At 43.9% G+C, this 108,704-nt stretch overlaps 1 protein-coding gene and 1 pseudogene across 1 annotated transcript; both read left to right on the plus strand.

The window, feature by feature from the left end:
* Window positions 1-17,267: 17,267 nt before the first annotated feature.
* Window positions 17,268-26,947, plus strand: LOC106567736 (DNA repair protein RAD51 homolog 3-like; annotated as a pseudogene).
* A 3,785-nt stretch (window positions 26,948-30,732) lies between these two features.
* LOC106567667 (protein phosphatase 1E) lies at window positions 30,733-96,823 on the plus strand. The gene is made up of 7 exons (XM_014137220.2): window positions 30,733-31,146; window positions 84,136-84,257; window positions 86,831-87,030; window positions 89,419-89,607; window positions 89,809-89,952; window positions 90,122-90,215; window positions 92,517-96,823. Exons 1-7 carry the CDS (start codon window positions 30,965-30,967, stop codon window positions 93,416-93,418), a joined length of 1,833 nt encoding a protein of 610 aa, XP_013992695.1. The 5' UTR covers window positions 30,733-30,964; the 3' UTR covers window positions 93,419-96,823.
* The last annotated feature ends 11,881 nt before the right edge of the window (window positions 96,824-108,704 follow it).

The following is a 108,704-nucleotide window of genomic DNA, read 5'->3' on the forward strand; positions in this document are numbered from 1 at the left end:
TTCAACCATCCAAGTTCCCAACCGCCAGGCATCCAACCATCCAAGTTCCCAACCGCCAGGCATCCAACCATCCAAGTTCCCAACCGCCAGGCATCCAACCATCCAAGTTCCCGAGAGCTGCCCCTCAACCATCTGAGACCCCCCACACAGTCAACAACAACCAACATGAACAAAAAGAGAAGAGCAGAACAAAGGAAAACTACAGAAAACAATACAAAAAACATCAAGGTCAACAAAAATCAAAATAGCAAGGCTGACTATGCATTTGAGGCACTATTTACGTGTGTGTGTGCACATGTGCGTTTGAATGCGAGTGTGTGTGTGTGTGTGTGTGTGTGTGTGTGTGTGTGTGTGTGTGTGTGTGTGTGTGTACAAGTCAGTTAGTTGAAATTCAGTTTCTGAATCTTACTGAAAATAACATTCAACTTCTCAACAACACCTTGCTTAATTGAATCAGGTGAGTTAACATGGCAAGGGCTTCTATGAAAGCCTGCACCGCCTCTCCTCCAGAACCATGTTTGGAGACAACTAAGAGAGAGAGTTTTGAAGAGGAGGAGAAGAACATGGAGTGTCTCGAAGGGGAGATCGGGATGTCGCTGGCTGCAGACATGAAAGAAGAGAGAGAGGCGTTGGAAGGGTTCAATCAGGGTAGCTGTGATAATGTGGATGCGGACCCGATGTATGAAGAGCCTCTGGTTGCTAACTCCTCTGTTATAGGAGGTGAGGAGTTAGCAACCAGAGGCTCTTCATGCATCGGGTCCGCATCCACATTATCACAGCTATCCTGATTGGACCCTTCCAACTCTTCTGCCTCTGCCTCTATCTCTTCTTTCATGTCTGCAGCCAGCGACATCCCTATCTCCCCTTCAAGACACTCCATGTTCTTCTCCTCCTCTTCAAAACTATCTCTCTTCTCCCCCTCTCCTTCCTCCTCCCTATCAACCTCCTCCCTTTCTTGACTGGTGGTGGGTACGTTGTAGGTAGAGCCCACCCCCTCCTGACTGGTCTCTGCGGGCTGGCTCTCTCCAGAGCTTGCCGTGGTGAACTCTGATACGCCCGTGGGTGGAGGAGTCTCATCACCAGCGACTGCAGCACGCTGTACATGCTGGGGTGAGGTCCGTCTGCAGACAGAGCAGCCAAAATGCATCCCAACATTTCAGTTGCGTTGAAAAGGTAAGACACTATTGAGTTAAACTTTACATCCTGTACTTCTACAGGACCAGGGTTGGTGGCGTACTATATATTTGGACAGGTCTGAACAACGTATTGAAACGTGGTTTTGACTGGAAGAGTGCTGACTCTATTCTGACCATGCTGCTGGCTCCCAGGCTGGCTGTGGTGAAGCTCTTGGTGTGGGGAGGCAGGAAGCAGGTGCTGCCCCAGTTAGAGGTGTCCAGCAGGCTGGGCAGATGGGGGATGGGCTCCCCAGTGAGCGCCATGGCTCTGTAGTTGGGCGCAGTTGCTGCACCAAACCAAAACAAGTATATCAATGACGTAACACCTTGCTGCAATTCAATGTGTAAATGTAGAGGTTTAAAAGTAGTACTCCTGATGTTAAACATGCACAGTGTGAGTTCAAATCCAATGGTATTAGTCACATGCACCGAATACAACAGGTGTAGACCTTACAGTGAAATGCTTACTTACAAGCCCCTAACCAACAATGCAGTTAAAAAAAAAAAATACGGGTAAGAATATGAAATAAAAGTAACAAGTAATTGAAGGGCAGCAGTAAAATAACAATAGCAAGACTATATACAGGGGGTACCGGTACAGAATCAATGTGCGGGGACACCGGTTAAATGAGGTAATATGTACATGTAGGTAGAGTTATTAAGTGACTATGCATAGATGATAACAGAGTAACAACAGTGTAAAAGAGGGGGCAATGCAAATAGTCTGGGTACCCATTTGATTAAGTGTTCAGCAGTCTTGTGGCTTGGGGGTAGAAGCTGTTTAGAAGCCTCTTGGACCTAGACTTGGCACTCCGGTACTGTTTGCCGTGCGGTAGCAGAGAGAACAGTCTAGACTCCAGTCTTAGGCAATTTTTAGGGCCTTCCTCTGACACCGCCTGGCATAGAGGTCCTGGATGGCAGGAAGCTTGGCCCTGGTGAGGGCCATTCGCATTACTCTTGCAGTTGGAGGCCTTGCAGTTGGAGGCCGAGCAGTTGACATACCAGGCAGTGATGCAACCAGTCAGGATGCTCTTGATGGTGCAGCTGTAGAACCTTTTGAGGATCTGAGGACCCATGCCAAATCTCTTCAGTCTTCTGAGGGGGAATAGAGATTGCATCATCTGTGGATCTGTTGGGGCGGTATGCAAATTGTAGTGGGTCTAGAGTTTCTGGTATAATGGTGTTGATGTGAGCCATAACCAGCCTTTCGAAGCACTTCATGGCTACAGACGTGAGTGCTACGGGTCGGTAGTTGTTTAGGCAGGTTACCTTAGTGTTCTTGGGCACAGGCACTATGGTGGTCTGCTTAAAACAAGTTGGTATTACAGACTCGGACAGGGAGAGGTTGAAAATGTCAGTGAAGACACTTGCCAGTTGGTCAGCACATGCTCGCAGTACACGTCCTGGTAAGCTGTCTGGCCCTGCATCCTTGTGAATGTTGACCTGTTTAATTTAATTTTTATTTAGCCTTTATTTAACTAGGCAAGTCAGTTAACAACAAATTCTTATTTACAGTGACGGCCTAGGAACAGTGGGTTAACTGCCTTGTTCAGGGGCAGAACGACAGATTTTTACCTCGTCAGCTCAGGGATTCAATCTAGCAACCTTTCGGTTACTGGCCCAACGCTCTAACCATTAGGCTACCTGCTGTATGTAAAAAGCTACCAAAAAAATAGAGGAAAACTCTCTAGGTAGATAGTGTGGTTTACAGTTTATCATGAGATACTCTACCTCAGGAGGGCAATAGATTGAGACTTCCTTAGATATTGTGCACCAGCTGTTATTTACAAAAATACATAGTCAGCCGCCCCTTGTCTTACCAGACACCGCTGTTCTATCCTGCCGGTGCAGCGTATAACCCGCCAGCTGTATGTTGATAGGGTCGTCGTTCAGCAACATCTCCATGAAGCATAAGATATTACAGTTTTGAATGTCCCATTGGTAGTTTAATCTTCCGTTTAGGTCATCTGTTTTATTGTCCAAAGATTGTACGTTTGCTAGCAGAATGGAAGGAATTGGGGATTTATTCGCCTACGAATTCTCAGAAGGCAGCTCGCCCTCCGGCCCCTTTTTCTCCACCTCCTCTTCACGCATATCACGGGGATCTGGGCCTGTTCCCAAGAAAGCATTATATCGTTTGCGTCGGACTCGTTAAAGGAAAAAAAGGATTCTGCCAGTCTGTGGTGAGTAATCGCAGTCCTGATGTCCAGAAGTTATTTTCGGTCATAAGAGACGGTAGCGGCAACATTATGTACAAAATAAGTTACAAACGACGCAAATAAACGAACAAAAAACACAATTGGTTGGGGGCACGTAAAACGTCTGCCTTCTTCTCCGGCGCCATCTTACTAGTTGACTGGTACTGTATGTTCTGGAACATTTCACCAAGTGACTACTCCTAAGCTTAATTTCACGGTGCAACTGGGGAGTTTCTACAACTGAAGCTCCAGTAAAGTTCTGGTAGCTAGGTGTCGTTGGTTGGTACCTGGGCTGCGTGGGGGGCTTTTGAGGGGCAGAGGTTGTCTGTTCATGGGGCTGGGGTGCAGTCTCTCCTGGCAACCCACTCCTGGTGCAGGCGGGTCACCATGTGATGCTGAGGACATCAGTCATGTCAGGTACACCGCTGTATAAACACACACACGTAGGTGCGCGCGCACACACATAAATTGATGAAGACCATGACACATTGTACGATGAGATGTCTAAGAAAGTCTACAGAATGTGTAGATCTGTGTCTCAGAGAGTGCAAAGATATGTGCCTGAAACACTCTGTGGCACACTGGAAATTATATTGTTGGTGGACGTACTCCCAAAGGAAGAGTTGTTGGTGCTTGACGATTACATCATACCGCAGAACACCTCAATCTACTCTCTGACAGCCTCACCTTTCCCAGAGCTCCTAAACAACATTCCCATCAGGTCTCAACATGGGGGGATTTACAAAGCTTAAGCGTTCATCTGCACTGAAACTTCTATTCACAACACACATAATACATTACATAATCATATATTGTACAGTTGATTTTACCATGGAACCTCAGTGCCAGTGTGTCGGTGCTGCTCCTAACCTTTATTTAACTAAAGGGGGTGTGCTACTCCTATGTTATGTTATACCATATAACTATTACATTAACTAAGAACTACTAGACCTGGCTGTCTCAGGATGGGGATGTGAGGCAGGGACGGGGGAGGGGGCTGGAGAGGACCTGTAGCCATTCTCACTGTGCCCCAGGGGGTCCAACCGCTGGCCCCTGTCCCAATCTGTCCTCCTCCTCCTTACTGTCACTGCTGCCAGGGGGCCCCACAGCCACCCCCGGGTCATCCTGGCCAACATCTCTGGCACCTAACCTATGGGAGGTCGATGTGTTATGTGAACTGTAACTTTGAACTTTGGTATAATGTATGTATAATATGTCCAGTATGGTGAGTTCTCGGTAACACTTTACTTTACACCCAAAATATGTCATAACAGCTGACATAACTTGTCATAATATAGTCATAACATTGTCATGACCCATATATGTATATCTATAGTGGCATACACTACCGGTCAAAAGTTTTAGAACACCCCAATTTTTCTCGTTGTTATTGAAATCAGTTCATGTCCAGTGAATAGTCCAGTGAATAACATGAAATGGTACAAAGGTAAGCGGTAAACTGCCAGAGGTTAAAACATTTTTTTGTTTAGGTTACCAAAAACGGTACATTTCAGAGTTATAAAAAAAGGCATTTTTCAGGGAACAAGTAATGGGTTAACAACTTACAGCTGTTCTGCAGCAATGGAAGTAAATTAAGCCTTGAAATTGATGCGAACAATTCCTACAGGTGTCCCAACTCTCGTTGATTACTTACAAACCCTCTGTCTGTATGAAAACAGTGTTGGAACAGACTGTGTTACTACACCCCCTTAAGCATTATTTGGACAGTATTGTACTGCAGGAAGTAGTATATTGCTATCATAATGGCGAGAAAAAGGTCATTAACAAAGGAAGATAGACAGACCATTATAACCCTTAAAGGTGTAGGTCTTTCCTTTAGAGAAATTGCAAAGAAAGCCAAGGTGTCAGTGAGTACAGTTTCCTACACCATCAAAAGGCACTTGGAAACCCTGACAGGAAGAGGTCTGGCAGACCCAAAGCCACAACAGAATCAGAAGACAAGTTTCTGAGAGTCAACAGCTTGCGTGATAGGCGGCTCACAGGACAACAGCTTCAAGCACAGCTTAACACTGGTCAAAGTAAGCAAGTCTCAACTGTAAGCAAGTTTCAACTGTGAAGAGAAGACTTCGAACCGCATGGTTTGACAGGTTGAGTGGCAGTAAGAAAGCCATTGCTAAGATGGCAAAATAAGAAAAAGAGGCTTGCCTGGGCCTTGAAGCACCGCCGGTGGACTACTGAAGACTGGAAGAAGGTCTTATGGACCAGTGAATCAAAAATCAAAATCTTCGGTTCATCACGCAGGGTTTTGGTACGCCGTTGAGTAGGCAAAAGGATGGTTCCTCAGTGTGTGACACCAACTGTCAAACATGGAGGAGGAAGCGTGATGGTCTGGAGCTCTTTTGCTGGATCCAGAGTTGGCGACTTGCACAGAGTGGCACCCTGAACCAAAACGGCTACCACAGCATTTTGCAGCACCATGCAATACCCTCTGGTGTACGCCTAGTTGGTCAGGGGTTCATCCTACAGCCAGATAATGACCCAGAACATACCTCCAGGCTATGTCAGAACTACCTTAGAAGAAAAGTACAAGACGGTAGACTTCAAATCATGGAATGGCCAGCACAGTCTCCAGACTTCAACACCATCGAGCTGATTTTGGATGAACTGGGCAGAAGGGTTAAAGTAAAGCAACCTACAAGTGCAACACATTTGTGGGAACTTCTGCAACAGTGTTGGGAAGAACTTTCTGAACAATATTTGATTTCCATTGTAGAAAGAATGCCACGAGTGTTTTCGACTGTTATGTCCGCAAATGGTGGCTACTTTCAGTCAAAAATGTAGATACAATATTGTTAAACCAGAACGATTCCATGATTTATTTTTTTGTCTCCAATTGTTTTTGTTCTATGCTTTAATTTCAGAGTACATTAAGACATTAAACTGTGTAAATTTCAATAAAACCTGGAAAAATGGAGGTGCTCTAAAACGTTTGACTGGTAGTGTACATTGCGTTATTTTATGGCTGGTTATGACACTTACATAAGAGTGTCAAAACAAATCAAATCAAATTTGATTTGATTTTACATAAGTGTCAAAACCCACATTTATTTAAATTCGTGTTTTCCCTGCCAAGAAGTTCCTTTTGTTTGAAAGTTTGTTTCTTAAATCCTTTGTTGTTGCAATGATTTCTTTAGTCACATTTTTTTCATCCTATTTTAAGTACATTATGCCACTGTTGTGAAGCATTATGACCATCCTGTGTCACTTTACTTGGACCAAGGAAAATACACTTTATTTTTTATGTATTTATTTTTATTTCACCTTTATTTAACCAGGTAGGCCAGTTGAGAACAAGTTCTCATTTACAACTGCGACCTGGCCAAGATAAAGCATAAGCAGTGCGACAAAAACAACACAGTTACACATAAACAAACGTGCAGTCAATAACAAAAGAAAAGAAAAATAGAAAGATCTATGAACAGTGTGTGCAAATGTAGGGAGGTAGGCAATAAATAGGCCCTAGAGGCGAAAATAATTACAGTTTAGCATTAACACTGGAGTGATAGATGTGCAAGTAGAGATACTGGGGTGCAAATGCGCAAGAGGGTAAGTAATAATATGGGGATGAGGTAGTCAGGTGTGCTATTTACAGATTGGCTGTGTACAGGTACAGCGATTGGTAAGCTGCTCAGACAGCTGATGCTTAAAGTTAGAGAGGGAGATATAAGACTCCAGCTTCAGAGATTTTTGCAATTTGTTCCAGTCATTGGCAGCAGAGAACTGGAAGGAAAGGCGGCCAAAGGAAGTGTTGGCTTTGGGGATGACCAGTGCAATATACCTGCTGGAGCGCGTGCTGTGGGTGGGTGTTGCTATGGTGACCATTGAGCTGAGAAGGTGATGGCTTTACCTAGCAAAGACTTATACAGTGGGGGAAAAAACTATTTGATCCCCTGCTGATTTTGTACGTTTGCCCACTGACAAAGAAAGGATCAGTCTATAATTTTAATGGTAGGTTTATTTGAACAGTGAGAGACAGAATAACAACAAAAATATCCAGAAAAACGCATGTCAAAAATGTTATAAATTGATTTGCATTTTAATGAGGGGAAATAAGTATTTGACCCCCTCTCAATCAGAAAGATTTCTGGCTCCCAGGTGTCTTTTTTTTATACAGGTAACGAGCTGAGATTAGGAGCACACTCTTAAAGGGAGTGCTCCTAACCACAGCTTGTTACCTGTAAAAAAGACACCTGTCCACAGAAGCAATCAATCAATCAGATTCAAAACTCTTCATCATGGCCAAGACCAAAGAGCTCTCCAAGGATGTCAGGGACAAGATTGTAGACCTACACAAATGGAATGGGCTACAAGACCATCGCCTAGCAGCTTGGTGAGAAGGTGACAACATTTGGTGTGATTATTCGCAAATGGAAGAAACACAAAAGAACTGTCAATCTCCCTCGGCCTGGGGCTCAATGCAAGATCTCACCTCGTGGGGTTGCAATGATCATGAGAACGGTGAGGAATCAGCCAAGAACTACACGGGAGGATCTTGTCAATGATCTCAAGGCAGCTGGGACCATAGTCACCAAGAAAACAATTGGTAACACACTATGCCGTGAAGAACTGAAATCCTGCAGCGCCCGCAAGGTCCCCCTGCTCAAGAATACATATACATGCCCGTCTGAAGTTTGCCAATGAACATCTGAATGATTCAGAGGACAACTGGTGAAAGTGTTGTGGTCAGATGAGAACAAAATTGAGCTCTTTGGCATCAACTCAACTTGCTGTGTTTGGAGGAGAAGGAATGCTGCCTATGACCCCAAGAACACCATCTCCACCGCCAAACATGAAGGTGGAAACATTATGCTGTGGGGGTGTTTTTCTGCTAAGGGGACAGGACAACTTCACCGCATCAAAGGGACGATGGACGGGGCCATGTACCGTCAAATCTTGGGTGAGAACATCCTTCCCTCAGCCAGCATGACAATGACCCAAAACACACGGCCAAGGCAACAGAGTGGCTCAAGAAGAAGCACATTAAGGTCCTGGAGTGGCCTAGCCAGTCTCCAGACCTTAATCCCATAGAAAATCTGTGGAGGGAGCTGAAGGTTCAAGTTGCCAAACGTCAGCCTCGAAACCTTAATGACTTGAAGAAGATCTGCAAAGAGGAGTGGGACAAAATGTGTGCAAACCTGGTGGCCAACTACAAGAAACGTCTGACCTCTGTGATTGCCAACAAGGGTTTTGCCACCAAGTACTAAGTCATGTTTTGCAGAGGGGTCAAATACTTATTTCCCTCATTAAAATGCAAATCCTTTTATAACATTTCTGACATGCGTTTTTCTGGATTTTTTTTGTTATTCTGTCTCTCACTGTTCAAATAAACCTACCATTAAAATTATAGACTGATCATTTCTTTGTAAGTGGGCAAACGTACAAAATCAGCAGGGGATCAAATACTTTTTTCCCCCACTGTAGATGACCTGGAGCCAGTGGGTTTGGCGACGGATATGTAGTGAGGGCCAGCCAACGAGAGCAAACAGGTCGCAGTGGTAGGTAGTATATGGGGCTTTGGTGATAAAACGGATGGCACTGTGATAGACTACATCCAGTTTGCTGAGTAGAGTGTTGGGGGCTATTTTGTAAATGACATCGCTGAAGTCGAGGATCGGTAGGATAGTCAGTTTACGAGGGTATGTATGGCAGCATGAGTGAAGGAGGCTTTGTTGCAAAATAGGAAACCGATTCTAGATTTAATTTTGGAATGTAGATGCTTAATGTGAGTCTGGAAGGAGAGTTTACAGTCTAACCAGACACCTAGGTAATTGTACCATGCGTAGGTATGGTGCCAGGTTTCCTCCAGATGTGATGCTTGGCATTCAGGCCAAAGAGGTGATTTCGTCAGACCAGATAATTCTGTTTCTCATAGTCTTTAGGTGCCCTTTGGCTAACTAAATGCTGGCTGTCAAGTGCCTTTTACTGAGGAGTGGCTTCCATCTGGTCACTCTACCATAAAGGCCTGATTTGTGGAGTGCTGCAGAGATGGTTGTCCTTCTGGAAGGTTCTCCCATCTCCACAGAGGAACTCTGGAGCTCTGTTAGTGACCATCGGGTTCTTGGTCATCTCCCTTACCAAGGCCCTTCTCCCCCGATCGCTCAGTTTGGCCGGGTGGCCAGCTCTATGAAGAGTCTTGGTTGTTCCAAACTTCTTCTAATTAAGAATGATGGAGGCCACTGTGTTGTTGGGGACTGTCAATGCTGCAGAAATGTTTTGGTACCCTTCCCCAGATCTGTGCCTTGACACAATCCTGTCTTGGAGCTCTACGGACAATTCCTTCGACCTCATGGCTTGTTTTTTTTTTTGCTCTGACATGCAATTTTAACTATGGGACCTTATAGATAGGTGTGTGCCTTTCCAAATCATATCCAATCAATTGAATTTACCACAGGTGGACTCTTATGTCAGTAAGGTATTACTGTTTTTTATTTTTAATAAATGTGCAGTAATTTCTAAACCTATTTTTGCTTTGTCATTATGTGGCATTGTGTGTAGATTGCTGAGGAGTATTATTGTTTTAAATCCATTTAAGGCTGTAACGTAACAAAATGTGGAAGAAGTCAAGGGGTCTGAATACTTTCCAAAGGCACTGTATGTAGGTGTCATAACCAGACATAAAATAACACAATATATGTCACAATGGGTCTAAATGTGTCATGACAGTGTTATGACCATATTACAGGTTATGACATGTTATGTCATCCATTATGACATGGTTATGACGCTGGGTGTCAAGTAAAGTGTTACCGAGTTCTCACCGGTCCATTTGGCCTTGGCTGGGGGCTGAGGTAGTCTGGGCTGTGGTGGAGGAGGACTGTCCTCCAGAGAGTCTGTCCCTCAGAGGAAAGACAGAGCCTGGGATGGAGCAGAGAGAGCAGCAGAGATGGGCAGTATTTCTGTTACATGTATTTGAAATGCGTATTTCAATTACTTCTGAGTATTTTGTCATTTGTATTACACAGGGCTAAACTATACTCCAATGTATTTTGTAACAAGATCTTTTGAGAGCAGTAATTTCCATTTTCAAAATACTATACCATGTTTTATAGTGGTTCACCATTTTACACCCTGCATTTGTATCAGAAGTCTGGTGGCGCTATGGTGTGATATGTAAAAATGGGCAATTGCAAAGCATGCTGAGTATTATTCTAATGAGCTCTGCCCGGAAACAAGGTTTTGTCTAGAAGGAATACAGCTTTTGTCAAAATTGACTTTTTGTAGCAGGTTTAGTAGAATTGACGCAGCAGGTTAGAATTTTTTATTTTTTTATTTTACCGTTGTTTTACCAGGTAAGTTGACTGAGAACACATTCTCATTTACAGCAACGACCTGGGGAATAGTTTCAGGGGAGAGGAGGGGGATGAATGAGCCAATTGTAAGCTGGGGATGATTAGGTGTCCGTGATGGTATGAGGGCCAGATTGGGAATTTAGCCAGGACACCGGGGTTAACACCCCTACTCTTACAATAAGTGCAATGGGATCTTTAATGACCTCAGAGAGTCAGGACACCCGTTTAACGTCCCATCCGAAAGATAGCACCTTACACAGGGCAGTGTCCCCAATCACTGCCCTGGGGCATTGGGATATTTTTTAGACCAGAGGAAAGAGTGCCTCCTACTGGCCCTCCAACACCACTTCCAGCAGCATCTGGTCTCCCATCCAGGGACTGACCAGGACCAACCCTGCTTAGCTTCAGAAGCAAGACAATTAATGTAACAGGTTAGGAAAATTAGGTTAAACTGTATCCCATCTAGACATGACCCCAAAACAAGGCCAATAATAATACCCGATGTGCTTTGCAATTAATTTTGGTATGTTCATTTTCGCATATACATTTACATTTTGGTAATTTAGCAGACATTCTTGTCCAGTGACAGTCAGTGAATTCAACTATGGTAGATAAACAACTCATATCACAGTCATAGCAAATTAAAACATTTCTGTAACCGTTACTGAGAATGTTGTTGTTCGGGCTGGCTACTTGCAAATGTATTTCTGTATTTTAAAATACAAAATACATGTATTTTAGTTAAATACATTTCAAAATACAAGTATTTTGTAGTTTATATCGATACATTCATCTTTATGGTATTTTGTCATGTTTGCAAGGTGTCCAAAACACACAAACAACTAAATGTCAAGTGCTGTGTCTCTGTAGTTTGACTAAATGAGGCCCCTGCAAGTTCTGTTAGGAGTGTAATGGTACACGTATTCGTACCGAACCTCAGTTAGGTCCGTACTGTTAAAACCAAATGAATGCATAAAAAGAAATATTTACTAAATAGAAACACTATAGGCATTGCCTACACTGCGTTGTAGGCCTATGCCTCTTGAGTAAATCTGAGCTAAAAATAACTATTTCAGACTCTGACTGAGTGACAGGCAATTTGCTGAGTGATGCCATTGACATTTAACCGGTGCTGTGGGGTCAAGGATGTGAGCGGTCCACTGCATTGAGTGTTCTTGACCAATCACAGCAGGCACCGCATCACTCCAGGGGCATCTTGCAGTGCATGCTACGCTGCATCATATTAGTGGAAAGCAAGACTGTTCTCAGGGCAGCAGAGCTCGTGACTTTATGCTCCAGACCGAACACTGGGGGCTTGATTGCACCCTGGGAGGTGAAATGTACTCTGGGAATCGCAGTATTTTGTGTAGACCATCAGGCTTGGACAGTATGCCTTATATACTGTATACTGGGGTATTTGGAAAAAGCCACAGAATGGTTTCTCAATACCATAAATACCTTCAAAACTATTTATTTGAAGTTTTTCAATACATTTTAATATTTGTAGCAACTTTTTAAGTTAATACTTGCAGTCAACTTTGGCAATATGTTAGGAGATAAAGCAGATTGCATTCTTTATTTCACTTGTCACATTATTTTACATTATGAAACTTACCGCAGTCCCCTAGAACAGTTGAGTCAGTCACGTGTTCATTGTAAAGAGCACAACAAGAGAAAGCGGGAACTGGTGAGTCCATAGTATTCTTTTGGCGAGTCTCTGTAGTGCAGCGCACATTAGGTGATGAAGTTAAACTTGTATGCAATTCACCACCAAAGGTTTGCCATGTTTTAGAAGTCAAAGAACTCTGTTACCTGAGTTACATATACAGCTACCATTTTTCCCCCCTGTGCTCCCAACTAGTGTTTTTTTCCTCCTCCGTTTTTCCTCCCCTCTGCTCAGTGTACACATGCTGCGCTTCCTTCAGAAAAGCATGCATCACAACTTTGTTCATTTTGCACAAATTCTCTTGTTCACTTTCGCTTGTAAATGTCCACATTCATCGAAAATGACATTCGGTAGCTAATAGCTATGCTTGTATAACTTTATGAGCTGGATTTGCCTGTTTTTGCAATTTGTTTTGTTGTTGCTTGTTATTCTTTAGCTAACAGCGTCTGTGTGAATTCACTATTAATTGTGTTAACATTTTGGTAATAGAGGCCCAATGGGCTTTTTTTGTGGTAAATCCCGGGATGAAAATCTGGATACCGCTCAAGCCTATAGATAGACTATTCTATTTGTATGGTGTTTAGACTAGGGCAGTATTGAAGCTTTTTTTTTAAAAGTGTTTTTTATATTGTTTTGTAAATAAACAATACATTTTTAATAAATACAATTATTTAGCTGTAATGAATAAATAATCATAGGTCTAATGAATGTATTTGACCCAATATTATGGCCATAGATTAGCAAATGTACCTTTATGTGTATCAAATTACATTTTAAAACAGTTTAGAATTAATAAAATTATTTTGTATGCTCTTATTTTGTATGAGTCTTAGATGTGGTTTTGCAGAAGGAAAATTGAAGCAATTTTTCTGTTATGTAACCCCTTACACTCGTGGAAATTGGCCTATATGGGCCAAATTGAAACGTTTCGAACATAAGAACTATAAAAAGCATATGCATGACCATGGTAGCAATTGAAAGAGAACACTTTGGAGATTATGGGAAATTATCAGACCAAAGGTGAGGACACAACATTTCACCTGACACAAGACTGAATCTAAACATTCCACTGCTGATTTTATGTGCATTTTACATTTACTGTACTTTTCACAGCATCTGTCAATAATGAAATCTGAAAATACTCTGGATACATTCATTAACATAATAAGAATATTAACGTAACTTTTTGAGTAGGTTCAAGATAAGAAAAAACAATTACAAGGGTTTGAGTGAGAGGTCTAACTGGTGTATCCAAGTCGCCACACACCTCCAAACTGTGCACAGTTCCTAAGTCATTTCAGTGCACTTTTACGACTCAGTCTTCAACTATAAGGTGCTTTTTTGATCTCTCCTAGCTTTGCCTTTGAGGAACTGAAGCAAGCACGCTTGTAGTTTTTTGTTTGTAACACAGCCCTGCATCCCCACATCACACTTACTGTTGCTTACACAATCCAGAAACGTTCCATTATAAATCCCAATCTAGGTCAGGTGGGAATCATTTGAAAGCTTATTCTATTGCCAACATGGCCAACTAAGTTTATAAAAAAACATCTTACAGTATTAGGCTTTCAAAAGGCACTTCATACAAACATATTGTAGTTTTGGTGCGCATAGAATGGAGTCATGAGTGCGTTCAAGTGTGTGTTCCGTGGTCAATTTTCTTCACAATAAGACAAACAGGCTCATTCTGTTCAGGACAACAAGGGGTATCACGCATGTCATCCTTGTATCTGTGGATCAAACATAGCAATCATAAATGTTGATACTGTAAATGACACAAGTTTTCAAATATGGAAATGTGAAGTTCACATTTGGACTCAAGGGTATGTGGTTTGCTTATATGACATCAAAACAGTATTTGTTATAATCCTCAAGTCCAACAGTTTTTTTCAATTTCAACTTATTTTAGACGAAATAGTGAATCGTGCAAGGGTGCCAATATATTTCACCGCAACTGTACATGTTTATGTTATGTTTAGTATTTCATTGCAGGTGCAAGGACTACAACTGAAAAACAAAGTAGAGGGGGAAAAACCTACTAGAGCAAGTTTTGGGCAGCATGTGTTTTGTTTGTTCCTTCTCCCTACCTTGGCACCATGAAGTGGAGGCTGGAAAGTTTGGCCATGCCGGGGTGTGTGAGGAGGACGTTGTATGGGGAGAGAGCTCGCAGCACCAGGGCCCGGCCATGCAGGTAGAGCAGAGCCTCACACACTTGCAGCACCACCAATAGCATGGTCTCAGCACGCACCACTGGGAACTCAGCACGCTGGTGTGGAGGAGCACAATTAAGCATGCATTTAATTTATCCAAATATTTAAGTACAAAACACAGATAAATGGTGTGTGTGCGTGCGTGCGTGCGTGCGTGCGTGCGTGCGTGCGTGCGTGCGTGCGTGCGCGCGCCTGTGTGACTGGTGGGGATTACCCTCTGGTGCAGCAAGTTGTGCAGGGAGCTCACGTAGATCCTCTCAAACAACAGGCGGACCCTTAGCAGGTCACTGGACATGCCCACTGTCATCAGCTGAAGCAGGTGGGGATGTAACAGACAGTCACACTGCAGTTACTGGGTTAGGCCCTATATCCCTAGACGACAGCGTCAATACCACTGAAATGACAGGTGTGATTTAGGTAAAAGACTATCATTTGGAGGAACACAAGTGGAAACTCAACGCAGCAGTTCTTTTATATATTTTTTAAGGGGTTTGAAAAGGTTCTAATAGATTTTGTTGATGTCTTCTCACCTGGAGAACTCTAGCTCAATGAGCAGCAGATCCAGGTAGTAAAGTCCTGCGCAGGCATGCATTTTAAACCTGAGCCCTACCCATGCCCATGACGTTCAGACTCTACCCTACCCAGGCCCATTTGCTTTTGCCAAATTTAAGGCCCGGCCCTGCCCAAAACCCGAAATCAGAAATAACTTCCTCCGTTAGTAAATCCATTAGCTGCTCCTTGATGTCTGTCACTCGCTCCCTTCGTGCAGCTCGCTCTGCGTGCACTTTGCTCATAGCGGATCTGAGTCTGTGAGTCTCCATGGCAACGGCTCCGCTAGGGCTGCACTGCTTAATGAAGAGACATGAGAGAGTAGTTAGCTGTTAGCTACTTTTCGACACTCTAAACTCCGACAAACCTTTAAGGAACATTATTATTTTCTGTGAAATAATCGCTCCTGTCTTATATTTAACAAGGTTGAAGCACTTCTGACACCATGTTATGATCTTAGTCAGATATGACTGTACTGAGAAGCAGAACACGAGCAAATGGCTCAGCTTCAAAATGTTAGTGATGAATTTAGTGACTGCGGAGAGGGAATGCAGCTCCTTTAAAGTGACCATGCAGCCCTTCCAGCTGTAACTGACAGATGTGACATCCAGCTTAGTGGACAAAATCAAAGACTGTAGCATCGTAATTGATGCGATCCCATTGGAGTTATATAAGATGTGGTTCCAGGCCCCAGTGGTCTTACTTGGTCATGGTAATGAAGGAGCCACAGGTGAAGGAGAGGAGGGGTTCGTTGTCCGCCTGCCCTAACTCACTGTCCCCAGTCACAGGCATGGAGGCCAGAAGACCCAATGCATGCCCCGGCTTATCTATAGACAACTGGGCCCAGCAAGAAAACACGCAGTCACTGAGTCTCATCCAGATACACAATACTGCCATTCCAAAATATTACCACACTATATGTAATTTAGCAGACACGTTTATCCAAATAAACTCCAACACTATCCAATAAATGACAGTCTCATGATGATGATATACAGACAAATCCTAATATGACGTGGGCACATGATGCAACTTATTTTGGTCTTAAATCAATATCACTGATTTAGGCAAAAGTTTGATCTTGAGCCAGAGTGAATCTATGTTTGAACCGTTATGTTCCTTTCCGAACGGTATCACAGGCTTGGTCATCTTTCGGTTGAGGTGCAGGTCGGAACCACTGCAACATGGGAGAAATGGGGAAAAGTTAACTGACAGACCTCAGAAAACGAACCCTAAAAAATGTGGAGTATCAATGTAGGATCCCCCAGCATCCAGCAGGCCAGGTCTTACAGGAGAACATGGCAGTGTGCTCCTGTTCTCACAGCGACTACACAGAAAAATAGATCACTCAGAGTATGGTGCCATGCAAAACACATATAAAACATGCTGCACTAGAACATGCTGCACTAGAACATGCTGCACTAGAACATGCTGCACTAGAACATGCTGCACTAGAACATGCTGCACTAGAACATGCTGCACTAGAACATGCTGCACTAGAACATGCTGCACTAAAACATGCTGTACTAAAACATGCTGTACTAAAACATGCTGTACTAAAACATGCTGCACTAGAACATGCTGCACTAGAACATGCTGTACTAAAACATGCTGTACTAAAACATACTGCACTAGAACATGCTGCACTAGAACATGCTGTACTAAAACATGCTGTACTAAAACGCTTATTAGCATATTATAATTTCTATTACACAACTTTGAAGTATTTACTTTACGTCTAAAAGAGAGGACACATGAGAGAGTATTCATGTGCAGTGTGTGAATGACTTGTCAGTCTTACTGGTTGGGGTCAGCTCCATATTGCAGTAGCAGCTCAGTAACACCTGCCCGGCCCAGGAGAGAGGCACAGAACAGAGGTGTCTTTCCCAAGTGACTGACACAGTCCACATCCACACCTATAGCACGGCATCAGAACAATTGATGAATGATAAACTTCATTAGGAAACCATTTATTCATAACTGCAAAGCTCACTGGGTAGGTACTAGTAGGTAGGGATGACAAATGCTTACTCATCATCATCATGCATTACTTGTGTTATTGTTTTGTTTTACCTTTCTTGAGCAGCTTCTCCATCTTGTGCAGATTCTTCTCTATAGTGTACCAGTGCAGCTGAGCAGGTAAACCTCCATTCTTCACGATGCCTAATCGCACTGGGCAGGGCACCGTCAAAGCAGTTATCCTGCTCCATTCAGCTTCAACTAAAGATACCACCAGGTGATTGACTGAGGTTAAATAAGATGTGCTGAATGTCAGTTAGCTGGCTAGCTAAAAACAGCTAATTTTTTCTTCTGGGGAATCCAGACAATACATTATATAAAGACCTTGTAAAAAGTACATACATTCAGAGTTTTGATAGCTTTTTTTGTTTTCAGAAGAAATTGTGTTCATATATTGTTAAATTTAATTCTGAAAAAAAATAAACAGAGATTTTCGACTCATAAAACAGCTGTCTAGCTAGTTGTCTCGACCTCTGATGCTCAGCTATGAAAACCCAACTGACATTTACTCCTGAGGTGCTGACCTGTTGCACCCTATTTAACCTCTGTGATGATTATTTGACCCCACGGGTCATCTATGAACCTTTTGAACACCTTGAAGAACGATCTGGCGTTAAAGGCCATGTACTCTTATAATCTCCACCGGGCACAGCCAGAAGAGGACTGGCGAGCCCTCAAAGCCTGGTTCTTCTTTAGGTTTCTTCCTAAATTCCTGCCTTTCTAGGGAGTTTTTCCTAGCCACTGTGCTTCAACATCTGCAAATTGCTTGCTTGCTCTTTGGGGTTTTAGGCTGGATTTCTGTATAAGCACTTTGTGACATACAGTTGAAGTCGGAAGTTTACATACACTTAGGTTGGAGTCATTAAAACTCGTTTTTCAACCACTCCACAAATTTCTTGTGAACAAACTATAGTTTTAGCAAGTTGGTTAGGACATCTACTTTGTGCATGACACAAGTAATTTTTCAACAATTGTTTACAGACAGATTATTTCACTTATAATTCACTGTATCACCATTCCAGTGGGTCAGAAGTTTACATACACTAAATTGCCTGTGCCTTTAAACAGCTTGGAAAATTCCAGAAAATGATGTCATGGCTTGAGAAGCTTCTGATAGGCTAATTGACATCCTTTGAGGCAATTGGAGGTATACCTGTGGATGTATTTCAAGGCCTACCTTCAAACTCAGTGCCTGTTTGCTTGACATCATGGGAAAATCAAAAGAAATCAAAAGAAATCAGCCCAAAATTGTAGACCTCCACAAGTCTGGCTCATCCTTGGGAGCAATTTCCAAACGCCTGAAGGTAACACGTTCATCTGTACAAACAATAGTACGCAAGTATAAACACCACACAGCCGTCATACCGCTCAGGAAGGAGACGCGTTCTGTCTCCTAGAGATGAACGTACTATGGTGCAAAAAGTGCAAATCAATTCCAGAACAACAGCAAAGGACCTTGTGAAGATGCTGGAGGAAACGGGTACAAAAGTATCTATATCCACAGTAAAATGAGTCCTATATCGACATAACCTGAAAGGCCGCTCAGCAAGGAAGAAGCCGCTGCTCCAAAACCGCCATAACAAAAGCCAGATTATGGTTTTAAACTGCACATGTGGACAAAGATTGTACTTTTTGAAGAAATGTCCTCTGGTCTGATGAAACAAAAATAGAACTGTTTGGCCATAATGACCATCGTTATGTTTGGAGGAAAAAGGGGGAGGCTTGCAAGCCGAAGAACACCATCCCAACCGTGAAGCACGGGGGTGGCAGCATCATGTTGTGGGGGTGCTTTGCTGCAGGAGGGACTGGTGCACTTCACAGAATAGATGGCATCATGAGGGAGGAAAATTATGTGGATATATTGAAGCAACATCTCAAGACATCAGTCAGGAAGTTAAAGCTTAGTCGCAAATGGGTCTTGGACAATGACCCCAAGCATACTTCCAAAGTTGTGACAAAATGGCTTAAGGACAACAAAGTCAAGGTATTGGAGTGGCCAACACAAAGCCCTGACCTCAATCCTATAGAAAATTTGTGGGCAGAACTGAAAAAGTGTGTGCAAACAGAGAGGCTTACAAACCTGACTCAGTTACACCAGCTCTGTCAGGAGGAATGGGCCAAAATTCACCCAATTTATTGTAGAAAGCTCGTGGAAGACTACCCAAAACATTTGATCCAAGTTAAACAATTTAAAGGCAATGCTACCAAATACTAATTGAGTGTATGTGAACTTCTGACCCACGGGGAATGGGATGAAAGAAATACAAGCTGAAATAACTCATTCTCTCTACTATTATTCTGACATTTCACATTCTTAAAATAAAGTGGTGATCCTAACTGGTCTAAGACAGGGAATTTTTACTAGGATTAAATGTCAGGAATTGTGAAAAACTGAGTTTAAATGTATTTGGCTAAGGTGTATGTAAACTTCCAACTTCAACTGTATATGTTGATGTAAAAAGGACTTCAAAAATACATTTGATTGATTTGAAATTTGAGTGATTGATTGATTCTGTTCATTTACTTCTCATTGCCTGGGTTTACATTCATTGACCACACAGGGGCGACATGTAACGTAGGTCGGTGGAGCTAGTGAACACAATTTAGGAGGGATCGTTGAAAACGGCTAGCTACTTACAAGTTGTTTTTCTCATAGCTAGCTAGCAGGCGTCTAGCTTACTCCAGCTTCTGTAGAAGTAAAACGTGTCTTACTGAGGAGGTAGCTAACCGAAAAACCGGAGTTATTTAAAAGTTACATTTTCTGAGCTACGCATTTTCACTGAGGTGTTAGAAACTGGTTCAATGTATCAAGCAAATTATCATTACTGGCAATTGGCATGCTAGCTTTTTAATTTGTCTGCCCGTATCCATCTCATTCAGGTCGCTGAAATGGGTAAGAAAGAGTAGGTTGCAGAGGGCTGTGTTGAGTTACACCGCGCCGTCTGTCAAAGTGAAACTGCTCAAATCTGGATTTCATTCTGCTGCAGACCTGTTTGACTTGCAACCTCCAACTAAGCAAAGGTAGCCAACCAGTCACTGTTGTTGTAGTTGTTGATGTATCATTATTACAGTAGTAGATTATAATACAGTTACAGGACATCAACTGGGTGAAACGCATTACACCTAAATATCCCAAATATATTGTTTTTGTCAATATTTGGTGTCAACTTTATTCCCCAATGTGTCTTACAGTGCATTAACATTTGTATCTCTCCCCTTCAAGATTGTCTATCTTGTCCTCTTCAGCTCCATCCCTGTGTTTGTATTTGTAGAGGCTCCCAGAAGGAGGCAGTAGAGGTTCTGCAGCCTGTGAGGTGTGAGTCTGGCCAGGAGAGAGCAGCAACAGGCAGGCTGACTGCACAGGAGCTTCTGGAGACAGAGCAGGAGCTGGGCACCATCTTCACCTTCTGCTCAGCACTGGACACAGCCCTGGGAGGGGGCCGGCCGGCGGGGAAGAGCACTGAGGTCTGCGAGGCGCCTGGAGTGGGAAAGACCCAGCTCTGGTAAGCTCTGGTACCTCTGTGTGGAAGAGTTACTCACCTTACTCACCTGTTCCATATAATGTAATAATAACACAGTAAAATAACTGCACCATACATTCACACCTAAACTCCTCCTTCTGTGTCCCCAAGTATCCAGTTGGTAGTAGATGTGCAGATCCCTATGTGTTTTGGGGGGCTAGGAGGCAAGGCTCTGTACATACACAGAGGGCAGCTTCTTGGTCCAGAGGACTGTGGACCTAACCCAGGCAGCTGTGGAACACTATGGGCTGTTAGCAGAGGATGCACGTAACTAAATAGTACAGGACAGAACAAAAACAATGAGACTGACATTTTCTGTCATCCATCATGTAGGATGACTTATAACGGATTTCTTAAGCATCTATTTAGTGCTTATGAGTCAAATCAAATTTGATTTGTCACATGTGCCGAATTCACCTTACAGTGAAATGCTTACTTACAAGCCCTTAACCAACAATGCCGTTTTAAGAAAGACTTTCAAATATTGAACGTATTCGTTACATCGGTAGTTGTCACTACATTGTCATACATACTAGGCTATGGAAAAGAATGGTTTACTGATGAAAAACTGTAGTATTGTTCTGCTATTTGGTAAATGCTGACATAAGGGGATCAACAGTACTGTTGCATACATTCAATCACTGCTTGGTCGTTTTGTCACACCTTTTAATCGCTACACTATGTGTGAGCCATGACAACATGTACAGCAATAGAGACGGTTTAGAGAAGAAAGGGTTCCGTCTTAGATTCAAGCTTAATTGGAGAAATGTTTTACTTCACTGTCTCTGATTTATTTTTGTTAATTTTTTCCTTCTCCAGAGCAGCAGGAGGCCTTGAAGGAGCTGACTGTGGAAACAATCTTTTCCACCCTCGTCCGTTACCATGACTACGTGGAGCTGTTGGCGGAGATGTATCTCCTGGCTGACTTCCTGGCTCAGCACCCTGAGGTACTAATCCCTACCAATACTGTCACTGATCCCAAAATATCCAACCAATAAAATCCAAAGGGGTTATTTCTACAACCTCCATTTTGAGTTGGGCTCCGTTCCATGTCAATTTCAAGTAACGAGTCGAAATGGAATTCCTTAACTGAAATGCTCATAGAAAATGATGGCTAAATTTCTGGATTGGCTGGAGCGAAATAGAATAGTAAAAAAACTGGAACAGCAAAGACAGCATCAATAAAATACTTTGCTTGTGGCTTTTGTATATTAACTTGGGCCCCTGTATTGGTCAAATCCAGGTCCAGCTGGTGGTGATTGACAGCATTGCCTTCCCATTCCACCATTGCTTTGATGACCTCTCCCAGAAGACCCGCCTCCGGAACAGCCTCACCCAGCAGCTCATCCAGATGGCCACCAATCGCAATGTCGCAGTATGATCTGACCTTGTCCACCAGACTTTCACTAATTTCTTCTCCATCGTCTGTATTCTTATCCCGTCTTCCTTTTAGCTGGTGATAACTATTTTCTAGACCTGATAAAAAAACACATTTAAAGGAGCAATAACAACCAAGAAGAGTCCAGTTATAACCACATCCTCCATCATTTATAGAGCATATCTACCTACTCCCTATTGCAAACTACTATAATGTATAGTAAAGAGCCATAACTGAGCCATCATTCCAAGCCCAACCAAAACTATGCTCACCAGACTTGCGTTGTGTCTCTCTGTCCCTACTCAGTATTTACAACCTCCCATCTCTGGTCCCAATCCAACCGCGCATCTAGACTAAGCACTCTCATTCCAAGAGATAAAAATGCTCTTATTAGTGCAATGCTGATTTAAGCGGCCAGGTAGATTGGGATCTAAATGGAATGGCCGCTCCATGCCAGGATGGCGCTGCACAGTTTTTAATCAGCAAAATAGTTATCTTATGAGCCCTAGAGCAAATTCACTTTGTTCTAGTAATTTGTTGGTTGGCGGCACTCAGGGACCCCTTGGAGGACACACAGGAAAAACAACAAAGCCGGTGGACAGAACAACCTGTTCCAATTTGAGCGGGGGCCCCTAGGGGTCCATGGAGGTACTGCAGGGGGTCAGCGATGTTAGAGTTTAGTTTTCCTTTTCCAATTATAATGTGGGGAGGTCAAAATAATGAAATACTGTCTAACAAATCTTTTCATAAAAAAAAAAAAGGTCATTACTTCTCCTTGCCATTATTATTCACCTGATGATAAGACAAGGCATGTGATTTTTTTTTGGGGTGCTAAGGTAGGATGGGGGTCCCTGGGTCGCCGGTTTGCCTGGGGTCCCTGGACAAGAAAAGGTTGAAGACCCCTGCCGTACAGTCATACCAGTAATGATCCTCTGATTGTGGAGAGCTGGAGTTCTTTTCTAGTGCTCTGCTGTAGAGAGGGAGAGTATGACTCATCCTGATGCAAGCCCACAGGACCTGTCTCTGTTTCCTGAGTACATTCCTACTGTATGTCTACCAATACCTAAGTCCACAAAACCTATTATTGTGTTACTCGGTGCCCAAGTCCACATGATAACCTAGTCTAAATCCACATAATAACCTAGTCTAAATGCCATCTCCGTCTGAAATGACAGTACAGCATACCGGCTGTATTGCTGATGGATGGAGCATCAACACATAGACAGGAAATTATAAACACTACACAATTTTGGGTCCCCCAGCCTCACAGCTGTAAAGGACAGCAATTGAAGTGGAAAAAAAGAGGGTGCCACTAATAATGTGTTGTTAACGAGGGATGTGTTTTATTCATCACCAAACTCTTCTTTTCTCAGAACATACCACTGCATCAATGAGACTGAAGAGGACTTTTAACCTTTACCTTTTCTCTCAGGGTGAAATGATTAACACAATACATTTTGCCTGTTGTCTTGTTTTTGCCTATTACGTTCTCCCCTCGGCTGTAGCTCGTCTGAGTAGGAGACGTAAATGCCTGGGCCTAAACACACCAGGTAAACCAGATGAAAGGGGAAGAAATGTGGGGTGTAATGAGCGAAAAATAATCAGACCACAACCAGAACTCAATTTTAGCCCTCAGGGGATGTTTAGTAAATAAACAATATAAAAACACCCATAAAGAATCAGTAAGAAAACAAAAACGAACAACCACAACCAGGGAAGGTAAGAGAAGGGAATGTTTGGGATCGGGGTCCAAGTAATGAAAATAAACAAAAAGGTCCCTCCTCTTCTACACACCTAATCCTTCCTAACACACTCTAAGCCCTAACCCACTGTCCTACCTGGTTCCAAGAAAATACAAGGGTGACACCCGCCCGGCTAACCTAGTGTATAAAACAATGGGTTATCTACTTGGGAATGTACACCCATGGGCAGATCTAGCTTTTCCCCTTCTCCAGGACATAAGAAGGGTGGAGTACCTCAAGAGGACAGGCTGAAACACAAACAAAGATAAATTAAAACAACAAATCATCAACTAGCCAAACAAAACAAGTGTCTCCTCTCTCTCCCCCCTCTCTCTTCTCTTTTCACACGACAAACAGATATCCTCTCTTCAATCAGCTACAGCCACGCCCACCATCATCAGCCGCAACTAGGTACACCTGTAATGCCTAGGACACAAACACACTAACATGGGAACATGGGGAGCAAGACAAACGTAACATTGTCATGTTTCTGCAGAAGCCAGTTTCCTTTTGATTAACTTTCATTTCCTGCGTGTTTAGGTTGTTCTTACCAATCAGGTGACTACAAAGGTTTGGAGTGGCCAATCAAAGCTTATTCCTGCCTTAGGTGAGAAGGACTGTTGCAATGCACTGACTGTAAATGCTACAAATAACAATAAAAATCGTACCGTTCCTTAAACGGTACATCAAAGTTATTTAACAGAAATGGTTAGGGCCAAGTTTTACAGCACATTTTGCAATTCAGCTAATCATATACCTCTCCCAATTTAAACCCAACTAATTTAACATACTGTTTCTGCGGAAGCCAGTTTCCTTTAGAAGAGCTTTCATTTCCTTCATGTTTAGGTTGTTCTTACCAATCAGGTGACTACAGAGGTTTCGAGCTGTCAATCGAAGCTTATTCCTTCCATTAGATGTAAAGGACGGCTCCCGAGTGGTGCAGCGGTCTAAGGCACTGCATCTCAGTGCTAGAGGCGTCACTACAGACCCTGGTTCGATTCCAGGCTATATCACAACCGTCCGTGTTTGGGAGTCCCATAGGGCGGCTCACAATTGGCCCAGCGTCGCCCCCCCAGCAGGCAAATTGAATGCTCTGCACCTTATTGTGATGTTTTATTGAAAAGGACCTAACTATTAACTCATTTTTACTGCCTGGTGATGTCATACCACCAAAACAGGCTGACATTTCAGGCGATCTTTTCAAACAGCTCTTACACTTAAAGGGCATTATTATAATTTTCACAATTTTGTAGTATTATTCCAACCTTAATTGTCACACCCTGATTTCACGTGTCTTTGTGCTTGTCTCCACCACCCTCCAGGTGTTGCCCATCTGCCCCATTATCCCCTATGTATTTATACCTGTGTTCTTTGTTTGTCTGTTGCCAGTTCGTCTTGTCTCGTCAAGCCTACCAGCGTTTTTCCCGTACTTCTGTTTGCTCCTTAGTCCCTGTTTTCTAGTTTTTCCGGTTTTGACCATTCTGCCTGCCTTGAGCCTGTCTGCCGTTCTGTACCTTTCGGACTCTGCTCTGGATTACTGCCCTCTGCCTGCCCTTGACCTGTTGTTTGCCTGCCCTCTGTTTTTGTAATAAACTTTTGTTACTTCGACCTGTCTGCATCTTGGTCTTATCCTGAGGTCTGATAGAAATGCACTGGGCCTTTAATGGTCTTCGGATAGACCTCCTTTTCACAATGGATTGGCAGACTCCAGATCAACTCGGACACCCAAAAATAATCCTTGCTCTGTGCACCCACACCATCAAGTGATTTGGACTGTCAGTTTTGGGCGGTTCTCTGCAACCAAATTATATTGAGATGCCTGAGTGCATCTCTCCTGCTCTGCCACAGATATTACATCCAGCGCCAGTCAAGTGGTTTTGAGAGAGGCCTGGTGATGCATCTCTGTAATGAAATTATACACTTTAGAGCTGGCCTCTGCAGCAGTGGGAAGGCAGGTGAAATACGAACACCTTTCCTCACATTGACATTGCTTGTTCTGATATTCAGGCTGTATCACAACCGGCCGTGATTGGGAGTCCCACAGGGCGGCGCACAATTGGCCCAATGTCGTCCGGGTTTGGCCGGTGTAGGCCGTCATTGTAAATAAGAATTTGTTCTTAACTGACTTGCCTAGTTAAATAAAGGTTAAATATTATTATTTTTTAAATGTCTTAATTTCTTGTTTTTTTTTACATTTGGATGATGTGTGTATTGTTATTGTATTGCTAGATATTGCTGCATTGTTGGAGCTAGATACTTAAGCATTTTGCTGCACTTGCGATAACATCTTCAAATCTGTGTACGTGACCAATAAACTTTGATTTGATTTGGACCTCATTTCACATGGACAAACCCTCAGCATGAACGATGTTCAGCTCAGTTATGTCAAATACTGCATCCATCATGACATTGGAAGTAAGGTGAAATACAGAACTCTCAGTTGGATGGTATGCTGTTCTTGTGCGCGCACACACACACACACACACACACACACACACACACACACACGCACACAAAATTGTCTCGTTCGTGTTTTGTGTCAAGCCAAAATTCGTCCAAGAACTTTTTGGCAATTAATTAGAGCGTGATTGTTCTTCATAAACATTGACAGCAGCTTCTTCCAAGACACACATACACACACACACACACACACACACAGAGCCAGCTCTAGCCTTTTGGGGCCCCTGTGCAAGATTGCTTATGCCTGGACCTGGCCCTGCACACATTGTGCACACACATATGACTAGAGAGCAAATCAATGAATCATTTTCTGAACCCAGTAAGTAGCCTAAGAAGTTCGCCATTACTTCATGAAAACCTCTCATGGCCTCCAAGTAAACGTAACCTATGGGGGTATTGATTCCTTGGGTCAATGTTACATTTGATCATTTGCAACAAGCCAAAGTAGGTAGTAGGTACAAAATCAGAACAAGCACTTCCTACAAAAGAAAGCTAAATGCATTGAACCTAACTCTGCTTAATGTACCCAGATATCTCTTTAACCCTTTAACTGGCACACCAAGAAAAATATATATTTCCTAGCAAAATATGTGTATTTCACCTCAGTATAGACAATAATTAAATAATGTTTCTTCGATAGATAATGCATCGCAAACAATTAGCGTAAAGTCATTTTGTATTGGAATTTGCAAAGACTTTTTAATTTATACATGAAGTAGTATTGTTTGCTCCATTTACTTATAATGGAAGATAGGCCTAGTTAAATTAGGACTGATATCAAATATGAATAAAATATTATACATTTGTGTCAAAATATGAATATCAGAATGCATGTAAATTAATGTGTTTACAATTTATATGCTTAGAATACCAGTAAAATGACATGTACTGAATGATATTGTGAAACATATTGAAGATAACAGGCAGACAGTAAATAATTATATGGATTTGAAAGGATTTTTGAATTTGAAAAAAACAAAAAATCCTTTAACACTATTTCTCCATTGTCCATTTTCACAAACTGAGTTAATAGCATTCCTTTAATGGCCAACTCAACTGCCTGATAGACCATATTCCTACATTTGTAAAACAACATATTAATAATTTAATAATTTTTAAATTATGTTTTAGAGGTCAGCAACATTTTACAACATTGTAATTTCCCATTTTATACACAATTACACTGAACAGAAATATAAATGCAACATGTAAAGTGTTGGTCCCATGTTTCATGAGCTGGAATAAAAGATCCTCGAAATGTTCCAAATGCACAAAAAGCTAATTTCGCTCAAATGTTTTGCACAAATTAGTTTAAACCCCTGTTAGTGAGCATTTCTCTTTTGCCAAGATAATCCATCCACCTGGTAGGTGTGGGATATCAAGAAGCTGATTAAACAGCATAATCATTACACAGGTGCACCTTGTGCTGGGGACAATAAAAGGCCACAAAATGTGCAGTTTTGTCACACAACACAATGCCACAGATGTCTCAACTTATGAGGGAGCGTGCAATTGGCATGCTGACTGCAGGTATGTCCACTAGAGCTGTTGCCAGATAATTGAATATGAATTTCTCTACCATAAGCCGCATTCAACATAGTTTTAGAGAATTTGGCAGTACGTCCAACCGGCTTCACAACCACAGACCACGTGTATGGCGTTGTATAGGCGAGTGGTTTGCTGATGTCAACATTGTGAACAGAGTGCCCCATGGTGGCGGTGGGGTCATGGTATGGGCAGGCATAAACTACAGACAACGAACACAATTGCATTTTATTGATGGCAATTTGAATGCACAGAGATACCGTGACCAGATCCTGAGGCCCATTGTTGTGCCATTCATCCTCTGCCAACACCTTATGTTTCAGCATGATAATGCACAGCCCCATGTCACAAGGATCTGTATACAATTTCTGAAAGCTGAAAATGTCCCAGTTCTTCCATGGCCTGCATACTCACCAGACATGTAACCCATTGAGCATGTTTGGGATGTTCTGGATCGACGTGTATGACGGTGTGTTCCAGTTCCCACCAGCCAATATCCAGGAACTTCGCACTGCCATTGAAGAGGAGTGGGACAACATTCCATAGACCAAAATCAACATCCTGATCAACTCTATGGGAAGGAGTTGTGTCACGCTGAATTAGGCAAATGGTGGTCAAACCAGATACTGAGTGGTTTTCTTATCCACGCCCCTACTTTTTTTTTTAAGGTATCTGTGACCAACAGACGCATATCTGTATTCCCAGTCATGTGAAATCCATAGATCAGGGCCTAATTTATTATTTAAATTGACAGATTTTCTTATATGAACTGTAACTCAGTAAAATCTTTGAAATTGTTGCATGTTGCGTTTTATATTTTTGTTCAGTATAGTAAAAGAAAATTGTGGTAAATAAGGTTCAGTTTTGCTCTTGTTCACTTCCTGGTTTTCATCTTTGAATGCATGTTTCAATGTAAAAAAAAATATGGGTGTCCGATAATGAAGACCACATGATAATTTTACTAAATGGCATTGGTTGAGATGATAAATATGCCAAACAAAATGTATATGTTTAATTAATAAAAAAATTGCTTGTCAAAGTTATCTTAACCGCCTGGTTGAGCTGCCTGTTTAAGGGTTAAAACCACTGCTTAACTGAACAGCTCTGCAGGTATTGAAATGGTTAATTCTCATTCTGAGTGAAATCCACTACAGTGGATATTTTTAGCATGGGTGCTTGATGTCCTATATACACATTCAAGCCATAGAATCTCACTATTGATGCCAAGCTGCTGATGAACGCTAAGAGCGCTGTTTTAACATGGATAAAGGCCCTATCCATATTTACTGAACAAAAATATGAACGCAACATGTAAAGTTTTGGTCCCATGTTTCATGAGGTCAAATAAAAGATCCCAGACATTTTCCATACGCACATAAAGCTTATTAAGCTCAAATGTTTTGCCCAAATTTGTTTAAACCCCTGTTTGTGAGCATTTCTCTTTTGCCAAGATAATCCCATCCACCTGACAGGTGTGGCATATCAAGAAGCTGATTAAACAGCATGATCAATACACAGGTGTACCTTGTGCTGGGGACAATAAAAGGCCACTCTAAAATGTGCAGTTTTGTCACACAACACAATACCACAGATGTCTCAAGTTTTGAGGGAGCGTGCAATTGGCATGCTGACTGCAGGTAGGTCCACCAGAGCTCTTGCCAGATAATTCTATGTTCATTTCACCAAAAGCTGCATCCTGATTTCTTTATATCCATTGTCGTTTTAGAGTATTTGGCAGTACGTCCAAACAGCCTTACAACCACACCAGCCCAGGACCTCCACATCTGGCTTCGTCACCTACGGGATCGTCTGAGACCAGCCACCCGGACAGCTGATGAAACTGAGGAGTATTTCTATCTGTAATAAAGCCCTTTTGTGGGTAAAAACGCATTCTGATTGGGTGGGCCTTGCTCCCCAGTGGGTGGGCCTGTCTCCCAAGTGGGTGGGCCTATGCCCTCCCAGGTCCACCCATGGCTGCGCCCCTGCCCAGTCATTTGAAATCCATAGATTACGGCCTAATGAATTTATTTGAATTGACTGATTTCTTTATATGAGCTATAAATCAGTACAATCTTTGAAATTGTTGCATGTTGTGTTTATATTTATGTTCAGTATAATTTTTTGTAACCAGGGTTGGAGAGTTATAGGTTACATGTAATCTGATTTTTTTTTAAAACATGCAATCTGATTATAAAAAAACTAAAGTAATCAGTTAAATTACCAGCAGAAATATTATAATCCGATTACAGTTTAATAAACTAGATACTTCTTTGGATTACATTACAATTCGGTAAGAATATTTGCGAAAGATTACATTATGAAACCTTTCTGTTTTCTCAATGACATTCAATTCAGCATTTATAAAAGGCCTAAATGTAATGTTGTTCAATCTGAACGTATCTGACCACTATGATGACATACCAAATGTGTTTGATGGATCCTTTTTGTCAGTAATCAGATAACTTTTGGATTAACCAAACTCAGTAAAGTAATGTTACTAATGACTATTTTGGGCAGGTTACTAGCAAATGTAACGGATTTTTATTTTCCTTGGCAAGTCAGTTAAGAACAAATTCGTATTACAGTGACGGCCTACCCCGGCCAAACCCCCCCCTAACCCGGATGACGCTGGGCCAATTATGCGCCACCCTATGGGACTCCCGATCACGATCGCTTGTGATACAGCCTGGGATCGAACCAGGGTCTGTAGTGATGCCGCTAGCACTGAGATGCAATGTCTTAGACCCCTGCTTTACCTATCATAGGCGTTTTATATTATTTAAATATATTTTTGGATAAGTCATTACATGTCCTATGCACTTTTTTAACATTTCCATTAGTTCTTACAGTTCCTCCACAGTGAAGGCAATTTGCCTAATTTTAGTGCTTCTTTCAAAGCAGTGGGTTCATTTAATCCTCCATCGGCGTTCAAAACGCACTTATCGCATGTGAGGGGGCATTGTGCGTATGCGTTCCCGAACCTGACACAAACCTGATGCTTCTCCCGCTTTCTCAAAATTCCCTCCCCTCTCTTGTCATCATCCACCCACCCTCTCCTGTGATTGAGCGAAAACCTTGTTCACGCGCGCGCGTTCCCAACCGGCGCGAGTGGGGAGCTGTCCAGCAAGCGATTTGAAGTAGTCTTCTTGCCCGGCAAGTGCGGTCTCTTGTCTGTCCAGGAATGAGAAGTGATGGCCGGCTCTGCAACTGAGGAGAAAACCTTCCGAAGGTTCTTGGAGCTCTTCCTCCGAGAGATGAGACCACCACTCCAGGAGAACGACCCTGTCCCAATGCGCCCTTTGTCTGACCTCACCTCGGAGGACGAAGTTGAAGGGGAATGCCTCGATATGTGTCTTCAGCACCTGTGCAAATAGTAAGTACGCTACCGATTTGATGTTATACATTGTTTTGTATGCAGCTTAAACTAATGGTTTATGTTTGTCTTTGCAAGACAATTTCAGACGAGAATAGGAATAGAATAGAATAGGAATTTGAAGTCGTCAAAAGTGAAAGCTAATTTTGCCGGCTAAATATATTTTACACGAATTGGCATGACTGTTTTTGCGCAAACACAGTTAATATAAGTTATAGCATTATATAAAAAATAAGTAGCCTTCTAGGTGCAGTGAGCAATTCGGAATGAGTTGCTACAGAATTGCTCCCCCGCCAGTTTTGCCGGGTATCCTGAAGCCACACTCAATGTCTTGACATCCTCATCTATCGTGTTGCCGCTGACGTCATTGGGTACGTTTCAAACAATTCTGTAACAAAGGGAAGACAAACTTCAAATACATTTCAGGATGGTTGCAAATACACTGAAATGGGGAACAAAGAGGAAAATCAGGACATACTGAACAAAGTGTGCCCGTATTGTTGTCATGTAAAATAGCCTACATCGACAAAGATGCATGAATTGGAAAGCACCTCTTATGAGAATAGCCTGCCATGGTAACTATGAGGAATGCAATCGTTTCTTCCTACGAATGAAATGACGTCGTGCGAAGCAAACGAGAGGGGGAATTCACATTAACGAACATCGGATAAATGGGATGGAGGATCATGAACGAATGGAAACAGAGGAACCGGAGTACAACTGAAATGAAGCGCACTTGCGTTCGTCGGCGCAGGCTCCCTAGTAAATTAAATTCAAAGCAAAATGTGTTTGGGAAGGGTTGAGCATTTTCAGATATATTACGTCACACTCACATCCATAAATAGCACATGTAACCACTGAAGAGACCTAGAAGACAATGGTGAATTTCTGAAGCGTGTCGAGGATGATTGCAATTTGATACGTCACGTGTAATTGTGAGATCGCCACCACCAATAAACAACCCAACAAGAAGCAAACACAGCCAGTCTAAAATAGAGCCATTTATTAAGGCACCCAGGCACCCAAGTGCTTTGAAATAATTAATTATTGACCTTGAAAATGTGAGCTTACAATTTACTATGTTTGCTACAGTGCATTCGGAAAATATTCAGACCCCTTCCCTTTTTCCACATTTTGTTATGTTACAGCCTTATTCTAAAACTGATTTTTAAAAAAATATCATCCTCATCAGTCTACACACAATACCCCATAAGGACAAAGTGAAAACAGATTTTTAGAATTGTTTGCAAATGTATTAAAAATAAAAAACAGAAATACCTTATTTACATAAGTGTTCAGACCCTTTGCCATGAGACTCGAAATTGAGCTCCGTTGCATTCTGTTTCCATTGATCATCATTGAGATGTGTCTGCAACTTGATTGGAGTCCATCTGTGGTAAATTCAATTGATTGGACATGATTTGGAAAGGCACACACCTGTCTATATAAGGTCCTACAGTTGACAGTGTATGTCAGAGCAAAAACCAAGCCATGAGGTTGAATGAATTGTCCGTAGAGCTCCGAGACAGGATTGTGTCAAGGCACTCTTCCTAGAGCTGGCCGCCCGGCCAAACTGATCAATCTGGGGGTGAAGGACCTTGGTCAGAGAGGTGACCAAGAACCCGATGATCACTCTGACAGAGCTCCAGAGTTCCTCTGTGAAGATGGGAGAACCTTCCAGAAGGACAACCATCTCTTCATCACTCCACCAATCAGGCCTTTATGGTAGAGTGGCCAGATGGAAGCCGCTCCTCAGTAAAGGCACATGACAGACCGTTTGGAGATTCTCTGGTCTGATGAAACCAAGATTGAACTCTTTGGCCTACATGCCAAGTGTCACGTCTGGAGGAAACCTGGCACCATCCCTACGGGGAAGCATGGTGGTGGCCACATCATGCTGTAAGGATGTTTTTCAGCGGCAGGGACTGGAAGACTAGTCAGGATCGAGGGAAAGATGAACAGAGCAAAGTACAGAGAGATCCTTGATGAAAACCTGCTCCAGAGCACTCAGGACCTCAGACTGGGGTGAAGGTTCACCTTCCAACAGGACAACGATCCTAAGCACACAGCCAAGACAATGCAGGAGTGGCTTCGGGACAAGTCTCTGAATGTCCTTTAGTGGCTCAGCCAGAGCCCAGACTAGATCCCGATCGAACATCTCAGGAGAGACCTGAAAATAGCTGTGCATTGAGGCTCCCAATCCAACCTGACAGAGCCTGAGAGGATCTGCAAAGAAGAATGGGAGAAACTCCCCAAATACAGGTGTGCCAAGCTTGTAGCGTCATACCTAAGAAGACTCAAGGCTGTAATCACTGCCAAAGGTGCTTCAACAAAGTACTGAGTAAAGGGTCTGAATACTTGTGTAAATGTGATATTTCCGGGGTTTTTTTAAAATAAATTTGCAAACATTTCAAAAACCTGGTTTGGCTTTGTCATTATGAGGTATTGTGTGTAAATTAATGAAAACAATTTAATCCATTTTACAATAAAGCAGTAACGTAACAAAATGTGGAAAAAGTCAAGGGGTCTGAATACTTTCCAAATGCACTGTATGTGTTTACTCTACTGAGAGCTTGTAAATAAATACTGAACCTAATGTGTTATGTTGGGTTTCGTCATGTCCCACATAGCCTACAGGGCTTATCATACAACAAACAGTATTTTGATGTTCACCCCTGCTCCATTTCAAAGACTTAAACTTGTTGTGTCGATGTCACCAATTCCCAGTCTTTGGAAAGAGGGTTGTATCAGTCTGCTAGATCTGCTCTGCACAAAGAGCTTATTGTCTGTGACTCTGCGCTCAGCTCTGGATGCTGCCAGGGCCCATACTACCAGAACAGATCCATACCTACAGTAGTGTTCATGTATTGACAGTTATCAAATGTGATTGACCCCATGGATAGGCCTAAGTCTATCTAAGAAGAAGGAAACACCCACATATTATGCATTTGCTACGCAATAACAATTTCCATTCGTGGATATTTGCAGTGGTTCCTGGTTCCCTCTCTAAAGCGATCATAGTTTGATTGATTATTTGTTTTCTATGGGATCATTCCTGCAGCGCTAATGATAGTATTTTTGAAGGAGAGCAATGTTGTAATCCGGCACAAAGTGAGACCCATTCTCACACTCTGTGCTGCGAGGATCAGGTCCTTCCGTTGTGTTTCAGCTGAACGTGTGATTATTTTGTCTCTGGGTTGAAGATCTAATAATATACCTGGGAGAGAGGTGGAGGTCTTCTTTGCTGCTCTTCCTGTGTGGAGGTCCCTGTGTGTGTGTGTGTGTGTGTGTGTGTGTGTGTGTGTGTGTGTGTGTGTGTGTGTGTGTGTGTGTGTGTGTGTGTGTGTGTGTGTGTGTGTGTGTGTGTGTGTGTGTGCTGCAGCGGTGCTGTATTGATGGGTAGGAGAGGCTCACAGTGTGGGTATGTGTGTATTTGAAAAGGTGGAGATGAACACAGATTGTGCAGATCTGGACTTGTGTGTATGTGTGCAATGACGACAGTGTGAATAATGTTTTGTCACATTCCCATCCTTGCCTGAGGTATCAGAGGCACACATTTGTGTGTGGGGGTGGGGGGGCTTTGTGACATGGTACGCCCCGCCCAGTGTCAGCTGGCTCAGTGTGTGGGTGAGACGCAGCCCTCCTCTCAAATTGTCATGGCTGACGTGTAATGATACTTCTGGAGGATAAGGGAATCACGAAACAGGGATGGGGCTGTCACATTTAATGACAACTCACTTTTGAATTGAACCCAAAATAGTAGGGTATGAAAAAAAGAAAGAGTCACGATTTAAGTGACAGGAATGCTTTGACTTTGCGACTAGGAATCCTGTGATTATTGTCTGTTTGGATATCTGAGGGACTATACACAAAGATAATGTACTCGTACATCCATCAAATATGACAAATGATCATTATCCAACCATCTAAAAACACAGATGGACCATTGACCCGGTCTTCATTTGAATTTTGTAGTTCTAACACATTTGTACCATACTCTGTAATTGCCAGAATGTGCTGGAAGCAGTACTGTCATATGCAATGTGAATAGAACACAGACTCAGACTCAGACTCAGTTATCGCTAGCGAGTGGCCACCTCTCTCCCCCTACAGCAGTACATTTCCTTGAAAGTGTGTGTGGTGTGTGTGTCGGACATGGGTTCAAATACATGTGTATTTGAGTATCTGGTATTTAAAATACCTTTTTCTGTGTATTGAGTATTTACAAATACACCCCAAAACAAGTACTTTTATTTGAATGGTTTGTAAAATCCAAACAGTCTACCAAATTGTATTTGAGAGTATTATTCAAATATTTATTTCAAATACTATTTTTAAATACCTGGTCAAATGCATGGAAGTGTATTTGAGTCAGTGTATTTGAGTATTGTCATATACTTTCCAAGTGTATTTCCAAATACATTAAAATATCCAACTACATGTCTTTTCAATTAAAATATATCTGAATAATTACTTTGAATGTACGTGAAAGTAATTGAGATATTTTAAATAGTATTTTGTGTGTATGTGTGTGTACGTGTGTGTGTTCAGAGCAGCTGATTAATAATCTGATAACAATTCTAATACTGAAAGCAGCTCGGCGTTGCAATCCCAGTCGGCTCGTGTGTGAAGCCTTCACCTGAGGCACGCATTCGTGGCCTCCATTTCTCCTCATCTCTTCATCATCTGACAAGGCAGGTAGAAAAGCTGCTCTGTTTGTCCAGCTTCAAAGTGTCAAGCTTTCCTCACACTCCTTAATGAAGGCTGTTAACTAGGGAGTGAGAGAGAGAGGAGCATAATGGATGCAGGCATACGTGTCAGCAGGCTCATTGGTCCTCGCTCACAATTCCACCACGTCATTATGATGAAAAATAACCACAGGAGGAGCCTATGCAATATACAGTATGCAATGCATAATTCAACACATATGCTGTGATGGCTAAAGATAGACGTTGCTTACTGCCTGACTTCACTCTTTGAGTGTTTTGAGAGCTAGTTCTGTTGGGAACGGCTGTAGAGGCCATCTTGAGGGTGGGTAACACTAGAGGGAGGGAGGGATGGAGGAGAACCATGACTAAGCCTCCTTCCTCCTTCACTCCTTCCTACCCCATTCCCTCCATCTCCTCGTTTCCCACTGCCCCCGGTACCTCTACTGGGAGCGCTGATAATTGAGAGAGGGGAGTTCTCCTAAACCTCATTAAACTGGCACGTCTCCCACAGCTGTAAACAAACACGCGCACATCCGGATTCCACCAAGACACACAAACGCGCACACACAGACACACAGACGCAAACACACACACACACACACACACACACACACACACACACACACACACACACACACACACACACACACACACACACACACACACACACACACACACACACACACACACACACACACACACACACACACACAGTCTGCTTCCGCACACTGCTGGAGGAACAGTGTGTGGTGTCGGAAGCGCTGCAGCTGACGGCTGTGTTAATGAGCACTGCTGTGCGACCGGATTGGACATCAGAGGAGCAGGGGACACACTCATCTCCCCACAACTCCTCATTCATAACACAACAGGAAGAGAGGGGGTCATCTGTGCCCTCACCCGAAAGTGCCTCAGTCCTAATGGACTACGACAGTGTCGCAGAGTTTTACCGGATCAAGCATTGCTGTCCATTCACATCTTAATAACTACAATGTAATTACAATGTTAGTGCAATCTTGCACTTGTTCAGGGTTAATGATGCAAAATGTAACCCGACCTACAATTTGTCCATCTCATTTTGACACAGATACACAAAAGACTGATGAGATATGCGCTGTTCCAAATGATCAGTGCCATACATTTTTCAGCTCTCACACCAAAGAGTGTTGGTTTACATGAAAACAAATTGATTTATGCACAAGAGAGCCTTTATGACATTTTCCTGTTCGTCTTTTGTGTCAAGACAAAATTCAGCTAAGAGCTTTTGGGCATTGAATTAAGAGCATGATTGTTCTTCAGCAACATTGACAGCTGCTGCTTCCAAGACACAGAGAGAGAGAGAGAGAGACACACACACACACACACACACACACACACACACACACACACACACACACACACACACACACACACACACACACACACACACACACACACACACACACACACACACACAATAATCAGATAGAGGTTTTAAAGTAGACACTGAGCAGGCCTCTGATTCAGAGAGAAAGAGGGCATCTCTCAGCCTCCCTCGTTTGTCATAAATCTATAGATGAGATACAGGATAAAAGACAAAGACAACCTTTCCTTGTTTGAGTCTGACATTGCTATTTGGGTGTGTCTAGCAGCGAAGGTGGTGTTACGTAAATGTACCAGTGTTCTGCTAGCTAGACTTACTGTCAATGCGGTAGCATATTTACGACACCATCTGCAACTCCCAATAGACTTATTTGACTGTAATTTGGGATTTTTGCTAATCAAGTCATTGAATTGATTTAGTCCCCTAAATGACCCTCAAGTTTACTTATAACTTACAGACTGGGCTGCTATAGAAGTCTAGATGTGTTGTTGACACTTGAGCCCAGTGAGAATTGATGGATAAGAACGACCAAAACATTTGATCTCAACAAATCATTAAAATGGTGAGATCAAGACACATTACCTCAGCAGAGGGAGATCATTAGTACCCACGATTTACAACCAGGGTTCATCTCCACTACACTCTTTTCCAATTAAGGTGCATTGCTTAACGGGATGCATTGCTTAATGGGATTGATACATCAAAGCAACGAAGCACTAATGGTCATGCTAAGCTATGTCATACCTTGACCCACAGCATGAGTTTTTTTATATCCTTCTTTAAAAAAGGCCGAGCAGTTCAGGCTAAATCCTTGCCATGACTTGCCCAGGACACAGGCGGTAGGAGTGAGCACGTCTCCTCAATGCCTGTTTTTATTGTAGCCAAAGGCACAATTAACTGCCTTTCACACTTGCAATCGATGCTACTCAATTTACAATGCCCAGCTAGGCTAATCAAGGGCAACAGAGAGACAGAGAAAAGGGATCCGCAAGGATTCACAAGTCATTACTTCCAAATCAATGAAAGCGTCCTCTGCTTATATGTACTGCCATGAATGATCTTGTTCTGCCGAGGAACAAGTCTGGGGTCAGAGGTTTTTGTCTGCTGTGTCGTAGCTCCTAGAGAACAGTGTCCATCTGCCCAAAGGGAGCTGTCTTCTATTTTTCAGATCCCTGGGGCTCTCTGACTCTGGGCCTCTCACGACACTAGTGATGTCTCTGAACTTTGCTTTAGTCTTGAGGGCCTCTTCCCAGAACCTCTAGTGGCACAACTGATTTCTGGTGATCATTCTGATGAAGCATATACCCCTATATTTGTTGCCTTGTCTTTAATTTACTCTTGTGTCAGACCTTTTGTTGGCCTCTTTTTTTCACTTCTAAGTATATTTTGGCTTCTTGAGCTTACTGATGAAGCAGGGGAGCGTTAAAGACATGTACGTGCTGTTAAATTGAGCGGCAGGTTCGCTGCATGCTTCAAACATGACCCTAGAAGGACAATTGTTTGGCAATTAGCCCTCACTTACAGTAATTGCCATAGTAATCATCACCCAGCACTTAAATTCGTTTAATAAACAGGAAAAGATCATTACAGACTGTTATGGTTGTTGAACATACCCAGGAACCTGCTATCTTTCAGAGCAGAACTGGGAACTGTCATAGACATACAGCAGCTTAAACAGAGAGTTGTTAAGGGCTCTGAATCCATAGGTAAGTAAACCATTTTCCACGGAGAAAGGTGAGTTTGGGTGATGACTGTATCTGTCAGTAGGTCTATTAAAGGCACTGGTGTTTGCAGATGAGAAAAGAGATGATGTAATCGGCATCAAGGTTGGCATAAACAAGGTTTGTCTATTTAAACAACCTAAAAAGACCTAGCACCTGGATGGGCCTTACGTAAGACAACAAAAAGCACTCTGCTTCAAAGTGTTGTGCAATGCACTCTGTTTTATAATAACTGGCAACTCTACAGACAAACGGACACCCCTCAGGGTCCTCCAAGGTTGTCTCCCCCCGAGCTTTTCATTTGTGCAAAAGAGGTCTGGCACCTCCTCTGCGATGACCGGCTAGCTAATTGGATGAAAATATGATTGATTTGGTCGCCTCCTGCCCGCCACACAGGAATTACTCTGAGTGTATTTGACGCCAGTTTCCATCTATACATCTTCCGCAGGTCAAACATGGTCCCGACGCTCAAGATTTTGCATTTCAATTAGAATGTGGAAGGTCACTCCCAGGCCTGTAGTGCAGCATACATTTGAAATATCAAATCTGATTTAAAAGCAGAAACCAGATATTAGGGCAGCACCAGTGGTCTATCCTTTGTGAAGCCTAGAGGCGGCTTGCCTTACTTTTACTAAACATGATCTTCATAGACATAAAGTAAATGCCTCTCAATAAGCAGTGCATGTCAAGAACAATTAATTTACTGCAGATGATTATCGTTAGAATATTTTGGCATTTAATAGCAGACTAATCAGAACATTCACTTGAGTCCCAAATGTACTGTTTCAGGATGATCTGACCTCTTTTTGCATTGAACTAGTTTCAGAATCTAAAACAATGGATGTACCCTCATCACATTTGTGAAAGTTTAAAGTGGAAATCAGCAATAGAAACAATAACAAAACATTCTCCCTGTCCTGTTTCAGTAAAAAGCTGAGGGATGAGACTGGAGAAATGTAACCACTCTAAAATGTATAGACAGAGCTATGGATGCAAGGACTGACCATCCATGATATAAACATTATAGTTGTAACCATGTTTTGTGGCCATATAGTGTTTATTTATATTTACCTTGTTTACAAACATTAGAGTAAAACAAGTTTATATTTTGGGTTCTGATGGGGTAGGACAGTTTCACTAAACTCTTGAGGCATTTTGTCACATCCCTCCGGAACTTTCATCACGCACACCTGTCCCCTATTCCCACTGATTAGTATTTGTATATATGTGCCCTCTGGTTTCCATGGTCTTGTCGATTATTGTTACAATGTCCGTTGGTGCGTGTGAGTACCTGTGCTGTGTGTTTTGGCGTTTCGTGCCCTTGTGGATTGCGTAGATGATTACGGGTCTCGTCCCGTGTGTTAATCATTGTGTGCGTGTGTTATTTATTCAAGGTACTCCTCGCTCTTTTGTTTGGGTTTCAACCCTGTGTTTTGTTACGTGTTTGTTTGGTCTTCGTCCCCGTGCCCTTACACGGCAACCCGGAATTTGGGCTTAATAAAAAAAACTATTACGCATTCCTGCGTCTGTCTCCCAATCCTTCATGCCAACGTGACACATTTATAAATTATATTCTTCAAGAATCAATGGGTATATATAATTAATAAGTCCAAACAATGGATGAAGCAACTGCTGATTTCCCCTTTAAGGGACCAATTTATATCATAATGTTGCTGTCAAAGGTAAGATCATTTTGAAATGGTCTCCCACAGTAGCATAATTGTACATTCTTGATGAAAATTCACACCCAATGTGTTGACATTAACATCAGTTCTGCAGGAAACACAGGACCTGAAGGTAAAACAATGGGATGATGAAAAATTCAAGCATGGTGAGCAATGTAGAAGTTGTTGCTCTTCCACCATGGCTGCTTGCAGTTCAATGTCCAAAGCAATGACATGAAACTTCTGAGGCCTCGTTGTGCACACAGCGATCAACTCACATTTTCACCCTATTCAAACATCCCATTGGAAGCTGTGGCCAGGACATTTCAGCACACCCGGTACTACTTGGTCTGCTGTGAAGAAGTTGGCACAGAGAAGTTCTAGAACACGCCACTGCAAATTGAAGCCGCACAGGTCCCATCGGCACCTGCCTCCCCTTAGAGCTCTCCTATCTTAGTGCTATTTAGGCCTGGCTGCTATGTCTGACACAATTACTATTATTTAAAGGGCCACTAACCAGACAGTGATGGCAAAGGCTGCTTGGCGTTCCTGGATAAGCTGTCCTCCAGGTTTCAGCTTATCTTTACCCCAGATGTAGGTACAGGGGTGTCCAAGCTACCCCTCTTCTGCTCTCCCTTCATCCCTTGTCCTCCTCTGGCTCCTGGTGGTTGGGCTACCCCAGGTAGAGAAATTACTTGCAGGAGCAAATCCCTTAATCAGTGTCTCTCCCTGCGATTAACAAGCACAGCCAGTGCCCTGTCCTCACTGGCCACTTAACCCCTCAGCGGATCCAGGGCAGAAGCACAGCACAGTGCCTTCACCTGGCAGCAGGGACAGGGCCCTCCACCAGTGGCCTCCAGCTCTGGTTTACCATGACCTCATAGCTCTGGAAAACCCCAAGGAGCTTCTGCCCTTCAGGGAATAGCATTCATGTTCATACATGGGTATACTGAGTCTAAGGACCATGTGTCACTAAAACATTTGACTCTTCTCTGGCTGTGTTGATGGATATCTTTACTTGGGCTCACTGTTGTTGAGTTAGTTATGAGTTAATAATGCCATGGCAGTCTGGGTTATTATATTTGCTTGAAGATTACATTTAGGTCCAGTTTGGTCTCAGTAGCAGTCTGGTAAGATATTTCTAGTGCTTGGGAACACCAAATCTCTGTTTATCCTGGCTATTCCAAATGTCAGTCTTATGAAGAGGAATGCCAAAGGCAGTAAGCACATTTAATCTCTGTTAAACCCAACATTTGACATTACCAATCTGTCCTGATCAAATAATTTGTATTTCTTCCTTTCTAAACAGGTTGTACTACGTTAAAAGTTTGACGAAAGAAGACTAAATGCCCTTACATTTTTAAATGTTATTTTTTTTACCTTTATTTAACTAGGCAAGTCAGTTAAGAACAAATTCTTATTTACAATGACAGCCTACCCCAGCCAAACCTTAACCCGGATGACGCTGGGCCAATTGTGCGCCACCCTATGGGACTCCCATTCACGGCCGGTTGTGATACAGCCTGGAATCAAACCAGGGTCTGTAGTGGCACCTCTAGCACTAAGATGCAGTGCCTTAGACTGTTGTGCCACTTGGGAGCCCGTTGATGACTTATTGCAAATCCAATAAGTTTTCCACGTTGATTCATTGTTATCACATACATTGTTGGGGTTGAAATGATTTGGAAACAACATTGATTGAACCAGTTTTTGCCCAGTGGGAAATCACAACCGCTGAGTCACAGTGATTCACAGCCAAGCCTTGCTTTTGCACTGACTTGATTGAAGAATTCAACACTGTGCCGCTGCCTTAAGGCTTATTTGATCATTGTGGGCACATTTAACACCAAATGTACATAGATGACAGCTATACATAGATGAGTTGTACGCAACAGTTTCCAAACACTTGACATTGTGTTTCTATCAAAGGTTGCTGTGTCTCAGTATGTAGGGCTGGGTATGTGAAGCACAAGCCTCCCTCTTTAAAATGGTCCAGTCAAGGGCATACAAAGTGGACCAAACTTGAGCGATGCACATGACCTGCTCTTGTCTGCGAGTTCTCTTCCTCGCCGGCTGTTCTCTACCACCGCTCCTCAGGCAGTGGAAAGAGGACTGTGTGGAGGCGGGAGATGGTTGCCCTACATTCATAAGCAGCAAACGCTTCCTGGGAGCTGTACCTTCACGGCCATGCCTACTTTCCCTAGCCTCTCCGGGGTTTTGAAAACATTCTTTTTTTAGCGCCTCTCTGCCAGCGTCTGGCTTGAAGCTTCTAGTTCTCCCCTTCAACCTCCATGAGACTTACTAGTGGTTTCCTCATAGATGCCTGAGTGTCTCGTGTCCCCGGAGAGGCCTAAAAGCAAAGGGCTGGTTGGACAGCCAGCATGTGGTTTCTTAACTATTATTAATCTCTTACCCAAGGTAAACAAGTTCCCAGCGTCACTAATGGGCACTTACCTCAGCTCTACTGGCGTGACAGTAAAGCTAACCTGAATGGTGGATTCAGGGAGCAGGGATAAACAATGTTATTCTGGGGGCAATGATGGTAGATTTATGAATGGGATTTGTTTCTATGGTCCCATTAATCAGACACATGCTGTTTGTCCAAAGCTGCTCCTGTAGAGGGGGAATGTAATGATGCCATCACTTTTGAAACAGTAGTTCTATCACAGTAGGTATTTTCCTTATTTATTGTGCTAAAATCCGAGCAATCTTTCAAATAGTAATTTAAGTGTTGAGTCCAGGTTATTTCTTTTGTAAAATGTCAGCTCTTTAGGTGCCCCAATTGTGGCAGTAAAATGACCTTCAAAACGTCCTGAACTGTTCTACTGTATGTCCTCTTTCTCCTCTTGTCTCTCTCCCTGAAACAATATTATAGATACATGTGCAGATGTTTTTCCTGTCTGCTCTCGGCCAGTATATCCAGCCGCTTTGTTTATGAGCAGCCCATAGTCAAATGTTGAGTCATATGTTTGCAGCAGAAGAAGCAAATGCAAAGCAGTTGCTCCGACTGACAGACTGGAATCCCTACTTGCCCACCTAGTGCTCTGTCTATCCTGGCAGAATGCAAATGATTGCCATTGAATAGAATGCAAAAAGAGGGAGTCTGCCTCCAGCAGGTAATATGCCAGTCCATGTACGAATCCAATCATGAGAAAAAGGCAACTTATTGCTCTTAACAGACATGCATAAAAACAAGCCATACCTGAGGCGAGATCAAGTAAGCAAGTTTCTTTAAGAAATACCAACATTGAATATCACCCATGTCTTAATGCTGCGTTCAAAATAACTGGGAACTCGAAAAATACGAGGTCAAATCATGACGTCAGTGATTTTCAGGTGGGAAAGTCAGAGCTCTAGAAAGAGGTCCGAGTGCCCAAGTTGGAATTCCCAGTTGGATGACCGTTAAAATCTTTTTTTCCCCAGTTAGAGCTCTTTTTTTACGATTTCCCAGTTGTTTTGAACGCACTGAAGTCGGAAGTGGGAGATTGCCGAGTTCCCAATTACGAGTTCCCAGTTGTTTTGAATGCGACGTAAGCAGTCATGCATTATAAGTCAATAAATCTGTCTATACGGGTTATTAGCGCTTCCATTTTAGATGTGCTTACGTGCCCAATTAACTACAGTGCATGACTGCTTCAACAATATGTATTGTATATGTATTGTGTCGTTTGTGTAGAAAAACATTTAACAAAACACAAATTTCAACCGACCTTATGATATGACAACAAAATGAGCGATGCAGCAGAAGACAGTCCGCAGAAAGATATGTTTAATGTGCTTCTGTTGATTCATTGATAGTCTCTCCATTGCCCAGTCTGACCTATTGTGTTAGAGTCTTACCCAGACTCAGCCTCTAAACAGCTTTACCCTCTATCATTTGCTGTGGGGCAGACAGACATGGCTGAGGCCTTGTTTGGTATCCTGGCCATGCCACCACAAAACGGGATGGAGAAAGTAAGTCTGCATTATTGAGACAGCTTCCACCAAGGCCTACATATTTAATAGAGATGCTGTGCTATTAACTTACAGTGCTCCCTCTCCCCCCATGACGAAAAGCTAAGCCCCGTCTCATTTAGTTCTCCATGCTGCATGGTTATCAGAAAGTGGGTTTTTCCTTGGGGCTCTCATTATAATTGCCTTGTTTGTTCTTAGATCCAGTTCATTGGATCTGCAGGATTGATTTAATTTGTGAACAAAGGATTGAGTGATAATGTTATGAAGCCTAGTTAACTGGTCTGTAACCTAATTTAAGATGCGCATCTATGTGAGAAATCATTTGAGGACCATGTTGGATGCACATTGTAATGGTTTTGACTTGAGGTTATTGTTTCTTAGTGGTGCCAGGTAGGTCGTGCCTACCTGAGACATTTTTGATTTCTCCATGAAGTTTGTGAGTCGGTCTCATCTATCAGTCATAGTCTAGAGACCAATACAAAGGACTCATGAAAAAGTAATAAACCCTTAAAAACATTAGAAATAACTTCAAAACAATGATTGTTTTGAATTGTTTGTATTATACACAATAAATGATCATACAAACAATGGTCACAAAATAATAATATAAGTTACTCAGGGAAAGTCCCGTAGCTCGGACATAAAAACTGTCCAGCCCTGAAAATGATCCAGGTGAACCCAAGTGACCTCAGTCACGCAATGTTCGCTCATAATGTGAGGCATAAAACCGGTCTCATTATACATTCAGATCACAAATCTCCCGTTCCACACAACAAATAAAGATTAACAGGACTAACGTTACTCTTCTCCAACAATTGAACACATGAACCAACCCAACACGGAGTAGATCACACGAAAATACATGAAACACCGCTTAGGAAAAGTTGCTAGTCAGTCAGTCAATCAGTCAGTCAGTCCACCAACAGTCCAACAATAAAATGAGTCGATCCGATCCTGGTTGATCTTGCGACACAACTACAATGCACACTTTTAAGTAGAACAAAAACAAAACGGAGTAAAGGAGCTACGGAACAAAAGGTTGGAACTACGTCTCACACCACGTCACCCCCATTGCGCAGCTGATGCTGGCTATTTAATGGGAAATTAAAGGGGAAGCGCAGCATCAGGAGAAGAAGCTCTTGGTCGGCCAGTCCAAGCGGATCGTTGTGTGTTCAGATGGTGACAAAAAATAAATGTATACAAAAAGAAACTACAAACAGGCATGCCCAAACTAACATGTGCAATAATCCCTGTTGGCTTGGACTACCTCTGAAAATTGCATGGTTAGGGTAACACAGGTGTGTGGCAAGTTGCAGTGTGGCACACAGACAGACCTGTGAGGACCCCTACGGTCTTTTGCTGGGCTGCACACGCTGAACATGAGCTCACATTATTACCCCACCTCTGCGGTGGCCTTCACATTGTCAGCACCCAGAGAGAGAGCGAAAGAGAGGTAACAAGCTTGCTGTGTGAGGGCTGAGTCACAATAGGCAGTGTGCTGACAGGCTGAGCCGCTCCAAAGCCCAGCGATTAGCTGCTTCACTTTAGTCAAGTGAGCTTCTCATCCACAGAAGCCATGAGTCACTGTTGAATAACGGGAGACATGTCCCCCCAGGTATTGGCAGTGTTTCAGTGTGACCTTCGCTGGCTTTCTCCTCAGCAGGGCCAACAGTGCCTATAGTTTTAGGGGCTAACTAACACCCGAGCCTCGTCTCTGTCCACCATCCACCCTGTCTTTCTGTATCCCCATGGTAACTATAGGCCTACGAGCACCATTGGATCCTTTTCTTATGCTTTGATAATATTAGGTCAAGTGGTAGTGTGGGGTAGGGCTGATAAGATATTATCACGATACTTTGGTGACAATGAAGTATGTATTGCGATTCTCACGATTGTATATGCATTGCGATTTGATACTGAGATTTTTTTGCGATTCATTGTCCCAAACACATTGCTCACCATATGTCTGCTGCAGAGGCACAAGAGAGCGAGCCATGAGAATACAAGTTTTGATCAGTCATGGAAATAAAAGTGCTGTAAAAAAATGACTGCCTATTTAAAAAGATGAAAAACAAGCTATGAAGGAAAAATATTGGAGTTTTGGTGCAGGTACAGCCAACTAGCGCAAAAATACTATTGTCAAAACTATACGATACGATATATCTTCAAAAATAATATCCCCATATGTAACTGAATCAATTTTTCCCACATCACTAGTGTGGGGTCAGGACCCAGGAGCCTTGGCTAGTCAAGAGTCCCTGCGATTAGGCAGGCCTTGGACACGTTCTAGCTACCCCTGAGGCTATTATGAAACAACTGATCTGCCAGCTGGTGGATTACATAATACTATCTTGAGGCTCTGTGTAGAGCTGCACAGCGCTCGCTCAAATGCCTCCAAGCGAAGTACATTTAAGTTCCCAATCTTGCCTAGTATGGGAATGAGTTTTGCTGGATCATTGATAGTGGAAACTATGCACTCTCGTACCAGATCTAAAGCTACAATTTTCACTGAGCAAAAATGTTGGTCTCATGTTTCATGAGCTGAAATAAAATATCCTAGAAATGTTCCATTCGCACAAAAAGCGTATTTCTCTCACATTTTGTGCACCTGTTTGTTTACATCCCTGTTAGTGAGCATTTCTCCTTTGCCAAGATAATTCATCCACCTGACAAGTGTGGCATATTAAGACGATGATTAAACAGCATGGTCATTACACAGGTGCACCTTGTGCTGGGGACAATAAAAGGCCACTCTAAAATGTGCAGTTTTGTCACACAACCCAATGCCACAGAGGTCTCACGTTTTGTGGGAGTATGCATTTTGGCATGATGACTGCAGGAATGTCCACCGGAGCTGTTGCCAGAGAATTTAATGTTCATTTCTCTACCATAAGTCGCCTCAAACGTCATTTTAGAGAATTTGTCAGTATGTCCAACCGGCCTCAAATCAAATCACATTTTATTGGTCACATACACATATTTAGAAGATGTTATTGCGGGTGTAGCAAAGTGCTTGTGTTTCTAGCTCCAACAATGAGGTAGTATCTAACAAGTCACAACAATACAGACAAATCTAAAAGTAAAAGAATGGAATTAAGAAATATATAAATATTAGGACGGGCAATGTTGGAGCGGCATTGACTAAGATACAGTAGAATACAGTATATACATATGAAATTAGTAAAACAGTAGGTAAACATTATTAAAGTGACCAGTGATTCAATCTCTATGTACATAGGGCAGCAGCCTCTAAGGTACAGGATTGAGTAACCGGCTAGTGATGGCTATTTAACAGTCTGATGGCCTTGAGAACAGAAGCTGTTTTTTAGTCTCTCGGTCCCAGCTTTGATGCACCTGTACTGACCTCGCCTTCTGGATGATAGCAGGGTGAACAGGCCGTGGCTCAGGTGGTTATTGTCCTTGATGATCTTTCTGGCCTTCCTATGACATCGGGTGCTGTAGGTGTCCTGGAGGGCAGGCAGTGTGCACCCGGTGATGCGTTGTGCAGACCTCACTACCCTCTGGATAGCCCTGCAGTTGTGGGCGGTGCTGTTTTATTTATTTTTTCTACCTTTATTTAACTAGGCAAGTCAGTTAAGAACAAATTCTTATTTTCAATGACAGTGGGTTAACTTCCTTGTGCAGGGGCAGAACAACAGATTTGTACCTTGTCAGCTCGGGGATTTGAACTTGCAACCTTTCGGTTACTAGTCCGACGCTCTGACCACTAGGCTACGCTGCCGTACCAGGTGGGAATACAGCCCGACAGGATGCTCTCAATTGCACATCTGTAAAAGTTTGTGAGGGTCTTAGAGCTGAATTTCTTCAGCCTCCTGAGGTTGAAGAGGCGCTGTTGCGCCTTCTTCACCACACTGTCTGTGTGGGTGGACCATTTCTGATTGTCGGTGATGTGTATGCCGAGGAACTTGAAGCTTCTCCACAGCGGTCTTGTCGATGTGGATAAGAGTGTGCTCTCCTGTCTCCTGAAGTCCACGATCAACTCCTTTGTTTTGTTGATGTTGAGGGAGAGGTTATTTTCCTGGCACCACTCCGCCAGGGCCCTCAGCTCCTCCCTGTAGGCTGTCTCATCATTGTTGGTGATCAGGCCTACTACTGTTGTGTCATCTGCAATCTTGGTGATTGAGTTGGAGGCATGCGTGGCCACACAATCATGGGTGAACAGGGAGTACAGGAGGGGGCTGAGCATGCACCCTTGTGGTGCCCCTGTTTTAAGGATCAGTGTAGTGGCGCTGTTGTGGCCTACCTTCACCACCTGGGGGGCGGCCCGTCAGGAAGTCCAGGACCCGGTTGCACAGGGCTGGGTTCAGACCCAGGGCCCGAGTGTTGAAGGCTGAGCTATAGTCAATGAACAGCATTCTTACATAGGTATTCCTCTTGTCCAGATGGGATAGGGCAGTGTGTAGTGCGATGGCGATTGCATCGTCTGTTGGATCTATTTGGGCGGTATGCAAATTGAAGTGGGTCTAGGGTGTCAGGTAAGGTGGGGGGTGATATGATCCTTAACTAGCCTCTCAAAGCACTTCATGATGACAGAATGAGTGCTACAGGGCGATAGTAATTTAGTTCAGTTACCTTTGCTTTCTTGGAGACAGGAACAATGGTGGACATCTTGAAGCAAGTGGGGATAGCAGACTGGGATAGGGAGAGATTGAATATGTCTGTAAACACTCCAGCCAGCTGGTCTGTGCATGCTCTGAGGACATGGCTAGGGCAGCCATCTGGGCTGGTGGCCTTGCGAGGGTTAACACGCTTAAATGTCTTGCTCACGTCAGCCACGGAGAACGAGAGCCCACAGTTATTGGGAGCGGCCCGCGTCACAGTGGTACTGTGTTATCCTCAGAGCGGGTGAAAAGGGTGTTTAGCTTGTCCGGTAGCAAGACGTCGGTGTCCACAACGTGACTGGTTTTCTCTTTGTAATCCGTGATTGTCTATAGACCTTGCCACATACGTCTCGTGTCTGAGCCATTGAATTGCAACTCCATTTTGTCTCTGTACTAACGTTTTGCCTGTTTGATTGCCTTACGGAGGGAATAACTACACTGTTTCTATTCAATCATATTCCCAGTCACCTTGCCATGGACAATCTTACCCGTATACATGGATGGAGTCTTCTACCTCTCCATCACGGATTCCATGTTTGCCCTTAGTTTGAAGATGTAATCCGTAGACAGGTGTTTTAAACAACAGCCTTCTGTGTGTTCTCTTTTTGACTCCCTATGCATATTTGCAGTGAAACGCCAGAATTTTCTCCATCTCCTTAGCTATCATATGCTAATTCCACCGGGCATTACACTGATTTCAAAACTCGGTCCTCCAGAAAGGGGAGAACAACACTTTTGGAGTTCTACTACTTGATATCTTTCAAAAAAGCACCGTTAGAAAGGATTCCCTACACATACTGACCAGCTCATGTTATAGACAGAAACATGTTACAATCTGGACTCATCTCTCAGCATGTCCAGCCCATCCATTATATCAGCCAATCATGGCTACCGGATAGATTCCTGTCTTTTTCCGTAGCTAACCAACTAGGCTTGTAATTTTTATTATTATTGTTATTTAATTTTTTCCCCCCCTTTTTCTCCCCAATTTCGTGATATCCAATTGGTAGTTACATTCTTGTCCCATTGCTGCAACTCCTGTATGGATTTGGGAGAGGCGAAGGTCGAGTGCCATGCGTCCTCCGAAACACAACCCTGCCAAGCCGCACTGCTTCTTGACACACTGCACGCTTAACCCGGAAGCCAGCCGCACCAATGTGTCGGAGGAAACACTATTCAACTGTATAATGCATGCGCCCGGCCTGCCACAGGAATCGCTAGAGTGAGATGGGACAAGGACATCCCGGCCGGCCAAACCATCCCCTAACCCGAACGATGCAGGGCTAATTGTGCGCCGCCTCATGGGTCTCCCGGTCATGGCGGGGTCTGTAGTGACTCCTCAAGCACTGCGATGCAGGGCCTTAGACAGCTGCGCCCCTTGGGAGGCCCTAGGCTCGTAATTTAACAATTTTATTCAGATTTACAGATGGCATACAAGTTTGTTATTTAGGCACATGAAAGTTTACATGTTCCAGAAGGCATTTCTGCCAAAAAACGAATTCTGATAAAAAAGAAAAGTTTACATTCAATACCGCTCCTGTGAAGTAGTGACGCATGACATACACCAGTTTCCTGAAATAAGTCACATTTCTGGTCGTAATGCTGGTGAGTTACCACCGCTCTGATATCCAAAAGTTATTTCAGGCTTTAAGTAATAACACAAATGTAAGGCTGTGATGTAAGAAATAACTTGCTTAGGAGCTAGAAGCAGAGCTGCCATGTTTGTCGGCTCCATCTTGTTATCACAACCGCAGACCACGCAGTGTAACCACGCCAGCCCAGGACCTCCACACCCGGCTTCTTCACTAGCAGGATCGTCTGAGCAAGATCGTCTGAGACCAGACAGCTAATGAAACTGTGCGTTTGCACAACCAAGGAATTTCTGCACAAACTGTCAGAAACAGTCTCCGGGAAGCTCATCCCTCACCAGGGTCTTGAACTGACTGCAGTTCGGTGGCGTCACTGACTTCAGTGGGCAAATGCTCACCTTCGATGGCCACTAGCACACTGGAGAAGTGTGCTCTTCGCGGATTAATCCCAGTTTCAACTGTACCGGGCAGATGGCAGACAACATGTTTCGGGTTATGTGGGCCAGCTGTTTGCTGATGTTGGTGGGGTTATGGTATGGGCAGGCATAAGCTACAGACAACGAACACAATTGCATTTTATCAATGGTCATTTGAATGCACAACTATACCGTGATGAGATCCTGAGGCCCATTGTTGTGCCATTCATCCGCCGCTATCACCTCATGTTTCAGCATGATAATGCACAGCTCCATGCCGCAAGGATCTGTGCACAATTCCTGGAAGCTAAAAAATATCCCAATTCAACGGCCTACATACTCATCAGACACGTCACCCATTGAGCATGTTTGGGATGCTCTGGATTGACGTGTACGACAGCGTGTTCCAGTTCCCGCCAATATCCAGCAACTTCGCACAGCCATTGAAGAGGAGTGGGAGAACATTCCACAGGCCACAATCAACAGCCTGACAAACTCTATGGGAAGGAGATGTGTCGCGCTGCATGAGACAAATGGTTGTCACACCAGATACTGACTGGTTTTCTGATCCACACCCCCATAACCACGGGAAGTAGGGGTGCTGAGGGTCCTGCAGCAACCCCAAAACAAAAACAGGTTTTTAGAAATGTTTGCAAATATATATATATAAAAAAAAAAATGTACGTAAGTATTCGGACCCTTTACTCAGTACTCCACTGAAAAACATCCCCACCATGCTTCGCCGTAGGGATGGTGCCAGGTTTGCCTCCAGACGTGACAATTGGCATTCAGGCCAAATAGTTCACTCTTTGTTTCATCAGACACGAGAATCTTGTTTCTCATGGTCTGAGAGTCCTTTAGGTGCCTTTTGGCAAACTCCAAGCAAGCTGTCATGTGTGTTTTACTGAGGACTGGCTTCCGTCTGGCCACTCTACCATAAAGGCCTGGTTGGTGGAGTGCTGCAGAGATGGTTGTCCTTCTGGAAGGTTCTCCCATCTCCACAGAGGAACTGTGGAGTGACCATTGGGTTTTTGGTCACCTCCCAGACCAAGTTTGGCCCGGCCGGCCAGCTGTAGGACGAGTCTTGGTGGTTCCAAACTTCTTTCATTTAAGAATGATGGAGGCCACTTCCCCAGATATGTGCCTCGACACAATCCTGCTCTACGGACAATTCCTTCGACGTCATGGCTTGGTTTTTGTTCAGACATGCTCTGTCAACTGTGGGACCTTATATCAACAGGTGTTTGCCTTTCGAAATCATGTCCAATCAATTGTATTTACCACTGGTGGACTCCAATCACGTTTCAGATATATTTCAAAGATGATCAATGGAAACAGGATGCACCTGAGCTCAATTTCGAGTCTCATAGCAAAGGATCTGAATACTTATGTGAATAAGGTATTTCTGTTTTTTTATTTTAATACATTTGCAAAATTTTCTAAAAACCTGTTTTCGCTTTGTCATTATGGGGTATTGTGTGTAGATTGATGAGGAAAATGTTGTATATAAGGCTGTAATAACGTTAGGGTTTCAGATGTTTTCGGAAGATGGGCAGTGACTCTGCTGTTCTAGCTTCCGGGGGAAGCTGGTTCCACCATTGGGGTGCCAGGACAGTGAAGAGCTTGGACTGGGCTGAGAGGGAGCTGCCTTCCAGTAGGGGTGGGAGGGCCAAGAGACCAGAGGTGGCAGAATGGAGTGCTCAGGTTGGGGTGTAGGATTTGAGCATAGCCTGAAGGTAGGGAGGGGTAGCTCCTCTTGCTGCTCTGTAGGCAAGCACCATGGTCTTGTAGTGGATGCGAGTTTCGACTGGAAGCCTGTGGAGTGTGCGGAGAAGCACGGTGACATGGGAGAACTTGGGAAGGTTGAACCCCAGGCGGGCTGCAGTATTCGTTGCAGGGGCACAAGCGGGGAGTCCAGCCAACAGCAAGTTGCAGTAGTCCAGACGGGAGAGGACTAGTGCCTGCACCACTTCCTGTGTGAGGTAGGGGCGTACCCTACGGATTTGTAGAGCTGTGGTCACCAACCTTTTCTGAGTTAAGATCACTTTTGCAGTCAAAAAGCAAGCCGAGATTTACCGCTCAGATTTTTTTAAACATTACTTAAATGTAACATTAACCTAATATAAATAATTTTGTATAAATTAAGTTTGTGCAGTAGGTCGAAAACATTATCACAGCATATTGGCATACATGCTTGGCCTGACAATATTGTTCTTCTCAGAACATTTTATATTTCAAAGCTTGAGCTTTGAAAACAAAATAGATCAGTTGGTGTAGCACTTGCGAGGCACAGCTGAGCATAAATTTAAATCATTTGCATTTATTTTACTGGACTGGTACCTGCATCTGTCATGATGCTTTCAATACAACTGGGAACTATGTCAAATCATGACATCAGTGATCTTCAGGTCGGAAAGTCGAAGCTCTAGAAAGATGGCAGAGTTTCCGTCTTGGAATTACGAGTTGGGTGACTGTTCAAAAATATTCTTTCCCAGTTGGATCTCTTTTTTTTCAGTCGGAAGTCTGAGATTTCCGAGTTCCCAGTTGTTTTGAACAAGGCATTGTCTCCGCGGAGGGAGGAAGAGAGCAGCAGAGGATCCACCTCTCATGGTTGCTGCTATTTCCTTCCTTTCCTTCGGTGAGACTGACCAGAGAGGGGGCACTGTTTTTCAACTGATTACAAAACTGGAGTCGCTTCGCATCTGCATCATGCACAAATTCATGTTGTTCCTGTGACCAGAGAAAGTGAAATATTTCTCAAAATTAAAATAGACACGACGAGCTGCTAATAATAAAAACGCAGGTCTGTTGATACACTTGGCTACTCATTCATTGCAGCTGCAGCGCAAGTGTATGTAGGAAAAAGCATGTTTTATGTTTTGTAATAGTGTTGAATAAAAACAGTGTTGACAGTGCTGAATAAAAACTTAAACATGAACTCACTCATAAAAACAGCAGCTGTTTGCTGTATTCTTTGACAGTCTCTCACTGGTCATGGTTTTAAAGTTATGAAATCTCACGTAGACTATCAAACATTTCTGTGGCCGGGTCATGGAAGCTGTAGGCACGGTGATTTGAGCTAACCGATTGGCCAGCGCAACTCAATTTAGCCACAGATCTCCTGGTCCTCCGGGTAGGCGGGGTTTGTATTTTCAGACAAAGGAAATTATTCAAAATGGGAATATTTTGCCTATCCGGTACGCAGGGCTATTATGAATCACGTACAGCTACTGCCAACAGCGCAACAAGAAAAAAAGAAAAGGAGCACAAGCCTTTATCATTGGCTGTTCTACAGAAATGTTTGGTGATCGACTCGGAATGCTTTGAGTGTTGGACTCGGAATGCCTTGAAGATCGACAAGTCAATTGCGATCGACCGGTTGGTGACCACTGTTGTAGAGCATGAACCTGCAGGAGTGAGTTACTGCTTTGATGTTTGCAGAGAACGACAGGGTGTTGTCCAGGGTCAAGCCAAGGTTCTTTGCACTCTGGGATGGGGACACCGTGGAGTTGAAGAGGTCTTGGAGTGGGAGGAAGAGCAGCTCTGTCTTGTCGAGGTTGAGCTTGAGGTGGTGGGCCGACATCCAAGCTGAGATATCTGCCAGATACGCGGATATGCGTGTCGCCACCTGAGTGTCAGAATGGGGAAGCTGAAAATTATAGCAATGATAGGAGATATGACGGAGCCGAGTGACTTGATGTATAGAGAGAAGAGGAGAGGGCCTAGAACTGAGCACTAGGGGACACCAGTAGTGAGAGCGCATGGTGCAGACACAGATCCTCTCTACATCACCTGGTAGGAGCATATATCTACCCTCTCATTTGCTAGAATTGTCCCACCTGATCTCGCCTCCTTCCACTTGCCTTCCATCTTTGAGGACATGTATTTCCATTGTTAGAGCGGTCCCTTGAATATCTTGTCAATATAATAGACAATCTTTGATACGGCTGATTATGAAGTTGTCAGAAGTGAAAGAGTTGAACCAGCAGCAGGGTCTTGGGAGGACAAGTGGCTTCCTAGCTCTGAGTCAATGGTTCTTCTGACGATGTTCCAGTGAACAACAATTAAACTAGCCTGCTGCCTAATGACAGTCTCTGTAGTGTAATTAAGAAAACACAAGTGGGTGCTCCAGAGAAAACAATAACTGGTGTCGGAAGGAATTAGAGGCAACTGAACCAGTCAGGGGACTGACGCTTGTGGAATGAAATCATGTCAGTGCACATCCTCCCTGACAGTTAAAGGGACAGCCATGGGTGTGTTTTTGTGTGTCTGCGTGGCGGGTGATGGTTCATTTGTATTTCAGCCTTAGTTACTATACACTGAGTGTACAAAACATTATGAACACCTGCTCTTTCCGTGACATAGACTGTCCAGGTGAATCCAGGTGAAAGCTAAGATCCCTTATTGATGTCACTTATTGAATCCACTTCAATCAGTGCAGGTGAAAGGGAGGAGACAGGTTAAATACTTATTTTTAAGCCTTGAGACAATTGAGACATGGATTGTGTGTGTGCCATTCAGAGGGTGAATGTACAAGACAAAGATTAAAGTGCCTTTGAACAGAGTAAGGTAGGTAGTAGGTGCCAGGTGCACTGGTTTGTGTCAAGAACTGCAACACTGCTGGGTTTTTCACACTTAACAATTTCCCGTGTGTATCAAGAAGGGTCCACCCTCCAAAGGACATCCAGCCAACTTTCGACACCTTGTAGAGTCTATGCCCCGACATATTATTTTTGACGATATATGATATAGTTTTGACAATATCACAACATTATATTTGCTCTAGTTGGTTGTACCTGCACCAAAAATCCAGTATTTTTCCTTCATAGCTCTTGCCAATTTGTTTTCAGCACATTTATTTCCATGTCTGATCAAAACTTCTTATCTCATGGCTCTTTTTCTTGTCCCTCTGCAGAAGGTATATGAGGAGCAATATGTTTGGAACATCAAATCGCAATAAAATCCCAGTATTGAATTGCAATACATATAGAATTGTGAGAATTGTGTCGCTTTCAAAGAGCGGGACACTAATCCGGGCGATTATAAAAAATCCCGCTATGCCCTCAGACGAACCATCAAACAGAAAACGCGTCAATACAGGACTAAGATTGAATCCTACTACATCGGCTCTGATGCTTGTCGGATGTGGCAGGGCTTGCAAACTATTACGGACTACAAAGGGAAAACCAGCCGCGAGCTGCCCAGCGACGCGAGCCTACCAGACAAGCTAAATGTTGTCTCTGATTGGGGAACATACTTAGGCAGCCCTTTTTCCCTCCTTGAGTTGTGGGATCTTATTTTTGTACTGCTCGGTAAGCCTGCAAGACGCGAGCCTGCAAGACGTGATGGTCGTTTACCATTGTTTATTATTTTGTTTAAGTGTTCTGAGTAAAAATAAATATCAAGATGAACACTTGCCACGCTGCACCTTGGTCTACTCTTTTGGACAACCGTTACAGAAGATCCCACCACCAAAGGACCAAGCTGCGTGGTCAGGAGGACTGGACCTGGGAGTATATCCTGGATGGGGCAGGACCCTGGACAAGGCCTGGGGAGTATCGCTGTCCGCAAGAGGAGATAGAGGCAGCGAAAGCGGAACGGCGATACTGGGAGGAACAAGCACGGCAACAACGGAAGCCCGAGAGGCAGCGCCAAAATATGTTTGGGGGGGGGCACACGGGGAGATTGGCGAAGTCGGGGTTGAGACCTGAGCCAACTCCCCTTGCTTACCGTGGGGAGCGAGTGACCGAGCAAGCACCATGTTATGCGGTGATGCGCACTGTGTCGCCAGTGCGCACTTACAGCCCGGTGCGCTCGGTGCAAGCTCCTCACAGTTGCCGTGCTAGAGTTGGCAGTCAGCCAGGAAGAAGTGTGCCGGCTCAGCGTTCCTGGTCTCCAGTGCGTTGCTTCGGCCCAGGTTATCCTGCACCAGCTCTACGCATGGTACCCCCCGTTCACCAGCACAAACCAGTTCGTCCTGTGCCAGCGCTCTGCCCTTGCTGGGCTAAAATAAACATCCAGCCAGGACGGGGTGTGCCAGCCCTAAGCTCCAGACCTCCAGTGCGCCTCCACGGCCCAGTATACCCTGTGCCTGCTCTGCGCACCCAGTCTCCTGTGCGTCTCCCCAGTCTGGTGAGACCGGTTCCAGCTCCACGTAGGAAGCCTCCAGGGATGATCTATGGTCTGAAGCCTCCAGTGATGATCCATGGCACGAAGCCTCCAGTGATGATCCATGGCCCGGAGCCTGTAGTGATGATCCATGGCACGAAGCCTCCAGTGATAATCCATGGTCCGGAGCCTCCAGTGATAATCCATGGCACGAAGCCTCCAGTGATGATCCATGGCCCGGAGCCTGTAGGGATGATCCATGGCACGAAGCCTCCGGTGATGATCCATGGCACGAAGCCTCCAGTGATAATCCATGGCCCAGAGCCTGTAGGGATAATCCATGGCAAGAAGCCTGTAGGGAGGATCCATGGCCCGGAGCCTGTAGAGATGATCCATGGCACGAAGCCTCCAGTGATAATCCATGGCCTGGAGCCTCCAGTGATGATCCATGGCACAAAGCCTCCAGTGATGATCCATGGCGCGGAACCTGTAGTGATGATCCATGGCACGGAGCCTGCAGCGACGGTCCCCAGTCCAGAGCCTCCAGCGACGCTCCCCAGTCCGGAGCCTCCAGCGACGCTCCCCAGTCCGGAGCCTCCAGCGACGCTCCCCAGTCCGGAACCTCCTGAGACGGCCTGCAGCCCAGAACCTCCTGAGACGGTCTGCAGCCCAGAGTCTTCAGCGGCGGTCTGCAGCCCAGCGGCAATCGGCAGTTCAGAGCCTCCGGCGATGATCCACAGTCTGGTTCCTCCGGCGACACAGAAGCGGGGGGATCAGCAGGCAGTGTGGGGGCTACGCCCCGAACCAGAGCCGCCGCCAAGTATAGATGACCACCCTTGGGGGGGGTACTATAAAGCCCTGACCTGAGAGAGACGGTTTATTTCTCTATTTTGTTAGGTCAGGGTGTGGTTTCCAATCAGAAGCAGCTGACTTTCGTTGTCTCTGATTGGGAACCATACTTAGGCAGCCCTTTTTCCCTCCTTGAGTTGTGGGATCTTATTTTTGTACTGCTCGGTAAGCCTGCAAGACGTGACGGTCGTTTACCATTGTTTATTATTTTGTTTAAGTGTTCTGAGTAAAAATAAATATCAAGATGAACACTTGCCACGCTGCACCTTGGTCTACTCCTTTGGACAATCGTTACAAGAATACACCTCTTTAGAATGGCTTGGCTACCAAAGTTTTTGTATTTATTTTCGGTAATACCAATTACCCCACTGAAGACGTTCTTTAAAAAGGTATACTCGGTTATAACAGACAAATAAAATTCATTGAATAAAAAGGAACATTTTACATCTTACTAAGTCTGAATGTGGTTTTACCCTTCCAGACTTGGAATTGTATCAACTCGCTACCCAAGGCTTTTATTTGCGACATATAGTTAAATGCACTAAAGAAGAACAATGGGTACATATTGAAGATGTTTTTGCTCATCCCCAGAATATATTTACGTGTCTGTTGTTACATTAACAACTTCATAGTTAAGAACACTTTAACAATACGGAAGAAAATTAAACGTATTCTACAAGAACCAATATCACTTCCTAAAAACGCAACCTTATGGAACAATCATTGGATAGCTTTTCAGAATTCACAGATAAATTGGTCCACATGGAAAACTGAAGCCATAGAAACCATAAATGACTTTGTAACAGGAAATACATTTATTTCCATGACAGAATTAAAAAGTAATGTTGGACTGACCAATGTAGATAGTTTCAAATACATGCAACTTCAAAGTTACATATCACAAAATGTCTATTTGAAATATTTTGGACATCAGAGCAACCTTGAGGGAATATTATTTGAGTCAGAAAAGGATATTCATATTATAGGGAAGATACTGTATGAAAACACCTTGCAGAGAGCATATCCAACTGACAATTAGCTATTGGAATCAAGACTTAAAAATAACTGATGTTGGCACAAGATGGAGCGAAAGTATAACTAACGAAATTCTAGTTAACGAAAATATATGCTTAATCCATTATAAACTAATGTAAATTATTTATTATACAAGAGACAGAATTCACAAATTCTACAGCACAACGGCAGTCATGTTGTCACGTCCTGGCCAGTATAAGGTTAATTGTTTTTGTAGTTTGGTCAGGACGTGGCAGAGGGTATTTGTTTTATGTGGTTCGGGGTGGTGTGTTTGTGTAAAGGGGTGTTTGATTTAGTATTTCCGGGTTTTTGGTTGATGGTCTATGTGTTTGTAGTCTATGGTTAGTCTGGTGTGTGTGTTTCTATGTTTGGTTAATTGGGGTTGGGACTCTCAGTTGAAGGCAGGTGTTGTCTATCTGCCTTTGATTGAGAGTCCCATATATTAGGGTGTGTTTGTGTGTGTGTGTGTGTGTGTGTGTTTTGTGGGTGATTGTTCTGTGCTTAGCCGTGTGCCTAGTCAGACTGTTATTGTCGTTCGTTTTTCGTGTTTGTTATTTTTGTATGTTCATTTTGAGAGTAATTAAAAATCAAGATGAGCATTCACATACCTGCTGCGTTTTGGTCTTCCATTTCTACCAACGACAACCGTGACACATGTCTTAAGTGTAAAACTAACAATGACTCAATATTCCATGCTTTCTGGGAATGCTATACAGTCCCAAAGTTGTGGGCGGAGCTAGAAAGTTGGCTGACAGAAGTATTACAATGTAAACATACTTTTAATCAGTCAGTCTGCATATTTCAAGACATGGTATATGGGGGTGTAGTGAGATATCTGATGGGTTCTTATCACTCATCTTGAAAAAATGTATACTAAAAACGTGGAAATCAATCACTTCGCCGTCATTAACACAATGGAAAAATCAAATGATTTATTACTGAAATATTGAAAGGGCGTCGCCTACGGAGAGAAACTGTGATTGTGATGTTTGAGGCCATGTGGTGGAGAGTGATGCGGGTGTTGGAGATGGGGGTGTGTGCTAGTGGGTCTGGGCAGGTGTTTATGTTTGTATGGTGTTGTCGTTTGTATGTGTATGTTTTGTATTGTTTATAAAAGATCAAATACAGTCTTACAAAAAAACTAAAATCATTGTGAGAATCGCAATACATATCGTATTGCTGCCTAAGTATAGTGAAAATATCATATTGTGAGGTCTGTGGCAATTCCCAGCCCTAGTTGTTTGTGCATGTTTGTGTGGAGGAGTGTTTATGAGTGTGCATCATGCCTGTGGCCCGTGACAGCTGGTTGACAATTTAACCCTTTGAGAAATTCCACAATGCCTAACGTCTGATAAGGCAGACTGTCAGTGGGAGAAAAGTACACACTATTATGCTCTACAATCTACATCAATGTGACATAGCTCATGAACAGTAGATGTATTATGCTTTTCATCCAACAATTGTGTCGTCTGTGTCATTATGAAACAAAGGCTATCGGAGTCAACCTTCAAAATGCCTTTTCTCAAAACGACTCAATGCACACATACTAGGATTGGGCAGGTATACGATAATAACGCAGGTATGATTCTTATTTTTTAGGGATGTTTTTTGTTTTGTTGAAAAAATGAAATGGACGTCAATTTATTAGGTTAATGTCTAGGGTTGTGCTAGTGGGAGTGCTAAGGAGAATTCTGGATACACAGAAGTAAAACAATGAATGCGTACCAGATCTACAACCAAGATACAACATACATTGACTCTGTGTCTATCATGTTCACTTCCCAGTGTTTGCGCTAGACACTTCCGTTACGTAACTTCTGTCTCTGAGGAGGCAGGCAGGGGCATAATCTCCATGTCACTGTTTCAGAAACGGATTACTTCCCAGGACAGCAAAAGTCAGAATTTGCCATTGGAATGGAAAGTGGTTTGGAAAGCGGGCTCTCATTGGCGATACAGTGGTGGAAAACAGTACGCACCATAATCCCAGAGATTTAACATTTAATCCCTGGCCGCGACACAGAGGAAGATATTGCCCCATTGTGTGGCTGATTTCTTTCCTTGAAACCCGGCAGGCTACTCAGCCCCTGAGCGCTGTCTAAAGAGTCACCTCTGTCATTATGTTTTAGTGACCCATAATCACATTTTTCAATACATTTCCACACGCACACGACTACCATGTCAATTGTCCATGTTAATGGACCAGTCTTTGCATGGTATTATCTGTAGCACTAGAAATATGATTCACTCCTTAACTATGTGTAGATATTGCCTCTCCAGAGAGTTCTTTGATAGAACTCTACAATCTAAGCTTGATGCCCTCAATCTCACACAAATTATCAATGAACCTACCAGGTACAACCTCAAATCCGTAAACACGGGCACCCTCATAGATGTCATCCTAACTAACTTGCCCTCCAAATACACCTCTGCTGTTTTCAATCAAGATCTCAGCGATCACTGCCTCATTGCCCGCATCCGTAATGGGTCTGCAACCAAACGACCACCCCTCATCACTGTCAAACGCTCCCTAAAACACTTCTGCGAGCAGGCCTTTCTAATCGACCTGGCCGGGGTATCCTGGAATGACATTGACCTCATCCCGGCAGTAGATGATGCCTGGCTATTCTTTAAAAGTGCCTTCCTCACCATCTTAAAAAAGCATGCCCCACTCAAAAAAATGTAAACTAGGAATAGATATAGTCCTTGGTTCACTCCAGACCTGTCTGCCCTTGACCAGCACAAAAACATCCTGTGGCGTTCTGTATTAGCATCGAATAGCCCCCACGACATGCAACTTTTCAGGGAAGTTAGGAACAAATATACACAGGCAGTTAGAAAAGCTCAGGCTAACTTTTTCAAACAGAAATTTGCATCCTGTAGTACTAACTCAAAAAAGTTCTGAGACACTGTAAAGTCCATGAAGAATAAGAGCATCTCCTCCCAGCTGCCCACTGCTCTGAGGCTAGGAAACACTGTTACCACCGATAAATCCACTATAATTGAGAATTTCAATAAGCATTTCTCTACGGCTGGCCATGCTTTCCACCTGGCTACCCCTACCCCGGTCAACTGTCCGGCACCCTCCACAGCAACCCGCCCAAGCCCCCACCATTTCTCCTTCACCCAAATCCAGATAGCTGATGTTCTGAAAGAGCTGCAAAATCTGGATCCATACAAATCAGCCGGGCTAGACAATCTGGACCCTCTCTTTCTAAAATTAACTGCCGAAATTGTTGCAACCCCTATTACTAGCCTGTTCAACCTCTCTTTTGTATCGTCTGAGATTCCCAAAGATTGAAAAGCTGCCGCAGTCATCCCCCTCTTCAAAGGGGGTGACACTCTAGACCCAAACTGCTACAGACCTATATCTATCCTACCCTGTCTTTCTAAGGTCTTCGAAAGCCAAGTTAACAAACAGATTACCATTTCGAATCCCACCGTACCTTCTCCGCTATGCTATCTGGTTTCAGAGCTGGTCATGGGTGCACCTCAGCCACGCTCAAGGTCCTAAACGACATCATAACTGCCATCGATAAGAGACATTACTGTGCAGCCGTATTCATCGACCTGGCCAAGGCTTTCGACTCTGTCAATCACCACATTCTTATTGGCAGACTCGACAGCCTTGGTTTCTCAAATGATTGCCTCGCCTGGTTTACCAACTACTTCTCTGATAGAGTTCAGTGTGTCAAATCGGAGGGCCTGTTGTCCGCACCTCTGGCAGTCTCTATGGGTGTGCCACAGGGTTCAATTCTCGGGCCGACTCTCTTCTCTGTATACATCAATGATGTTGCTCTTGCTGCTGGTGATTCTCTGATCCACCTCTACGCAGACGACACCATTCTGTATACTTCTGGCCCCTCTTTGGACACTGTGTTAACTAACCTCCAGACGAGCTTCAATGCCATACAACTCTCCTTCCGTGGCCTCCAACTGCTCTTAAACGCAGGTAAAACTAAATGCATGCTATTCAATCGATCACTGCCCGCACCTGCTCGCCCGTCCAGCATCACTACTCTGGACGGCTCTGACTTAGAATATGTGGACAACTACAAATACCTAGGTGTCTGGTTAGACTGTAAACTCTCCTTCCAGACTCACATTAAGCATCTCCAATCCAAAATGAAATCTAGAATCGGCTCCCTATATCGTAACAAAGCATCCTTCACTCATGCTGCCAAACACACCCTCGTAAAACTGACCATCCTACCGATCCTCGACTTCGGTGATGTTATCTATAAAATAGCCTCCAACACTCTACTCAACAAACTGGATGCAGTCTATCACAGTGCCATCCGTTTTGTCACCAAAGCCCCATACACTACCCACCATTGCGACCTGTACCCTCTTGTTGGTTGGCCCTCGCTTCATACTCGTCGCCAAACCCACTGGCTACAGGTTATCTACAAGTCTTTGCTAGGTAAAGCTCACTGGTCTCAGCTCACTGGTCACCATAGCAGCACCCACTCGTAGCGTGCGCTCCAGCGGGTATATCTCACTGGTAACCCCCAAAGCCAATTCCTCCTTTGGCCGCCTTTCCTTCCAGTTCTCTGCAGCCAATGACTGGACCAAACTGCAAAAATCTCTGAAGCTGGAGACTCATATCTCCCTCACTAGGTTTAAGCACCAGCTGTCAGAGCAGCGCACAGATCACTGCACCTGTACATAGCCCATCTGTAAACAGCCCATCTATCTACCTACCTCATCCCCATACTGTATTTATTTATTTATCTTGCTCCTTTGCACCCCAGTATCTCTACTTGCACATTCATCTTCTGCACATCTACCATTCCAGTGTTTAATTGCTATATTGTAATTACTTCGCCACCATGGCCTATTTATTGCCTTCATTTACCTCATTTGCACTCACTGTATATAGACTTTTTGTTTTCTTTTGTTCTACTGTATTATTGACTGTTTGTTTTGTTTATTTCACGTGTAACTCTGTGTTGTTGTATGTGTCGAATTGCTACGCTTTATCTTGGCCAGGTTGCAGTTGCAAATGAGAACTTGTTCTCAACTAGCCTACCTGGATAAATAAAGGTGAAATAAAAAATAAAAAATAAAATAGACAGAATAAAATCATAGAAATGGACTGATAGTTTGGTATCATTCCATTCTATTGTAGTAGTCCTCCATTTATGGCAGTGCTCTGAATGCTCAGAGCTGCTTCACATGGGATTTTCCAGAGCCACTTGGCTCAGTGTTCCCCGCTGTGCAAACACACTCTGGAGAGGCTTTTAGTGGTGAATAGAGCAGAGGGAAATGAGTCTAACCCACACTAACAACACAAACAACCCCATGAAGAGCCACTGAACAATGGCTTATGCAGGTGAGAGGAAAAACCTCCCTGCTTTCAGATGCTGTTGTTGCTGGGCAATGTCCATTAGGGCTCAAAATGACCCAAAATGGCTCTGAATAGATTTGATTGTTGAGTGTTTGTGTTGTGCGGTTCCAGCTGGTTTCTCCGATTCAAGCTCCTGTTAACATCCGACAGCACAGGGCACACTCTTATCAGGCTTATAACACTGCAGCTCTTCATACATTGTTATTATCTATGAAGGTAAAATGGCTGTCATGCCTGGAGTCAAAGATAAAGAACATCAATCTTGACAAAGGCCTCAAGGATCTTCATTTTCATTCTGAGAACATTCCCTAGCTGTCTTTCATCATCAGCCTCCATTCTTCATCACTACACGCCATCGACTGACAAGATTATCTGCCCATCCAGGTGAAATGGGGAATTGTGTGTGTCAGATCAGCAGTGATGGAGTTTTCCAATGTGGACTTCACACAAAAGAGCAGATCGACTGATTGAATTAATGTGATCTGTTGAAAATTCTGACCTCTTGTTTACTCTGAAAATATCCTAAAATTAAAGAATAATTTGGTCTCTGAGCGTCAATATTCGTAAATTTCAGCTCAAAATGACAAATCCGAGTTACCATGACAACCTTATATTTGACCTGTGATGGCTAGTTCTTCAGAAAGAACAAGTGCTTTGGCATATCAATAAAGCGAACCCTGGATCAATGCATGACTCACATACCAAGTACTGCACAAGAGTACTTGGTAATTGTATTCCTCTCCAAAACACCTCATAGTATTGAAGCAATTTCTCTCCATTTTATCAGTACAGCTTGTCAACGCTCCCTGCAATATTGTGCCCAAATATAGCATTTGATGAAAGTAATTGATGAAGGACTGAAACAATTAACAGTGGGTGCAGTTGTAAAACAATCAAATGAACTCTGACCCTGTCACTATGCATTTTTAAATGCAGTTTTTCTTCCAGAAAGCCAGACATCCTATTTGACTATACAATGAAAGGTGGACTGAAACTATCAGCTTCCCGACCCCGGCATACAGCGTCACTAAATCAAATCAAATTCATAACATTTTATTGGTCACATGCACATATTTAACAGATGCTATTGCGGGTGTAGCGAAATGCTTGTGTTCCAGCGTCACTAGTACTAGCCCAGAGTTTTTGTGACTTTACAAATATTGCTTTCTCTTTTTCATATGACAGTATGTAAACATTTGTTTTAGTCTTTGTGTGAGTTTGACAAGAAATTGATAGAGGCAGCTACAGTATTTCAGGCTTTTATAGCTGCAGGAGAAATATCCCCCCAAAAAGTTAGCGAGCTTGGAATGTCTCTCAAGATCTCAAAATGATGTAACTGCTTCTCCCAAACCAAAGTTGATCGCAGATAATTCCTATTCTACTTGAACTAAGATGCAAATATCCAATTAGGGCACTATCTTAGACCAACTGTGTGTGAAGAGAGATTTGAGATGAATAAATGAGAACAGGCTACATGATACTGGAATGGTTTTAGGAAGGCTGATTTTCTTCATGTTGTGTCAACATTATGGTGTATAAATAATATTATTTAGATTCATATCATGTTCATAGCCTTCCCTGTAGCTCAGTTGGTAGAGCATGGTGTTTGCAACGCCAGGGTTGTGGGTTCGAGTCCCACGGGGGGCCAGCACAGAAAAAAATAAAATTATGAAATGTATGCATTCACTACTGTAAGTCGCTCTGGATAAGAGTGTCTGCTAAATGACTAAAATGTAAAATGTCATGAATCATGACTGACATTATAAACAAGTAAAGTTGAGTGAACTTGCTTTGAGGTGTAGTCAATACAGAATCAATACATTCAGCCCCAGTTCATCTGTTCTCCATACTGTAATCTCTGTTCAGAGTATGTCAAAATCAGGCCCACTCTATATGGTATGTCACTGCTGTATAAGATGCAGCTATGAGTGTGATGCATAGGGATTTTTGACCAGCCTCCTTCCTTAAGTGCCGGGATACAGAGCTCCTCGTCCTTCAATTGTCACAACAGCCCAAATAACTGTCCTCTTCGGCCCAGCTAAGTCACCCTCTCCTAAATAGAGCCAGTCTCACTGCTCGGTTAATCTCAGAGCTGACACGTCTCACCTTGTTTGCACCTTCACTACACTAGAAAAACTACTCAACACATATAATGTGAAGTATTTAATTAATCAGGGTGTTTATTTGCTTAAATCACTAAACACAACAGGCGCTTATTAAAGCACACAGCTTTTGCTCATTTGCATAGTTAATTGTTTAATTCCAGCATTCACTTCCAGAATTTCAATCAATTTCTTAATTTCCTGCACTAATGTGTTATCATTTACACACTGTGTTACGTTTCTTTTCTCATAGTGTGCCTGTATAAAAAATGTCAAAAAAAATAATTCCTTGACAGAATAATTATTATATGCAATACATAAACTGAATGACCACCCTGCCCTCCCCCAAAAAAGGGAGGGCAGGGTGGGTAACTAATGTCTATGGCGGCTCTGGTGCAGTACCCATAACCTTCTCATCCCGCAGATCCTCCCACAGAGGAGGCGGCTCCGGTTCAGGGCGTAACCCCCGCTCCGCCTGCTGATCCCTCTGCTTCTGTACCACCGGACCGTGGTTCGTCGCTGGAGGTTCCGGGCTGCAGGCCGCCACTGGAGGTTCCGGGCTGCAGACCGTCGCTGGAGGTTCCGGGCTGCAGACCGTCGCTGGAGGTTCCGGGCTGCAGGCCGTCGCTGGAGGTTCCGGGCTGCAGGCCGTCTCAGGAGGTTCCGGGCTGCAGGCCGTCTCAGGAGGTTCCGGGCTGCAGGCCGTCTTAGGAGGTTCCGGACTGCAGGCCGTCTCACGAGGTTCCGGACTGGGGACCGTCTCAGGAGGTTCCGAACTGTGGACCGTCACTGCAGGCTCCGTGCCATGGATCATCACTACAGGTTCCGTGCCATGGATCATCACTGGAGGCTTCGTGCCATGGATCATCTCTACAGGCTCCAGGCCATGGATCATCCCTACAGGCTTCTTGCCATGGATTATCCCTACAGGCTCCGGGCCATGGATCATCACTGGAGGCTTCGTATGTGGAGCCGGAACAGGTCTCACCGGACTAGGGAACGTCGCTGGAGGCTCCAGACTGGGGAACGTTGCTGGGAGCTCTGGACTAGGAAACGTCGCTGGAGGCCGGGTGCGCAGAGCAGGCACAGGGTATACTGGGCCGTGGAGGTGCACTGGAGGTCTGGAGCTTATGGCACAACCCATCCTGGCTGGATGCTTACTTCAGTCCAGCAAGGGCAGGTTGCTGGCACAGGACGAACTGGGCTGTGCAGGCGCACTGGCGACACAGTGCGTAGAACTGCCGCAGGATATACTGGGCTGTGAAGGCGCACTGGAGGTCTGGAGCTTAGGGCTGGCACAACCCGTCCTGGCTGGATGCTTGCTTTAGCCCGGCAAGTGCGGGGAGCGGGCACAGGACGAACTGAGCTGTGCAGGCGCACTGGCGACACAGTGCGTGGTGCCGGCGCAGGATATCCTGGACCGAGAAGGCGAACTGGAGACCAGGAGCGCTGAGCTGGCACCACCCTTCCTGGCTGAATGCTCAACCTAGCACGGCAAATGTGGGGCGCAGGCACAGATCGCACCGGGCTGTGAATGCGCACTGGCGACACAGTGCGCATCACCGCATAACACGGTGCTTGCTTCTTCACTCGCTCCCCATGGTAAACACAGGGAGTTGGCTCAGGTCTCCACCCTGACTCTGCCAAACTCCCCGTGTGCCCCACCGCCAATTTTTTGGGGGGGATGCCTCTTGTGCTTCCGTCGTTGCCGTGCTAGTTTCTCGTAACGTTGCCATTCTGCTCTTGCTGCCTCCACCTGTTCCCATCTCCTCCCACGTCCAGGATCCCTTGCCATTCAAAATGTCCTCCCAGGTCCACTCCTGATCACGCTGCTTGGTCCTTTGGTGGTGGGAGATTCTGTCATGGTTGTCGAAAGGAGAAGCGGACCAAAGTGCAGCGTGTTTGTCATTCCACATTTTATTTATACTGTGAAACTATGCAATACATAAACTGAATGACAAAAAACAACAAACCGTGACGCAGAGGTGAATCATACACAACTCAAAAAAATCTCCCACAAACCCAGGTGGAAAAAAACCCTACTTAAGTACACTGCTCAAAAAAATAAAGGTAACACTAAAATAACACATCCTAGATCTGAATGAAAGAAATAATCTTATTAAATACTTTTTTCTTTACATAGTTGAATGTCCTGACAACAAAATCACACAAAAATAATCAATGGAAATCCAATTTATCAACCCATGGAGGTCTGGATTTGGAGTCACACTCAAAATTAAAGTGGAAAACCACACTACAGGCTGATGCAACTTTGATGTAATGTCCTTAAAACAAGTCAAAATGAGGCTCAGTAGTGTGTGTGGCCTCCACGTGCCTGTATGACCTCCCTACAATGCCTGGGCATGCTCCTGATGAGGTGGCGGATGGTCTCCTGAGGGATCTCCTCCCAGACCTGGACTAAAGCATCCGCCAAATCCTGGACAGTCTGTGGTGCAACGTGGCGTTGGTGGATGGAGCGAGACATGATGTCCCAGATGTGCTCAATTGGATTCAGGTCTGGGGAACGGGCGGGCCAGTCCATAGCATCAATGCCTTCCTCTTGCAGGAACTGCTGACACACTTCAGCCACATGAGGTCTAGCATTGTCTTGCATTAGGAGGAACCCAGAGCCAACCGCACCAGCATATGGTCTCACAAGGGGTCTGAGGATCTCATCTTGTTACCTAATGGCAGTCAGGCTACCTCTGGCGAGCACATGGAGGGCTGTGCGGCCCCCCAAAGAAATGCCACCCCACACCATGACTGACCCACCGCCAAACTGGTCATGCTGGAGGATGTTGCGGGCAGCAGAACGTTCTCCAGGGCATCTCCAGACTCTGTCACGTCTGTCACATGTGCTCAGTGTGAACCTGCTTTCATCTGTGAAGAGCACAGGGCGCCAGTGGCGAATTTGCCAATCTTGGTGTTCTCTGGCAAATGCCAAACGTCCTGCACAGTGTTTGGGCTGTAAGCACAACCCCCACCTGTGGACGTCAGACCCTCATACCACCCTCATGGAGTCTGTTTCTGACCGTTTGAGCAGACACATGCACATTTGTGGCCTGCTGGAGGTCATTTTGCAGTGCTCTGGCAGTGCTCCTCCTGCTCCTCCTTGCACAAAGGCGGAGGAAGCGGTCCTGCTGCTGGGTTGTTGCCCTCCTACGGCCTCCTCCACGTCTCCTGATGTACTTGCCTGTCTCCTGGTAGCGCCTCCATGCTCTGGACACTACGCTGACAGACACAGCAAACCTTCTTGCCACAGCTCGCATTGATGTGCCATCCTGGATGAGCTGCACTACCTGAGCCACTTGTGTGGGTTGTAGACTCCGTCTCATGCTACCACTAGAGTGAAAGCACCACCAGCATTCAAAAGTGACCAAAACATCAGCCAGGAAGCATAGGAACTGAGAAGTGGTCTGTGGTCACCACCTGCAGAACCACTCCTTTATTGGGGGTGTCTTGCTAACTGCCTATAATTTCCACCTGTTGTCTATTCCATTTGCACAACAGCATGTGAAATGTATTGTCAATCAGTGTTGCTTCCTAAGTGGACAGTTTGATTTCACAGAAGTGTGATTGACTTGGAGTTACATTGTGTTGTTTAAGTGTTCCCTTTATTTTTTTGAGCAGTGTATGATCTCCAATTAGAGACAACAAGGACCAGCTGCCTCTAATTGGAGATCATCCCAAACAAAACCAACATAGAAATACAAAACTAGAACATTAACATAGAAATACAAAACATAGAAAAACATCCCCTGTCACGCCCTGACCTACTCTACCATAGAAAATAACATCTTACTATGGGCAGGACATGACATTGTCAATTAGTTAGCCGTTCTCAGCTCTTAGCAGCCAATGGCTAGCAGTTTCTTACTGCCAATAAAAACGGATGATTGGCATCATTTTTTTTATGTAACAAATCAAACATTAAACCTCGTACACTATTCATGGTAACCTCGTAAACAATTCATTTAGACCCAGCGTTTATTTGAAATAGGCGTTTATTTGCTGAAATGTGTGTCGTTGCCCGGCTATTAAAAGGTACAGGCGGCTATTTGAGACTCTGCATTTAATTGAAGTTTTACAGTATTCAAACTTGGCTCCAAAGCTAACCTTACATCTTTGTTTGCCCATAATGACATGTTTGTGTGTCCTCTTCCTAGCATCACTTTCATTTCAGCCTAAATGCTCCTTTTACTAATTGGAACCAGAGTTCAGTTACAAATTCGTGCGGGGTCAAGCAAATACTTTCGAGGCGAGTGAGATTTGTCCCATTAGTTCCCATTGTTTTGTTACACTTGAACCAGACATGCATCCCCACCACAACACCAATGCAAAATCGGTGTGCTCTTGTATGGCTCATGGTTCTTTCTTGGCTGATCTTCTGAAGTGCAGTGTAGGAATAAGCACCCTGTCCTGGTTTGCACCCATAAGCCTGGCTAATACTCAACTCAACCTTTCACCCGTAGTGGGCAACGTTTATCCTTGATTGTCTTACTGCCACAGGGTATCAATGTATTGTTCCAAAGATAATAGCTATGTGACCTGTCCTATACAGTTGTAGGATCTTAATTTGAGCCAGTTTGCCACAGCAGGAAAATAATCCTGCAGCAACAGGAAATGTGAATTATTATGTGGATTATAATTAATGGACATTTTTCGTAAGGGAAAATAAAGTCTGACATTTCAAAGTGGAAATTACAAACTTCAGAAGGCTTTTTAAATGTTAAATACACTACAAGTTTTAAATTTCCTGAATTGCAGGAAAGTTCTCCTGCAAGAGGGTGGTCAAATTAAGATCCTACATCTGTAACCCTTGATGAAGGAACATTTCCATTTCTAATGCATGAGTATCTCGAGCAAAGATAATTGCTCTGGTATCTGAACAGAGTATTACATTCAGTATTACGGCCCCTCGTGATCTGCTCCCAAGCTTTCAGAAAAGCTAGCTCTGGGCCTGTGATGGCTCTATCATACAATCTACTGCTTAATGAACAAGATGACCTTGGCTTTAAGCTTGCTACTATTCAAGTGGCCCTTAAAAATGATGAAATTTCCAGGTCATATATTGACAAGATGTTCATAAAGATGTTGAAGACGGGGATTAAATAGGCCTAAAAATATATTTTTTATCTTAGAGATATCTTCCTTTTCCATGATCAATCTAATTCACACTGTATGCTGTTTCCCTGCATTCCAGGAACAAACATCAACTCCCTAGATTAGAATATCAATGCTCATCTTATGGCTGGTGACGTATTTCCAGTGTTCTGACCTTTTGTTAAGAAAGAAAGAGGAGGGGGGATAAAAGGACAGCTGTAGAGAAAGAGAGAATGGCTTGCCATTATGAGTAAAAATAGCCATTTGCCCTCAAGAGTTGCTAGTTGTAGCATCTGTACATTTCTATATGATATAAGAGTGAACCTCCTGTATTCGGAAGCGTTTGCAGATGATGCCGTCACTACCGCCACAGCTGCTACCCCTTAATATGCGTGTCCACATGGGTGGTCACAGGACCAAAATACTGTATATAAGATAGCACATTGAATTAAGCCAGCCCATATCACCAACAAGCAGGTCACATTTCTTTCCCAAGCCACAATTTCAGGCGATGAGCTTACTTGTCTTTATTTTATTATCAAAGACTGTGTTAGACAAGATGCACAAACAAACCCCTGCAAAGTGATCAGCACTTTCTCTTTGGTTTGACTATGTTGTAGGGGAGAGTGGGGTAAGTTGAGCCATTTTTTACATTCTCCATCACTCCGTCAAGAGAAGTGTAATATTCTTTCTAACAAAGATATCTACATATGTTTCAGGATGTTGTGTATCCATGGAAATAATCCCAATTCATATAATCATTTGACAACATAGTTTATGGGGTAAGTTGGGCTCCAGGAAAGGGTAAATTAAGCTGCCTACACATTTCTGATCTGAATGAAATATTACCACTTCCTTTAAAAACCATATCTATCTTTATTTCCCAAACACAATTAAACATAATCACATTTTAAGCATATTTTAACACACGCTTAACACCTAACAAACACTTTGTACATTTTATGCTTAACACCTAACAAACACTTTGTACATTTTTTCACTTTTCACATAGGCCAGGCCCTGTTGTTGCCTTGCATTACACCTGGGAAGAAAACGCTTCAATTTTCTCAACTTGTCATTGGCTAATACAATGACAAGTTGAGCTCCCAAGGCAAACATTTTGACTATATTAGCCCACACAGCTACAAGGATGCACTTTCCTGCTACTGTAGGTTAGGACCTCATATTGAAGCTTATAGAGACCCCAACATCTTAAAGTTATATACTTTGGTTTAGATACATCACGAAACACAATACATTAATTTCAATGATGAAAATCTGTTTTTTTGGACCTAACTTGCTTTCTACTTTTTCCATGTGGTTTATTACATTCACAGGCTCCAAAAAATTATGACATATTCCTAAATATTTGGTCAAATTATCCATTTTGTGTATGGTTTCCTAGAAACAACTTGCTCCACTCTCCCCTATTGATGAATGCTACATTTGAAATATTCTCCATTAATGGGAATGAAATCCTTACATTCAGTGAATTATTACAATGTCTATCGGTTTGAAGAAGAGCTCATGTAAATCTATGAAGCCATCAACAGTAAAGACATTTAGGGAGTGGCAGGGAGTGATGCTGAAATCATTCACCCCAAATGTTTTAGGGGACCAACATCACTGAGAGACTGAGAGTCCATCCTCAGCCAGGCTATTAGAGCTGTCTATTCCAAGTGCCAGGAACACGATGACTTCCATTTCAGTTGTGCCTGAGTCAAAGCATAGCTCAGTCTCCTTTTCATTTACTTTCAACACACAGTCAGTTGCTAGAGTCCCCCAGCCATGTCACAGGTTCGTGCTACACTGTAAAGTAGCCAATAAGACGCTCACTTCACAACCGGACCTGTTCAAACAAAGCTACTGTCACTGATTAATAGTCTGACATACTGTGTAGCTATAGATATCGAATACAATTAGTGCCCAGGAGGAATTGTAGCACAGTCCGGTTAATGTGGATCATAGCAGTTTGCTTCTCCACGGGAATGTCTTGTTTGAAGCTGAGGCCACCGTCATGCGACGATGGAGGTGCTTTCGTTCCGCCAACTTTAACAAAACCCCTAGGGGCACCTCCTTGATACGAGGCATCCATAACAATGTCTACTCATTGTGCTTGCCAGCTCCTTCCGCATAGATGGATTCATGAATTACTTAATGGCACTGTGCTCAGAGCTCAATGGCATTTTTAGACTGACAAAAACACAACACACATTCAGTCCATAAAACAAACCAAATCTAACCATGCCTACATTTACTGGTTCCCCGTGATGTTGACAGAAAGCGTTATGGCCCAAAGTTGACAACTTGTTGTTTACTTCTCATATGCTGCCCCAATACCATAAGTCAAGAAATACAAGAAGTCTGATCGATCTTCTCCCACCCACCTTGTCCCCAGCCGAGTCATAGCTGTTTCTCAAAGAAAATCACTCACACACACACACACACACACACACACACACACACACACACACACACACACACACACACACACACACACACACACACACACACACACACACACACACACACACACACACACACACACACACACACACCCCTGCTGTAGATAACCTGCTCAGCTAAGGGAACACAGAGCCCCCAAACCCCCTGTGACTCGGGAGGTGAATTCATATGTAAAAGAGAGCAAAGAGAAAAACTCAGGTTAGCAAGAAGAGAGAGAACGCACTGATGCGAGAGAGGGATAAAGAGAGAGAGAACGCACTGACGCCAGAGAGGGATAAAGAGAGAGAGAACGCGCTGACGCCAGAGAGGTATAAAGAGAGAGTGAGAGATGGAGAGAGTGGGTATGTGAAGGAAAGGTGGGCGTTGTGACGTTAGCTGTGGTCTGCACTGTGAACAGCATCACAGCCACGCACCAGTGACGTCCAGTGGACACGACTGTGTCATTTACAGTTCTGGCTAGCAAGAGGGGAGGAGGACAGCCCTAAGTCAAGACAGCCCAGTACATTTATCCCTACAAGTTCTGTATGTATGGGAATTTCTATTGTCATAAGATGAGTCAAGGTTTGGATAAAGCTCTCTATACAGGTAGGTCATAGAAGGAACACTCTATGTAAGGACAAACGTTCAGCTTTCAGGCTGCAGCGTGTGGGTGTGTAGAGATCTTGCCAAGTCTCTGTCAAGGACAGTTGAAAGTTAATGTAGGAACAGGAGCCGCCTGAGAGACGGTTGTGACGCACTGTTGCAGGGATGGGTCTGAGCTCAGGCACTGCCTTCTCACACACAGTTGCCTGTGTTGCTGGGATCACTCTGCGCTGATACACGATGCCTCAAAATCAGCACCAATGTAACTGACACATACCCAATCGCACAACTGCCCTCTCTTCAATACACACTCAACTCTCTGACGTACAGGTATGCCTATGACTTCAAGAGATCCTCATAGCATTAACCTTGACAACGTAACCTGCTACAGGGTTCACTGGGATCCTAGTTATGTGATGCTCATTTTCCAATGAGAGACGTCTCTGGGAGGCTAAAACCCTAAACAATGGAGCTGCCAGCAGTCTTCTCCATTAGTTTGAGAAATACGCTGCAGAGAGAGCTACTCATTTATCAATCCGAGGGTATGCTCTCTGTCTTTATCTCTCTCTCACTGTCTCTCCCGCTTCCTGTCTCTCTCGCTTCCTGTCTCTTCCTCCCTCTATGCAGTAGTGAAACCGGGCTTAGCCTCCTCTCTCTCAGTATGACGTCAAAGCGAGGCTCCCCGACCCAGATCTCTCACTTCCACAGACAGCAGCTGCAGTAAGCTGCAGTAAAGCCCTCAGCGCTATGCTCTGTCTCTCCCAGCCTCACTGCTACACTATGCATGTCAATATAGGCATACATCATGCAAACGCTAACATCGCCCATGATGATAACGAAAGGGTGAAAAACTGCTCGCTATAGGCTAGCTGGCAAGGGGAGGGAAAGAAAAAATACACAATCCATGTGTGTGTGTATTTTCTGTAGTTTATGTAATTCAGGGCTCATCTGTAAAAGAGACATTGGTCTCAGTTTGACTACCTGATAAAATAAAGGTTAAATTGTCTCAAGGCTTAAAAATCTATTTTTAACCTGTCTCCTCCCCTTCATCTATACTGATTGAAGTAGATTTAACAAGTGACATCAATAAAGGATCATAGCTTTCACCTTGTCAGTCTATTTCATGGAAATGTTTTGTACACTCAGTGTATATGGAATATACTGTATATATAGAAATAACCCAGTAAATTAGTCAGCCAATAGATGAAAAATACTGCAAGCTGTGAAGCTCGAACGCATTGTATCTGTTGTTGTCACTATAAAAGCAATGTGCGTTGTTAGGTTTGTAAAATAGAATTCACAAAGATAGCTGTATGAAAAAAGCTTTTTTTTCTCCTCCTAATCCCAATTCCTCACACTGATCTGACTTCACAGTGTCGCACAAGTAGATGGGGGACCTTATTGGCTACCGACGGATGTGCTGGAGTCCCTCAGCCAATGAGGGCCCCACACCTCGGCACCCACCCATCTTGGGCAAGCAGTGACGGAGTATGTGAGCTAGTGAGCGTGAAAAGAGGACAGCGAGAAAAAGAGAGGAAGAGAGAGAATTTCTATGAATGGAAATGTGGAGGAGGAACAGCACAGAGTGCAGCCCAGCCATTGGCATGGCAGCTGGAGAACGATGAGACTGTTAGCATCTCTCTCTCTCTCTCTCTCACCCCTATAATCCCATATAAAGATACCATGCCTTAAAAACACACACACATGCATGCCCACGCACACCACTAAATGCAGACCCCCCCCCCCCAACCCCATATTATCTTCCTACACACACACGCACATACAATACCCTCATACCCACCCACGCACACACCTCCCACCACAACCCCTCAGGCCATTTACCCACTCACTCCCTGTCCTCTCCACATCCCCTCCTCTCTACTGATTCAATAAAGACGTTATCAATTAGTAGAGACCCGATGGTCCAGGTACATTTCCGTCTGCTCTTTGATTGCATTTTAGTCAGATTAGAAATTGAGCATGAAGAGAACTGCAGCGAGCACGGTTACTTATTGTGTATAGTGCACCCTCATTAACAACCAATGAACTGTTGAAATGGAGTCGGTTAATAGAGGCATAACATTTAGATAGAATAGTATTTTTTATAAGCAAGTGGGTCCAACTGGAAAGAGTGTAGTTTAGGAGTTAGATAGTTGCTGAATAAAATGCTACATTTCCATTTGAGTCATTTAGCAGACGCTTTTATCCAGTGCGACTTACAGGAGTTCATTGCGGTGCGTGTGTGGCTGTCAGAAAAGTTATCTGCGTCTCTTGTCCAGCTCTCTACACGTACACACCACCAACTTTAAACCCAGAGAATATCCTGCTTACTGCTCTCTAGTAACACAGGAGTTACATAAGCACTGATAGTAGTGTTGTACTGAGTAAACTCTTCTTAATAGGCTGTGCCATCTGCTTTCTACCAAACTAGGCTACTTTGCTCAGACCACGAGAGTCTATTACACAAGACATCTGCAACGAGGACAAATCTTTATTTACAATACAACCAGAATTCACTCAAACAATCTGTGCCTGAGTTCATTTAATTGGCTGTAGTATCTGGAGTCCAAATAATCACATTTTAGGCTTGAGATCAACTTTAACTCATTTTTAACATCTCTATCTAACTTAGATTCTTATGCAGTTAAAGATAACCTGTGACCTTGCTATCAAATGTATTTAATGTAGCTGCACTTTCAACATTACCTACATTTCAGAGGACGCTGCAAAATGTTTAACTTTCTATTCTCTGCCGAAAGATAAGATTACTTGTATCATCAACTTCCCTGATGATGATTGTTATAATTGACCAAATACATTAAACAGGTATTGTAACTAGACTGGTTATCGCTGGTTACCCGCAACAAGATGGAATGGTGACCGTGGTTGGCACTTGGCACATAGAGCAATTTAGCCTGTTATCTGAGATAATTTATCTTCTCATGTTAATTTGAGTATTCTTCTTATAGAGTAACTAGGCCGAGTTACCTTGGTTACCTCAATATACAGTGCCTATCATGAGTATTCACCCCCTTAGATTTCTTCAAATTGTATTGTGTTACAAAGTGGGATTAAAATGGATTGAATTGTATTTCATTTCCTTTCGTCAACAATCTACACAAAATACACTGTAATTTCAAAGTGTATGAACAATTCTAGCATTTTATTTAAATGAATGAAAAATAAAACACTAATATATCATGATTAAACAAATACTCACCCCCCTGAGTCAATACATGTTAGAAACACATTTGGCAGCGATTAGAGCTGTGAATCTTTTGGGGTAAGTCTCTCTAAGAGATTTGCACACCTGGATTGTGCAATATTTACCCATTATTCTTAAAACAAATGTTCAAGCGCTGTCAAGTTGGTTGTTGATCATTGCTAGACAGCCATTTTCAAGTCTTGTCATAGATTTTCAAGCAGATTTAATCAAAACTGTAACTAGACCAGTCAAGAACATTCACGTTTTCTTGGTAAAGCAACTCCAGTGTAGATTTGCCCTTGGGTTTTAGGTTATTGTCCTGTTAAAAGGTGAATTTGTCTCTCAGTGTCTGGTGGAAAGCAGACTAAATCAGGGTTTCCACTACAATTTGCATGTGTTTAACTTTATTCTGTTTATTTCTATCTCGAAAAACTCTGCAGTCCGACTCCTTGCTGATGGCAAGCATACCCATAACATGAGGCAGCCATCACCATGTTTGAAAATAGTGAAAGTGGTACTTGGGAATGTGTTGTGTTGGATTTGCCCCAACCATAATGCTTTGTATTCAGGACATTTTTTCAGTATTCCTTTTAGGTGCAGGGTGGATGTTTTTGAGTATGTTTATTCTGTACAGGATTCCTTCTTTTCACTTTATCATTTAGGTTAGTTTTATGTAGTAACTGCAATGTTGTTGAGCCATCCTCAGTTTTCTCCTATCACAGCCATTAAACTCATTAACTGTTTTAAAATCACTATTGGCCTCATGGTGAAATCCCTGAGTGGTTTCCTTCTTCTCGGGCAACTCAGTTAGGAAGGACGCCTGTATCTCTGTACTGACTCACCATCCAAAGCTTAATTAATAGCGTCACCATGCTTAAAAGGATATTCAGTGTCTGCTTTAAAAAAAAAAAATAAAAAAAAATTATCCACCAATCGGTGCCCTTCTTTGCAAGGCATTGTAAAGCTCCCTGCTCTTTGATCTGTGCTTGAAATTCACTACTCGACTGAGGGATCTTACAGATAACTGTATATACTGTATGGTGTACAGAGATGGGGTAGTCATTCAAAAATCATGTTTACCGCTATCATTGCAGACAGAGTAAGTCCATGCAACTTATTATGTGATTTGTTAAGCACATTTTTACTCCTTAACTTATTTAGGTTGCCATAACAAAGGAGGTGAATACTTTAATAACCAAGACATTTTAGTTATTTATCTTTTATTAATTCGTACATTCACTTTGACATTATGGAGTATTTTTTGTAGATCAGTGACAGAAAAAAATCACAATTAAATCAATTTCCATCCCACTTTGTAACACAACAAAATGTGAAAAAATCTAAGGGGGTGAATTCTTATGATACCCACTATAGAGGTGGCCCAGATTACCTTAATGTAGAGCAGCAGCCTGTCATTGTGGACTGTCCTTGTTTGAGAATGTTCCACTTTCCCCTCGCTCGCTGCCTGTTGAGCTGCTTGCTTCTCCACTTCCTTAGACAAGGGTAGGGCTTATCCCTCCCTCCTTTCTCTCTTCCTCTATCCCTTCATCCTCACCCCCTGTGTTGTCTCTGGGGCTATAGTGGCTATGTATGGTCACCCCCTGCTGCATACACACACACGCAGCACACACATTCAAAAACACACACACAATACCTGTAGCCGTCAGAGGTAGACTGTGGGCATGCCGCCTGCCCGATGAACCCCTGTACCCGCTGTCACCGCCAGGCAGTGCAGTTGTAATGGGGACCCCATCATCAGCTGTCAACACACTTGGTGCCTCAGGTTACCATGGGTACAGGAGCTCAGTGCCACAATGGCGTATAACCTGCCCAGATGAAGGAAGCACCTGGGCCAAGATCATGTGACCCACACCCCCTATTCCCCCTCCAAGCTGCCTGAGGCTCCCAGGGTGCACCTGAACACATAGTTCTGCTACACCTCGTCAGCGTTGAGTAGTTCTATTTGCAGGTGGGGCAAGTATTGGCATCGGTGCACTGGAATGTTTAAGCTTAGGATGAGTAGGAATCAGGGCTAGGGGTCAGATTCAATCCGATCCTGTTTTAAAGGAAATGTTCAACTCTATGCACGTTTTAAAGGCAATGTATTGGCATCAGTGCACTGGAATGTTTTAGCTTAGGGTAAGTAGGAATCAGGGCTAGGGGCCAGATTTATTCCTATCGCGTTTTAAAGGCAATGTTAAATGCTATGCACGTTTTAAAGGCAATGTTCGCGGAGACCACATTCACAGTAAATGATGCATATGTTGTCACAATCCGAAAATAACCTTTAAATGTAAATCTCGCTAAATATTTAATCTAGGCCTAGGTCTCTTTGAAGGGAACAGACGTACAGACGTAGACACTTGAATGGCACACTCATGACTTTCCTCTAATTGCGGCCATTGCATGGTTTTGAAGGACAATTTAAAAATGTACTGGTCACCATAACCACAGTTCCGCGGTGAGGTCTGATAGCTCAATAGTAGCTACTGACAGACGCAGAATCACTCAATGAATTTCCCCTCCAATAGGGACATGGATTGAGTTTAGACAAACAGATCTATACTGGCACATCTCTGGAGAGGGAGAGTATTTCACTCTTCTCATCTGACTTGTTGCTTTTCTTTTTTGTGTGTGTTGGACTATTGGAACAACATAAAGAGGACATATCTCTCAGTCTAGTTTTCTTAAGGAGCTTCTAAATGGATGTGTTCTTTGTCTTTTGCTGTTTTCTCATCAGTCCAGTAAGGATTTCATGATTGCATGGTTATATACTGTCCTTAAAAATCATTGTACTTTTAGCAGTGATGGTATAACGACACTTCAAAACGGGATTTTTCCACTGGGTCTCTGAGCCAAGTTGCTCTGGGGACTAGCCCCAATGTGACTTCTGCAGTATAGAAATCACGTTGGGGCTAGTTCAAGGGCATCATTAATATTTTGATTGCAATACACGATTTCAGTGAAATAGTGTGATATTGCCTTGAATCAATCCAGGTGCTTCACCCTTGTTAGCTCGCCAAGAAAGGGCTACTGTATGGAACTGTATTTTCCACAATGTAAACAAATGTAATCTCCCATGGCAACTACAGTTGATAGAATTTGAACAACAGCACAAAAGCTCGGCCAGGCTCATGTGCGAGCACTAGATTTCGTAATATGACAGCGCTGACTCTCAGCGCTCGGTAGAGTGCCTATAGAGCTCGCCAGCTTGTAATCCTAAAAAATGGAAATGAGTTACCTCTGGTTTGTTCAGCCATTCCTATTGGGAAAATGAATTGGGAAAGAATAAGGTTTTGGGATAAACGCTGCAAATACGTTCTGAGGTCAACACAGGCTAAGGAGATCTAATACATCTTGTTCTATAAGATAATGTCAGTCAGTTAATATGATGGCTCTGCAATTGATAGCTGCTGTCTTACGGGCTCCTAACCAATTCTGCTATTTTGTGTGTTTTTTTACGCTGATCTTAACATTTATGTACATAATATTTCCGCTATCAATTTCTATGACCGAAAACGGCTTCTGGACATCAGAACAGCAATCACTAACCTCGATTTGGATGAAGATTTCTACATCAGCGAGTCAGCAGCTGTGGATGTACTGCTCATTTCGAACCAGGCCCTAATCCCCAGGACTCGAAAGAGGAAAAGACGGCGCAAGTGAGACAAACGAGCGGGCTAGCTGAATGTATAATCACTCGAGAACAAACTGGATGAGCTCTGTTTGAGACTATCAACGGGACCTGAAGAACTGTAATATCCTATGTTTCTCGGAGTCGTGGCTGAACAATGAAAATTGATAATATACATCACTGGTTTTTCTATGCATTGTCAGGACCAAACAGCAGCCTTGGGTAAGGTTAAGGGGGTAGTTTTGTGTCTCTTTGTTAATGACATCTCTAATGTTAAGGACGTCTCAAGGTTTGCTCACCTGAGTTAGAATACCTCATGATAAACTGCAGACCATACTATTTACCAAGAGAGTTTTCATCTTTATTTTTCTTAGCTGTCTATTTACCACCACCAACCGATGCTGGCGCTAAGACCGCACTCAACGAGCTGCATAGGGCCATAAGCAAACAAGAAAATGCACATACAGAGGTGGAACTTTTACTGCGCACACAAAAATGCATTCAAAGCTCTCCCTCTCCCTCGCCCTACATTTGGCAAATCTGGCCATAACTCTATCCTCCTGATTCCTATTTACAAGAAAAAACTCAAACAGGAAGTACCAGTGCGCTCAATACGGAAGTGGTCCGTTGAAGCGGATGCTAAGCTACTGGACTGTTCCGCTAGCACAGACTGGAATATGTTCCGGTATTAATCCGATAACATTGAGGAGTTTACCGCATCAGTCAACCGCTTCATTAATAAATGCATCAACAACGATGTCCCTGCAGTGACCGTACGTATATATCCCAACAAGAAGCCATGGATTACAGGCAAAATAAAATTCACACTGAGCTAAAAGATAGAGAGGCCGCTTTCAAGGAGCAGGACACTAATCTGGACGCTTATAAGAAATCCGGCTACGACCTCTGACGAGCCATCAAACATTCAAAACATCAATACAGAACTTAGATCGAATCCTACTACGCCGGCTCTGAAACTTGTCGGATGTGGCAGGGCTTGCAAACTATCACAGATTATAAAGAGAAACCCAGCCACGCGCTGCCCAGTGACGTGAGATTTCCAGTTGAGTTAAATTCCTTATATGCTCGCTTCGAGGCAAGCAACACTGAACCATGCATGAGAGCACCAGGAGTTCCAGATGACTGTGTGATCTTGCTCTCCGTAGCCAATGTGAGTACGACCTTTAAACAGGTTAACATTCACAAGGAGACGGATTACCAGGACGCGTACTCAAAGCATGTGCTGACCAGCTGGCAAGTGTCTTCACTGACATTTTCAACTTCTCCCTGACCTACATGTTTCAAGTAGACCACCATAGTCTGTGTGCCCAAGTGTGCCCAAGAACGCCAAGGTAACCTGTCTAAATGACTATCGCCTCGTAGCACTTACATCTGTAGCCATGAAATGCTTTAAAAGGCTGGTCATGGCTCACATCAACGCCATCATCCCACACACTCTGGACCCACTCTAATTCGCATACCGCCTCCAACAGATCCACAGATGACGCCATCTCTATTGCACTCCACACTGCCCTCTCCCACCTGGACAAGAGGAACACCTACGTTAGAATGCTGGTCTTTGACTACAGCTCAGCGTTCAACACCATAGTACCATGGCAGAGTTCGTGCCTACAAAAAGACGCCATTACTATTGCCATTATTATTCACCTCACGGCGCCTGGCAACAAGGGCGTGTCCATTTACTGTAAATGTTTTCCTACTTCCGGCAGTATTCCTCAGAACTTGCATGCCAATTGATCTAGCACAGCCATCTAGTGGCGCCATCTCTAACTAGATGCTAACTAGCTAGCTAGCTATTCGGTGCCGAGAACCTAAAATGTAAGGAGGAAAACAACTGTTTTCGATCAGGAAGTAGGTCAAGTGGGCAGGGCATCATAGGGGAATACGGAACTAAAAGACCCTAAATAGAGTGGTGGCAGAACAAAGCTCAGGATCCCCCACCAGTGTTAGGAAACTCCTCCATTGGATCCCAACGGTTGGTTGTGTCACTCATTCCGTTGGGGAGTTGCAGCGATGAAACAAGATCGTAATCACGAAATTGGGGAGGAAAAAGGGGGTACAAATTACAAACCAGGAGCGATTGGAACATGGAAAATGAACAGGCCTGTCTCATGCCAAAGGACAGACAGACAGACTTCTACTGTGGGATTGGTTAAAGCTGCTCGATGGAGGGAATTACTTCAGTGAAATGAATTGATGGTAGGCCTAATGGTTGAAGTGAGAGCTGGTCATTGAGGACTGTAAGTCTATAGGCTGGTCTCTTTGGAGTATAATAACTCAAGTAAGGTTGATGGGGACGTTACAGCTACAACCTAGCACACACTCTCTCTCCATCATTCTCTCTCAATCTCTATGCTATATTATTGTTAGATCTGGTTGCTACAGTATAATCATCCTATACCTCCTTCCATCTATTCCTCCTAGGCTTTTATTTTACTTCCTCCCTGGTGTTGAATGGATGTTTTAACCCCTCTCATTCTCTTTTTTCTCTCTCTCCGACAGTAACTGCCCCTTCTCCCTGGCGGCTGCCCTGGCGCGGGCTACAGCAGACAGTGTTCTGCAGAGTGACCTCTCCATCTACCACATCCAGAAGACCGTTGAGGATGGAGTAGACCCTTTCCCCCGTGAGTCCCCTGTCAGCCTGCGCATGACATGCAAAATCAGGTCACGTACTGACCTAGCTAGGCTACTGAAAGGACAGAGGTACTTTTTATTCAATATATTGGCTTAAAGCCTTAATCATTTCAGGTGTTGTTTTATTCAACACCGTGGACAAATGAGAAAATCGCCAACTTTAACACAAACACATTGTGTTTGTGGCACAGCTGCTACAATCTCTTAGCGAATAATTAGCATTAAAACAGTTGCGCTTCCTGGCTCACTTTTTTTATACCACAGCTTGATGTCAACCGCTGTCACTTTGAATTCCCTTTACTTTGTCAGTTACAAAACAAAGCACTCTGTGGAGCGAGCGAGCGAGCGAGAGCAGAGGTCTTTTAGAAGAGAAGGGAACAGCAATGAATAACCCTGCGACAGTCCTCCTTTAAGATCTCTGTGTTCTTATCAGAGAGAGAGAGGGGGGGGAGAGAGGGAGGCAAAAAGAGAACGCAGGGGAAAGATAATTTTGGCTCTGGTGATTTGCGTGATGGGGTTGCTGTCTTGGGACGGAGGGTGGGTTGGTGAATGTCAGGTGGGCGGTAAGAGTGGGTAAGAACAGAGGATAGCAGACAGCCTGGCCATCTAGGCCCAGGGCAGAGGAGACACACGAACACACCCACACACCCACACACACAGGGCTCCCACTGCTCACTGACAGGGCTCTGAGATGGAATGGGAGGTTAAATTTAACTACAGAGCCTGGGGAGTTAGGGAGAGGAGGAGGAGGAGAGGAACGGAGAGGAATAGAGAGAAGGGGAAGAAAGGAGAGTGAGGAAGATTGGAGAGTGGAAAGACCAAGTCCTTATTTCCACTAGGTGGAGCAGAGAATTCATTCAAAATGACCTCGTCCAGATATTCATTACAGAAGCTATGGGGTCTTAAAGAGATACTGCGAGATTTTGAGATTTTGGTTGTTTTTCTTCTTACCCTGAGTCAAATGAACTCATAGATACTATCAACTTCCTCATTCTGTGCCGCTGTCGCATCTGGCCACTGTGTTGACTTGAGAGGTTGCGCACAGCCTATCATCCGTGTGGCCACGGCGGATGAATGAAATGCGTACATCAGAGACAACAGTAAAGTAAAAAAGCATTTAAAACAACTATAATCTAAATGTTAGCGTTTCAAATGAACTTGTAAAAAATACATAGAGGACCAAGTGCTAACCACCAAGCTTTGGAATAGTTAGGTCTATTTCCCTGTTTTTGAGAGGAGGATGCAGAGACATAAAAATGGAATCCATGAGTTCATCTGTCTCTAGGTAAGTAGAAAAACAGCCTAACTTGAAATCTCACAGTATTTATAGGATTATAGGTATCTATAGTAAAACATAGGACTCTATAGTAAGCATCAGAGCTTCTTAAGACGAGTTATAACCGCTGCTCTTCTGTAAATTACGAATTAACAATTGGTGAGCCCTTTGCAACAAACAGTAAGCCCACAAGTTTTCACACGAATCTCAGTCACCCAGTTAATCCCCCCTCACAACAACCAAGGTAACTAGGGAACAGAGTACTTAGAGAGGTTTATCTATATTTCAGATTCAACAAAATAAAAACAAACACTTAAACATTGTCTCCTGAGTCCATCTCTGTTGCTCGACTTGCTGTGACAGAGAAGAAAAAGACTAAGGGCTTGATTCAATCCGAAGCCCTGAAGAGCTGCGCTACAGCACAATAAAGGTTTAAAGGCAATGTTCTCACATTAACGGAGACTCCATTCACGGTAAACGCTGCATATGTCGGCTCATTTGGAAATGACCTTTACATTTCAATACGGATTGAATCGAGCCCTAAATTAGTTTACTTCCTCGAAATTCCGTCAGTGAGCTCACACCGATGCTGTTTAAAACCCGAAAGCCATTTCTTATTCACCTATGAACACATTTTAAAACATACAGAAATAACAAACATCCAAATTGAAGCTGAAATGATTGATGCGTTCTGTTCTAATGGGAGTACTGTAGGTACACAGACTATGATAACCAACCAAAACATGTTTATGTCACTTATGACAGGAGAGATTATACAGTGCATTTAAACAATTCAATGTCAATAAATATGCAATATGCAATGCAATATCAATGCAAACTGTCACTATCAATGCAAGCATATTTACTGTAAGACAACAAAAAATGTATCATCAGAAACGTTGACAGTAATCCAATAAACCCTGTTGTTGACTTACATGAGTGGCTTTGGGTTCAAGAGCTCTAGTATGGAATACAGGTGTCCCAGACTACCGGGTTAATTGGGACTGATTGCAAACATATGTGTGTGTGTGTGTGTGCATGCGTATGTGTGATTACGTGTGTATGGTTTCATGTGAGTCTACATGTGTGTATTTTAATGTGAACAAACGTGAATAACATCTGGAGGCTATAAATGATGTGCATTCTTTTCACATGTGCACTTATGCATGGATACATGCGTGTATAATGTATATGTGTGCGAGCCTGAGGTCTGATCACATGCCATTTGTGTGCGTGCATGTGCGGGTGCGTGCGTGTGTTTGTGCGTGTGTGTGTGTTCTCTTTTAGAGATTGAGTCGGTGGCCTTTGCCCGGCTCATCTTCAATAAGTTGTGTGAAACATGCTGCCTGTGGCTGAAAGACTTCCCTTACCGCCGCCGGCCTCAGCCCTACTACGAGACCTCCATCCACGCCATCAAAAACATGCGCCGCAAGATGGAGGACAAACACATCGTCATCCCCGACTTCAACACCCTCTTCAACATACAGGTAAGCATGAACAGAGTAATCCTTAACCACAGGTCTAGGATCAGTTCAACATACAGGTAAGCATGAACAGAGTAATCCTTAACCACAGGTCTAGGATCAGTTCAACATACAGGTAAGCATGAACAGAGTAATCCTTAACCACAGGTCTAGGATCAGTTCAACATACAGGTAAGCATGCACAGAGTAATCCTTAACCACAGGTCTAGGATCAGTTCAACATACAGGTAACCATGAACAGAGTAATCCTTAACCACAGGTCTAGGATCAGTTCAACATACAGGTAAGCATGAACAGAGTAATCTTTAACCACAGGTCTAGGATCAGTTCAACATACAGGTAAGCATGAACAGAGTAATCCTTAACCACAGGTCTAGGATCAGTTCAACATACAGGTACGTATGACTCCAGCATGTCGCTAGGTTGATGAAGAGAGCAGCCTTCAACCACAGATCTAGGATCAGATTACCCTCCAGTTCTTACCATAACCATTAAAGGGATATGGACTCTTTAAATTCAATTGCAATTGATTGGCGTTTCTGGTAAATCAAAAGAGGAAAGGGTGGGAAAAGAGGGCTCGAGTACTACTGTAGCCCCTGCCCTATGGCTTCTCCCTAGTGGGCTAGGCTTGGGTGATATACCGTATACCGGAGTATTTAGACATAACGACGCTATGATTTTCAATATCATTACAAAAAATATATATAGATAGAAGAAATGTGGGTTGGGCCACCCCCCTCGTCTCTCGTGGGCTGCAGTGGTGCGTGCTACGCCACTGCTTATAAGTTCACTTTTTTTCTGAGAAATAGCACCCCTGGTGTGCACATTCGGTAATACCGTATACCCCAGTGTGGTACAGAAACAGTATGACGTATGAAATCTGGATACTGCCCAACCCTATAGTGGCCTTAAAAGTGCTTACTCTAAAAGGGCTCTCTAGAAACCCCAAGACACATGGCGGATGGCATCCTGATGACCACAAAATCAATACCTTGTTCTTGGCCACACTCAAAATATACCCTCCTATCAAAGACTCCAGGATGTCTGTCATTGTTTGAATGTTTCTTAGCAGCATTTGGCCTAACACTTGATACAAGAATAGTAATACACAGTATCACCACGTGATACAGCACATTTCAATTCAGGAAGTAAACTGAAATTCCAATTCTAAATTGAGGAAAATTGGAATTGGAATTTCAGTTTACATCCTGAATTGCCTGAATTGAAACGGAATTGACCCCAACCCTGTAGAGGCACTCTTCAAAATTGCTGCCGACTGGCTAAAAAGAGCATTTTATTATTCTGTGTATATCAGCTAATGAAGAGACCCCCCCACTGAGTGGGCTAACCCAGCTGGGAAGCTATCGACTCACTTCACTATGGGGGGAGATCAATAAAACTCCCCTAAATGAGTTATTCCCATTACAACCCCAATAAGAACAGTCAATGATAGCACAGTAGGTTGCCGCTGGTGAATGAAATGCTTCTAATAGCATTATTAGCTACAGCACTCTAACGTGCTCCCTCGGGCATGAAGGAAATGATTTCAATGAAGCTGAACAACACACCCTCACACACACACTTAAACACACACACACACACACACACACACACACACGACAAACAGACAGATAGAACTGGAGATAGAAACATTTCGTTGCACCTGCGATAACTCCAAAATATGTATACGCGACCAATCAAATGTGATTTGTTTTGACAGACACACACCAGCCTGATAATGACATGTTATCTGAGCCACACAGAGTCAATCAGTCATTGAAGTCCTATCCTTATTAGTTCTCCAGTCCTCCCCTTACGTCCCCTCTGAGCCAACTGGCCAGTGAGACGTCCCCGGGACAGACAGACAGATGCACAAGCGCAAGGATCCTGACATAATTATTCAGTTGGATCAAATGTTTATCCCATTCTATTAGCTAAGCATGCTAGTGGCGGGTAAGCCTGCTAACTGGCATTAAACCCCAGTTAATTAAAGCAAATAGATGGAGACGCAAGCAGGTTATATTTGATTTGCATATTTGTGATGAGGCACTACTACACATGCCATTCATGGAAAACACACAACGTCACGAGAGTGACACGCAACTAACTATGCTGTAGAAGCAATTGTAATTTAGAAAACATTACTATGATGAGTTCAATTTCTTTATGGAAGCTTGTTGTAAAGATGATTGAGACAGATGAATGCTTTGCATTGCTTCATACTCTTCATGAGAGTCTATACATGAATTACTATCATGTTAGAACAGGTGATGAAGTGAATGAAGTGCAGAAATAAGAGTGCTTCCTGAAAGTATTGAAGCTCTAAGACATTGCAGGCTCATCCTCCTGTCATACTGTTTTGACCTTTGACCTGTGTGTGTGTGTTTTCAGGACCAGGAGGAGCAGGCCTTCTTCGCCGTGTTCGATGGCCATGGGGGCGTGGACGCCGCCATCTACGCCGCCAACCACCTCCACGTCAATATGGTGCACCAGGAGTGCTTCAGCCAAGATCCGGGGGAGGCCCTGTGTCGCGCCTTCAGAGTCACCGATGAACGCTTCATCCGTAAAGCTAAGATGGAGGTAAGGGCTCAAATTGGTATAGTATGGACATTTTCATTCAATCAAATGGGGTGTGGTCAAAAACTGATTGAAATCAAATGGAACGACCCAGTAGACATGTTACCGGACATTCATATATGTTTATGTCTAAATGTGTGTGTGTGCTTCCACCCGTATGTATGTATGTGTGTGTGTCTGTCTGTGTGTGTCTGTGTGTTACAGAACCTGCGCTGCGGCACCACGGGGGTGGTGACCTTCCTGAGGGGACGGACCCTGTATGTGGCCTGGCTAGGGGACTCTCAGGTCATGCTGGTCAAGAAGGGCCAGGCCGTGGAACTGATGAAGCCTCACAAGCCTGACAGAGAGGTCAAACGCACGCACGCATGCGCACACACACACACACACACACAAACACACTCACTTAATCACTGTTCACTTCACACACAGGGGTTAACATCACTTGAGTAGAGATGTCTGTCTCATATACAACCGCATGTCATTGTACATAATACTATCTTTCTCTCTCCCTCTGCAGGATGAGAAGCAGCGTATTGAGGCTCTGGGAGGCTGTGTCATCTGGTTCGGCACGTGGAGGGTTAATGGCAGCCTGTCCGTATCCAGAGCCATAGGTGCAAACAATCACTCTATGCCTTGTATTTATACAATTACCGTATAAAGTACAAGGGGTCGGAGTGTGTCGAGCAGAGTGTGTGTGTGTCGTGCAGAGAGTGCGTGTGTGTGCAGCTCACCACTCAGCAGGAGGCCCATAATCTGTCTAAACTATCTTGGTGATTGAGCCAAGGATCAGCTGACACTGTGCTGAGTGGGGGACAAATAGCAACCCAGAGGTGGGGGTTGAGGGTTTCCTGTAACTTTATGCATACACAAGTTTTACGTAACTTTAGGTTAGGTGACCAGTCTGATTTCCCTGCAGGTATTTACAATCCTAATGGGATTAGATGGAATAATCTCACAGCTCCAATAATACCACATCACAATCACAACAATGCTGTTGTTCTCTTGAAAACAAATGGCCTCTACATTGGAATCCACTGTGAAGACTGCCTTAGAATCCAACTGTTACTATTTACATACACAATAGGGTCGGGGTCAATTGAAGTCTATTCAGGAAGTGATTCGATTTTATTTCCCCCCAAAAATGGAAATAACTGACCTCAATTCTAATTGACCCCCAACCCTGATGCACAAGGCAACTTGAGGCTAGCTTCTAGTCTTATTTCCTGATAGTTATTTTAGTGGTGGCTAGTGAGAAAGCTCTACTGTGACCTGCTGTTCCCTAATCCTAAAGCTCCACTAATCTGATATCAAAACAACCGCTTCCTCGACAGCAAATGGCTGCTACATAACAACTGTTATGTTAATTCCTGCTGCATGAAGGAGAGGAGAGAAGACAGATATTGCAACACTGATATTCATACGTATATATAAATACATTAGTCACAAAGGACCCAAAATGACGCCATTCTTACGCACGCCTTTCCTATGCACTTCTCAGTAGTTTCAAACTGACCTTATGAAGGTGTGTAACGGGCTTTGCAGGTGTCACACTTGTTGGCCAACAGATTTTCTCATGGAGTTTTCATTCAATAGGGTTTTCAGTACATTTTTCTTAAGCCATCCCTTTAAATATGGTGTACCTTTTATTTTGTCGACAGACTAGAATATATGGAGAGAACGGGTTAAGAAAATAAGGATCAATGAAAGAAAGCCATCTAAATATATGCATATTCGTCTCCGTTTCAACACCAACTGGTGTTTAAAATGACTCAATCAACTGTTACTAATGATCCTCAGCAACAACCACACAGCCGTGACGGCCTTTACAGAGGAAGCAAATTAAGGTCAATTAAACAATGGAATTAAATGGAATGATAATGTAGGCTATACCAACTTAAGGAAACTAACAGTAAATTGGCAGTTGAATATGTGTGGTTATTAGGCCTACTGACTGTAGATACTGATAGTGACTAATATTTAACATGATAGAAATAGGAAGCAGAGAAAGTCGGGGTAGCCTATAATTAAGCCATTCAAGAGTTCCCATCCCTGCAAGTTAAAAGGCTGTACAATTACAATTCTACATAATGGCACAGCATTTCATAAACTTTACTGTGGGAATGTTGATATGCTTCAGTTTGCTGCCATATGACTGGTTAAACATTAGTCTCCAGGTGAAATAAAACAAGTGTCATTTATATTTACAATTCCCTTCTCCAAACGGATTACTCATTTACCTAGCTCTTATCAATAGCGCTTATCAATTTGTAAATTACAGTGCATGGAGAATGATGTTATTTCTATCATAAAAAATTAAGTGGATGCTTTTTCCACTTGGAAACTGCAGATTCGCTCAACCTTATTCATGGTTTCCTCTCACATAAAGGTGGTGGAATTATGAAGGAATTAAGTCAAGGTCAGAATACGGCGTATCTGTAGACACACCTCTGCCACACCTTCATTTCTTAGATTTCCATCCCGAACGAATAGCAGGTGAATAGCATGAATACGCAAAGAGAGAAAAGTGCATAAAAAGTAAAAAGGTTATAACATTCCGTTTACGCGCTCTTAACTCGGTTTGGAATTGGGCCAAAGGGCTGAACAACAAGTCTAGGTGATAAGGTGGCAAGCAGCAGATGTATAATTTATTATTAAACGTTAAATGAACATTTATTATTTGTTTTTCTCAACCATGACTTCAAAACACAGATGCATAGCCTTGTGGACTTGACAGATAAAGCAGCACTGAATATCACACAATGTTGTTGTCAGCTCTTTGGGGGTTTAACAGGTTCCTGTTCAGCACTTGGTCACAAATGTTTTTGTGCTTCAATGAGAAACATTTGACAATATAAAGAATACATGATTTGTTTTCTTCGTTTCTTATCTCGCTTTGTCTTGGTGATTGACAGGCGACAATGAGCACAAGCCCTACATCTCTGGCGTTGCTGACCAACACATCGTCCCATTGGACGGCACGGAGGACTACCTGATTCTGGCCTGCGACGGCTTCTATGACACAGTCAGCCCCGACGAGGCGGTGCGTGTGGTCAGCGACCACCTGACGGAGAACAGCGGCGACAGCACCATGGTGGCCCACAAGCTGGTGGCCTCGGCCCGTGACGCCGGCTCCAGCGACAACATCTCAGTCATTGTGGTCTTCCTCAGAGACCTCCGCGCGCCCCCACCGGGAGAGGAGGACGAAGAGGGGGAGGAGGTGGAGGAGGAAGGTCAAGGGGAGATGGGCTGCCAGGACGGGGGCACCACGGACGTTGGGGGGAAGGGTCATTGTTTCCTGCAGCAGTGCTCGGCTCCAGCCGACCTGGGTTATGAAGACCGCACGGACTCGTTGACAGACAGAACCAGCCTAGGCCTGCTGGGGCCCATGCTGGGAGAGGATGGTCGGATCAGGCTCCCCCCTGCCTGCTCACACCCTACCCCCTCCTTAGCCCTCACCCAGAACCTCATGCCTGCCGAGGGCCATGGGGCGGCCTGGTTGCCCTGCCTAGAGGAGGGGCTCCAGGGCTCCAGGCACAAGCCCCAGGCTAAACCCTGTGTCCCCGCCTGCCAGGAGCCCAGCTCAGACGGACAATGGCCCCTGGCGGCCGCCCTGTTTGGCCACGCGGGGAGGCGCACCCGGAGGATGGAGTGCGTGAGCCCCAGGTGGGGGTGGGTGTCCCGGCGTTGGGGCCGTGCCCCCAGGGAGCTCCCCGGCCTGCTGCACTCCACCCGTAGTGTGCCCTACCCCCAGCGCTGCCCCGAGAGGAGGCCCGGGGTGGCCCTGCCCCACCTGCCCCACGGCAGCAGAATCTGATGATGTGACCTAATCTCCACTAGCTCCTCGATCTCCTGCCCCTTCCTCTATCTGACTACAGTCATTATTTCATTCATCCATCCATCATGAGTTCCTCATCCAGGACATGGCTCCGCACCCATGCCCACACAGCCCCATTCAGGAGGCAATCTACCTACCCCTCCCCATACCCACACAGCCCCATTCAGGAGGCAATCTACCTACCCCTCCCCATACCCACACAGCCCCATTCAGGAGGCAATCTACCTACCCCTCCCCATACCCACACAGCCCCATTCAGGAGGCAATCAACCTACCCCTCCCCATACCCACACAGCCCCATTCAGGAGGCAATCAACCTACCCCTCCCCATACCCACACAGCCCCATTCAGGAGGCAATCTACCTACCCCTCCCCATACCCACACAGCCCCATTCAGGAGGCAATCTACCTACCCCTCCCCATACCCACACAGCCCCATTCAGGAAGCAATCTACCTACCTACCCCTCCCCATACCCACACAGCCCCATTCAGGAGGCAATAACAATTCTTGCACCTGGCCCGTATTGCAAACACACACTGTACTGTACTTTCCGATTCATAATGGAAAACACATTATCCGCCCACTCTATCTACATAGATGGGAGTACTTAATACAGGATTATAAGTAGTGGTCACTTACCTGAATAAATCCAACATATATAGATTAATATGTATTCCAGATGGGAGTACAATAGAGGATAATGGCATGTAGAAGGGATATTATTAACAAATGATATTCTATTTATAATTTTGGGGATGACGTCATCCAAGAGCAGACATTAGTCAGTCCTTGCCATGCCTGTCAAATTGAGTTAACGTTTACATAAAACTAAACACGAGATGTGTTCTCATTGACAATAAATCCTTCCCAACAGGCTGGGTGTGAATAAGTTGCCAGACTTACTTGGCCAAGATAGTTCAGACGACTCAGCAGAACATGTGCCTTCCCTAAATAAGAAAAAGTTTATGGGAATTTTGAGCCTCAGTCAACAAAACCCTTTCTAAGCTTCCCATCACAATATGGACCCGTGTGTTTCATATCGCTTACAGAGGCTACTCAACCAACAACTATCCTGCTTTTTAAATTCACTAACAACAATAGAGCATAAGAATGGTGAATGCCAAAGACTTCATCTCTGGTTTGACAAATATAGTAAATTAATCTTAATCTCACCATCCTTTCAAATATGAATGTTTATTTTATATTGAAACTCCATAGAAGATGCTATATACTGTAGCAATGACTAGGTTCTGTAAAATGTGCCTCCATTCTCCTGGCCCAGGCAACCGTTGTTTAATATATATCAAAGACAGTTCAGTCTTGCTGTTGGAAAAACTCCCAATCTTTTCACCTTTAAGAAAACAGGAATTGTTTGTGCCATTCCTGACATTTTTAACTCTTACTAACACATTGTGCCATTTCCACACTTTTTTTTCTTCCTAACATACCCCCCCTGCCCTCCCCAATCCCACTGAGTTCCCAGGAGCAGGAGACAAGGACACAGGGTATGAGTGGCCAAATCCCCTCACTGACCCACAGTCACACAGAGAAATACCCCCAGCCAGTCAGTCAGTTCCCAGTCACTGTCATTGCTTACTGCTACCCTGAAACACCTAGCCGTTGGTCGCCTGGTGGCCTCCCCACTGAAGAACATGGTGGTCATTTACAGAAGGCCATTTGGACAGTCATCATGAAAGATCCCCAGAAAGTAGAATGTATTCCAGTTGTAGAATGTACATGGAGCTCTCCCGGGACCTTCATAGATGGGCCAGTAGGACTGAGACAGTAATGGGGTTTTTGGACTGTGGATGTAAGACAAGCGTTTCTGGATGCAGTACACCTGGAGGATACACTATTCTGGAGGCGTTTGTTGATCGTGAGATACTTTATCAGCTATCCACCGTATCCTCGCAAATCTGAGCATTCTATCCTGGTGTTCCACTCTGAGAGAGCAGGATGTGGATAAGCACACTGACTCTCGGGCAGAAAGATGCCCATGCTTCTGTACCTTTCCCTTTGCATAAGCAACACCTGCATTTTGACTCTTGGAACAGCGGACCACACAAATTGACATTTTCTGACCAATTATGAAAGACAACCAGAAAGTTGAATATATAAGGGTAGTTATCAAATGCCCCGAGTCCCCCCAACTTCATCCCCCTACCCACATCACCTGCTTTTTCAAAGCTTTCTGCTTCTTTTGGAGAGCAAAAAAAACGCACATCTTTCCCATCCTAAATGTTCCTCGGACGGGGCACCAATTGCTTATTGGAATTGATCGTAAATTCACATATTATGTACATGTAGGTATGAATGTGTGCAGGCGTACGTGTGGGTGTGTGTATATGTGTTGAGGGTATTCATGTGGTCTGTCTTATAAGTCTACTATTTAAAATCACCACTGTAAAGTCAGCAGGATGGTGGAACAATATTCTGTGTTGATATCAAGCTTCACAGCCCCCAGCACTCTACTGTACTTTTCATGTGACACCTTTGGAAGTAGAGTTGTGTACTTTAGCAGTGCTTGAGTGACAAGGGAAGATGGGAATTCAAATGCTGGGCCACATTTCCACTGAAATGTCAAAATGGTCCCCCACCTCACAGTCCTCTAACGCTGCAGTCGTTTATAAGACGCTGAACCTTCAAGCCATAAACATAAAAGTGTATGCTATAATTCCCCAGCTAAACTTGCTTGTTCACATATCCCATAGTTCCTCTCTCTCTCATCCACTTCTGCGGTATGACCCTTCCCTTCTACCCCCCCATGTCTATATGACCCTTCCCTTCTACCCCCCCATGTCTATATGACCCTTCCCTTTTACCCCATCATGCCAGTATGACCCTTCCCTTCTACCCCCCCATGTCTATATGACCCTTCCCTTTTACCCCCCATGCCAGTATGACCCTTCCCTTTTACCCCATCATGCCAGTATGACCCTTCCCTTTTAACCCCCATGCCAGTATGACCCTTCCCTTTTACCCCACATGCCAGTATGACCCTTCCCTTTTAACCCCCATGCCAGTATGACCCTTCCCTTCTACCCCCCCATGCCAGTATGACCCTTCCCTTCTACCCCCCATGCCAGTATGACCCTTCCCTTTTACCCCCCATGCCAGTATGACCCTTCCCTTTTAACCTCCATGCCAGTATGACCCTTCCCTTCTACCCCCCCATGCCAGTATGACCCTTCCCTTTTACCCCATCATGCCAGTATGACCCTTCCCTTTTACCCCCCATGCCAGTATGACCCTTCCCTTTTAACCTCCATGCCAGTATGACCCTTCCCTTCTACCCCCCATGCCAGTATGACCCTTCCCTTTTACCCCCCATGCCAGTATGACCCTTCCCTTCTACCCCCCATGCCAGTATGACCCTTCCCTTTTTACCCCCCATGCCAGTATGACCCTTCCCTTCTACCCCCCATGCCAGTATGACCCTTCCTTCTACCCCCCCATGCCAGTATGACCCTTCCCTTTAACCCCCATGCCAGTATGACCCTTCCCTTTTTACCCCCCATGCCAGTATGACCCTTCCCTTCTAACCTCCATGCCAGTATGACCCTTCCCTTTTACCCCCTCATGCCAGTATGACCCTTCCCTTTTTACCCCCCATGCCAGTATGACCCTTCCCTTCTACCCCCCATGCCAGTATGACCCTTCCCTTTTACCCCATCATGCCAGTATGACCCTTCCCTTTTAACCCCCATGCCAGTATGACCCTTCCCTTTTAACCTCTCATGCCAGTATGACCCTTCCCTTTTACCCTCCATGCCAGTATGACCCTTCCCTTCTACCCCCTCATGCCAGTATGACCCTTCCCTTTTACCCCCCATGCCAGTATGACCCTTCCCTTTTACCCTCCATGCCAGTATGACCCTTCCCTTTTACCCCCCATGCCAGTATGACCCTTCCCTTCTACCCCCCATGCCAGTATGACCCTTCCCTTTTACCCCATCATGCCAGTATGACCCTTCCCTTTTTACCCCCATGCCAGTATGACCCTTCCCTTTTAACCTCCATGCCAGTATGACCCTTCCTTCTACCCCCCCATGTCTATATGACCCTTCCCTTTTACCCCCCATGCCAGTATGACCCTTCCCTTTTAACCCCCATGCCAGCATGACCCTTCCCTTTTACCCCCCATGCCAGTATGACCCTTCCCTTCTACCCCCCATGCCAGTATGACCCTTCCCTTCTACCCCCATGCCAGTATGACCCTTCCCTTCTACCCCCCCATGCCAGTATGACCCTTCCCTTCTACCCCCCATGCCAGTATGACCCTTCCCTTTTTACCCCCCATGCCAGTATGACCCTTCCCTTCTACCCCCCATGCCAGTATGACCCTTCCTTTTACCCCCCATGCCAGTATGACCCTTCCCTTTTAACCTCCCATGCCAGTATGACCCTTCCCTTTTACCCCATCATGCCAGTATGACCCTTCCCTTCTACCCCCCATGCCAGTATGACCCTTCCCTTCTACCCCCCCATGCCAGTATGACCCTTCCCTTTTTACCCCCCATGCCAGTATGACCCTTCCCTTTTACCCCCCATGCCAGTATGACCCTTCCTTTTAACCTCCATGCCAGTATGACCCTTCCCTTTTACCCCCCATGCCAGTATGACCCTTCCCTTCTACCCCCCCATGCCAGTATGACCCTTCCCTTTTACCCCCCATGCCAGTATGACCCTTCCCTTCTACCCCCCATGCCAGTATGACCCTTCCCTTTTACCCCCCATGCCAGTATGACCCTTCCCTTTTAACCTCCATGCCAGTATGACCCTTCCCTTTTACCCCATCATGCCAGTATGACCCTTCCCTTTTACCCCCCATGCCAGTATGACCCTTCCCTTCTACCCCCCATGCCAGTATGACCCTTCCCTTTTACCCCATCATGCCAGTATGACCCTTCCCTTTTACCCCCATGCCAGTATGACCCTTCCCTTTTACCCTCCATGCCAGTATGACCCTTCCCTTCTACCCCCCATGCCAGTATGACCCTTCCCTTTTACCCCATCATGCCAGTATGACCCTTCCCTTTTACCCCCCATGCCAGTATGACCCTTCCCTTTTAACCTCCATGCCAGTATGACCCTTCCCTTCTACCCCCCCATGTCTATATGACCCTTCCCTTTTACCCCCCATGCCAGTATGACCCTTCCCTTTTAACCTCCATGCCAGTATGACCCTTCCCTTTTACCCCCCATGCCAGTATGACCCTTCCCTTTTAACCTCCATGCCAGTATGACCCTTCCCTTTTAACCTCCATGCCAGTATGACCCTTCCCTTCTACCCCCCATGTCTATATGACCCTTCCCTTTTACCCCCCATGCCAGTATGACCCTTCCCTTCTACCCCCCCATGCCAGTATGACCCTTCCCTTTTACCCCCCCCCATGCCAGTATGACCCTTCCCTTTTACCCCCCATGCCAGTATGACCCTTCCCTTCTACCCCCCCATGCCAGTATGACCCTTCCCTTCTACCCCCCCATGTCTATATGACCCTTCCCTTTTACCCCCCATGCCAGTATGACCCTTCCCTTCTACCCCCCATGTCTATATGACCCTTCCCTTTTACCCCCCATGCCAGTATGACCCTTCCCTTCTACCCCCCATGTCTATATGACCCTTCCCTTTTACCCCCCATGCCAGTATGACCCTTCCCTTCTACCCCCCCATGCCAGTATGACCCTTCCCTTTTACCCCATCATGCCAGTATGACCCTTCCCTTTTACCCCCCATGCCAGTATGACCCTTCCCTTCTACCCCCCATGCCAGTATGACCCTTCCCTTTTAACCTCCATGCCAGTATGACCCTTCCCTTTTACCCCCCATGCCAGTATGACCCTTCCCTTTTACCCCATCATGCCAGTATGACCCTTCCCTTTTTACCCCATCATGCCAGTATGACCCTTCCCTTTTACCCCCATGCCAGTATGACCCTTCCCTTTTACCCCCATGCCAGTATGACCCTTCCCTTTTAACCCCCATGCCAGTATGACCCTTCCCTTTTACCCCATCATGCCAGTATGACCCTTCCCTTTTAACCTCCATGCCAGTATGACCCTTCCCTTTTACCCCCCATGCCAGTATGACCCTTCCCTTTTAACCTCCATGCCAGTATGACCCTTCCCTTTTACCCCCATGCCAGTATGACCCTTCCCTTTTACCCCCATGCCAGTATGACCCTTCCCTTTTACCCCCCATGCCAGTATGACCCTTCCCTTTTACCCCCCATGCCAGTATGACCCTTCCCTTTTAACCCCCATGCCAGTATGACCCTTCCCTTTTAACCCCCATGCCAGTATGACCCTTCCCCAGCTGACAGAAACAGACCACGCTGTTCAGGTCTGTTCCCCTCTCTCCCCTTCCTTTTCCTATGCCACTCCATTGCTCTCCATGACTCTGCACTGTGTGTCCATGTACACAAAATGCTTTGTTCCTGTAAGCAATAATGAATCTTTACGAGTTGCGCATGGAAAGGCTTTTGTTCAGAGGGTTTGTCTTCACTGAGCAAGGCAGAGGGAGCTAGAGCCAGATCAAGCTAACAACAGCCACCCTCCAAAACTCTTACCAGTGCTCACATTGATGGGCAAACATCACTTTACTTCTGCTCGACGGTAGAATGGGACACAACCTAGGATGTACCCCTTAGAAAGTTGTCGGTGTATATAAAACACTACCATGTTTGGCGGCCATATTGAATTCGTCTCAAAGAGAAACACTAGAAAGTGTTTCTATGCTTGGCCAGCCCCCTGTGACAGGGTGGTTCAAACTCTGTATGCCGGGCTTCCCTGAAGACAAACCCATGACCAGCTCTTCCCCAACCTGCAGGTTAGGTAAACCAGTAAAAAGTTTCAGTATCTCTATCTTCTGTGTTGTTCTCGTAGTATACAAATGTGTATCTTAACGGTGACTATTATCATGTATAAAGATTAGACCAAGTCTTTTGTCTAAAGGGTTTTATTTGACCTCTTCTGCAACAGGATGGATTTTAATTAGACCTTCTGAATTTTTCCAAACATTTTTGGGGGTGTTACTCTCGCTATTGGCGTGTGTGTAGGCCCATGTGGCAGCTGCCCTCAGGTGTGTGCTGGGGCTCCAGTTGCTCCACCTAGAGATCCAGGGGACTTAATTAGAGTGTCTTCAGCCTCCACCTGTCAAGCCCTGGCAATAGAACAGCCATATTTAATTAACTACCCGAGATGCTTTTTAATCAAGCCCTCCAACTGTCCTGTGGTGATTTGCACATATGCCCATGTATGTACATGATGGCCAGTATTTACAGGGAAAACTCCACCCAAAAACTATCTTTTGGTATTTGTTTCATTAGTCCATTGCTGATATATTCCTACAATATTTTGCATGTCAGTAATCAAGTTTTCAAGATATGTAACTTTCAAAATACAGAAATCTGGTCCATATGATGCAATTCTTGTTTGCTGACATGCAACAAATACTAAACGATCGTTTTTGGGTGGAGTTTTCCTTTAAGGGAATGCCAACACCCTGTAAAGTGCATCAAGCATTGTTAAGATAGAGAATACCAAGCTACAGCGTTTTAATCAAATATACTAGAAAAGGAAGAGGGCATTCCCTTGTTAACATTCAAGCAGAGAAACGGAAACATTGCTCTGTTTTTATTTCACCGTCCAGGTGGAATGAATGGTGTGCAGTCAGATGTCCATTTATCTGTTCTCTGGCATCATAAAACATTAATCATCATTACTTATTAATGTATACCTTTTTTAAAAGCATTATAGATCAAGAACACTTCACAAATCCCACCTGAATTTCGGAAACAGCTTTTCAGACTTAAGTTAAAAGTTGGTGCTCCACATAGCACATATGGTATGGTATACTATTTACAGACGGAAATGCTGTGCAGAAGCTGCTTACACCTTGACCAAACCTGGTCCCACACGTATCTCCGAGCGCACCATCGTGCTCATGTTCATTTTGTCCATCCCCACCAGATGCGTTCATGCAGGTTAAAATGCAGGTTAAAATACCAAAACCAACTATATGAATTTGAGGACAGGTCGAAACACATGAAACACTCATGGACATTTAACTAGCTTGCTGTTGCTAGCTCATGTGTCCAGGGGATAAACATTGGCTTGTTATTTTACCTGAAATGCATATGGTCCTTTTTTTTTGCTGGATCTTTGTAGAATTCTGAACCATTTTGAGTCATACAAAATCGTGTGTTCTCTACTCTGACAATTAATACCCAGATAGAAGGCTAAACCTAGTTAGTTTTTAGTTAGTTTTCTTTGAAAGATGAACGAGGAGAGATTATTCAATCACCCATGTGGGTTAGTATGCATGTAAAAACCGATGACACGCGCAAGCAGTTTGGATGAATGATTGAATAACGTGTATGTGCACATTTATTTTGGAATGCTCGCGCACGCAACATCTGTGGTCTGGTCAGCATGTTAGTCTATATTTTTACATCATGTAGCAGCACCACAGCTGAGCTTTTGTACATGATTGACTGAAGGCACTTTTATTTTGCTGCAGGCCACGTCATGTCAGGCAAAAACTGAATTCTGAAGGATTCAAATTTAGACCATTGTACAGGTTCTTGTATGTATGTAAAGGTTTAAGGCACACCAAGTAATGAGTAATGTTGTTCATCAGCTTGAGGACACTCACACACTACTTAATTACTATGCGGTTTACCAGCAGACATAACAGATGAGTGTGCGTTAATATCCACCAGGGTTCACAGAGAATCGTGTGTTCCAAATGTAATCAAGAAGCAACCCCACGGGAAAAGCCATGGCTTTAATCGATGAGTCACATTAGTGATCAATTAAAGGACATTTCGGGCATCAAAGACCAAATAGCCCCATTTTCTCATTTAGGAGAGTGCTTTCAAATAAGGGTGGGAGATGTACAGGGTTGCGAGAGGGTCATTAACCGAAGGCTGTAATTGGGACCACTTCAATGGAGTCTGGCGTGCCAGTCAGAGCTGCTCGGTTTGGCAGTCCTCAACAGACTCCTGTCGCTATAAAAAGAATAATCAGCTTCAACACTTAATCTGGATTTATTCAATCCGTCGTTGTAGTTGGGTGAAAGCAATGGGTGATGAAATTCAGGGGGAAGGGAGAGGGGGATTACAAGAAAGACATTTTGAGCGGAGCAGCTTCCTGAACATAACCTTAACAGGTACAAAATGGTCATAACATGATGGTAAGAGACCTTACAGTGTACAATATGACCGGTCCATTATGTGGCCTTAACTGTGACAAAGATTGAAGAAAAGGCTTCCCACCTACCAAAGTATACACTGGTTTAACCGGCCTAGAAAGCTGTTCAAATCCATCAGCAGTTCGAAACAACTTATTCATGAGGAATCGAGAATCAATTAAAACTAATGTGAGCTTTTAACCAAGAAAAAGTGTGTGGAGGTGGAGCATTAGTGATGGAACTTAATGGCATGACATATTAAATTAATCATAAAGCTTAAAGTAGTGTCTTCACACATTACATCTCAGTTGGTAATGTGAATAAATATACTTGAGTCATGCCAATTCCTATGGGGCTTTCTGGGCTGCAGACTAATGTGCAACATGTCCTCCTCTCCAACCCTCCTAAATGAAGCCCTGCTTCCTGGCATGGTGGCCCTCTGAAAGAGGGGAGAGTTGGTGGGGACCGGATGCAAGCAGGACATGGCCAGTGCCAACGTTCACTCACCCAAGTAATCTCTGCTGAGCTGTTGCCGCGCCAACCTGGCAGACTGAGCCCCCACCGCCCTCCAGACCAAACCAGACACGTTTATTTGTATAGTGCTTTTCAGTACAAGTAAAAAAGTGCTTCACATCATAGAATAATAAAATAAAAGTACTAACAAAGAAACAAAAACAAGATATCTAATTAAAATCATACATTGAAATATACATTAAAAGGTATGGTATTTAGTATTGGTATTTTATTAGGATCCCCATTAGCTGTTGCAAAAGCAGCAGCTACTCTTCCTGGGGTCCACACAAAACACAAAACATGACATAATACAGAACATTAATAGACAAGAACAGCTCAAGGACAGAACTACATAAGCACACATAGCCTACATATCAATACATACACACACTATATATAGGTCAATAAGGGAGAGGCATTGTACTGTGTGGTGTTGCTTTATCTGTTTTTTTATACCATGGTTTTCTGTTCATTTTAGCAATATGAGACGGAAGGGAGTGCCATGCAACAATGGCTCTATATACAGTTGAAGTCGGAAGTTTACATACACTTAGGTTGGAGTCATTAAAACTCATTTTTCTACCACTCCACAAATTTCTTGTTAACAAACTATAGTTTTGGCAAGTTGGTTAGGACATCTACTTTGTGCATGACACAAGTCATTTTTCCAACAATTGTTTACAGACAGATTATTTCACTTATAATTCACTGTATCACAATTCCAGTGGGTCAGAAGTTTACATACACTAAGTTGACTGTGCCTTTAAACAGCTTGGAAAATTCTTATAAATTCTTATAAAAAATAAATGGCTTTAGAAGCTTCTGATAGGCGAATTGTCATCATTTGAGTCAATTGGAGGTGTACCTGTGGATGTATTTCAAGGACTACCTTCAAACTCAGTGCCTCTGCTTGACATCATGGGAAAATCAAAAGAAATCACCCAAGACCTCAGAAAAAAAACTGTAGACCTCCACAAGTCTGGTTCATCCTTGGGAGCAATTTCCAAACGCCTGAAGGTACCATGTTCATCTGTACAAACAATAGTACGCAAGTATAAACACCATGGGACCACGCAGCCGTCATACCGCTCAGGAATGAGACGCGTTCTGTCTCCTAGAGATGAACGGACTTTGGTGCGAAAAGTGCAAATCAATCCCAGAACAACAGTAAAACGAGTCCTATAGCGACATAACCTGAAAGTCCGCTCAGCAAGGAAGAAGCCACTGCTCCAAACCCGCCATAAAAAAGCCAGACTTTGGTTTGCAACTGCACATGGGGACAAAGATTGTACTTTTTGGAGAAATGTCCTCTGGTCTGATGAAACAAAAATAGAACTGTTTGGCAATAATGACCATCATTATGTTTGGAGGAGAAAGGGGGATGCTTGCAAGCTGAAGAACACCATCCCTACCGTGAAGCACGGGGGTGGCAGCATCATGTTGTGGGGGTGCTTTGCTGCAGGAGGGACTGGTGCACTTCACAAAATTATTTGGATATATTGAAGCAACATCTCAAGACATCAGTCAGGAAGTTAAAGCTTGGTCTCAAATGGGTCTTCCAAATGGACAAGCATACTTCCAAAGTTGTGGCAAAATGGCTTAAGGACAACAAAGTCAAGGTATTGGAGTGGCCATCACAAAGCCCTGACCTCAATCCTATAGAAAATCTGTGGACAGAACTGAAAAAGCATGTGCGAGCAAGGAGGCCTACAAACCTTACTCAGTTACACCAGTTCTGTCAGGAGGAATGGGCCAAAATTCACCCAACTTATTGTGGGAAGCTTGTGGAAGGCTACCCGAAACATTTGACCCAAGTTAAACAATTTAAAGGCAATGCTACCAAATACTAATTGAGGGTATGTAAACTTCTGACCCACTGGGAATGTGATGAAAGAAATAAAAGCTGAAATAAATCATTCTCTCTACTATTATTCTGACATTTCACATTCTTAAAATAAAGTGGTGATCCTAACTGACCTAAGACAGGGAATGTTTACTAGGATTAAATGTCAGGAATTGTGAGAAACTGAGTTTAAATGTATTTGGCTAAGGTGTATGTAAACTTCCGACTTCAACTGTAATACTGTACGCTTTCTTGAATTTGTTCTGGATTTGGGGACTGTGAAAAGACCCCTGGTGGCATGTCTGCTGGGGTGTGTGTGTAGGAGCTGTGTGTAAGTTGACTGCAAACAATGTAATTTTCAACACAATATTTCTTGTAAAAAGAAGAAGTGATGCAGTCAGTGTCTACTCAACTCTTAGTTAAGAGAGACTTGCATGCATGGTATTTATATTATCCCTCTGATTACAATGAAGAGCAAGACATGCACTCTGTTCTGGGACAGCTGCAGCTTAACTAGGTCTTTCTTTGCAGCACTTGACCACGACTGGACAATAATCAAGATAAGACAAAACTAGAGCCTGCAGGACTTGCTTTTTGGAGTGTGGTGTCAAAAAAGCAGACAATCTCTTTATTATGTACAGAACTCTCCCCATCTTTACAACCATTGAATCTATATGTTTTGACCATGACAGTTTACAATCTAAGGTAACAAGTATTTAGTCTCCTCAACTTGTTCAACAGCCACACCATTCATTACCAGATTCAGCTGAGGTCTAGAGCTTAGGGAATGATTTGTACTGAATACAATGCTCTTATACTGAACAGAAATATAAATGCAACATGCAACAATTTCAATTTCAAAGATTTTACTGAGTTACACTTCATATAAGGCAGTGGTTCCCAAACGTTTTATAGTCACGTACCCCTTCAAACATTCAACCTCCAGCTGCATACCCCCTCTAGCACCAGGGTCAGCGCACTCTCAAATGTTTTTTGCCACCATTGTAAGCCTGCCACACACACACACACTATATGATACATTTATTAAACATAAGAATGAGTGTGAGTTTTTGTCACAACCCGGCTCATGGGAAGTGACAAAGAGCTCTCATAGGACCAGGGCACAAATAATAATATAATAATCAATCATTTTGCTCTTTATTTAGCCATCTTACATATAAAACCTTATTTGTTCATAAAACATTGTGAATAACTCACCACAGGTTAATGAGAAGTGTGTGCTTGAAAGGATGTTAATAACTCTGCAATGTTGGGTTGTATTGGAGAGAGTCTCAGTCTTAAATCATTTTCCACACAGTCTGTGCCTGTATTTAGTTTTCATGCTAGTGAGGGCCGGGAATCCACTCTCACATAGGTACGTGATTGCAAAGGGCATCAGTGTCTTAACAGCAAGATTTGCCAAGGCAAGAAACTCTGAGTACAGCCCTATCCAGAAATCTGGCAGTGGCTTCTGATTAAATTCAATTTTTCACAGAACCGCTTGTTGCAATTTCGATGAGGCTCTCTTGTTCAGATATCGGTAAGTGGACTGGAGACAGGGCATGAAAGGAATAACGAATCCAGTTGTTTGTCGTCCATTTCGGTAAAGTACCTGCGTAATTCCGCACCCGGCTCACTCTCACTCAGGTGCTTCGCTATATCACATTTGACATTGTTCATAAGCTTGAGTTCATTTGCACACAAAAAATCATACAATGATGGAAAGACCTGTGTGTTGTCCTAATGCAGACAGAAAAGAGCTCCAACTTCTTAATCATAGCCTTAATTTTGTCCCGCACATTGAATATAGTTTCGGAGAGTCCCTGTAATCCTAGATTCAGATCATTCAGGCGAGAAAAAACATCACCCAGATAGGCCAGTCGTGTGAGAAACTCGTCATCATGCAAGCAGTCTGACAAGTGAAAATGGTCAGCGAAGAAAACTTTAAGCTCGTCTCTCAATTCAAAAAACGTGTCAATACTTTGCCCCTTGATAACCAGCTCACTTCTGTATGTTGTAAAAGCGTTACATGGTCGCTGCCCTTATCATTGCATAATGCAGAAAATACATGAGAGTTCAGGGGCCTTGCTTTAACGAAGTTAACCATTTTCACTATAGTGTCCAAAACATCTATCAAGCTGTCAGGCATTCCCTTGGCAGCAAGAGCCTCTCGGTGGATCCTGCAGTGTACCCATGTGGCGTCAGGAGCAACTGCTTCCATGTGTGTTACCACTCCACTATGTGTCCCTGTCATGGCTTTTGCGCCATCAGTAGAGATACCAACACATCTTGACCACCAAAGTCCATTTGATGTCACAAAGCTGTCCAGTACTTTAAAAATATCCTCTCATGTTGTCCTGGTTTCCAGTGGTTTGCAGAAGAGGATGTCTTCCTTAATTGACCCCCATAAACGTAATGGATATATACCAGGAGCTGTGCCAGGCCCCCACGTCTGTTGACTCATCTAGCTGTCATGACGTGGCCCTCTTTGGGTATAGCTAGTACCATCCCCCTCTCCCTCACCATCTCTCTCTCCCTCCTACACCCAGGTTCTGTTATCTCAGGTCGTAAATTACTGGAGGAGACTCTCTCCTCATGGCCATGCAGTATAGAGAGAGAGAGTTTCACAGTAGAACAAAGGAACTTCTACATCACAGAACTTGAGAACTGAACAATATCCATGTTTTGGAGAATGTGTAAACGGTCGGTGGAGTAGCCAGCTACGACCTGGTCCGTTTTGTTTCATGTTGTGACCTCATGAAAGACAATACGGCCACATTACCATAACTCTGTTTATACAGGAGCCTCCGTTATGAGGTTTGTGTCTAATTATTGTATAAAATGAATGAGTAAATATTAAACTATTTGTGAAATTATGTAAGGTGATGTTGAACCGTTAATGTGAGAGAATTTTACTCCCTTCAAAGTTGAACTAAGCAATTGGCCCGCCCCCGTGATCACAGACATGATCTGGCTCATGGGACAGCTCTTTTCTACTGTTACAAATAAAAACCCCACCTGAAGAAACCCACTTCAGACCATGCATACCTCGGTTACCGAGATGGCAAAGGTTTGAGTAGAGAACACAAAAACCTCAGTATAAGCTAAGGTTGTAATGGTTGTTGAATTCCTAACCATACCACATGGAGCATTGGCTACACGGGTGGAAATGGTTAAACGCTGAGACTATCGATCCCGACAGAATAAGAGTAAATCTTCGATACTAATTACTAGTCTGCAGCTAGATATTATGTACCATTGAATGTGAGGACCGACAACTGCCGAAACATCTATTCTGTAAGAACATTTCTGAATGGGACTCTGAAGTCTGAAGTATCCATTCTAACCGCGAAAGACTTCTTGGAAGCAGATGGAGAGACAAGTGGATGATCTTTCCAACAGAAAGACGGACGATTCCAACAGAGATCTCTGATGACACACTGAGCGTAAATATATATTGATTGCAATGATTCCCGAATGAGTGAGCGTTCATGTGCAAAGGATTAGCATTTCAATTAATAATTAGCAACTGTGTAGTGACTCTTGTAATTCCCGCCCTTCTCAGTCCACACCCACTTCCCTTTGTTCACCAAGCCACCATGTCGGCTTAGCCCACTAGGGAACCTCCCCTATAATTTCCTTGTAACCATATCTACTGTTTGTTTGTTTATGCATTTCTGTGATTATTTAGTTAGTTAGTAAATAAATGAT

This window comes from Salmo salar, chromosome ssa13 (assembly GCF_905237065.1).
Source record: "Salmo salar chromosome ssa13, Ssal_v3.1, whole genome shotgun sequence".
Lineage (NCBI taxonomy): Eukaryota > Metazoa > Chordata > Actinopteri > Salmoniformes > Salmonidae > Salmo > Salmo salar.

What these genes read in the sequence shown, in the direction of transcription:
- LOC106567667 (XM_014137220.2), top strand. Translation starts at nt 30,965, where the DNA reads ATGGCCGGCTCTGCAACTGAGGAGAAAACCTTCCGAAGGTTCTTGGAG. An exon ending in CTTCAGCACCTGTGCAAATA is followed by an intron (nt 31,147 to 84,135) that starts GTAAGTACGCTA and finishes TCTCTCCGACAG; the next exon opens with TAACTGCCCCTTCTCCCTGG. An exon ending in TGGAGTAGACCCTTTCCCCC is followed by an intron (nt 84,258 to 86,830) that starts GTGAGTCCCCTG and finishes GTTCTCTTTTAG; the next exon opens with AGATTGAGTCGGTGGCCTTT.